Source organism: Anguilla rostrata, chromosome 17 (assembly GCF_018555375.3).
Source record: "Anguilla rostrata isolate EN2019 chromosome 17, ASM1855537v3, whole genome shotgun sequence".
Taxonomy (NCBI): domain Eukaryota; kingdom Metazoa; phylum Chordata; class Actinopteri; order Anguilliformes; family Anguillidae; genus Anguilla; species Anguilla rostrata.
Genome location: NC_057949.1, coordinates 23,123,836 through 23,261,470, shown reverse-complemented (window position 1 = coordinate 23,261,470; position 137,635 = coordinate 23,123,836). Strand labels below are relative to the sequence as shown.

Sequence of the window (137,635 nt, the reverse complement as noted above, 5' to 3'; positions counted from 1 at the left end):
CCGCCTCTCTGCCCGCGGGCCTACTCCCTCTGTCGCTCGCTCGCTCTCTCTCTCTTTCCCCTGTCCAGCTCTCGGTGTTATTCTCACTCTTACATTATCACATCCCTCTTTCACACACAGGCCTTTACCCCGTATTTCTTAGACAGAAGCCTGGATTCAATCGGCATTTGTCCTTTGGCTTGCATTGCAAACATAAGCTTTACAACGTTTTCTTCACAAACTCGGGTTGGCTTGTTTTAGTGATTGCTGAACTCCCCAAACTTTGTGAAATGGGGGAAAAAACAGTTGTGTTTCTTGTTAAATTTCAGGACAAATGTTGATTGAATCCCAGTCACACTTTGCCCAAATACCTTTGCCCCTATGTCTATGCTATTGCCTAATTCGCGTAATTCGTGTGCATAATACTGAAAAACAACAAGCAACAACTGATTGTGTAGCATTGGACAAAACGTGTTACACACTCTCGTCCTCTTTCTGTTTTCCCTCTCTCTCTCCCTGCCTCCCTCTCTCCCTCCATGAGGCCTGAGTGATAAATGACACTAATGAAGCTGATGCTGCTGTCCTTCCACTGGCCCATCTCGGCCCGTGTCACTTCCTGTGGGCATCAAAAAGGGGAGGGGCTAGTCTGATACTTATAGTACAGTGTTGCTGCAGGACGTGTATGTGTGTGTGTGTGTGTGCATGCCTGCAGATGTGTGTGTGTGTGTGTGTGTGTGTGTGTGTGTGTGTTGTCTGGATCTTACCTAGTTTCAACAGTCCATAGATTTGCTAACAGGGACAGAAGTAGTACTCGCAGTAATGCACTCTGGCAGTGGCAGGCAGCACCTCACTGCGCCCGTCAGACCGCGCAGTGTAACCGTTTCGGTGCAACACGTGGCCCGGTCTCGCCAGCGAGAAGAGCAGTCGGCACGCCACGCGGCGAAAGACCCGCTTGCCATCGCCCCGGCGACTCGGGCGGCTCGGTCCTTCTGAGGAACCGAACGCGGCGGCGGCTTAAAGGGACACGCTCACTACACGCTCCACAGAGGCGGGGCTTGTGCTCGTCGAAAGGGAAAAAAAAGGAACAACTATAAAATTCTTCATTTCCGACTTCTAATGTAATCATTAGCCTCTCAGCACGGGGCGTTTATATGGCTGGCTAAAATGCAAACATAAATGTAGGTTTGTTCTACAAATCTGCAGTGCTGAAATTAGGCTCAGAGGTGAACGTTTAGCATTCGAATGTTCCAGATGAACCCACTGTGCGGTGCAGAGGGCTGTACGTGACGTCTCTGTGATTTCAGCTCGTTAACCAAATGTATTTTTCACTTTGGAAAGGAAGCAAATTTGGTCATTAATTTGATGAACCCTTGGGGGTCCAGATGTTTTTTTTTTGTTTTTTTTTTCTTTTAGTACAAATAACAGCCCTGTGAAATCATTCAGTCAAGAACAAAATAAATCCTGGAATAAGTTTTCTCAAAAAAAATTAAAGCTTTTCTTTTTCCTAAATGGAAACTAATGTAAATTAGACGCCAGAAAACAACAAGCTTATTGCAAAGAAAGCAATGAAAATCTGACCCTTTCCTTATGCCCTTCTATTCTCTGTCTGATCACTAAATCATGATTGATTGATTTACGAAGGAAGGCTTCATATCATTTTTGTAACTATTAGCAACATGGTCACGTGTATAACTGTCTATATGGGTTTTTAAGGTAAACCTAGCTAGACAACACCAAATCCTTTCCTCCTCAAGTGGACCAAGTTTAAGATTTCACAGTGAAGTTGTGATCACACAGCGATATGCCTACATGTCTGCTGTTCTTCCTGCTAGCTGACTACAAAATGACATTATGCACTGTCCTTGTCCAGTGCTATTGGCTTACATTTCTGGTTAGCTTTTTTTTTTTTTTTTTTAAATCAGATTTTTTTCTGGCTTACATTTTTATCACCTGTGTATTCTGAAGCATTCCAGGTTAAGTTATTTGCTCAAGGGTACAACTGCAGTGCCCTGCTTGGGATTTGAGCTGGCAGCCTCAGAGTTATATGCCCAATCCCTTATCTGCTACAGCACACACTCACCCATGATGCTCGTACCACTACCTGGCTAAGAAAAACAGCTCTCAATGAATGATTCATTTAAAATGGTGTCAGAACCATCTCCTAATTATAATGTGTTAGCTATCCTACTGCTGATGTAGGCACATGATGCAAATGACGAGGATTACAGTATGATCAGATTAGTCCTTATCCAGCAGAGGACAGAGAGGAACGAGAAAGGATCTGTTTATTTGAACACCCAACGCTTGCTTCCGATTCGCATGTACCGCGATATTTAAAAACAATTTTGCTTTTTCCTCCAGACCCCCTGGAGCTACCTGTTAGTCATGACAGTGGTCTACAAACCCCCCCCCCCCCCACCCAAGGCTGAACTGGCTGCGTACCGCAAGAGAAAATGCGAATGTGCTGTTCTACCTCCATTTCCCTCTGCTGCCTTTAGCTACTGTGTGTCCTTTGATCATGGGATACATTACAGTGAATGCATGTACTCTTATGTTACACTTGGGGTGTCCTGTAAGACATCTCAAAGGAGTCCCGATATGACAGTACGCCACAGCTCCAGCTTCCTGGGTCAAAGGTCAAAGGTCGCCAAGGAGACTATGAATTTCCCAATTAATGAGTTTTCATTTTCCCTGGTGGGGGGCGGGGGGAAATGATAACCAAGTGAAATTGGAACCCATGGAAATTCTTTAGCTGGCCACCTGGAAAAAAATAAATAAAATCAATGGCCTGCACAAAAGCTTCTTTATGAACACAGAGTGCAGGTCAACTCTATTTCTTTCCCTCTGTTTCACAGTCTCCCAGGATGTCTCCTGGTGTCTTTGTGTTTGTCAAACTCCTCCTCGCGCTTCTCTCTGTTTTTACCGTCTCTCTTCTCCAATCACAGGAAGGAGAGTATAACAGTACCTACAACACACAAAAAATCTTTGTATGTGTGTAACCTGGACAACAGGACAGCTGGCTTTAAGGAGCACTTTTGAATCTGAAATAGTCTCATGTTGAGTTTCATCCTACTGTGATATAGCTCTCTGTCATATGCATAATTCAAGGAGAGGTGCCGTGTACAAGAATAGCCTGAAAGGGGGAAAAAAAGAACAAGCAGTAATAAATGAAAGTGTGTTAACTTTTCTGGCTGTCTGGAGCCTCATGCCATTGTTTAACATTTGCAGGGCCTCTTCAAAACCCCAGCCCTCCTAATTGCAGATTTGCAGGTTTTCTGATTTGGAATACCTTTTGTATCACTGAATTGCATTTGGTGGGGCCATGGCTAGTTTAAAGTAACAGACAGTTATGAGTGAGTGGAGTCCACAGCGTTGGCCTTGGTTCTGTAAGTAACATCTTGAAATCTGCTAGTTGAAAGTCTTGTTGTGTGTGTGTGTGTGTGTGTGTATAAGTGTGTGTGTGTGTGTGTGTGTGTGTGGGGGGGTGGGGTGGGGGGGGGGGGGGGGGGGGGGAATAAGCAAATGGCTTTGAGGTTAGATTGAATCCCTCAAAGCAAACCACTCTGTCTCATTGTGCTTGCTGTCAAGATCAACTTGGTTCAGCTAAGCTGGGTCTAAATAATGTTCACTCGGAAGGAACTTCAAAAATAACGATGCACACTGGCTACCTGAATACTTCAGAGACCACAGGCCCCTGGAATCCCCCTCTGGGAAAATAAACGCCACATTTCGGCATATTAGGAAGATAATGAGTACTTATTTTATACAACAAGAATTAATGTGCAGTGTTCCCCAGCAGGTACATTTTACTGGACTCAGTTGAGCCAATCAGTAAAAATCAACTCAACTTTCATGCATTAATCTGCATTAGGCCTTATGGCCTACTATCAGCGTACAGTTTTGTGCCATTTGCATGCCCTGTTTTTGCAAGACCCTGGGTGGATGCCAGGGATGCTAGGTGGGGATTCTATGTGCGCTGCTTATCAGCGTGAATCAAAGAGGAACTAGTGACATAACCAGCAAGCAGAAACACATAACTGTAGCTTGTGGAACTATGTGAAGTGGATCTAAACATACCTGATTTTCGACCGAAAGTCGTTAAACGATTCCACACGATCGGTTCTCTTGTGGGTTCTCCTGACAGGGCACTGAGTGAGTGCCGAATCCCGTAGTTACTGCTAAAATCACAGTCCAGAGTTAAATATAATCTAACCGTATTCCATTGTTTGATTGTCAATGTTAAATTATAAGTCTATATATTTCAAGCTTCCCTACCTCACAATTAAGATAATAATAATAATAATAATAATAATAATAATAATAATAATAATAATAATACTTACAGGACATCCTTATCCGACAGTGTTGAAAACTAGCAAAGGCACAGTCGGCCGCACGTCAGCCAAGTTATAAGCTAGTCAGGGAGATGAAGCTAAACAACTGGCCTGCCAGTTGAATCACTGTTATTAATAAAACCTCGCTTGACAGAATGGTATAAAAAAGGTGAAAACTGGCTAGCGATGACAGCCCACTTCTGAGTGCACATTTTCAGTCAGATTTTCACAAGAGGAAAATGGAGACACAATTGTGCAGAACACTACTGTTACGCAGAAACGACTCAAAACATGTAGTGGAAAGGTGTGAAATGAAAAGCAGCGGCACACTTAAGTGTAGACATTAAAGTTACTAAAGCGAATTGGTTGAGTTTTTACAATTGCAATACAAGTTATTTTTCGCTCACTGTTAAAACAAAACAAGGGAAGAAAGTAAGGCCGTTCTCCTGTCAAATTGTGATTGCAAACAGGTTGGTTGTAACCGAAGAAGTGAAATATTGAAGCTCTTCTGGTACGGAAACCGCAGCAAGAAATGAAGAGAACAAAACCCAGTAGCTACAGAACTGGTATTTACAAATGTTAATTTATTGCGTTTTACCCCCAGTTTCAACGACAGTCCCCAGTAAAAAATTAATTAATCAAAAACATTTAAAACGGTGGGGGCGTTTGACGTTTTAAGCCGTTTTATCCATTTCTTTCCATGTTTAGTACATTAAAATTTTTAATCATTATTTTTTTAAGTACACTGGATCCTGTTTTTTTCTCTGAATGACATCTTAGTTTACTATCTGAATAACAGGCTACTAATTTGATTGTTAAGGAACCTATAAATCAATTGTCATCTCGATTGGCCTAAATCAGGATTTAGCATGTGCGTGTAGATCAAGATAAAAGAGTAGATACATTTACCACGTTTGAAAATCGAGGCGTAGGCCTTGTATTAGTGGCAAAACTGAAGTGAAAACGCACTACAGTCACTACCTGGACTTCAAATTTCAAGCAACCCTTTGCCATAAAATCTGGCTGTATTACGGGTCCATTTGCATGCTGAAACTGCATAAATAAGGCAATTGCGGTGGGACAATGATGTCATTTGAACAGCGTAAAACATTAAACGACATTTTCTTGAAACATGGCGCTTCTGAGTGGTGCGATGGCGTGGACAGAGGTTAGACACACATACTTCTGCTGTTGTATCTAGATCACTCCCCGTGCGCTTTAAATCAGCGAGTTTGGCAAATGAAATCGAGAGCAGCGACATGCGATTCGTTCTGTGGGCAATCTAGGCTAGTTACCTATTCCGGGCGAAATTTCTACTGTTGGAATTGTACCAGTTGTTCCCTTCCCCCAAACAATGTCTGTTAACTTCGTGGGTATTTCTCCTAACTAGGCCCTATTAGTAGAAGCTTAATTCACATATATAATAGCATAATACTTTGGTAATAATATTGTTGTGGGCATGGGTGGTGGTATGGAAATTTACATAGTCTGTTCCAACATGTCGGACTTGAATGGTCGTCTGTATGCTGATCGAAAATGATTAAATATCGGACAAAATGGATATTACGATGCCATGTATCACCGGTCGGATATTGTAACATCCCAAATAAATAAGAAAATCTGTTTGCATTTAACGCGTGTTAGTGTGTTTACCATATTACAATTTTTATTTAGTAGTAATTGTTTAATCAGTATTGTCAAATAATCTAAAATATCTTAAATAGACTGGAGTGGTGTTCAGCGTATTAGCCTACTATTGTGCGTGTGAGCGTTGTTTTTTTTTTTTTTTTTTTGGGCTTGCCTGACCTATTTCCTTTAATTTGTACATACGGGAATACTCAACTCTTACTCTTAAACGTGGTATTTCAACGTCGGGTTGTGCATGTCACGTCGTGTGACAGTTCGCATTGACTACCCTAAAAGATCTTGGCCCATGACCTATTCAATTGCTTAAATTCCCGATCCGTTTTTTCTCTCAAAATTGACCACATCAGGAACGTTTTCGCTACAAACAAGTAGCTAAATCGTAAAATTATTTATTGGAAAATAGTTCGCGACAGTTATTTATTATGTATTATAAAGGAAACATATCCAGAATTAAATGACAATTCAAGAAATATAATGTGTGGTTTTGTTGTATGTAGACCTTACACATATGCAGGCGGCAGGCATATATATAGGCCTCTAATCGATTGGTAGGCCTACTTTGTTTGAAGTTAGGAGTGTAGCCTACTGTCGTTAACGCCAGGGAAACTAAATCGTCTAAAACCTTCACCTAGGCCTAGATATGAAAATGTTTTAGGTCGATGGAAATACAGCTTTTCTCCGTGAAGCTCATTACAGGTCTAGACCTCCAGCAGACCGTCTTTACGCCATGAGTGTTTGTACTTGCTTTTAATAACAAAAGGTCAAATAAATAGACTTAATATAAACGAAATTATCTACAAATTTCCAGAATGTTCCTTTTGGTTGTAGCAACAAATTTAGAAAAGTTTTCTTTTTTTTCATCATTTACATTTCAGACAAATGCATTTAATAGGATACGCCCAGAGCACATCGGCTGTACAAAAAAAATAAAATAAAAACCTACATTCATAAATTGAAGTCCACAGTGTTCGGGAAAAGGGGTAAACAGCATTTGTTCCTAACGTCAAAATGTACATACGCAGTGATTGTGATTGGCTGCTAGAGTTTTCAATGTAATAGGTAGGCCTAAATAAGAATATGTTGGTCTCTGTCTGTGCATTTGCCTCAGATAGCTACAACTTTTTTCTGACCACAAACCAAAGATCCAGGTTTTTTAAAACGAGGTAATAGTGTAAGAAATTATTGCAAGCAATATAGGAAAGAGAACAGTTTAAAACCAGGCAAACTCACTCCCCCCCCAATAAATAAATTAATTAATTAATTTTTAACTTAAAAGGCGGACTGAAGGACTGCACAGAAAACATTTGTATAGAGGAAAAAACTTTGCCGATATGCTGACTCCTGACCAGAAAAACAATGTCTATTGAAAATCGCGGATTTTAAAACGTTCACGTTACAAGTAAAAAGATAAAATGAACAGATCAATAAATAACTTCCAATAGCATGCAAAGTAAATGAACCCCTCTGAGACAGTGAACATGAAAAATAGAATAGAAATGTTTATTATTTATGCATTAATATTTCATCATTTCGGCAAAATACTTTTATTCACTTGGACAGAACTAGACCTAGCTGCAAAAAGCGAAATTCCTTTACCTTTCATGAAATACATTCTCACCTTTGACATAGGATAAGCAATGGTTTGTTGTCGTAAGCACAGAAGCTCTGCATGACACTGAGGTATAAAATTGATAATAAATATAACTATTTTATTTGGTAGATTTTACAGGTGACGTAGTCTAGGTTCTGTATTCAGTCAGTGTGTGTTTGTTTCAATTGGCTACAAGAAAATTATACAGGCGTTCCTGAAAAATCCGGTTAATTGCATGCAAGACAGGCACCGATTAAAATGATAGAAAATACCGTTTCTTTTGTGCCTGCCTTTTATCTTCTCTCTCTCTCTCTCTCTCTATATATATATATATATATATATATATATCTTTGTATATTGTTTTTGAGTAACGTCTAGTAAAAATACCTCTTTGTTTGGATTGTATAAGTCACATTAATAGTATGAAAGTGTTTCTTTTCTATTTAAAAACGAACAGTATCCTTTAAGAGAGAACACGCCCCTATTATTTTCGCTGAAACCTTTGTGTCTTAAATCCACGCTAACCTGTAAAAACAATGCACGGTAGCCTATAAATATTGGATTTATGCAAAAGATGGTTTGAAAATCGCGCCCCGCGCGATGAGGCATTGCCAGAAAAAAAGAAAGAAAAAAGACTGTGTCACGCGTTTTTTCGCCTCCAGCTGTTACATAGCCTCCCAGAGTGCTGCAGGATTTCTTACCTACTGTTTTCTCCACTTTCCTTGTGAAATTGTTGGAGGATCTTATTAAATAATCCCTATGTCCCAATTTACATTGATATGTCGAGTATCCGAGCTTTTTCCGGTGGAATTTAACACGGTGAAATTGCCTCCCTTCCCCCACTTCCAACCACCAAACCGCTCCCCTGTGAAACATTTTCCTTTTGCTCCCCCCTCACAGAGAACGTGCTGGGAAGGGAGCCACTGGATCGCCCAGTCACCGCGGTTCCTCCGACGCTGTACGATCTACGTGCACATCCCAGATCAGCATCGTTGCGTTGAAGATTTTTTTTAAAGTATCTACTGAAGCAGTCGACTAGCCGAGCTCTTCTATGCATGCGTTTACTGCTAGAGACAACTGGAGTGCTTGAGAACTATAGTAGGAGGGGGAGTAGAGCTGCGGTGTGTGTGTGTGTGTGTGTGTGTGTGTGTGTGTGCGTGCTTGTGTGTGTGGTGGGGGAGGCTGCTGAAAGAGTTTGAGGTATCCCCGGCTCTTAGAGGTGAGGTAGCCTAGTTACGAGGAAAGCCCGCACATTTTCCCACTCATATTTTAAGGAGGATCCTAAAACCGAGGAAGGCGCTCGCGTGGCCACAGCCAATTTGTTTATTTGCTTACCCGATTTTTATCATTTTAGTTTAATCCGTGGCATTGCACTAGAAAGTGTGTGTAAAGACAGCCCGGGTTTTGGCTGAGTTGCCGGTAAACTAATTAGTGGCTTTAGTGAGAGACAATCATGTGTTGTAGCCGAGCTACATTCGATATTGCAATCGATTTAACAAACAATCTATATTAAAGGTCAGTCGTGCACATTTATGTTCATTCCACATATTCGCCCTAAAATATCACGCGCCAATTTCCTTAAAGGTTTGATCCTGTGGGATTTGTCCACCTTAAAGGTATTGTTCTACTCCTCTCAGTGGCTTCAAGACAATCATTGTTTTTCAGACTGCCTGTCTTTTATTTATTATTTTAGTGGTTTTCAGTAACTGATATTCATTAATCCATGGCAGTATCTAGTTTCCCACAGCGGGTGAAATTATTATCATTATTATTTTTCAGGGATGATTTCAGTGTCTAATCGCGGGCGACATTTCGGACAGGTGCATGTAGACTGTTGTTGCACATGCAAAGCGATCTGCAGAAGGCGATTAGACCAGAGGCATTTCAGATGAATCACGCTCAGGTTACAGGCACTGGTTGCAACCAGCCGCGGATCGCGCTCTTTGCGCCACCGACTACAACAGATTTATTTGCAAGCGCCCACGCGCCCCCATCCCCCACCCTTCTCCACTTAGCTCTTTAGTGAATAGATTATTTGCCATTGTTCGAATGCAAATTGGTTTTAGACCTGGCACATCTGCAAGAGAAAGTGAAGACCCAGCGTTTGCGATGTATCCCTATTCTCGCGTTTTTTAAACTGCTTTGAAACTCTCCGCGCATAAGCAAGGCTAGCCTTCGTTACGTTGTCGCCTGTGGCGTAATACATTCCAGAGAAGCCATCTGCCCCAGGACTAAGTACGCTAAAGTTCAAAGTAGATAAATATTCTTTAGCTGCTGACTGCAGTTGATTGGGAAGAAAATACTTCGCAGATTATAGTGTCTGAGTGATGGTTCAGTTGCGATGGGTTAACTGTAGGTTCTTCATACATAATCTGCAGGGGTTTGCAAGGGTTCTCTTTAAAATTCTAGAAAATTTAGGTGCTCAGCAGGGCTGGTTGTTGGAATATTCGTCAAGGGTGGTTGCCTAGGGTGCCATCCAACTCGGGGGCGCCAAAACCAAGGAGGGAGAAAATCCATGATAGTTGGAAGCTAACACCCCCACCCCCAAGGTCCGCAAGCCCCCCCCCTCCTCCTCCTCCCACATCACCAGAATCGTGCCTAGGGCTATCTAAAAACGAGAGCTGTGCCTGGTACTCCGTATCTTTGTATCTTTTTTTTTTAATCCACACCTCTGCTACTCTTTAACACATGGAATTTCACCAAATGACATATATTTTTGTTCTGTAGAAACCCCTACCTGGGGTTGACTAACCAAACATACCACCTCACACCTTCTGTGGAACTTTCCAACATCTTATTGTTTTTATGAGAAAAGAAGGATTAGGCTTTGAACTGTAACAAGTGAATTTTTGATATTTTGGAGGCACAAAAGCTGGAGTGTCTATAAATCCCCTAAAATCAAAACAAACACAGAGCTCAGTGACTGGGCATAGAGTAGTGCTGTGTTTGCCTCATAAATATCAGTAAACATTCACTTTCAGCTGTAGTAAAGCTCCTTTAAAAAAGTAGTATTAGCCTTTTGCACACACATTTTACACTATCTGCTGTTTTCTGCCCTTTCTTTTAGACAAAAAGTTATTTTGCCTTGAGCAACAGGCAGTGTTCCAGTTGTTTTTTGACCCTTGACCTTTGAACTTTACAGAAGCTGCTCACTGCCATCCTAGGTAACATGCATGCGCATCTCCACCTGACCACACTGGTCCCGAGGATCCCTTCGACACTAGAGGGTGGTGTCTTTCAATTAAGATATTCTTCATTGTATCTGAAATGTCTTACCCAGTTACTTAGCTAATTAGTTGCTTGATGTGTAAATTAAAAGCCTGGGTTTTCCACAGATGAGAGCGAGGACAAGGCATGTCTTGTTTGAAAGCTTCCCTGTTACCCCACCGCACCCCAGCACACCATTTTGCAATAACGTCTTCAACTGTACCCTTGGCACTAGTTTGTGCGCTTCAATATGAGTGTTAGAAGTTATTGTTGGACTCTTTAGATATTGTGTGCTATTTTTGACCCCTGTGGAAATTATGTATTGGACAGTGGTTTTTAGATTGTCCAACACTGAATGGGAATAAGGCAAGGCACATTTTTGCTTTTAGAAGTTATTAGTCAATTGTATTATATTGGACAGCACTTCTATTTCACCCAACAGCGGATGGTGTCCATTTGCTTTGCAAACCATGCCTTTCCCATTACATCCATTGGCGTCTCCACAGTGGACTTATTAATCCTGAGTTTTTCTACGTAGCTAAAAGTCACAATCAGTCACGCAGGACAGTTTCTCTTTATTACCTCCTATCTTTTTTTTCTTGGGCAATTCTTGTGGTGTTTTCATCTCATGTAAGTCAAATGCAAGCCTGTAGGTCTCTGGAGTGTTTGGTTATCAGCGTGGAATGCTTAAATACCCATCCTTACCAAAGCCTATTCATGAGTGGAAATTTTACCCCTGTTGTTTGAGGTTAACCAGGTTAAGATGTCAGTCCCATGGCAGATCTTTAGGATCCCAGGTCACGGATTATCTGTTGTCTTCGCTTGTGGAAGCCCCTAGAAGGAGCTGTAGAGCCCATCGGTTCAGTGCTTGTCCACTGCAGGCTCTGTCCACTGTGTCCACATGCCAGAGCTGTAGTCTAGCAACTATAGATCACCATGCTGGTGCGGATTTAGCCTGAGGAACGTCTTTTATTGGGTTTTTTTGTATTGATGGACAGTTTACATGTTTCAGTAGGTGTGACAGTGTTCATTTGAAGAGCGTAAGGACGTGCAATGAGGATGAAGGGCAGTGTAGCACAGTGGGTAAGGAGCTGGGCTTGTAACCAAAAGGTCATAGGTTTGATTCCTGGGTAGGACACTGCCATTGTGCCCTTGAGCAAGGTACTTAACCTGCATTGCTTCAGTATATATCCAGCTGTATAAATGGATACAATGTAAAAAAGAAAATGCTATGTAAAAGTTGTGTAAGTAAGGATAAGAGCGTCTGCTAAATGCCTGCAATGTAATGTAATGAAGGGTGGGATTTAGAGTCAAGGTATTTAGGTTTTTTGTTGCGAAGGTTTCTGTGGCCGGTGTCAATAGCCTGTGGACAGCAGCATTCCAAAACCTTGGGTCCTAAAATTTTATTTGTGGCAGACATTGTCAAACTGTCTGCAAGGAGGATTTAACCATGCAGAAAAGGTGATAGGCTTGTTTTTTTTTTTTTTTTTTAACTGGCTGGGTAATATTAGCCCTGACTATGAAATATGGCTGATCAGTTTCATGTGCAGGGCACAATCAGCCATTAGGAAGTAAAATTAATCCGAGAGAGAGGCCAGCTGTCGCAGGGGAATAGCGCTCCTGTGGCAATGATTTCATTCCCACGAAGGAGATATTTAATAGGGCACTTCATGCAAAGTGCCCATACATGTCTTATAAACTGTCCTATATAAAAATGATACGTGCAGCTTGTGGGCAGCATAATGGGAGGCAAGCCTGAATATGGCAAGCATAAAAAATAGTGTTGTTATTATTATTATTATTATTATTATTATTATTATTATTATTATTATTATTGTTGTTAGCTTAGCATGTGCCCCTATTGAAAATGACTTCCATTTTCATATACCTGTAGCATGTTTGTTAGCAGGGGTGAATCATCTTGCTCACGGTCACACCAGCACTTTCTTTACCTAAATTCAAAACAGCCGGTGAAATGTAATATTTATTATGAAGAAGAAGCATAATTACCGCTGACCGGACCTCCAAGTCTAGCCAGTTGCAAATAGCAGTAATGTAGCCAGGTCTGGAGACTCCTCTTCACTGTAGCATTGGATCCCTCCGGTTGGGGCGTGGCCTGTTTTCGAAACCGCCCCCCCCAGGCCCCAGCTGGGATTTTTGGGCCTGTAATTGTACAAGAGAGGCCTCCATTCTGTTGTCTGCGAACTTTTCTTAACATCCTCTTACGCCCACAGCTGGCTGTAAATAACCCCTGCCTGTCTTTTGTTACAAACATCAGTTCTGTCTGCCCCTTAATCAATATGGAGATTGCATTACCCCGCTGATGTTTGGATTTCCTAACACTCCCAATGGCTGAGAGAGTTCAACACTTCAGGGACCACCTTACCGCACGCTAACCTTCCATAGGTTCCCGGAAGTGACACAGGGCGATACTGCAGTCAATTAGTTGCCACCCGAAAGAACAACCAGTGTATGGTCAGTCATGTAATGAAGCTTCCAGAATCAAATTGGCCCACCACACTTAAAAAAAATGATAATGACCCCCCCCCCCCCCACCACCCCCACCCCCCATGATTGGTTGTGAGATGGAACGTGGCAGCAGAAAGCTCCCTAGTCTGGGCCCTTCAGGAGCACAAGCTCGGCCATGTGGTGACAATGAGTGTGGTGAGGAATACACCAGTGAATATAACTGAATGTGACCACCATCATTGGGAACACAAACTGTGGATTATGAAGAGATTTTGAAGTTTGAATGGCTTTTGTCTTCCAGGCCTATAGATGATAATAAAATGGTTGTCATTTCTGACTGTGATAATAGTCGCTGTAGCCATAGTGGGAGTACTATCTGTGGAAACGGGAGCCGCAGGTTCTATAATACTGATTTTGAAAACATGCACTGCTCCGTTTTGTTCTTGTGCTCCTAAGACTGCTTTGACTTTGTTTCTTGTTTTTTAAAAACTGTTGCTGATTTGTTGAAACTTTGGATTTTCGGTAGCTAAAAAGGTTGTTTATTGGAGCTATTGCTTCAACAGCTTTGCCACCAGCAGCTGCGGTTGAATCAGTGTGACAGACATTGCTAGCTGACCATCAACCTTAGCCACCCTGTTATTATATACTGTTCTCTGAAGACTTGGCTCTGCCATCCACTTTTAAGTCTGAATCGAATTTAACCTCCGGGGTGAGTAATACCCAATTTACATTAGCAAATTGGCTCATGTGAGGTCAGCACTTTGAGAGAAGCCATTGCTAGGAGCAAAAGTAAGAAGTGAAAAGTTCCTCCTCATCTCTTGTTTCCCTTTCCGGGGCCAGTTGGAAACTATTGCCCCACGTGTTCTGCTGCGGACATCATCCAAAGGCTGAGCTTTCAACGCATTTCCTCTGTGGACAGGAAGTGCTTCCGATCGCTGGCTGCGTCAGCCTTTGTTTACTTCCTTGTTGCAGGGCAACTTATCAAACATCTTTGTTGCAAATGCGCTTGACCTCAGAGCATCGATTTGGAGCCGAGGCCCGATCGGTCGCTAACCGCGCCGACGTCTGAGCTGACTCGTCCGTTTCCTGCTTTATTTCGCCGGCGCTTTCCGAGTCGCTGACGTTCTCCGGTAACATTGTTCTCCAGCGCACTGTCCTGCGGTGGGACGAAAGAACCGCTCTTGCCCCCTGTGTTTCCGGTACAACGTGAAAGCGCTTCTGTTGCCTCTTCGCTGGGTTGTTTTTTGTGATCTGACGAGTCGTCTCAAGCCAGAGCTAAAATTATAAAATGGCTCCAGCGCTGCTCTCGAGCTTCGCAGCCACGGCCCAGGCGGTGATCTCAAGACCTCTTGCCATTGTCTGTCTCAGAAGAAATGGTGAAAACCCCCCGAGGTCTCCCCTCAGCTAAATAATGTGGGTGACTCATCTCCTTCATTTATACCACTCTGTCAATCAGTCCATGTACGGCACTGTAAGGGTTCAAGGGGACCTATGAGGCATTGATAAGCGGAAGACGCCACTGAAGCTGGGATGGAGGGAGAGCAGAGGATGCTGGGGTATTGCTGGCATTGCGTCTTCTTGTGGCCCTGTTCTGGTCCTATTTCTGTCGAGCACAAGCGAGGGGCCTGGTGTCAGTCGCGGCAGTCACATGACCACCCTGGGGCACCATGGAAAACCTGCGACATCCCCCGCCCTCAGGGCTGCAGATGTGGAAAACATCAGCGTGTGTCCGAGACAAGGCCACAATGCTCGCCTTGTTCCCCCCCCCCCCCTTCCCCAGCAGCTGTAGCAGTCAGCTGCATCAAAAGAGTTTTTTTTTTTGGGAAGGGAGCAAAGGCAGGAAGACTCCACTACTGTACGAGATGGAAATGGGCGTGGCAGTTCTGTCTGACGGGTTTTGTGCGGAACGCTTGCCAAATCCACTGACGCTTCCCAAAATTCACAGAGGAAAAGTCCGGACGAAGTTCAGATTAACCCTAATGAGGGCTGAATGGGCCAAGCTGTTTCTTTTTACTAACACTTTGAAGTTGGTGAAATTGGCAGGCAATCCAGTGTATGGTAGTTTTCCCCCCATTTACTTGTTGTTGTTTTCCAAACACCTGGATACAACAACACTCATACTTCAAACAGAGATAAGGCCGACCCTTATTTTATTGATCCCAGTTCATTTCCTGAGGCTGAACCTTGGTAGGTCGTCTGCCATTTCGGGTTTGATTGCTTTCAAGACAAGTTAGGAATTAATACCCACCAGACCAGCAATAACTGCAGATAACAGATAACAGTATGTTTGGCAGGGACTCCACAAACCTTACCAGAGGCTGTTATAATTGACAAAAAAAGTCATGCTTATTGCTCAGGTTTTTTTGTAAGGGAGAGTCGGTGTCACTTAGGATGGGTGCCCTCGAAGTAAGTTTCTTTTGAAGATTTTTAAGACGTTTTTATTTTCATGTCCATTTTCTGTCATTTCATCTGTGACTTCCTGCCATTTTGCTGTGGCCACAGAGCTGGACTGGCAGAAAGAACATGTGTGATTGTGTGTCATTATCTCTTCATGTTCTCCCCTGTCATCATTTCTGTGCGGTGAGACGCAAGTGCTGGTGTGCGTCTGTGATGTGACCTTGGCCATTGTGTGATACACAACCCTTCACACCTCCTACTTTATGGTCAGGCAGTATAAAACAGGTTTTAAAAATAACATTGCGTACGGAGCGTCTTGTCTTTAAACGTATAATTTCATACTGACACGTAAAGCTGCGTTCCAAAACTCTTTTAGATGTCATTTCAGAGGTTTTAAATAATATTGTGTGCCTTTAGTGCATGTTTAAGTTTAGAAAAAGTCAACAAGAAAATTTATGGTCCATAAATAAATGCCATGGTGTTCTGATCAAATGGTTACAGTATGTTTTGTGTGTGTGTGTGTGTGTGTGTGGGCGAGCTTGTGTGCAGTTATATGTGAATATCTAGGTGAAAGTCTGTGTTGAGGGAGTGTGCGGGTGGCTGTGTTTACGTGCACGTTTCTGAGGTCATGTCAGAGGTCTCCCAGGAGTCCGACTGCACACCAGAAGCTGATGACGATGACGACAATGATCTGTGACCTCTCACCGGTGCTGTCAGCTGTGCAGTGTTTTTATGTTGCTTTTGAAATGAAGTGTTCTCCCTGTATGCTTGCTGAGGGGGGTGTCTTACCTGGGGGCGTGGCACCTGGCTAACCCTCAGCGATCTCAGAGCAGTTATAATATCCGAGCAATGCGATGGCATTTGTGTAATATCTCCGTCCTTTAATAGATCTGTATGGCACGCGTGCACTCTTTCAGAGTGCGTGTGTTTGCCTTCAAATTCATGCTTTTTTTTTCATATTTCCATTGATGATAGCTGACAGGGCTGAACCAGCCAAACTCTTTAAGGAAATGTGAAGAGATTGAAAATGCCGGCCTGCTCACTCGCTGAGCCGAGCCGAGCCGAGCCGAGCTGAGCTGAGCCGAGCCAAGCTGTAGTAAAGCAGAGGGTGGAGGAGACATCTCTCCCGGGCCTCCAGTGAGGACTTCTTCACACACAGGTGTAGGTGTGGAACGAACAGGGCACCGGGTCAGGCCCTCGTATCTGGGAATCTGGTTCACAGCTCGGAGGGGTCTGAGCGAGCCCCCACCCCCCTGAATTATTATTATTATTATTATTATTGAAAGATGTCTAAATTCCTTGGTATATGTTGTTTTTTGTACTCAAGTGCAGGTCATCCCTTAAGAACATTCGTTGCATCAGTTTCTTGCTCCTAAAATGGGATCTTTGTGACACATTGGTGAAAAAAGTTATCGTGGTACCCCACCTTGTACACCCAGCGTTTCTTGCCCCTTAAATGTCTAGCAGTGGAAATGGGTTCATTTCCTGTGGAATGAGGAATTGGAATGCTTTTGTTTCCACATTGAATAAACAAAAACATCCTATTGAAGCATCTTTGGACTACAATTTGTTGCATTGTGGGAAAAAATGCTCTTGAATGCTCCTTGACATTTCAGAGTATCAGTCGAATGGACATCAGAAGCGATTTAATTGCCATTACAGTTATTTTGTGTCCAGCGGTGCAGAAGTAAACGGAGACGTAAATGCAAATAATGTAGCCATGGGGTGACCATTTCGCTGTTTCCATCTTTCAGGTTCAAGTGGTGAAAAAGCAAAACTCTGTTTACGTTGAGAGGTGTAAATGTGGATGGAGTGAGGGTGCTGCTGCAGAATGTGATCTGTAGTCAGGTACGTCTGTGGAAATTCAACTAAAGAAAACTGTAAATGCCCATTTTGAACGCCTCCAAGTTACTGTGATATGAGCCAAATTAACCTGAATTCTGAGACCACAGTATTAATGGGCACACGGCTTGCAAATCACACATTTACAGAGAGTCTTTGATGAATCATAGAAACGCTGAACTGAAACCCCATTCTAACCTGAATACCAGTGTCACTGTTGCAACCAGACTGACTCCAAAGCATTTCTGCAGTAAACAACATTTACTGTTCAGTCAACAATTCCCAGGGTTTAGAACCCTAACATATTCTTTTTCTGCTAATATAAAGTCCCTTGAATAAGGTGCAGTATCAATAATCGTATTACAGATCTGTTCATTTCCTAAGTGTATATGACAGGTTAAATGGACAAATTACCTACATGTTTTATTTTTTTTTTTGGGCTGCAACAACTTTTGTACGTGTGCATAAGGAGAACATCTATCTATCTATTTGTTTGTTTGTTTTACCCCGGGAACAAAATGGCGCCTCCTGGGTTGACTGTCTTTACAACAGAAGTCCTGAGAGCTGATGTGTACCTTTGTCATTAGTTTGTACTGTACAACACAACAGTCTGGGCCATTTTGAGGTAAATCTGCCTTTGTTGGTGTACCCCATTAGAGCAGCTGATCCCAAACATTTTTCTGTGCAAGCGTCCCCCAGATGACCCCCCCTGTAACAGAAGACCCCACTGCTTCTGTGTAATGGTTGATGTTTGACCGTTAAATCCAACACCTGCTTTAAACTGAAATGCAGTAGCATGAAACATGCACTAATTACATGGAAGCATGTCCGAATCGGGACACCGTTATATAAAGTATCTATATAAAATTTTGCCTATTTTGTGTAATATAATGTTTCAAAATTACATTGATAATTCTACTACCAAGGGTGCGTAAACCAGACTGCTTTACTTAATATTAAGTTTACTTAATTTCCTTTTCATTCTGTCCTCTTCCATTCTGTCGCTTCATCTACATTTTTCTTTCTGTCTTGCACATTTCTGTGTTTATCTCTCTCTCTCACACACACACACACGAACACTCACACATACACACAGAAACACACCCACACGTGCACACACACACACACACACACACACACAGACATATGCGAGCATGCACACACATGCATGCACACACACGCACACACATGCATGTGTATGCATGCAAGCATGTACACACACACCGTGTGTTTACCGTGTGAATATCTTATCCTTTTTACAATTTTTTTGAACCTCTGGCATGAAATTAAATGTATTGGATGCAAAGATTGCATCAATAATTTTGTATAGCCAGTGTGCAGTACTGAATATTTTATGGTGAAAATTTTTATACATACTTTTAAAATGTTACTTTGTCATTTATTCACAAAAAACTAACTGACTTACTATGCAAAAGGGACACATTTTTTATTTTTATTTTACCTTTATTTACCCAGGGTAGGTTCGCTGAGCACGGATGCTCTTTTTCAGCAACGCCCTGTTTCACACTAAATTAACAATTAAGTAAAATTTTAAAATTTGTTTAATCATTCTGCAAGACATGTATTGTTTTAAAATATTTATAATAGGGACAATAATAACAATTATGATAATATGGTTTATTATTATTATTATTATTATTATTATTGTTGTTATTGTTATTGTTGTTGTTGTTGTTGTTAAAGTACTTCACTTTGGGACTTCACAGAGCACGCTTTCCTTGACCAAAAAAAAAAACTTACTTTTTCTGCACGGTGGTGAAGCAGTTAACACTGTGACGTCAGCGTTCCTGGGGCGGTGACCTTAAAGGTAGGGGAGAGAAATTTGCTCCGGGGATCAGTGGGAACTAAGGCTTTGCCTTTAAGGCGAAAATTTCTCCATTTTAGGGGACAAAAAATTAGGGCCGATCACTTTTAGCAGTGTCTTTGTTTTAAAGAATAGTCTAGCTTTTAGAAAGAAATATCTTTTTTCTTCCATGGATATTTACACCAAGGTAATGCCGCAAGATTCTGGAAGTAAAATTGCGTAGAATCGCACCGTTGTTTGTGTATTTATTTTGATGTTACTTTAGTCTAGCCTTTGATGAGCAGACTTCACAATCTGTTTGAGCTTTTTCTGCTGCGTTAATGGCGACCGCAGCTTATATTTCAACTAGTTTCTTCTTTGCAGCGTTTTGTTTATACTCTCTTTTATAGTTTTTTTTCCCCCCAATAATTAAAACGAAGATAGTTGTGAACAGAGTGGGCCTTTCAAGTTTGGAAGTAACTAAATAAAAACGTTGGCTTTTGCACTGTTAATAGCCTGTTTTGCGAACGATAAACATTTTGAGGTTGGCAACCGTTTGCTTTGATTGTAGCTATGACCGAAACGGCGAATTTGCTTTCTATAAGTGTCACTGTTGTGAAAGGCTTTTCTCTTTTCTGAAATTCGCGCGCGCGTGTGTGTATGTGTGTGTTGGGGGGGGGGGGGGGAGTTCAAAAATGGAAGATCTTTGGCTGCGCGGTGTTAAATCGTTGAAGGGTGGAGAGGAGTATGTTTTTTTTCTTCATCAATCCAAGCAGAAGTCCAGTTCATGACAACAATCAAATACACAACCATAATAATAATGACAGGAGGAAGAAAGAGGAAGCGGGGCAGTGCGTTCACAATAGGTGTTCTCCCTCCCCTAATTAAAAAAAGCAAGGAGCAATGGCCTGAATGTGGAAAAGAGATTAGAATTCGTTCGTCTCTCCATCAATTCTCTGTTTAATGTCACTGAGCTCCATTGTGTGAGAAGAGGACGCGTCATCCAGCCGTAAATTCGTGATCATAGAGCCTTATTGAAGAGACTAGTGTGTGTTCGGATGAATTTTCTTCGCGCGCATAACTAGGGATCTGTTTTCGAATGGAAGAGACTTATCAGCAGGATAAAAAAAATACATTTGTACTTATGTCCTTCTTTGCGGGGAAAAAGGACCTGGTTTCCCACGATTAAAATAGTCAAAGCGTGTGTGATGTTCTGAACATCAACCTCTCTGCCGACTGGAAATGGATTGTAATTGAGCGTCGGGAAACTTGAGAAGCATTTCCACCGTTTCCGCATTTTAACATCAGCGTTTCCAGGATTTGTATTTTTGGTTCGTGTCTCGCGTAAAGCTAAATCGCGCTGTCCGTATATATTTTTGGTTTGCAACACGGACGGTCGTTTGTAATAGGTAGGTGCTCTTTGCTCTCCACATCAGAATCCACCTTTGTCAACAACAGAGTCATCATTGCCTAAAAAGCAGTGTTGTTCATTTGCACATTTTAGATATAGGATAATTAATGCATGCCTATATGTTATCAATACGCGCACCACTGAACGTTTAAAATTGCACACATCATTGTACAATTTCATATAATGTTTATTATTATTATTATTATGCGTGGATATTTTTTATTTATATACATATTTCGTATTCTTCATGCATTTCGATGCTCACATGAAAGTTAACTGTTGTCTGCTTAAACCGAACGTTCAATCGTTTATATGAATATCACGTTATGTGCAGAATTTACAACTATATTTTGTGAGCTTTTGATTTGATCTCCGTTCTGCAACGCTTATTAATTTCGAACAGTCATGAATCATTCATCGAGGCAGAAGGAACTCGCAATAATACGAACGACTTTGAATCCCTGTGTTTTACAAACCACATTCAATCAGCTGCCTCATTGGTTTGCAAGATTGAATGCAGCACATTTGGTGTCCACTCAGTAATGATATGTTAACTCGTTTTAAAATCAAAACACATGAATGTCATTTAAAAAAAACTCAAAAGGTGCAAATTGTTAATTGCTGTGGTCCCTATTGGTAGCCATTGTGTGGCTTTCTTTTTGCATTATGCGAACATTTTGACCAGGCGAATAATTCTGGAAACCGATATTCAACCACAAATAAGAGGAATCATTCAACCTTGGCGGAACGGCTTTTTTTGCGGTGTCCTGTTTAAGAAAGTCAGCTGTTGTACTGCCTTATCTCACTTAAGTAGACCAGTTTTTTCCAGATACATTTGAAATATATATATATATATATAAGATACAACTCGATGTTTATGTCGTTTCTTAGCTTCGCTGCGCGTTTCTATGTTTTAGTAATTTAAATTAGTCAAGCATCTTCACCCGGAGGGCTTTTCAACCAGAGAAACTAGCGTTAAATGGAACAATGGAAACCGCCGTGCTATCGGGAAGCTTAGATCTTTATGGAGTGCTTATATACTGTTTAGATTGGTTATTTTTTTATTTCTTGAATGTTGATTTACAAACACGTATATTTTATGTAATCTACACGGAAGGTTTGCACATGTTTTGCGCGCAGCAGCTCTAAATGTCTGTAGTTAAGAAAATATATTTATAAATATAACCATTATTAATGCAAGGCTGCATTTATTTATAAAGGCATTAGGTTGCGCATTTAGTTCATGTTCAGCCATGCATCAACTACATATTTAACGCAAAATGAGACACTATTTCGACACTTAAATCCAGATATCTATCTATTATTTTATTATTATATCTATCTTATTTTTATGATTCAAAATTTACTATTTTATTCTTAATTTAAAAATTATCAAATTACCCACTTTTATCTTTCAATCACACACCCACCAGTTATTCAAATGTGTGTGTGCGCGCGCACGCGTGTGTGTGTATATATATATATATATATATATATATATATATATATATATATATATATATATGGTTTGTTATTGCACAAACTAAGACCAAGAACAGTAAGTGAATAGAATTACACACACGACAAAAAAGAAAGACATTGACATTGATAGTGATTTTTCCAAATAGCCCTGTCAACGAACCCACAAATAATAATAATAATAATAATAGTAATAATAATGTTGTTGTAATAATATTATTGTAATTATTATTATTATTCCTATTATTACAGTCTTGATATCGAAAATGGTAAAAACAAGAAGAAAAAGAAGATGCTTGTTACTGGTGTTTTTACAGAACCACCAATACTATATTCTGTACGGTTATATGCAGTCATCCAGATGTATACGGGCAGAGACCATCTCGAGTAGGCTACTGTGAGTTTTTTTAAATAGCTGTCCTGTCGCTTTGTTGTGGCTGCCGTTGCAGAGACATTTTCTTGCGCTTTTGGTTGTGTTACGTATGATTTGATTAACGACCGGTCGAGACGACAGCGATGCATTGAATTTGCTCTGCCTGATATTTAATGCCACGACACAATATTAAATGCTACAGATTAGACATAAAAACATTTATTCAAGTCACGTGTGAATTTAATTTCCAGGACTAAAATTTTGATTAATTAAACTCCTAGCTTGTAAATATGTTACATGCACCACACGTTGTTAAATAAATTGCACAATGCGTAAACATTGAAGGCGAATTTTAGATATTGGACATGTTATTTACTTTGATAATTATTAGCGGCCACGTAACCAGTAAGTGGATATATCGCCCTAAACATAAACTAGACACGATTCTATTGATCGCACTTCAATACATTCAGACAAATCTCACTTTTTTGCTTGGGTGGGGGCGGGGCGAAGGCGAAGACATGTTTCAGTGGATGACAAACCTATGGATTTAATCTGTTTCAGGCACAGAGGCCTAATGCAATTATTTAATTTGCTTTCCAGAATTTTTATGTTGGGAAATTATTTTAAACATTGTAATTTTGACTACATTTTTGGTTGCAGTGCTCGAATGTATTTGGATGTTTAAATGAGAGTTTTAAGTGTTAAAATGAGCCCAGTCACTCAACTGCTCAGTAGGGTACAATTTTCTTGTTATTATATAATTATTAACAGTAATTAATAGCAAGATAGGTGTAAGTTACCAAGGGTGGATATGCTATTTTAACTCTTATACGGTTTATCATGTGATTTCAGATATGTTTTCTCAGTCACACAAGTCATAATATACGTTGGCAATGCTAAATCCTTAAAGCAACTACAAATAAAACACAACTCTGAGATTTTGCAGATTAATTTACTTTTAAAATATGTAAAGTTTCAAAGAAAAAGAGTATTTCGACTTCGGTAGTCTGTTATACAAAAGATGACGAAGGCAATAATTCTGTCGTTTTAAGGACTCTTGCAACATCCAGTTGAGCGCTTTTGAGCATTGCTGTCCATTGTGCTCTATGGTAATATTAATAGACGTGGCATATATCCTTATTTTACCTTGAACTCAATTTCCTGTATTTATGAGAATCATCTTTATATACGGCTTTAGTAAATTTAGAAATTGTTTGAATGCCCAATCACAAGGCCAGATAAACAGCATATAGCTTCCATTTAGCCCCCCTCCCCCACCATTTTGAACGTCCCTCAATTCGGTCTTTCTTGTCCTTCTTCAGTCTCGTTTATCTTACTATACACTTCTTCCCCTATTTAGTTTAATGTTAAGCTTTTTTCAATAAAACAGGTCGTAATGGAGGAGGCCCACCGATGGTTTCTGCCGTTTATGAGAGTTAAGCCCAAACTCGCCGTAATTGAAGCCAGATGAGCTTTCCAATTGACATCCCCAAACAATACCGACCTCTGGAATCAAACGGCCAAGCGTAAACACCTCCAATCGCCTTCAGCTACGTATAACAAATATGTAGGTCTACATATGCCTTGTTTTTATCCAAATACAATCTCTTACAGTATGTGCTTTATTTAGACGGCTAACGGCCTAACGTACAAGTAAAGAAGAATCACGAATAATGTAATACCTAAATGACGCGACCATTTTTTGAACCACGTCGGACTTTGGTGAACTGTGAAATCATTTGATTACAACGACTGATCTCACACTTTTTAAAATCACTCCTGCTGTAGCAGTTTAGACGCCCCCCTTCATTATTCAGTTTTTGTCTTAAGCGTCACTAAGTCATCCCTACCATATCCCCGTTAAACAGTCGACGTAAATATTTACATTTTAAGAAGAAACAGTATCCAGCTCTGCAATGTCTGACAAACGGAGAACATTTAAACATTAACCGCAGTTTGTTGAAAACATTGTTATGTTGATCATATTAATACACGAAGTGTGTAAAGCCCTGCCCACGGAGACTGGATTAACTCCACAAAACGATTGTTATAGTTATTATATACATTTCACAGCCATACATAATTTTGGAACAATTTATTTCCCCCTTTTCGCCCCGAACATGACCATTGTTTTATGAAAGATGACCCCACCCTTAGTCTACCCCTGACCAGGTTGGCGATACAGCCAATTTAACTTTAAAACAAGCTAAACGTTTAGTTTATGTGGGTTAGACATAGGATTTGTATAGACCGACAGACAGACGGGCGAACAGACATGTATGCCTAATTAGGCCTGTGTGGCCTTTGTATTGTAATTGTATGTTAAGAGGGGCAACACCTCTTTGTCCAGTTACATGAAGACGGCATAATGATTCACTTAAAACTTTTCCAATCCCCGTCGATACAAAATTCTAATCAAAATCAATGTCAGTTTGTACAAATGGTCGACCATTCATAAATAAATAAATAAAAATAAATAAATAAATAAATAAATATTGTGTCTTAAAGGGAGGTGGACACATTGTGACTCGTCTGGGCGTCCACCTCTCACGATACCTACCCAAGTGAGCACTAGAGACGGAAATGAGATGGTCACCAGAAGCCTCCTGAATTCCTCAGAGTGTTCATGCAGCACACAACATAGCGCTTGCATTTAACTTGAATTCATCTTATGCTTTCTCATTGAATGCGCATGCACCGTGAACTAATAGAAACTGTAGACGTGTAGGCGCTGAAACAATAATGACACCAAATAATAAGCAATAAACAAAATAATCACTTCTTCAACAGGGAGGCCCTTATTGGTTTTTCTTTTTATTCCAGTTTTGACATTTTGGTAATTAAAGTCATGAAAAGATGGAATTATTTAACGTAATGAAAACAAACATTTCTTTTAAAAAGCTTGGCATTAAACAGCTTAGAAAATTTGGATTGAACAACACTTCAAGTGGCCTATTTTCAGATACAAATAGGAAACGTTTCTCAACCTCTTTGGCTCAGTGGATTTACAACAAGAACGAATATTCTTCTTAGTTCAACTGAAGACCATTTAAAACGCCATTCATGTAATCAAAAATACCCAGAAAGATATGAATTAATTGCTTTATCGATGTTGTATCATAAGCCGAACATTACACCTATTTTGCGTATTCCTCTAGTTTTTTATATTGCCATCGAAATCTATCATTGATTAGGTATTGATTATGAGTGGAAACCCATAAGATATTTTTTCTCCAAAACTAACATTATATAAGAGGATGCATTTGATGGATTTAATGAATGTTTCTAATGTACAGTCGGACCCACAAATAATTGAAATATCTGGGCATTTGACGTGACCTATGTCTTGCATTTGGTTGGTGTTCTGGATTCATTGTTGAGTAACAATGGTTCACGACTGCCGTTGAATGCATAATTATGTGCTTTAATTATCATGCGAATTTTCCACACATTATATTGGGGAGGTTTTCGAGTAAACGTTTTTACTTGCAGTATTCTAGAGCAAGGAGTCTGGGCCTTCAGGTTAAGGTTTTGAAGGTACGCATGACATACAAAAGCATGAAGCAAAGCCACGGTAATAACTGGGTGTTGTAGCCCCCCATACGACGCCGGTGACAAATGCCCTCTTCCGGTTGCTGCATGTGGGTGGAATATGGTAGGAAAGTGTCAATCAGAAACGCTTCGTTGGTCAGGGACAATCCCTCTCGTAGGACTGGTCTCCTTCAAGAGCAATCAGTCACTCCGCATTAATTATCCCTCTGTTCCGCCATTGGGAAGCTCGCGCTGGCACACGGACTAGAAAAGAACGGAGAATACGGCATTGTCGTGTGTGTGTGTGTGCTTGCCTAAAATAAGGAACTGAGACTCAATAAGGCAAAAAATGTTTTCCTCAGAAGGCGTTAAATATCTATTTTGATATTGCCTATAAATAGTCATAGTTGTCATTCTGTTTGTTTCGAAATCCACGTTGTGATTGTCATTCGAGAAATGAAAATAACAAATACTGGACATATATCTCGACCCATACTGGAACACACCTGCATCGTATAGAACGATATTACAGACAGGATCGATATAGATGGGATCTATGGTTTTGACCACACACACAAAACATACACACGAATGGTCCTATGATATCCTTCTGTGTCCTTACATCCTTCTATACTTGTGAGATACAGGTACGTTTTAAATTCCAGTTGACATTCATCATTTACTAAATAAATGCTATTTATTTCTTCAATATACATGGATATACTCTGTTATTTTTAATAATGTGAGAAAAACATTTGGCCAGACTAAGTTGCAAGTGTATATGAAACGTCCATATTTCTCAAAAACTGCACAGTAAATTAACTAAATTAGACAAATAAATAAATAGGGTTTAAAAATCTCAGTTGAAGATTTGTTCAAAACTATTTTCTATACCCATGTGTGTCGCCATGAAATCTGGCACTGCAAAAAGAGGAGAAATGAATGCTTAGTAAAGATGAATGGATGAATTGGCTACATTGAGAATATGTGTGGGCTCCTGTTTCTCGCACTAAAGAAGCTAAGTTGGAGGTTCAAGATGTCACAACCCTGGCATTACTTATGTAGAACGTAATACCTCAGTACATTGGTCATTTGTGACTTTGAGTTTAATTTTCACCTAATTCTCTTTAGTCATTTTGCCATTATTGGGTCTGAATGGTTTGAGATGCGAGTTTTATCTGACCCAGATAAATTCCAAATTCCAGTTCCAGCCTTCTCTACTCACCAGTGGGACATGTGAGCAACTTTGGGCCTAAACCAAAATCCAAAATGGTTTAATACGGATTTAAATAGAATGGTACAACACACAATTAAAATCAGCAAGAGTTTTAAAAAAATGTCTTATGCAAAAAACAAAAACAAATACTCAGTAGAAAATATGACTGAGACCGAGGGGGGGGGGTGTTAATAGCACATTATTTATTAGCTTAGCAAACATTTCTTATCTAGAATGATTTACATAGCTTATGTTTACATATTATCTGTTTATACAGCTGGAAATTTAACTGAAGCAATTCCAGTTAAACACCGGGCCTGAAGGCACAGTACCAGTGCCCCTTCAGGGACTCAAACCTGCAACCAACCTTAACGCTGTGCCTTAATTTCCCTTTCCTAACCATTATGACTGACACTCCACTGTCAGGTCTATAAGAAATTCCATAGGAATGAGTATCTGAACATTTAAAAACACACTAGACAATCCTTAGAAATTATAATAATGTATTACAGATTATTGTTTGCATACTAAGTCTTTACAACAACAACAACAACAATAATAATAACAACAAAACAACAACAACAACAACAACAATAATAATAATAACGGAAAATGCACTTGAATAGGCTGTTTTAAGGTGTTGGCATAGGATACTGCTAAATAGTGTTGTCATTCATAAAGGTAATGCAATTTAAGATACCTATTATCTTAATGCCTACCATTTAACTTCTCTCTCTCGTGTGTAATTTCGTACATATGCTCCTAACGTAAAACAATGAAGAAAAATCTACAAAGCACATTCAAGCAACAACTACATTTAAATATAAAATACACAGGCATTTTCAAATTACTACCTATACTCTGAATAATAATGTTTATCATGCCGGCACCTTTGACATTTGGGCGACATTTAAACGTAACATATCAAAATGTGTTACACGCGTCCACTAACATGCTATTGTTTTCTTCATCCTTGTTATCCTATTATGCGTACATACTGTACCTCGCGTATATATATCTTGCTTATCGGCAAAGCACTGCCATCATCCTGAGGCTACACAACATTTGTAGCCTACAGCTTCAGCACTGGCTGAAATCCGGATTTGAAATCCAAGCAACGGCTCTCCTCTGGAAGACCTCCGTCTCCATTTGGCTGTAGATCCGTACTTACCGTTTCCTGTTATTTTTCCACCAACGCTAACTTCAGCGGTTCGTAGTTGCACTTCCATCTGGTTAATGCCGTTTATGCCATGCCCCTTCAGTAATGCTAACTGCTACATTGTTATTGCATCGCATTAATCCCCAAAAACTGGCCTCGATATGATGAGACAACGTGCACCCCCACCCCCTCCGAATTCCCCTCGATTCACTCCTGACTATCCCTGTGGTTCTTAGGCCAACGAGGTCCGCGAAGGGGAAACCTTGAAACAGTCCATCTATCTCTTTTCATCATTCAACCCCGGGCTGCCTTGAAACCACAGGGCCCAGTAATTGCGTTTTTCAGACAGCCCAGTGCGGACTGGCCAGCAGCCAATCAGAGCCTTGTTTACACTGCGAGATTGACAATGTTATGGCAGCGTGCCAGCCAATCAAAATCTTCTCACGTTAAATTCCTGTTTTACTCTTCGCCTCCTCCCATTCAAATTTAGAAATAAACAAATTAACCATATACATACACACGTATGTTTGTGTGTGTGTGTGTGTGAAATCAAATATGTTTAAAAGAGGTCTAACAAAGATGAAAATGCATTCCACAGTACAGGATCAAGGCATTTTTACATCTACAGAAAGAATAAAAAACATCCATCGTAAAATGAGTCTCACCTTTGCTTCTGATGTACTATTTCCCCTTGTGAACATAAAAGTGACACAGTACTAGCATTTACCTCGTCTTTATTTGGAAGCAGACCGAGGCAAGACTGAATGTACCTTTAAATAGTCCACTCTTGCAACTTGACTATTTTAATAAAGTTTATGCAAAACTTGCATTCTGCGAGAATCTCTGCAACCGCCTGTCATGTTATCAAATGTGAAGTTATATTGGTCGTTTGATAAATGTGAGCTGATGTGAATCAGCTCTCCACTATTTGCACGAACAACGTAAAAAAAATGCTCCACCTTAAGATGCATTATTTTGCAGGCTTTTATAAGTTGATAAATGCAGATGACATGGAAAGCGCTCCTTTATCGGTAGTGTACTTGAATCAGGCGCCTGCTTTTTGTTTAGTACTACTGTTACACGATTGGCTAGACATCTAGACCAATCGGAGTCTCTGTGTACCCTTGGACGAACCACACGAGCTTATTAACATGTAGATGTTCAGCCAATAGAGGCGCGTGTTTACCCTCCATGCGCTAAGAAGCGCGAGCTGGTCAGGGCGCATAGAAAGAGAAATGCTGTCTGAAGGGTACAGCTTCGAGTCATGAGAGTAGGAGGCCGAGCCCGCATCTATTTAGCAACTACAGCTGAAAACGGCACACTAGGATGTAACTGCTTCCACATTTTATTCAGGTTCATGCTTCCATTTTCTTGCTTTTTTTGGGTTACAATTTTAATTATTTATTGTTATGCAAGGAATAACTTACCAGTAAGTAATTATTTTATTGTATATCTTTTCCTGATACGTGACATAATAAAGCATTGTTTTCACAATATTAATTCTAGAATACCATATTCTAGAAATGGACTTGTAGCAAGAATGGAATAAAACTAATAATAAAAATCCTACTGATGTAAACTCAATAAATATCAGAAAACAGGTGACAGCATATCGTTTTATTTTTATACGAACATATCTACATGTGATAGTTTATCCATAGATTGATTGGCTGTCAATTTTCGTAAATGTAAATTATGTAAAGGGTGTTGTCATTGATATCCCCCTTACAAATATTATTATGTAGCATGCATCTATACAGAAGAATGGACAGCATTTGTAACCATTTATAATAATAATTATTATTATTATATTAATAATAATAATAATAATAATAGTAATGATAATAATAATACATTGTTATTTGTACTATTGCTTACTATTACAGTTACATCACAGATAAACGGAAATATTTATGCAGTATCTTCAACCTACTGTAAATGCATAATTTACTGACTTAAGTTATCAAATCAAGTTATGAAATCCATTTGTAGATAAGAGAAGGAGGCATGTCATAACCGATGTGTATTTTATATATATTATAGGCTATGTTGCATTGTATTGGTCATGACTTCAGCGGTCTTACAGCGACGAGGGGTACGTTTACGGTTGTAGGCCAGACAAAGTGCAGTACAACCCGGCCGCTGTAGCTATAATGAACGACTGTGTTCGCAGCCTGACCCGATCTCCGAAATAACCCCATTAATTATATTGTTTTTTGCGCCTGACCACACGTATAAACCAAATAAGCGTTTGCATTGTGCTTGTTGTGGTTATAACAGAAGAAACAAAGCATTTTATGAAAGTACTAATTTTAGCCATCGCTTTGTTTGGCCAGACAAGAACGCACGCGCTTGTTTTTCTTAAATACAAAATAGCCTATTTTGTATTCTGGATGCATCAAATTTACGTTTTTTCCCCCCCGAAAAACTTCATAGTGGCTATTGCTTCTATTCTCAAATGCGTTTGTTTAATCTGTTTAAGAGTGGTTTAAATGCAAGTTTTTTTGGGGGTTTTTAAAAATCGTGTCCTCGCCCCTCAGGACTGTAATGGCCGACAGGGAACAGTTGCATTGGGAAAACAATGGCACTCGTTCTCACCGCCACTATGTCCGGTCTGTCCGTTCCAAAATGGCTATTCGTCTTTAAAATAAAATAGAAATTAATGCTCCGATTGTATGGTATAATTCAACCAATATATGAGGCCAATGTGTGTCTCATGTCTAAACGCGTTAACATATACTGTAGTCTAATACCATTTATTCCTTGCTCTACAAAGCGATTGCTAATACAACATAATAATAATAATAATAATAATAATAATAATAATAATAATAGCAATTATTATTATTATTATTATTTCTTAACAGTTTAACAAATTACCAGCATAGACAAGCCTAGAACATGTATTTTCTTAGTATTTCAGCTTCTTTATACACGGACTCACACATTTACTGGTAGATTAATATGTCCTCGTATTTTCATGTTTAAAAAGATGCATATATCTACATAATGTTTAGTTCGACCTCTATCCACTTGAAGGATATGCATGTTTAGCCCATTCACAGTTCGCTAAGATTAAAAGGCCTGGCACATTACAAAGAAGAGTCTGACTTAAGCACGGACTCCCTCTCTCTCTCTCTCTCTCTCTCTCTCTCACACACACACACACACACACACACACACACAAACAAACAAACTTACTGCTTTTGTCCTGTAGCAACTAGCTTCAAGCTATAGACCTGCGTTCACACGTATGCTTAATTGCCAGATCTTACTCGAATCTGATTATTGTAAGCGTGACACGTGCGGTGTTTATCCTGTGTAAAACAAGTGACAACAAACATATATTAAAAAATATACCACAGACAACCGTTCATTTTTTTTTTAAATCCTTGTTTTAGTGTCACGTGTTAGGGTCATCGCTATCTTTATTTTAAATAGAACTTTGTGTACAAGCATTCACTTTTCGAATGAGCTTCTGTAGCTGACGCTACATACTTCCGGCCTGACAGGCCTATTGAGTCCATGCACGTTAAGCAAGCACGCCAGTGCTGAATGCGTTTCAACATTTTGTCTGCATCAACAGCATGGTGCTGGACTACAATTTATGAATGAATTATAAATAATAATTATTGTCTCATAAATAAACATAGACCAACCTTTACTTTATTTTAAAGTGAGCGATGGTCTCTTCAACGATGGGGGGTTTCGTCGTCCTAAAAATATACTGGCCTGGTGCTAATGGTTATGGAAGGAAAACTGCACTGTCAACAGAGAACCCTCCTGATGTGAGGTAAAACCATGTAAACCACTGTGCTTACTGAGACAGACTGAATACATTTTTAAGAAGTATGCCTACTCTTTTTAAAACTGTCTGAACCAATTGAAATGTGGCGCTTTAAATTTTGATCTCTCACAGCAATGGAGAGACCAATGAATATTGATAATGAACTGTGTGTAATCAGTTGTAATTATTTAATCTCTCTCTTCCTCTCTCTCTCTCTCACACACACACACACAATTAAATTAAATAAAAATACACACATACACACTTGTGTGTGTTTATTTAATTTAATTGTGTGTGTGTGTGTGCGTGCCTGCGTGAGAGAGAGCGAGAGTGAGTGCGCGCGGGCGCGTGTGTGTCTGTCTTTCTGACGAAAAAAGGACCCAAATCAGTTATTACGAGACAGCATTGGTTATTTCTGATCAACCGAGTTCTACCAGGAACGTTCCCACATTGGAAGTCCCGTGTTAATGCCAATTGAGGATGCAGAAAGATTTCAATGTGTTTTTTTCCAGTACAATCGTAAAGGATTCGGGGGGGTAGTTTTTTCTCTCTCACTCTCAGGAGATGCTGATGCCGTCTTGTTTTCTTGCTGCGTTAACACTCCCACCACCGTGCACACTCGAGTACGACTGAGGAAGAACGTTTTTGTCTTCGTACTCCAGGCTGCTGTACAATAGTTTACAGTAACATCCAATATTAAATTAACATTCAAACCTTAATTTCAAACGTAATCTTTGGCATTATTATTATTATTATTGTTGTTGTTGATGTTGTTGTTGTTGTTGAATTGTAGCAGACTGCTGGGCTATTGCAAGAATTTAACTGAAGTTTCTTCTGAGGTTTGCTTCATTGTCTTCTTTACCGAGACTTCATTATTATTTAAAAAAAAATTTTTTGTTTGTTTCTCTCGCAGAAAAGAATGATCGGAGGCCACTATTTAGTCTGGAAAAATCAACGATGTACTCTGAATGCAAGACCTAAACTCCAGAAGGGATTATAATATTTGGGTTGCGTTTGACGCACTCCGTCTACTCCCTGGATTTCGGAATTATCATTTTTCGACGCAATGGAAGGCCGGGATTTCGCTCCTCCACCGCACCTACTGTCTGAACGGGGCGCGTTGGTTCACCGCGCCGCCTCTCGGATTGCTTCTACCGGCCACAGTTCCGTACAACACCCCGGTCACTTCCAGCCTGGAAAATATTACCCATCGCACATCCCAATGGCTCCTCACTCAGGTTTGTTTAACTTAACCAGTGTACGTTTTTAAACAAATTAAACGTGCTAGTTTAATGTTAATACGTATTGTAGCTTGTAACTTGGTTTAAAATAGCTACATTTTGGTTTAAAGCGAGACCGTGTCCCGTGTTAATAGTTCACCCTCCATGTTATTCAAGCGTAATAACATGGCTTTAGAGCCAAACAGTAATTTATTGAAAACGGAAATTAGTTAGACAGTATGGCCGTTTTGGAAATTAGCTATTGCTAGCGACTCCTTACATTTTTATGTGCAAATTTTAATGAATATTATTAATGCTTATTGAGCCATTTACTACCCGCTTTCTCTTCGGTTTGTCAGTAATGCATCTATGGGTTTTAAACGACGAGTGTTTGTAACATGAGCGAGAAGGGAAAAAAATCAAACAATATTTACGCGTGGATAAGATCGCTAGGACCATAATTTACATATCTATAAGAACTGTGGAGGCAGACCGAGGCAGGCAATGTAATCGACTTTATGAAATGTTCTGTAGATGTGTTTGTTGGTGTATATTTATTTGAAATATCGAAATTCAGTGGTTATTATTATTATTATTATTATTATTAGCCTATTATATTTTTTATTATCAATAATAATAACTATAATAATGTTGTTTTTTTACCACGCTGGAATATTTACGTTTATCTAAAATATTTTTGACTTTTTGTATCTTTTTCGCTGTTTAGTTAAAAAGTACAGGCAGTCGCGCCGTCCAGGGTTAGGGGAGATTTGGCCTTGTAGTTGTAGTAGTAATAGTAGTAGTAGTTGTGTGTGTGTGTGTGTGTGTGTGTGTGTGTGTGTGTGTGCGTGCGTGCGTGCATGTGCGTGTGTGTGTTGAGACGGGTTTGTGCTAATGGAGGCTTCTGTAATTCTAGAAAATCCCGTTTCTATATCGAGTAGTGATGTGTCGGGGTGCGAATGGGTTGGCAGCGCGTGCATTAGGTTTAACAAGTGTCTGGTGTCCGGCTTAAGTACGCTGCAAGAATGAAGGGGACAAATGCTTGTGTTTATCTATGGTACTCCGATGTGACCCTGCATGTACAGACATAGCCACACACGAGTGTGTGTGTATGTGTGTGTGCGTGACAGACGTATGTGGAATATGACACAGCATGTAGGTTAAGTATTATTATTTGTGGTAGGCTATACGCTATATTGAAACCGTAAATATTCTGACGTGATTGATTTTGACAGCATGGTATTATTATTCGTATTATATTGTACATTAAGCTAAAATAACTTCTTGAAATATTGTTTTATTGCCCGCATATTTTATAATATCATACAACCGTCACGCATTGTAAGAAATAACAGAAATGAATATCTATGTCAATATTTTTTCAATGACCCATGCAATAGAAAACAGCTAGGCTATAATTTCATATCTTTCTTGCTGCAACCATGTACCGAATCAAGTAGCAAGCACGAGCACTGGAGACAATTCCAAGGAACGTTCACGACGCAGAGGTCATAATGCAATTATGCAGGTGCACAATTAATCATGTTGATTAACGTGGGTACGTTTTACACGCATTGGAAGTCACGTTGTGTAAGAATCGACGTTAAACATGATGCTTTGCAACTTCACCACTTGAGTTTTGAAGTGAATGAACAAAACTTAACAGTGAAATGACACAATGACGGAATGTCGTATCCGTCCAATTTTGGAGCACCGAATGTTTATCACTACGTCTTCTTTTACGTGCACGGTTAACAGAACAAAAACAATAATAAATCCAGACGTTTTATTACTTTTATTTCAATCTCCCGTGAAAGAACAAATTGGGTGCAACGACTAAATATTCACAGCACTACTTTATTAACTTACTGATTGTTCTCTTTACGTAGTAACGGTCAAAGCAGAATGTGCAGTGGCTAGTCTGCAGAAAATATGTTGCGGCTGATCGCTTTAGATAATTAAATGAATGCATTTTCATCTACGCAATAAACTTATTTTCCTGTCGCTCCTAACAATGTTTTAGAGGAGTCATTAGAAAAAAATATACACATGGGGGAAAAAGCTACTTTTATGTCATGGATTAGGCCTACTATACGTGAAATATGAGACCGGACCGGTGGGCAGTTTGCGACTTCCTGAGTCTGTTTGAAGTGCGGCAACCGGTTTCGTGTTAGTGATGCCCGATGCCACAAAACGACAAGGCTACACTGGTAGGTTCTCGTGCTGGCGTTGTGCTGAATCTGCGCTTTTGCTTGAGCCTCAAACTTCTTTACTTTCAGCAAAGAACAAATAATAAAATTTCACACATTCATGCATGCATTTTCCTTGCTTGAAGGCATTGCGTGCATGCAAATAAAACGTACGCTTAATTTGAATATGCAACTTTCTTTAAAAAAAATGTAACTGTGCTTCATTTTCAACCGATTGTGCAGCATCTCTCTCTCGCTCTCTCTCTCTCTCTCTCTCACCCACACACACACACACACACACGTGTTATTCACACGAGAGGTTAACCTGCCTTGGTCACCTCTCCGTTTTTCTTTTTTCTTTAAAAGAATTAAAACCAGCCGACGCACATGTCCAGTTTGATATGCAAAGTGGTGCAGCTGCTTCGAGGGGATCAGGCTAGGTTTAAAGTGACAGACCTGGATTCAGTCTGAACACCGTGAGTGTGCTTTTTTAACCTGGTGCAAAGGAAGCATTGAAGTGATTATGTTTTTGTTTCTGTTGTTTTCCTTTGCACAGGCTTCTTTTACTAATTTCAGCAATTACCTGAACCTGCAGTGTTGTCTGATAAATTTAGGAAAAAGTAATGCGTGTTTAAAACGGCGACTCCAGTGGCCTTTTCCCATTAGCCTTTGTGCCTGTTCTGCGTAGTGATGGGAGTTAGGTTTCATGAATCCCAAAATGGGTGATGCTACAGTGAGCTGTCAATCATTGACTTGTTTGAAGCGATAAAAAGATTTTACCCCCCGCCGCGGCCAAAGCACAACAGATTGGCTTAAATCAGCGAGTCGCTGATTGCATATGGTAGTTTTGCCCATTTTGGTTTTGTGAAGTCTCGCTCTGCCATCGCTGGTCTCAGCCAATTTCCAGATTCCTGTTCATTTTGCATCTGGAAAACAAGCTCTTAAATTATTCACTGGCCATATTCTGAGGATCGTGTGTCCCTGGGTGCACGCCCCACACAGAGAGGACACCAGATAGGAGAAACGCCCCTCATCCGTTCTTCGGCAAGAGGACAGCAGCGGCGCGTTTGGAGTCGTTTTCTCGAATCTCTCGGAAAACGGAAGCGTGAGACGGCCAGGGAATAACCCTCCTCCGATGCTTGTCCCGCCGGCTGCCCCTCTCCCCCCCCCCTCCCCCATCTGCGTTCCACCGGCCCTGCAGCACTGCCTTCGATCCAGAGGAGCAGCGCTTTACCCGCTGGACACGAGCAGGACGCAGGGCGTCCGGCGACAGAAGTTGCTCTTGCGCGATGAGACGGGGACAGCCCTGCCGATTCAGTCCCTCCTTCCCTGGCGGACGCTGTGGGCGTTCGTGTGGTGCGCCGTGGACCGAAGGTCACGTGACTGGTCACGTGATTGAACTGAAAACAAGGGCCTTTTAGCAGGATGTGCCGCTGCGCAACTCAATGATTATTCCCATTGCGTTCCTGTAGCGGAATCGCATGTCCTTTAGGGTGTCGACGCATATTGACCTCACATTGCTTTTGCCGAATCTGAGACTTTCACATTATTCGCAATGAACAATTTCATTGTGCTCCATGTGTGGCGAATGGGCAGCGTCAGCTTTTCATTCAAAACATGCAAGGTTTGGACCGATGCGATGTTTCGCTGTCTAACTCCTTTTATTTGTATCTGTGAATTAATCTGAATTTAATTGAATCTGAATTTGTGATTTCCTGCATAGATGGATTTTTTGCGCAGATTTGCTAGCATCTCATGCTTGGAGTAAAGCGAAAGTTTTTAAAATCTTCTTTATTTTTTAAAAACCTTTCTTTTTTTTTGTTCAGCCTCACTCCTGTTTACATTTTGTTGACATCAACTGTTTGCATGTTTTATTCGGCCAATAGCTTGCCGGGTTTTGCTGCTTTACATTTTCAGGTTAGGTAACATTTCCAATGTTTACCTCCGAGCCGCGTGTAATCACATAGCATTACAATGCCCAGTCAAGTGAGATAATGTTTTATTTTTCCTTAAGTCTTTAGAGTACACGTGCGCTCACCGGCGATGTGATATTTATCTACTTTTTGCTGACGAGGCGTTTGGTGAAAGGCTTCAGCTGAATGGACCCAGATAAGAACGCGTAGAGAACCGATTGTGCAGCAGCTCCCGTAAAGGGTGTCGGAGCTGTGATCGGACGCCCGTGAGGACGTAGCCCGACGTAAAAAACCCCAGACTAAATGGACTGTGACTTGACTGGAGGAGACGGCAGTGGCGGGCCAGCGCTCCGTTGGGCGCCTGCATTTCTGCGTCGGCAGACCCCCTCCCCCCATGTGTGATTTAATTTGGGAAGCTCGTGCGGGATTCGGGGTAGTTTCCTCTGAGGTAGAACTGTTGCTGTGAAGACTCAGCGGGACAGGGAGAGTGTTCTGGTCGGGACACATAGCGAGGAAGAACAGACCAGGCGGCGGTCGGATGATCTTTAGCCCCTCTGGGGTATTATGAGGGTCTGTTTCTCCACATGTTTTCTTAAGTGATGCCTCCACTCGACGTGTGTGGATTCTCTTGTTGTTGTCATTTCTCCATTCTGGTGTTCCCTCTCCTCTCAGGAGACGAGAAGCAGAGGGGCTTTATGGAAAGGGAGTGGTTCTTGGGGTTGGTTGGTCCATATCAGCCTGTGGGACCAGCGAAAGGCCTGTGGTGGGGAAACTTGAGGCTTCAGGACACCCAAAATAGGCAGAGCTATCAACACTCACCATTGTGAAGAAATAAATTAAGTTCTTTTGATTGGTTCAAACAAGTCAATGATTGACAGATCAACATAGCTGCACCCATTATGGAGATCTACCATTGCTACCCATGGCCAATCCATTGGGCTCTGTGGCCTGCCATTCATCCAGTGATCCCCCTGGACCTCTGCACTGTAGGGGCACAGGGAACCCAAAGACAATCTGTGCTCCATAGATTTGGCCTCTGTGTACAAAAAAAAAAAAAAAAAAAAACTGAAGGAATGAATGGAAGAAAAAGATAAAGAAAACACCAGGGAATCTTGTGTGGCTCTCTGATCTTACTGTTAAAGATCTATTTATGTGTTCTAAATGGTGTTTTCTCACCGAGCCTCTTTTTCTTCTTCTTCTTCTTTTTTTACTTTGAAGAGCGTTTAATTCAGGCGAGTTCAGCCCGTTTGCCTGCAATTTATTATGCGGTGATGGATTATTAGTGGCTGGAGGGTCAGAACCTCTCGCTGCGCCTCTGGCTAAATCCACATTCTAAGCATTCAGGGCCGTCCTCCCTGCCTTCTCCACCTAATCTCTTATTTGTTTGAGTCAAATAACTCAATTCAATTAACTTCAAGGGAGCTGTAAAAAAAAAAAAAAAAAAAAGGAGGGGGAGGGAGGGAATTCAGAACGTTCTGCTGACGAATAAATATGTGAGTGCAGAATAAATAGAATAAATGCAGATGCTTCCCATCAATTATATATATATGTATATATATATATATATAAACACACACAGCATATAAAAGCAGGGGAGGAAGTGGATTTGTTGGGTTCAGGTGTGACCTGGATGGAATCTTATGCAGTGCTTCCAAAACTATGAATCAGGACCAGTTGAGAGGTGTTGCGGTTGGTCGTAGGACGCACTGGAAAAAATAACAAACTAACATGTGCTTCCTGTGAAGTAGTCAGATTAAACTCTGCAGAGGTTACACGCACTGCGCATGCAGGTTTTCTGTCATGTTTTATAAACGTGAAGAAGTCCATATCTGAACATGTGTTAGTCTGTATTTTGAGCCGGTTTTGTTTTCCTGAGATTGTTTACACTTGTTAAGTGGTGCTGTGGGCTCTGAAAGTTGGAGAACTGCTGCCCTACAGCATGGGGAACTCGTGCGATGGACTGCCTGTGTTTCTGCGTCACGGGGGGAGTGGTTTGGGAGGGGGCCGTGTCGGGCAGTGGGAATCGGGAAAGCATAAATGGGTCGTGTGGTGGTCGACTTCCCTTCTACCACTGTGGCAGTGTGCTGTGCTGGTTAACGGACTGGACAGGAATGCCAGCAGTTCTGCTCCCGAGGTGGTGGTGGCGGGATTTTAAAAAACCCTAAATCATCATGGTCCTCCATTGTGATGACCAGGATGTGCTTACTCTAAATTGCATTATGGAAAGCATTTTAGAATGTTAAAGGTGTGGCAGGTTTTTGAATTTAAAATGTTTGCTTGTTCATGCAGGAGTTGACGTGGATTTGTGTTGCAATGGGGTGAAAGATGAGCTCGAGTTTTTGCGGTTTGTGTAACACACTTATGTGTCGTTCCCTTTCCTCCACGAGAGCAGGCGAATGGTCTGCTCCACTGAGGCTGATCCTGATTGGACAGAGCCATAGCTAAATTCTTCTGGATTCTCCCAGGTGTCATGAGAGGGGTGTAATTCTGTGCATGTGGAAGTAGACACTCCCCTCTCTGGGTCCAGCTTTGTCCTTCACCCCTTCTCTCCCCCCCCCCCCGGAATTTCCCCACCCCCCGCACCAACCCTGGCTCTCCTGCGACTTTCGTCTGCCCCTCGGCCCTCCTGCCCTCTCTCGCGCCGATCCTGTCACCCCTACACCCCACTGTCTCCCCCTCCGTCCCCCACACTGGACAACAGAGGAGGGTGGAGACTATCTGTATATCTATCTGCTTAACCAACAAAACTATCTGTGTTAGCAGAGGGGATGGGCGAGGGGGAGGGGGGGGGGGTTGAATCTCTTTGTCTCTTGTTGTTATTTAATACATGAATCTACAAAATGTGTCAAGAGATGCATTAAAGCACGCGCCGCGTCTCTCGCTACAATTGAGCGTGCTTTCATTTCCGTTCAGCGCTCACTTTTCCCGCTAATCTTATCTTCGCGTATCCTCCAAATATCATTGGTCGACGTCAGCAAGTCAAAAAAAATTTTAAAAATGTGTGCATACAAAGCGTTATCTGTGAATTTCTGAAGAGGGTATGCTGTTCAGATACACTCCTGCTGGATAGGGTTCTTTTCCTGCCCCCCCCCCCTCCCCCCCGCCCCCTTTAGCCCTTTGTTTGAGGAGCTCTTCTTTTTGTTTTGATATTCCTTGCACCTCTGTGTTAAAAAAGAACAAAAGCACCCTCCTGCACCCCTTTCATTGTGCCACGGGAGAACATCCCCACCTCTCCCTCCTGTTTCGACATCCTGTTTGAGGCTGGGCTCGCTCTTCTGTTACCTCCACTGGTCGGCTGTTATCTTCAGTGTTCTTCAAAGGAGAGAAGAAAAAAAACCACCAGCCTTTTCATTCAGCGACGGGCTCAAGGCTAGAGCAGCGGGGGTGTGTACGGGGTGTTGCTTTGTGTGTGTGTGTGTCTCTTTTTTTTCTCTTTGCGGCCATCAGAATGGACACAGTGATGTTTTATCGTTTTATTCAAATGGGAGGGATGTGTTGCGGCAGAGGACAGGAGAGAGAGAGACAGAGAGAGTGGGAGAGAGAGAGAGAGAGAGAGAGAGAGAGAGAGAGAGAGAGAGAGAGAGGGAGAGAGAGAGAGAGAGAGAGACAGGGGAGAGAGAGAGAGAGAGAGAGAGAGAGAGGTAAATGCGTCTTGCGGCTGGTGTGTCGCCACAAACGCCACAGCACTGACGACGGTTCTGAGGAGGCTCTTGGTGCTGTTCCGGCGGCCCCCGGCGCGCTCCCTGGGTCTTCCCTCCCGTCACGTGAGCGCTGGGCCGCCGCTGGCCCAGCAGTGGCCCGGCGCAGCCGTCGCTCCAGTCTGCCGCTCCGCTCGCCGGCGTTGCTGTTAAACGCTGCCTGCCGGCCCGGGCTCGGCCCGCCGCCAGCTCCCTAAATCAGAAACAATTTTAGGATTTGGCCGAGAAAATAGAAGCTCTGCGAAGCGGCTTTGAAGTCTGGAAAGGGGAGAAAAACGACATTTTAAACAGCCCACAAAACTAGACGTCCAAACGGCTTCTTCTCGTGGGGGGGGAGGGGGGTGAATTGGGGGTCGCAGGTTATGGTAGCTTGGGGCGGTGGAAGCAGGTGGTGGTGGGGTGGGGGGGGGCGGTTTATGTTGCAGGGGTTGTCTGTGCAGCTACATCTACATCTGGGTGCATATGTGTACGCATACCGCACGCTGGGTGCAGAGAGTGTGTGGGGTTGAACTTGCGGCACCGTGAACATGCTGGGTTTGGTAAAAGCCGCGCTGTGCGTTTTTTTCGGGACAGACAACGAGACACACTCGCGCACGCATACACGCACGCGCGCACACACACACACCCTTGTACTTGCTTTGTGCAAATCTTATTTCTGTGACCTGAAGCTGAATGTGTGGCTGTGTGTCTCGTACTCCGTTTCAGTGGCACGGCCTCATCTGCACCGAATTACAAGGGCATTCGGTTCTCTGAAGCGTTGTTACATCAACCCAATTTCGCTTAATTTTTCTAGCCAGAGTTTCAAGACGGTAGAGGGAGGATAGGAGCAGTCTCGACATTCCCTGAAATAATAAAACCCAGGTTTAAACCGCAGAAAATTTTCTTTACGTAACAGACGGCAATATAAGTTTCCTCAAAAGCGGTCCCCACCTCTGTCGTACTTCAAATTTACAAAATCATTATGGACTTAGTTACATGGTATTGTTTGGTGGCTTCAGCACAAATTGTCTCATTTTTGTTGTCAGTTACAAGCAAAAGCAGGCAAGGTGTCGTTTGACAGCTCCGTGTCTGCTACTGGCCAGTTTTCCCCCTAGTGGCAAAAAGTTGTTATTCCCACTTCCTGTCATGGGAGCCGCCCTCTGATATCCTCAAGCAGTCAGAAATCCCGATAAGGTTCTGTCCACAGTTGGCGGTGTGGCGATGCTTGCATCTTGCTCCTCTTGCCCCGCGCCCCATCACTGGGCCCTGTGTCGGCAGTTGTACAGGTGTCTCAGAGAGTTTGGGAATTGCGGTTTCGCGGTTTTACGGTATTATATATCCTTGCATTCGTATGTAGCACTTTTCCGAATGCTCGGAGTGCTTTATAGTGATGAAGGGGAACTCACCTCACCCACCACCAATGTGTAGCACCCACCTGGGTGATGCACGGCAGCCATTCTGTGCCAGAAAGCTCACCACACATTAGCGAAGGTGGAGAAGGAGAGAACTTTTTTTAACCAATTAAATCTGGGGATGATTTTTGGTGGCAAATTTGCGAGAGCCAGATCTGGGATTATCGTATGACGCTGGCACACTGTCAGTGCCATTCGAGACATAGGTCTGTCCAGCTTCTCTTTCCCTTCTCTCCTTACACTTTACGGCTTTCCTTGCTTCCTTCTCTTCTTCTCCTCTTTCCCCATCTCCAACTCTTTTCCTCTCTTATTCCTATCTTCCTCTTTCTTCCTACTATCTTCTCCTCTCCTCATACATATTCATGAGAGAGAGGAACAACACACGTTCACTCTGGAGGATGAAATAACCTTCCTTTACTAGGCACTGGAGACATACATGTTTTTTTTTTTTTTTAATTAGGGTGGTTGTTGTTTAAACGTTTTCTCCTTTAAATTGATATTTAGGTTTTCACCCCCTCACCCCCCCATTTTATATGTCTCAGAGTTGTGTTACAAATCCTGGGCTTGTGTTGCCCTTTTTTCGCAGAACGGGGGCTCGAACGCAGTGCGTAAACACGTATATTTCAGAGCAGCCTGCCGTTAACTAGCACAAACGTTGTAAAATGCAAATAATTGCCAGGATTCCGTGGCTGTCGGTTAAACCGGCACGCGACTTCCCCGGAAAGCGCACGCGGGGATGAATGGCGGTTAGATACGACGCGCATGCAGAGTGCGTCTTTAAGCGTGGCTCAGCCCTTTCAGGACCAAAAGAAGACTCGGCGTCAGGGATTTGGCGGTAATCAGTCCCCGGGGACCCTTGGAAACCGCCGCCTGGGTCTCCACTCCACAGGGACTTGTTGCTTCTCATGCGCCTGTCTGAATTTCACTCGTTTAAATTTGTTCTCTTTTTTTGTGTCTGTCGTTGATTAAAACAAATCTCCCCCCTCTCTCTCTCTCTCTCACACACACACACACACACACACACTCTCCCTCCCTCTCACATACTTTTCCCCCCTCTATTTTTCGCTCTCTCTCAAACACAGACACACACACACTCTTCTATTCTCTCAGATACGCTCTCCCACTCACTCTTTTTCTCTCTCTGTCTCTCTCTCTGCATCCCTCTTTCCCCCTTCTCCCATTCTTACTCACTGCCTCCCATCCATTTCTGTTCTCTCGGTCTCTCGGTCTCTCAGTCTTGGCCGGTTTCCCTTGTCTGGTTCCCCTCACCCGGTCTCCCTGTCTCCTTCCCTCGCGCGTACGTTGCGTGTACTTGCATGCATTTCACCCGCTCTCCAGCAGTTTCCTCACCCGTGCATCCTGAGGCTGTGCACACGCTCACACACACCCTGCCTGTCGAGGGCCTCGCTGCCTCGCTGCCTACACGCTTAGAAGTGAGCTCCCTCTGAAGGCAGTGTCCTAAAGGAAAAGGAACCTCAAAAGGCGACGAATTTGGGATGCACTTCGAAGGAAGGATGACTTCAGGATAACTGAAAAGTAACGCAGCCACCTACTACCAAGTTAGTTGGCTAGTTTATGGAAAGCTCACATACGCTTAAAAAATATTACATACATTATTCCAGTGAATTCACTTATTTAAATGTACATTTTAAATGCAACCACAACATATAATCGAGTTCACTGTATGTTCACACTTGTACCTGCGGCTTTGCTGTTTTCGGCTGACGTTATTTTAATGGAAGTAGAAGAAAAAAGTAACGGATATGAAATTCTGCGAAAGGAAATCACCTTAACCGTTTGGTGCCGGCCTCTCGAGTTGACCTACCGGAGTGTGAAATTTCACGAGCTTATGTCGTTATGCGGAGACGGCGATCGATGGGCGTGCTGCGGCTCGACTGTTTCGACTGTGCTCTGGGCACTGGAGGGTGAGATCGCAGCGCTGAAGTTTATGCTCATTAGTGGCTCTCACAGCCTGTGTCATGAAGCCGGAGAACTATCGCCCTCCGCAAGCCACTGACGTGGTCTGCTGTGCTAAGGATTCTACTTAGCGCTTTAAAAAACAAAAAAAAAACAAAAAGGAATTATAATCTGGAAAGGAATCTTTAAAGAGGGCAATCTCATGTCTGAAAGTGTGCCGTTTACACAATGGCAATTCTCAGGTCTTTTACGACTCTTGAACGGGAAGTAGAATTCTGTGGCTGCTCTCCAAATCGAGTTAGCTTTAGGGTTAGCGTTGTGGTTTTGGGGTGACATTTATTTGCAGACAGAATTGCTCTGGATGAGACTGCGATTTTCTCTAATGGGTCTGCCTGTCTTCACCAGACCCTTCTGGAATGAACAGTGGGGGTTTTACCAGACCTTGGAGATGTCGTTATTGCTGATGATGTCATAATACACTTGGGCAGATTAAGGTGTTCTCCCTGGTGCAGTTCTAGCACTGCCAGTGATGTGATGACTTCATTGTGCTGAAAGAGAGTCTAGTCTGGGTGGTTATGTGGAAGGGGGTAGTGGGGGTGGGGGAGGGGGGGCAGTACTTCCTGATTAATGAGGAGGAATGCTGCGTACTGACATCCCTGTGTACAGGCCTTAATGGGGGACTAATGTCAACACCATCACCATGGGGAAAGATTTCACTTCCTCTCTCTCTCTCTCTCTCTCTTCTTTCTCTGTCTCAGTCTCTCATTCCCCTCCTCCCCTTAACGCTCTCTATCTCTCTCTCATGCACACACACACATGCAGGCTGATGCAACCTGTCTATTCCCTTCCTTCTGTATAATCCAATTGCATTTATGTTTGTCCAGTTTTTCTTTGACAAAAAAAGTATTTTATAACTGCCTTTTATAACTATATATATTTTTTTATGACTAGTCTTACTGATGAAAGTATTGACACTCTGTCTGAGCTGTTTCATGGTTTTGACCATTCTATGAAGATATCTGGACACCTCTTGGTCTGGGGCTGTGTTGTCATGGTTTTGGCTCAGCCCTTCAGTTCTAATGTGAAGACAATCAGCAGTCATCGCCAATCAGGCAACTAAATCCTGACGAGACCGGCAATGCTACAACATCTAATATAAAGCCTTCCCAGAAGAATGGAGGTTGTTACAGCAGCAAAGGGTGGACCGACTCCATATTAATGCCCATCATTTTGGATGAGATGTTGGGTGTCAGGTGTCCACATACTTTTGGCCATGTAGTGTACATAGAAGTTCATTGTATTTTTTAATATGTCATTTGGTTTGATCATGCCACTGCTCCACACCACTGCTTATTGACAACTGCTCACTGATCATTTCTCCATACCACTGATCACTGCTCCATGCCACTGCTCGGTGATCACTGCTCCATGCCACTGCTCAGTGATCACTACTCCATGCCACTGCTCCACACCACTGCTCAGTGATCACTGCTCCATGCCACTGCTCGGTGATCACTACTCCATGCCACTGCACCACCCCACTGCTCACTGACCACTGCTTCTCACCACTGTTCCCCTGTGCCTTCTCAAAGTTAGAACGCTGTTCTCTACCCCTAAAAAGGTATGGGGCTGAAATGCTGTGAACCTCATCTCTTCCTGTCTTTGAATGGCCCCACAGTGACCTCTTGCCACAGGGGGCCACAGTCGGGTCACGCACAGTTCACCTGTGGCCCACCCTGTCACCTTCTGGCTGTGGGAGCGAAGGGGGCGGTGAAAGGCTGCTGTCGCCCTTTTCTCTATCCCTCCGTGGTGTGCCCTGAAAGAGCTTCTCTTTTCTCGGAAATGGCTTTCTGAATAGCTTCATTTTTTCCCCCCCCTCTTTCTCCAAGTCTTTTATGAGACTCGCACAACTGTCACTCTCTTCAGGGAGTTGTGTTCATGCATATGCCCGCTAAGGAAAACGCTCCTGGGGCATTGTGGGATGTCTGCCCGTAAAAAGGCAGAAACGCTGCAGTTTTTTTGGAAGATGAGAGTTTCGTCGGGGTGGTGTTGGCTAATGTGAATGTGACTAATTCAGCGCAGTCCTGTTCCTTTCATCGTCCGACCTCTGTCTGGGGTCAGGCGCAGCGCATGTGTGCTGTTTAATCAGTCTCAGTACAGTGTGGCGAGGGCGGAGCACAGTCTGTGTCGAAACGGCCCCCAATCCCTGCTCAGCTGCTCCGCCCACAGCCCAGCCCCGCCCCTCCCCTCCCTGCCGCTGTGTTGTGGCTCTTTGCTCTGGGTGGGGCAGGGTGGGGCTCAAGGGGGCTCCCTTTGGGATGTGGAAGCGTGGGAGAGACTGGCCCGGCCCCCATAGTGCTCTCTCTCTCTCTCTCTCTCTCTCTCTCTCTCTCTCTCTCTCTCTCTCTCTCTCTCTCTCTCTCTCTCTCTCTCTCTCTCTCTCTCTCTCTCTCTCTCTCTCTCTCTCTCCCTCCCTCTCTCTCTCTCTCTCTCTGCCTCTCTGTCTCAGTGCCAGGCCAGATGACGGCGGATCCTGTGAAGCATCTGCCTCTGCTTTTATTAGCCATATTTGGGCACTTTCAGTAAATACTTTTATTTAATGAGGAAGATTTCTGAGCTGCAGAAAGAAATTGAGTGGAAACAGCTTTTTGAGTGGGTGTGGGGTGATGTAGACACTCATAGCCGTGCTGATGAGAGTGACCTCGTGCCTGCCCCTTCCACACAACATAAACATAGCCCACACGCACTCGCACACACACATGCATACACACACATATGCACACATATGCACACACGCACACGCACACACACACATACGCACACACACTCTCTCTCTCACCAAGCCCTAAACACCACTGACTCCCCCAGCAGTCTCTCGGAGCGCGGCGTTCCTGAAATAGCCTGCTTTCCTGACCCCCCGCTGTCGCGTGTCGGAGCCTCCTCCCGAGCGTCGCCGTGGAGACGCGTCTCTGCTTTACCGCCCCGAGTCCTCCCCGTCAGCGTGCGGCGAGAGGCCGTTACGACACGACGGGGCCTTTGCCTTCCGGTCTGTGAGGAAGTCACGGCGTTTGGCGTTACGTCCAGCGAGCGGCGTCGCGCCCTGTATTCTTGGCACAAGGACGGTTCTGACCTTTGCATTAACCTCATTGTCCTTCTGTGCTTGTGAGTCAATCTTACAGCCCTTGAACCTGGACTGTGAACTTCTCACCCTTTCTGACTCCTCACAGCTGTTCTGAAGTTCTCTTCTGCACATGCTTATGTTTGAAAGGCTGGGATTGGCTGGGATTCAGTCAACATTTGTCCTTAATTTTCATGAACAAATAAAATAAATAATGATTTTTTTCTCTGCAAAGACAGAGTTTGGCAAGTTGAGCATTTACTAACACTAACTCGCGAATGCTAGTTTGTGAAGAGAAAGTGCAATGCTTGCGTTTGCGCGTCAGTTAAGGTTTAGGGCAGATGTTGATTGAATGCAGGCCTGAACACGGTGTGCAGCTAAACGTCTCTAAATACATAGTTCTCATATCCCCCTCCACCCCTGGCTATGTTGCGGTTCTTAACAGAACTGAAGTGCCCTTCTCATGCCGCAGACGAGGCGGAGATCTCCGATCAGTGAAACTTTTTTCCGTGCCGGTAAGGTTAGTGAGGTCGAGGTCTTGGCTGAGCATGATGTGGACCAATGTGATTCCAGGAATCAAGTGGAGTCATACAGGTGTGTCAGCGGAGATTTCCCAGGAATTGGCTGTGAGCCTGGGTTGTAAAATCGCCGCCTCTTGATTGGATCGTCTACCGAATTTTTACGGCCCAGATTCCCGTGAAAGTGACTTGTCCGTCTAGCTATTCAGAGAGGAGTGGTTCTCGTGCTTATGCCACAAGCTTGTGTTTTCCCCCATGTGTAGCCTAAATGGTTTGCCCCGGCTGAAGGAAATCCAGAGATGGAATGTACCATTGTTGCGGTTTAGGTGAGCTTGCCTTGTGAGAAATTGCACGGCAGCATGTGTTTGGTGGTCAGAGTGAACAGGAGTGCCGCGTTGACGGGATATGTGTCAATCCGGCAGTGCAAGGAGCAACGTCAGCTGACTGCTGTCTCCGTTTGGTTGTGCATGTCTGGAGACCACTCCCACTGATGGTAAATGGTTCCTGTGGTGACCCCTGGGCAGGTCACATGGTTCAGCCTTCACAGATTTCCCGTAATGACAGGAAGAAACAGATGTGCCGCAACTCAGCAGTGTTCCATTACAGAGGACGGTGGGTGAGTGAGTTTCGGGAATATGCATAGAGGTACAAGGCTAGCTGGGTTTGTGTGAGTGAGTGAGTGTGAGAGTGCGTGTGTGAACATGTGTATGTGTGTGTGAGTGCAAGTGGGTGTGGGTATGTAGGGTGAGTGCCCGTTGAGAATCAGGGCAGAGAGTGGGGAATGGATCAAATTGTCTGGGTGGGCAGACAGTGGTCACAGGTGATTAGATGAACCAGTCTAAGTTATACAGGGATCAGCGGGACTGCAGAGCAGTGCTCTGAGCAGGTTTCCTGGAGGGAGGGTGGGAGGAGGGGGGGGGGGTGTTTTACCGGCTCTGAGCAGGTTTTCTGGAGTGGGCGTTTTTTATATGAGCTTGGCTCCTGTGTGGGGGTGTTTAATAGGTCTAGGTTTTGAAGGCTGTTGGCTTTGAAGACTGTGCCCCCACCCTCGTCTGTGATTGATTTTATGGCTTAGGCCCCCCCAATGTTGGATTGGTCTGGTCTGGGGGGGAAGGGGTGGGGGGTGAGGAGAATGCTGTTCTGGCACAGACCCTCTTGGGGTGGGGGGGGGGGGGGGGGGGCGGGATGTCGCCAAGGAGAACAAGCTACACGTTCCGCTTTATAAAAAAAAAAAGACGAGGAGCCTTCCCACTGCAGATTGCTCCCGTACGCCTCTCTCCATTCCTGCGCTTGTGGAGGAAATCTCTAATTTGTGGCTTTTCATCTTTTTTTTTTTCTTCTTCTTCTTCTTCTTCTTTTCACTTTAATGTTATTCAGCTCCGCTGGGCTCCCCCAGATTCTTAGACAGAGCCAGCAACTGGAAAGACAGAAAGAAAAACAAGGAAAAGGGAGAGGGGGGGGGGAAGCCTGTCTGCCTGCCTGCCTGTCTTGTTAAACAAAACCGTTGTCTTGGTGGATGTGTTTTTGTAAATATTCATACTCTCGGACGCGTGGCTGGAGCCACACGGGGCGCACGTTGCGTTGGTGGTGGAATGTCATTAGTCGACTGTGTCTCCTGGAGACTTTAAATAATTCACAGGGGTGTCGGCACGCCTCTGCTGGTCTGTCGCTAGGGTCTGAGGCTTATTGTTTTCGAGTGTATGCTATGCCATTCCGGGAAGAACAGCAGTTTTATTTACACAAGCACGCACACACACACAAGCACACACACACAGGCATCGTATATGCATATACACACACAAACACACACACACACAAGCATCGTATATGCATATACACATACACACACACACAAGCATCATATATGCATATACACACACAAACACACACACACACACAAGCATCGTATATGCATATACACATACACACACACACAAGCATCGTATATGCATATACACACACACACACACACACACACAAGCATCATATATGCATATACACACACACACAAGCATCATAGATGCATTTACACACACACACACACACACACACGCTCGCACACACACACGCACATGCACACACGCACACACACATGCCCGCACACACACTCGCACACACACACGCACGCATGCACACACACTCGCACACACACACACGCTCGCACACGCGCACACACACACACACTCGCACACACACATGCTCGCACACGCACACGCACATACACACACACACTCGCACACACACACGCATGCACACACACACACACACGCGCACGCGCCTGCAGACAATTGCTGCCCTCCGTTAATTACACATGACCGCTTATCCAAACTTCCTGTGTCCCCGGAGCAGTGCGGCTGGCGGGGCCGGCGGCCAGCCGCACGCCGCGATACTGCGCTCGGACAGGAGATGGCGCCACCACTGCGGATGCCGGCCGAACTGGGAACCTTTCGGTCAGAGGCCGTTGGCGGATGGCCGTTGTGGGCGGGGCTGTGATGTCACTTGCGTAAGGCACGGCTGAAAGGCAGCAGTCGGATGCCGGCTGTTGCGGTTCCTTCTCCAAAGCCACGTGCAGGCGAGGGCGGGAGACCCATGTGACAGTGTGAGCGGAGGATTCCGACCATCCTGTCTTTTTACAGAGTTTGTTCACCCCCCCGTTCACCCCCAGCCTACAGCCCCTATCAGAGTCCTGTCCCTCTGGCAGGGCGGACCTTAAAGAGAACACTCAGACTTAAGCACGCTTGCTTCACAGAGCCAGTCCTGCCCGCTCCCCTAGCCCTGGCTAACTCACACCCCTTTATGCGCTCTCTCTGCCGCCTCCCACGTCCCAGGCCCACATTTCGGCATATCAGCAGGCGGTGCTTATTTACCCAGAGTGACTTGCACGGCGTACATTTTGGCACGCGGTCCATTTTCGTCGCCGATCGTTTTACCGAAGCTGTTCCGGTAAAGCACCCCGCTCAAGTGCCCCCCCCCCCCCCAACCGGGAATCGATCCCGCAGCCTTTAGAGTTACACGCCCTGTCTGCTAACCGCTGTACTGTTCACCCCCCCCTTGCCAAACTGGCGTGTGACACTCGTGGTGGCGACTCCTGGCATGCGTCTGACATTGCTACAATGGCACTGCTGCTGAGCCCTTGGCAGTGCTGTGCGTGAGCTGGGCTCGGTTACAGGGATTGCTGTGGGGTCCTGACAGGGGAGCCAGGGTAGCGAAGACTGCAAAGGGGAAAGTGGGGCGGGGGCGGATTCTGACTCGTGAAATATTTAATTGCATAATTTTCTCATTGCAAAATGTCGTATCGGTTTCGAGGTTGCCCCATACAGCTCTTACAATGCAGCCAATCCGCAGAGGAAGTAAGTGATGGGGAAACAAAGAAAACTCAGCCGTCGCAGGTTACCTAGCAACCTTATTTCTGTGAGGATGGCAGGTCTTTTCTGTTCTGGCGCCTGAGTGGTGGACGGACCTTCCTGCCACCAGCAGAGCAGCGCGGTCACTTACCGGCTTTCACTGCTGACCGAAGACCCGCCTCTTCAGAGAACACCTGACCTGAGCACGGTCCCTGCCCTGCCCTTACCCTCCAAACGAAAACTTCCACAACTTCTCCCTTACCCTCAGAAAACTTTCTGTGGACAGCAGTTGAGTTTTTACATCCTGAGCAAACATGGATGCGAAGCTGTCCTGTTCTCTAATTCAAAGCAGTTTGTTTCTCTGGATAAGTGTCTTATCCAGTGCCAGGGGATGAAAATGTCAATGGAACAATTGTCATCAAAGCAGCCTTCCTCTGGGAAGAGGAAGAGGAGGAGAAAATGGGTTTGGAAAGCAAGATCAGTGGGGTGGGGGGTGTGCTGTGCGATCAGAAGGGCATTGGTTCACTTCTGAACTCAGGATGTCATGTTGAAGTAAATGTAATGTGCACGGTCTGGTCCTGGTGCTCTGTGGGCCAGCCCTTTTGGTGTGGAAGCATATTTGTTTACATTTTTTCCCTCACACTGCCAGTTCCTCTTTTGAGCAGGGGGAACAGGATTCTGAGCATCTTACTAACAGTACTGGTGCTGGGGTGGGGGGGGGGGTGGAGTGACAGCAAGCTTTCTCGCCAGACACACTAAATCCCACCCTTGTTTAAGTGCTCCTGTCAGTTTTGCTATTTCTTCGTGTCAAAACACATCACAAAGCCAGCTCCCAGACTCCCCCCCCCACCACCTCCCTTTACCTCTCCTCCTCCCTCTTCTCCCTTCTTCCTCCTCATTTTGCTGGCTCACTTCATCCCTCATAACTCCATTTATTCCTCTCCTCCAATCCCTCCCCCCTCTTTCTGGCGGTTCGGTGGTGAAACCCGGGCTGTTTTTTCCAGTTGAGTGTGAGAGGCTGTTGAAAGCTGGGCCGCTGCCCAGGCCACGGGGACGATCTGCGGGCCCGTCCGCGGGGGAGCCCGGACACACCCCCTCCGCTCGCCCGTCGGCCAATCGGCTCCGCGCTCTCGCCCCTCCCTGGGTTACCTCACAGGAAACGGCTCTGAGGTGCGGACGTGATTTATGGCTGTGAGAATGAAACTTATTAAAGAAAAGAAGGAAAAAATCTCCCTATTCATACTTAACTGTGCCGTTACTACCGTACGTAGAACTTGTAAAAGAGCTGGAAGTTTATATTTTACAAAAATCCAGAGTCAAATTTTTTTGTCCATGAACGGTTAGAAAGGCAAGTGACGGAACCCGCGGAAGAGTTTAACGGAACGCTCCCTCCGTGGCCGTCGCACTTCTGCCGGCTGGGTATTGGCGCGGGCGCTCGATGGCGAGGCCGTATCCGCGGCGACACCGTGTTCATTGGCAGGAGTGCCGATAGAATCGGCCCGCGGATCGATGCCTGAGCGCGCTCGAGCGACGGGCTCCTCCACAGCCCCTCCTGCTCCCGCCCCCTCCTGCTCCTGCTCCTGCTCCTGCTCCTGCCCCCTCCTGCTCCTGCTCCTGCCCCCGTCCCCTCCTGCTCCTGCTTCCACCCCCTCCTTGTCGCCGGTAGGGCGTCGCCTCCGGTGAGCTGGGCCGCGTGACCTCACAAACGCGCGTCGGCTACTCGGTCGCCCCCGGCTACGCGCCAGCGGCCCTGCGGCGCTCCAGGTTCCTGCTGTCCCGGTCGAACGGTTCGCTGAGCAGCGGTGGCGAGAGACGGGGGTGGGGGGCAGCGGCAGACGCGAGGCGGGGGGGGGCCCGCGAGTCTCGCAGACGCGCCCTTCTCTTTCGGGGGGACGGCTGAGCGGGGGCGGCCCGTTCCCTCGGCCCGTTGAAACACGCCCGCTGACCGGAATGAGCCCGCAAAACCGTTTATTACCGTCCTGCGCTGTCTCACACGCCGCCCCGCGCTCCTCCGCCAAGAAACGTCCTCCTCTCCCCGTCCGGAGACGGCGCAGGAAATGCTCCTGATTTTACTCATCGGCGCTGAAGCGAGGTTTTTTTTTTCCCTCCCCCCGCAGATGTTGAGCAGACGCGGCGAACGCATTCCGCGGATGACCGCCGTCAGCAAACGGGGAGAATAATTCCATTTTCAGGCCCAGTTTTCGTCCAGACGCGCCTCGTGTAACTCTGCTCGGCGATTCGGCTGACCTGGCATGCACCGCGGGGGGCTGATGTGGTGTGAGGAAGAAGCCCCACCTTACGGGGCACTTTCTAAGGGAGAGCATCCCGGAATATTACTCCTGGAATAATGATGACAGAGGGCAGGCTTGGCTACACCCTGCTCCTGTCATGCCTTTGAGAAACGGAGATTTAATTACCCTCCTATTTGGTATATTTCCTTATAGGATTACAGTCCCCATAGGATTTCAGGCACATCGGAGCGTAGACCCCGGTTAGACCCTTCATTTAATCACGGGTGCTGAGGAATGGTTTCTGCAGAACGTGCGCATACGCAGACGCAATCTCACACACCTGGTCATGCAGACACGCAAGTACAAGCATGCAGTCATATAATCTCCCACACACCTGTACCCACACAAATGCAGAAGGCTCTGTCTTTCTCTCTGTTTCACACACACACACACACACACACACACAAGCGCATATGTCTACAGACACGTACATACTCAAATACACCGTAGCACAGACACACACACATACACGGAATAAATAGCTCTTTTTCTGTTTCTCTCCCATACAGTTACACATTCTCACATACAAATGTTCACGCACAAAAACTCACACACAGGCACATAGCACCTCTCCCCCCCCTCTCTTTCTCACACACACACACACACACACACACACGCACACACGACGCAGTCCGAGTGCAATTTGTCACAGCGTAACACATGCGCACGCACACAATCCCTATTGATTTATGATACACACCCCCCCACCCCACCCCCCTCCACCCCCGCCTCCTTGGCACCTTCTCTCCGGGTTATCTTCTGAACACTGGCTCACATAAGCAGGAGCACCCCCCCCCTCCATGTCCATACATTTCCCTTCTGCTTTCCCCTTTTTTTCCCACCAGCCCTTATCTCTCCTTCCTGTAAAATAAATGGATGGCGTGGTTGGATTCGCAGAAGGTCCTGAGTAACTGGGCCTCTGTTTCGCCTCAGCCTTCTTCCAGATTCCAGAGCTACAGCTGAGAGGAAACAGGCCTGGGATCTGTGTTATATTACACAGAGAGATCCTGCTGCATTTATTACCATGTACTGAGAGATCTAGCCGGATTAATTTTATTACGCCCAGCGATCTTGTTAGATTTATTATACATGCAGGCTTGGAGAGTTTCAGCGGAGAGTTCCTCCAGCATCGCTTGCTTTTATTCCAACACGGGTAACCTTTCTTTGATTAGATAACGATTAGGGTTAGATTAATTGGACTGATTGAGGACTGTGCTGTGGTTTCTTGTAAGGACACAGGAATTGTGTATGTGTTGCCTGGGAAGGCTTTGCTTTGCAGACGGCAAACTGGCCTTTCATGAGTTACTGGGTGACTCAGCCATTAAGTGTGTGTTAAACAGTTAGTTAAACAGACATGTGCATCAATGAAAAATAAAGGCTAACGTGACTTGCTTTTGCCGCTGGCAAAATGATTTGGGTGATTAGCAGGAATATCGGTGGGTGCTACTCTGTAAACCGTTAGGGAGAAAGCGTATAAGAAACGTATGATAATTTAGAAGCCAGTAGGCCCAGAGAGAGCAAGTCTTTTTTCCCCACCAACAACAGCAGGAGCAAGGAGTTTTCAGAAAGCTACGCACACAGAAGTCAGATGGAGAAATATGAAGAAAGGAGAGACTGAAAGAGCAACAGCAGGATGGAGGGAAGGGTGTGAGGAAAAAGTGAGACAACAAGTGATTCAGACAGAGAAAGTAGAGAAGAGCGAAATGCAGATGGGGGGAAGAAAGAGGAGAGAATGACTATGGTGTAACCAGGCAACATAATCTCTGAACAATTCAGATTAGTTGCAGGCATTTTATAGTTATGGACACGCAGTGTATGGTGGAGAAAAGGATAGGGGCAATAGTCTTGAAAAGATGGGGATGTGTGTGTTTGTGCTTGTGTGTGTGTGTCTCTGTGAGTCTGTATGTGTGTGTGTGTGTGTGTGCGCGCGCCTCTGTGTGTTTGTCTCTGTGTGTGTTTGTATGTGTATGCGGGTGTGTAGTTTCTCTGTGTAGTTGAGCTGTGGGTGTGCAGCATGTGGCTCAGCTGGTAGATGGCAGAATGGTAGGCGCTGGGGCTGGCGGAGCAGTCTTTAGAGGAGAGTTAGCTGGACCTGCGCGTGACTGGCACCAACAAACTAGGGAACAAAAAAACTGAATGAAAACCGAGACTGGTTCTAAAAAAGGAAAACGTTTGACCACGCGATGACAGTCCCTGAGTGACAGTGCGTGGCTCGTTGTCATGGTTACTCGCAGGGTACCCTCCCCCCGACGGTGCGGGTTCAAGAGCAGACCACCCGGCTGCGTGCTCGGGCCTTGCCTTTGATGTGGGGTTGACGTGCGTCGACCACGAGCCCTGCCTGCCGTCGCCGCCCCCCGCTCCCCCCCCGCTCCGCGCGCCTGTGTGGCGTCTCTCCGCGCCGAGCGAACGCCCTCGGCCCGTGCCAGCCTGCCTCGCGCCGGCTCTTGCGGTCGCCCTTCTGACCGCGACCGTCTCCGGCTTCCCCTCTGGACGGAAAGCAAAAGGGGAGGCCGTCCTTTTTCGGAAAACACGCTCGTAAATAACAGAGCCCGGTGCCCTCTTAACCCTCCCCGAGCCGGACAGAGTTAATATATACCGCACGTATAAATAGATAAAAAAACAAGGACAATGATAGATTCGAGCAGACTCTCCCCCGCTCCCTCCTTGGGCTTGCTTTGTGCTCGGCTCTCTCTGCTGACTCCGCACGGTGCGGCGCTGAGGGAACAGGGCCCGGAAACCAGAGGGTCGTGGGTTCGAACGGCGCGGGTGGGACTGTGCGCTGCTGCTCTGCCGTTGCGCCAGGTGCATAGCCTGAATGGCCTGGCCAGCTCTGTGGACAGGCCGCAGGGCGCAGAGTAGCCCAGTGCACGGGGCCACAGTTAGGGTGGCGTAGGCTGTGGCAGCGTAACATCCTCCCAGCTGGGAAGGAAGGCTGCAGGTCTGTGAGCTGGTCTGTCCCAGCCCAGCCTGGAAATGTGGAGACTGTCCGGAGCCCAGAAACCCACAGCCGGCCAGGCAGAAATGGGTGGCAGCAGTTAAAAATGTAAAAACGCCTGCGTCTTTGGAAGTGATTTGGGGGAGATCCTCTGTCTTTTCTCCCCTTTTTGAGTATCTGTATGTGCGCGCGTGTGTGGGTATGTGTGTATGTGTATGTGTGTGCCTGTGCGTCTGTGTGTGCCTGCGTGCGTGCGTGTGTGTGTGTGTGTGTGCATGCGTGCGTGCGTGTGTGTGTGTATTTACTGAGTGTGTGCTGGTATTTGGTACAGGGCTCAGCTTGAGTTCCTGCCAGTTCCTCTCTGGCTGGCGCAGAAGTTCTCCAGAATTGGTCGTTGTTAATAAAGGGAGAAGGCCAGAACAGAAATAGCATTTTTACTGGTTGACCAGCCCATGAAATCATTTTCTGTATCAGCTCGACTCCCAGAGCCCGGTGCGGGGGCGCGGCGTTCAGAAAAGGGGGAGGGGGGGAGGTAAATATGATTCGTTTGTTTCCATCCTGTGTCAGTGGAAAAATATAATTTGGGGAATCAAAACAAGGCGGTTGGGAAAGAAAGAGCAGAGCAGGCCGGCGTCACCGAGTGGAGCTGTTCTGTGTGTGGGAGACGCTCGCGCTGGTCCCAGCATCCGTGAGAAGAGTCATACGGAGGGAGGGGGCGCTGATGTGTCTCCGGGGGCGGGGGTGGGGTTGGCGTGGCGTCCACTTGGCTCTTATGCCTGACCTGATCAGGGGCGGAGGGCTCGGGGACTGGTGGGGGGGGGGCTGTCGTTAAGGGTGACGGGAGGCAGCGGAAGGGCCGTCCCTACAATCCCCCCCCCCCACCCCCCACCCCCCACCCCAGGTTCACACTGCGTGTGTTTCTCATGTACATCTTCTCATGCAGTACTCAGGGTCTGCGTTCATGGGAAACAGACTCAGGGAAACCCCTAAAGACAGCGTTCGCTGTACGTTTGAAAAAATGTGTATTTATATCCCTCGCATGTCCAAAAAAAGAAAAAAAAAGCAGCGCTTTCTGGATGGGAGGACGGGCCACGGCGAGCGGACGGAAGTCACAGGCCCTGTGACAGCTCTGCTCCCCGAGATGATCGCCATCGCGGCTTGCCGTTCGTTCCTGAACTGACGGGTCATCGTGAGCTGCTGAACTGAGAGGTGGAAAGTGCGTTCAGTTGGGAGAGGCTGGGCAGAATGTAATTTAAATTGAAAGTTTAAACCCAGTAGTGAGAAGGAAGCACTCTGTTTTAAAAGACGGAAAAAAACTAGCAGCAGCACAATCCAAGGAAAGCTTATTTCTTTTTTTTTTTAGTGATGTCTGACCATAATGCGAAAATTTTTGAAAAACTGTTACAAGAGTGGAGGCATTAGGAAGGACAGGAAAGAGAGAGGGAAGGGAGCGAAAGAGAAAAGAAAAAGAAGCCAAGCGAATGTTGGGTCTGGCTTGCCTTGGCTCGAGTGAGCCTGGGTGTGAATGGCGGATGTCAGGGGTGGATTTGTGAGTCCACACTGCGCAGGGTTATGCTCTTTTCTCCACCTGGGGTCCAGAGGAGGGCAGATGGGGTGCCTTAAAGGGGAGAGCGTGGGTGGATGGAAACCATTAGATTCTCTCTTCATTGTCATGACAAAGAAACATCTGTGTTTCCAAAGCATGATGAAATAAATACTTTAAAAAATATATTATTATTATTATTATAATTATTATTAGTATTATTATAGTTAACCACAAGGTGCAATTATAAATCTACCCTCTAAAACGAGTAAGACTTTGATGTCTTTTGAAGGCTGTGATGATCACATTTCTGCTCTCCCTGGGTGTGTTGCTGATTACTCCCCGTTCTCTCGAGTTTTCTGCGGCTTGTGTGAACCGCGCCGACGCGGGACGCGGGACGTGGGACGCCGCTCGCGTTGGGACGGTTTCCTGCGCCCCCCGGGCAGGAAGTGTCCCTTCGAGTGAGAGAGAGGCCTGAGAGAGAGGCCTGTGGGAGAGGCCTGAGAGAGAGGCCTGTGGGAGAGGCCTGAGAGAGAGGCCTGTGGGAGAGGCCTGAGAGAGAGGCCTGAGAGAGAGGCCTGTGGGAGAGGCCTGTGGGAGAGGCCTGTGGGAGGGGCCTGTGGGAGAGGCCTGTGGGAGAGGCCTGTGGGAGAGGCCTGAGAGAGAGGCCTGAGAGAGAGGCCTGAGAGAGAGGCCTGTGGGAGAGGCCTGTGGGAGGGGCCTGTGGGAGAGGCCTGAGAGAGAGGCCTGAGAGAGAGGCCTGAGAGAGAGGCCTGTGGGAGAGGCCTGAGAGAGAGGCCTGAGAGAGAGGCCTGTGAGAGAGGCCTGTGGGAGAGGCCTGAGAGAGAGGCCTGTGGAGAGGCCTGAGAGAGAGCCTGTGGGAGAGGCCTGAGAGAGAGGCCTGTGAGGGCAGGGCCTGTGGGAGGGCCTGTGGAGAGGCCTGTGGAGAGGCCTGTGGGAGAGGCCTGTGGGAGAGGCCTGAGAGAGAGGCCTGTGGGAGAGGCCTGAGAGAGAGGCCTGTGGGAGAGGCCTGAGGGAGAGGCCTGTGGGAGAGGCCTGAGGGAGAGGCCTGTGGGAGAGGCCTGTGGGAGAGGCCTGTGGGAGAGGCCTGTGGGAGAGGCCTGAGAGAGAGGCCTGAGAGAGAGGCCTGTGGGAGGGGCCTGTGGGAGAGGCCTGTCCAGGCTCCGCACGCCCTTTCTGAGGTATGAGCTCCTCAGCGGCCGTTCAGAAGCGCAAGTTGGTGCCGTGACACAAAAAAAACGGTTTTGGCTGGGTCCCCGAGCTGCTGCTGGAGTGGATCTTTGCATTCGCGGTCGCGCGGTGGTCATGGAGAATCCCGCGCCCCGCATCACACCGACCGCACCCGGACCATCCTTGTTTCCACAAACTGAGAATTCATACCTTGCAGTTGGACTTGAGAAGCCAGAGACCGTGCTGTGTTCCAGCGATGTTCTCTCTCTTTCACATGTTTCTCTCACTCTCTCTCTCTCCCCTGTTTCGCTCTCTTTCTCTACCCTGTTTCTCTCCCCCCCCCTCTCTCTCTCCTGTTCTTCTCTCTCACACCCCTGTTGTAAGTGGCTGTGGTGACTCAGTCCTCCACGTGTGGAGCAGGCTTCCAGCATGACGACAGGAGTTTCACAGCATCTGAACCCCCCCCCCCCCCCCCCCCGTTTCCTGGATCTCTCCCTCAGCGAACGCGTATTCTCGGATTTTGGTGTCCAAACTTTTTTTTGCGCCCCCCGACTCGTAAAAAAAACTTGCCTTCGAACGGATCCCGTCCAGACGCCGACGCGTTCTTGGCGTTCTTGGCGTTCTTCTGTTCATGACGGTTGGGGCGATGGCTGCGGCCGCGCCCAAAAGCCCAGGTCGGGAAGCGCTTTATAAACCGAAGACGGTTTCGGTTTCTGTGAAGCCCCCGACCGCGCCGGGGAGACGGCTGCTGTGCGCCCAGCCGCGGGAGCGAGCCGCGGAGAGCCGCGTGAGAAAACCTCCTGAGGCAGAAGGTCATTGGCCAGAACACGGTCGGCGACGATTGGTCCCTCTGACCTCTACCCCAAGCGGAACGGTGTCATCGGTGGCTTGGCGACCATCTGTGTAAAGTCTGTCGATTGGCAGGAGGTATTCCTTTGAATGCAGCGAGGGTTTTATGGAGATGGGCGCGGCGTGCTGATTGGACGGATCCCTGTCCCGGTTGATGACACGCCCCTGCTGGGAAGGCAGGCGCCGTTATTCTTGTTTAAGGCTCTTCTTGCCGAGGCAGCTTTCTTTCATGCTTCACTCATTTTTATTGCTGTTCAACAGATGAAGCAGTGTCCTTATAAGCAGTGCTGCTGTCTGTTTGGTGCTTGCGCTGTCTCAGCCACACACACACACACGCGCACACACACACGCGCACACACACACACGCACGCACGCACACACACACACACGCACACACATGTACACTCAAACACACACACACTCAAGACACACACTTGAGTATTGCCTGAAAGTGTTTGAGTATTGTGTGTGTGTGGAGGGGGGGGGGGTAACCCTCTGTGCCTTTTAGCAACAGATCTGTGGATGGAGAAGCCGTGGGAAAACCACAGTTCACTGTCACTGCAGCGACATCTGATTTTTACCCACAATCCTCCTCAACCGCATTCACGCCACACACACACATGCACCACAAACACACTCACTCTCTCACACAGACACACACACACACACGAACACATTCTCTCTCTCTCTCTCTCTCTCTCATACACACACTCGCACACACACTCTCTCTCTCTCTCACACACACACACGTACACACACAAACTCTCACTTTCACACACAGATACACTCTCTCACACACTCTCTTTCTCTTTCTCACACGCACACACACACACACACACACCCTGCATGCGGACATTGGCCCATTTCCCACATCCATCTGGTGAGTCAGAGCACCCTCCCGCGCTCTTCTCCTCTTTCCCCCTCTCATTCCTTCCCCCCTCACTCACCCCGAGGTCGAGGATCACACTCTCTCTCTCTCTATTTAAAATTTACCAGTGAAATTCTGCTTTGTTGGCACTCCCAGAACATACTCATGGCAGGGACGTGGAATACAGCATCACACAATGGGCAGAATAAATCACGCAGCAGAAAAATATGAGGAAAATAGTGAGCATGACTAATAATTTACAGTGCTAAGCAATAATGTTCTTTAAAAAAACCTCTCCCCAATCCTTCTCTCTCTCTCTCTGTCTTGTGCTCTCTCACTCTCTCTCTCTTTCTTTCTCTCTCAATTCAGTTCAATTCAATTCACATAAGCTTTATTATATATACACATTGCCAAAGCGTAGGTACAACAAACATTAAACAAATGAACACAACTTTGTGTGTGTGTGGTATTTGTGTATGTTAGCTGGTGTAATATCAAGTGTAAATTAGGTGAAACAGTGAATATATAATTGAACAAAAATTTATTTTAAAAAGGTGATTGTGTCATTGCTTATGTGTTATAATGACTTCTCTCTCTCTCTTGCTCTCTCGCTCCCTCTCTTTCTGTCTCTCTCTCTCTCTCTCTCTCTCTCCTTCATTACTTTTCATTCTTTGACCACATCCACCCAGCTCACTGTGTAGGCATGCAGTAGGATGAGGGTTTCCGGGGTGTGGCCCTATTGGCAGTTTGCCCCCCCTCCGCCCCCACGCCATGCTGGTTCTGATCAGGCAGCGGGGGCAGAAGCTGCTGGCAACCTTTGGTGATTTAGCCCCCTCACCAGTCCCCTGGAGGGGGGGGGGGGTGATGGGGGGGTGAAGGGGGGTGGGAGTAGTTCACATCACTACGTGAAACAACATGCATGAAAAAAAAATGTTAGGATCAATCCTTCTGTCGCAGTTGCTTCCAAACCAGGAGGAATTTGGCCACTGGTTCCTGTAATGTTTTCAAGATGACTTACACATTAAGGAAATCCCCCTCTTTAGATATTTTGTTGTTAGGAACTGGGCGATGGGTTATTCAGCTTAAAGGTATCCTGAGAGCGCACAGAGAGAGAGAGAGAGAGAGAGAGAGAGAGGGACAGAGGAAGCGAGAGCGCGAGATTGAGAGAATACTGCGGACTGTGGGCTGAGTTCTTTTCCGTAGAGAGGACTGTCAGTTAAAGAGCGACGGCATGTTTCTCTGGGGTAAGTGCCGGAGCCGCTTTCCCGCCGCACGCTTGCCTGTTGTGTCGCCGCTCTGGTAGAGACGCTCTCGCCGCTCGCGCCGCTCGCTCGCTCGCTGGCGGGCAGCGGCCGCCCTCGCGCTGCGGCGGTGTCGGACGCCGGCTGGCGAGCTGCAGCGGAGCCTGTCCCGCTCTGCCCAGACGTCTTACTCCGTCAGCGGCGGAGGGAAGGCAGGTGACTTACAGTAACCAGGGAAACCAGCCTGAGAACTGTGCTCCTGCGGGTGTGTGTGTGTGTGTACAGCTGACTGTAGTTAAGCACTGTCAGTGTGTTCACGCACTGCCTGTATTTACACGCCGAGTGTGTACAAACAGATTGTTTTAAAGCACTGACTGTATTTGCTCACCCCTTGACTGTATCGTACTTACTGGCTATTTATTCATACTGAATTGTTGTATTTACACAATGACTTTATATACACACTAACTGTATGTTCAGACTGACTCGAAGAGCCTACATTGACTCATTGATTGTATGTTTGTGAGTGTGTGTCCATGTGCGTGGGTGTGTGAGTGTGTGTGTGTGTGTGTGTGTGTTGGTGCTCTCCCCTCTCTCTGATGGGGGTGTCCTGCTGGTCAGTGAAGCGGTGAGGACAGGGTGTCCTGGCCCGTGGCTGGAGTGCTCTCCCCCTGCTGTGGGTCATCCCGGCCCTACGGCCCAGCCCAGCGCCTCTCCTATCCCCGCCCTGGAGTCCGTCACAGGGGGCGTTCGTTCATCACACGCGTGTTCGTTCATCACATGCGTGTTCGTTGATCAGGGGCGTGTTCGTTCATCACGGGCGTGCTTCACCGCACTGCCTTTATCGTTGCTGAACTGTCTCATCAGCGTGTTCGTATGGGCGTGCTGGGATCAGGGGGTGTTGTCTGCGAGTCGTTCCAGGTGGGATCGGGCGTGGTCGGTCCCACGCGTGCAGTTTCATCACATGCGTGTTCGCTGATCAGCCTGTCGCTTCACCTCACACGCGTGGTTCGTTCATCACTGCGGTTCATTTGATCGACGGCGTGATTGTACACGCATGTTCGTTCATCAGAGGCGTGTTCGTTCATCACGGGCGTGCTTCACCGCACTGCCTTTATCGTTGCTGAACTGTCTCTGCGCGTGTTCGGAGGGGGCGGTGCTGGGGGAGTAGGGGGGGTTGGGTTGTGCGAGTTCCAGGTGGGAGGGTGGGCGGGGTCGGCCCCCACGCAGGCAGTTTGGAAGCGGGACCTCTGTGCGGGAGGCAGTGATTCTGCTGTTAGTCCTCCGCCTCGGACCTTCATCACCGCCCTCCACGGACGCGCTTCTGGGTGTGTTTGGCATCACGGAGGATTAGTAATCTGGACCGGCGGAAATAAACATCCTTCATCCTCAAACTGGAAACAGACCTTGACTCAACCACGTCTAATATCCGTGCACATGGTGGGGGGAGAGAGAGTGGCCATATTAATAATCTGCCCCCCCTCCCCCTCCCCCGCATTCCCCATGAGTTCCCGTAACAGCAGTGTTCTTGGACATGGTGGCTGAACTGCCGCAGTTTAGCTTGGCTGGGAGCAGGGTGGGGGCGCACACTGGCAGTGGTGCCAGGTCTTTGGCGGGGAGGGGGGAGGGCGGCAGGGGTGGGGGGACGCAGTAGGTGGGCCTGGGCATCGAAGGTGGTGTGTGGGTGCACAGACCAAAAGCACTGAGGTGGGGGGCTGGGGGTGGGCTGAGGTGGAGCGCTGAGGTGGGGGCTGGGGTGAGGACTGGTGGCGCTGAGGTGGGGGGCTGGGGGGGGTGAGGGACTGAGGTGGAGCGCTGAGTTGGGGGGTTGGGGGGGTGAGGGGCCTGAGGTGGAGCTCTGTGTTGGGGGGCTGGGGGGGGGGTGAGGGGGCTTCTCCTGCTCCTGTGCTGTAATTGGATTAGCCCTCATCGCTGTCCGGGAAGCGCCCAGATTAGGATGCACATGACCCGATTTCTATAAGCGCCTGCGTGCTCGCCACGCCCCCCAAACTCCGGAGGGGGTGCGCACATGCGTCCCTGTGAAGAGAGGACGGACGCACGGGGGGAGGGAGGAGCAGGGATGGCGGGGTTTGGGCTGCGCGTTCGCGGTGACCCGAACCTGGAGCTGCGTCGCATCTGTTTCTGTTCAGCGCTCACCCAGAGCGCTCCGGACCGCACAGCGCTGCCACGGCGTCAGCCAACACCTCCCCCGTCCCTCTCCCCCGGGCGCTCTGCTCCGCCCCAACCCCCCCACCCCCACCCCCCCGCTCCCCATTCCTGAGCCCCCCCCCCCTTGTTTCACAATTGTTCACCGTTGTTTCCAATTTACGGTTCCAGCCGCCCTCCTCCTCCAGTCTTGCGTTAGCATCCTTTAGCTCTCGTAGTCTTTGCTCCAGAGGAACTGAGGGAGGGGCGGGGCGGGGGCTCACGCCCACAGAGCGGTGAGACTGGTTTCGGCGCAGAAACGGGCCCTTTGCAGCCGGACACGTGCATGCGCAGTCAGAGGACCGGCTGCCGTCAGGCGGGACAGGTGGCGGTGCGCTGCGTGAGGGGGTACGAGGGGGGGGGGGCTTGGAACGGCTCACGCATGAGGAACAGTAGACCCTGGGCCATCCCTGACCGGGTCTCAGGGTGACCGGCCCTCCTGGCCGCCGTCCAGGTGCCGACCGCTGGCCGACGCTGGGCCGATGGTGACTCGCACGGGCCTGGGAATGAGGTCTGCCTCTTAGCCGCCCGTGCCTGTCTCCCATTTCAGCTCTGCCCCCTTCTGACGGGATTACAGAACTGCAGCGATTACTGCTCTCTCTCTCTGGCTCTTTTTCCCCACCACCTGCCCTCAAACCCCCCTCTTCCCCACGAGTACTTTTGCTGAAGGTGATTTTTTTCTCAGGCGTGCTGTTGGGGCACTGGGATGGGTTGGGGATGGGGATGGTGGGAGGCAGTCAGGGTCTGTTGGGGCACTGGGGATGGGGGTAGGAGGCCGTCAGGGTCTTTTGGGGCACTGGGGATGGGGGTAGGAGGCAGTCAGGGTCTGTTGGGGCACTGGGGATGGGGGTGGGAGGCAGTCAGGGTCTGTTGGGGCACTGGGGATGGGGGTAGCAGGCAGTCAGGGTCTGTTGGGGCACTGGGGATGTAGGGTGGGAGGCAGGGTTGTTTTTGGGGGTGGAGGGCGCGGTCTCTGGGGCAGGCCTGTTAATAATAAATGAGGATTAGCTTCTTTAAGTGGGCGTGCAGCGGGCAGAACTGACGGGGACATGGAGCGTCTCCGCCCAGCCATCCATAATCTGCCCCACTTCAAGGGACTGCTGGGGGCCATCTGGGGCGTGTGTGTGTGTGTGTGTACGTGGTCCCTGCGGATTTGTGCCCTTCATGAATCAGTCGGTGCACTTTCATTATGCTTCTACACTCCATAGGGGGGCATTAGGTGTGTGTGTGTGTGTGTGTGTGTGTGGATTGGTTTTCCTGTGCTGTTGAGTGGTAACTGTGGGAAAAACGACAGCACCACGCATCCTGCCGGAGAGGCAGGTGCAGGTGAGGGCATTGTCCTGGTGCCCTTGTGAGCGTTAGCTCACGCGCTTTCGCTTCTCTGACGCGTCGCGGAGCCGCGTTGCGCAAGGGCTGCGGCCAGGTGGTGGCGTGTGGCGGGGCTTTCCTGTGCTTTCCATGTGCTTCCTGCGGACCGGAGGGGTGAACCGAGGGATTCTGGGGGATTTCCTTTCTGCTGAGAGCAGTGGCTGATGGGAGGCAAGGTGGGGGGGGGGGGGGGGTTCATTTGGTCGGCGCGGCTGCGGTTACCCGCGGTTACCCGCGGCCCTCTACGGCACCTTGGCGACGGCATTTCCCCACTTCCTGTTGGTCTGACACGGGCTTTTGTTCTGGGCTGGCTCTGCGGGGATCGCCCGGCTCGCTCTGCCAGCGATCCGGCGGCTGATTAACGAGCGACCGGACCGCCGAGCCGCACCAGGAAAGCCGCAGCCCGCTTCCTCCCCTGCGGTTCGCAGACCGAAGCGCGACGAGATCAGCTGGGGTTCGGCACGGGAGCAGCGCTCGAGCGGCCGCTTCGCGAAGAGAATGACGGCGAGGTTTCTGCCGTCCGGCGGCGATCTGGGTCTGCGGTCCCCCGCTTGCGTGGGCCAGCGTGAGCTGCTGGAGCAGTGCTGTCAGAAACGGGCCCTGACCAGCAGCCAGGATGAGACCAGAACACTTGGCATGGAGGCCGTGTACGAAACTGTGCAGTGTAGTGCAGCGTATGCTGTGGGCAGGACGCGTTGCTGCAGAATTTTAGAAGTGTTTAGGCTGGCAGTGTTGCAGAATGGTCACGGAATTTGGTTTGGAACTCCAAGGTTATAGCTTCACAAGTCCCAGGTGGGGCACTGCTGCTGTACCCTTGAACGAGGTACTTGACCTGAATTGCTTCATTGTACTTTATATCCAGCAGTTTAAATGAATTACATTTGAAAAGTTGTGTGAGTCACTCTGAATAAGATGCCTGCTAAATGTCAGTGATGTAATGTGGTGTGTGATTTGGTGACGCGTGCTATCGTAGCTTTTCGCATGTCAAGGGCATTGTGGGAAGAATGCTCTGCAGAGAGGTCCTCCATAGGGTGTGTTAATGCTGATGTAGCACTCAGGGGGGTGCAAATGAGGAGAAGGGGAGGGGACTCTGCAGGGCCTCCAGCAGGAGGTCTGCCACTGTTACATGTGAGGGCCGCCAATGGGTGAGCCACCAGTATATATACCTGTAGCTCTGGTCACCACGGAAATTGTCTGGTGATGTTAACCCTTTGTGTGCTGGAGCTCTGAACAGCAATGCCACAGGGGTGTACTTCACTCATGCGCGCGCACACACACACACACTCACACACACACACCACACACACACACACACACACACACTCACACACACCACACACCACACACACTCACACACACACACACACACCACCATCACACACACACACACACACACACTCACACACTCACACACACACACACACTCACACATACACATATACACAAAAACACGTATGTAATGCGATGTGACGCGATGAGCTGTGTCGCATTGTTCTGCCGGGCGCTGGCTTTGTCAAATCAACGCGCTCGAACCAGAACTGTTCAGTGACCCGATGCGTTCAGTTCGAACAGTCTGAACAGTTCGAACTGAGCACGTCGGTTAATTAGCCTGTTTGTATTGTGCAGTAAGCAGGCAGTTCAGATACTGGGGCATTATTCCCAACTGTTGATCGCTCCTCTTACCCTCTGGATGGGCACTCCCGCCCTGCTCTGGCGGAGGAGGAGAGAAGCTGTGGTTTCGATGGAAGAGTGGAGCAGAACAAAGGGGCGGCAGATGGAGAGTGTGTTTGACACGGCGCGCTACCCCGGGGGGGCGCCGTCTGCGCCTCGGCCCCTACGGTGCAGCTGGGGACCCCACCCCACCCCACACCAGGGGAGCCCAGCCCTCTGGGTGTGCTGTGTGTGTGTGTGTGTGTGTGCGCATCTGTGTGTAAGTGTGTCTGCGCTCACGTGTGTGTGTGTGTGTGTGTGTGTGTGCAGCTTTGTGAGTGTGTATTTGTGTGTCTGTGTGTGTGCATGTGTGTGTGTGTGTGTGTGCATTGTGTGGTGTGTGTGGTACGCGCATCTGTGTGTGTGTGTGTGTGTGTACACGCATCTGTGTGTGCCTATGTGTGTGTGTGTGTCTGCATCTTTGTGAGTGTGTGTTTGTGTGTGTGTGTGCGCGTCTGTGTGTGTGTGTGTGTGTGTTTGTCTGTGTGTGTGCGTGCATGGGTGTGTGTGTGTATGTCTACATCTTTTGTGTGTGTGTGTGTGTGTTTGTCTGTATGCATGCATGTGTGTGTGTGAGTGTGAGACTGTATGCGGGCATGCTCATGCGTGTTTATGTGTGATGTATGTGTATACAGAATGTGGAATGTGACGAAGGGATATGGAGCGGAGAGATAGAACGAGATGGATAGATGAAGAGGGCAGAAGAAGGGGGGAGGCAGAAATGCTGAGAAAAAGAAAATGGGGCAAGAGAAATACAGAAACGAAGGAATGAGCTGCAGAGAGACATGGGGAGTTTGTGGAGGGGGGGGCGGGTGGTGTTTGCTCAGCTGTGTAATAAAGCTCGGCCCCCCTCCCCCCCACTCCCCAGGCAGGGCTGTGTGTCTGAGGGGAGGGGGGCACGGCTCCAGACTGGCCCGGGGGCGGGTACAGTCTGTGCACTGCTCTGCAGCAGGACGGGAAACCCGTTGGGGCAGATTGCGTGGAGCAGTCAGACATAATCAGTCCATGCCAGAGCTGCTCTGACCCACACTGCCATTCGAGCGTATTCAGGCCCGGCTGTCACTCACAGAGCAGGTGACACCCTTCCGGGGTGCGGCGTGTTTCTGGTGAAGCGCGTAACCACTTGGTCAACTGTGGTTGTGGGTTTGGGGCGGGTTCCCAATGGGGGATTCCCATCGCCTCCTGCACCTTTTCCTGAGAACCGTTGATTGTGGGGACGCTCATCCACGGTTCAGTTACGTTCGGTTCCGTTCCGGTCGATGGCAGGGAAATCATCGGCAGGATGGACCGAAGCTGAATGTTGTCGAAACGGGCGCGTGCAAAATGAAATATAAAATATGTAACTGCTCATTTATGCCATGTTATGTAAAGTGTGGCCATGTAGACGCAATGTTAATAAGTCTCTCCCTCTCTCTCTGTCTCTCTCTATCAGGCAGTGGACTGATGGGGAACTCGTCTCCCTCCTTCACCTTCCTGGCCAGCAGTTTGGGGTCGCCCCCCTCACACCCAGCTCACCCCTCCAGACCCCCCTCCTCGCCCTCCTCGCCCTCGTTTCACAGCAGACCGCACTCCAGCGCCTCTCAGATCTGGTTCCCACACTCACACGAAGGTGAACCTCAGCGTGTGTGTGTGTGTGTGTGTGTGTGTGTGTGTGTGTGTGCGTGCTTGTGTGTGTGTGTGTATGTGTGCGTGCTTGTGTGTGTGTGTGTGTGTGTGTAAGTGTGTGTATATGTGTGCGTGCTTTTGTGTGTGTGTGTGTGTGTGTGAGTGTGCGAGTGTGTGTGCGTGTATGTGCGTGTGTGTGAGTGTGTGTGCGTGTGTGTGTGCGTGTATGTGCGTGTGTGTGTGCGTGCGTGTGTATGTGCATGTGTGTGCTTGTGAGTGTGTGTGCATGCATGTGTGTGTGTGTGCGTGTATGTGCGTGTGTGTGCTTGTGTTTGTATGTCCTGGCTTGTTTGTACTGGTTTATTAGACAGGTGTCTGTGCTGTGCCATGGCCCTGTGGCAGACTGTGGGTTAAGCTGCCTGTGCGGTGCTCAGTGTAACAGTGCTGTGCCATGGCCCTGTGGCAGACTGTGGGTTAAGCTGCCTGTGCCTGTCAGCCTGTGCGGTGCTCAGTGTAACAGTGCTGTGTCACAGCCCTGTGGCAGACTGTGGGTTAAGCTGCCTGTGTCTGTAAGCCTGTGCGGTGCTCAGTGTAACAGTGCTGTGCCATGGCCCTGTGGCAGACTGTGGGTTAAGCTGCCTGTGTCTGTAAGCTTGGCAGCTGCATGGAGGACAGGGAACAGCGGACTGTAACTGATGTTGGCAGGATGCACAGCGAGACCTTACTGCTGGCACCCAGGTCTACTGTAACTCAACTACTGAACCTATCTAGAGAGAGAGAGAGAGAGGGGGAGGGAGAGGGGGGAGGGAGAGAGTGGAGGGGGAGAGAGAGAGGGAGAAAGAGAGGGAGAAGTGGCAGTCCCTTCTATAATCATCCTGGCTTCATGATACATTCATGCAAACTTAGCTTTTCTGTTCAACGTGCTGTTGGCATCACCTTATTGTCTACATACAAATGTAATAATATTAATAACAATAATGATGATAATAGCAATTCCAATAAAAGTAATGCTGGTGATAATGGGCAAGATTATTACACAGCTGGTGATGGAAGTCATTATCTCTATTGCAGTTTAATTGCTTATAGCCTGCTAAGAGCATGATTGAATTCGGCCTGTTCGTCAGCATCATTCCGCACTTCCCTCTTGAAGATAATTGCATATTGTTTGTTATTTTCTGTTTTGCATAAAAAGCAAGTCATCAAAATCAACATCAGCCATGCAATTACGCCGATTCCGCTCTCACTGTGTGTGTGTGTGTGCGTGTGTGTGTATGTGTGTGTGTGTGTGTGTGTGTGTGTGTAATTGTGTGCTTTTCTGAGAGTGTTTGCATTAGTGTGCACATGGTCCACGCGCATGTATAAACGCACTCACGCACTCGCGCATGCACACACGCTCACACAGCAGTTACAGCCACTGAGAGATGTGACAGCATCTGAAAACAGCATTTTAGTCCCCATTTTAGTTTGAACAACAAAACAACAGAATCAAAAAAGAAGCTTTTTTTTTTTTTGAAGATAATGGAAGCAGAAAACAACCCAGTCTGGCCTGTTGCCAGCTGGAGCCCAGCCAGAGTCATCACAGGAGTGATGTCAGCCAGCAGGGACGGCAATAACCCTCCTCCTTCTTCACCTCTTCCCCTCCCCTCCCCTCTCCTCTCTCTATCCCCCTCTCTCACTCGCTCTCTTTCCTCTCTGTAGTGCTGCATTCCTCCTCCTCTGCCTGCCTTCTACACAGCTTCTCCCTCCTTTCTGTCTCCTTTCTTTCTCTTCTGCACCTGTCTCTGTTCTACTGGTCCTCCCATCTAGCCTGATACGTCCTCTCTTTTTTCCTGCCTGTCTTCTTTCTCCATTCCTCCCTCTGTCCCTTCCTCCATCTCTCACTCTGTCCCTCTTTTTCCATCTCTCACTCTGTCCCTCTTTCTCCATCTCTCACTCTGTCCCTCTTCATTCCTCTCTGTCCCTTCTTCCATCTCTCACTGTATTTTTTCCATCTCTCTCTCTGTCCCTTTCTCTCCATTCATCTCTCTGTTCCTCTTTCTTCATCTCTCACTCTGTCCCTCTTTCTTCATTCCTCTCTCTGTTCCTTTTTCTTCATCTCTCACTCCATCCCTCTTTCTCCATCTCTCACTCTGTCCCTTTTTCTTCATCTCTCACTCTGTCCCTCTTTCTCCATCTCTCACTCTGTATCTCCTTTTCCATCTCCCTGTCCCATGCTCCATCGCTCTCCCCGCTCATTAACATTTCTTACCAATTAGCAAAGCTGGCTAGATACCATACCCCCCCCTTCACCCCCCCTCCCGCTCTCTCTCCCTTGCACATGAATATGCTCTCTCTTCATCGGTCTTCCCCTCCCTTTCTGTGTCTGAATCGTTATGTTGCTTTTTCTCAATTAGTGGTTCTGACAGGCAGGTTTGTCTCCGTTTTTTTCTGCTCCCCCATCCCTCCCACCTTTTCCTCTCTCTCTCTCTCTCTCCTTCTCCCTCTGTCCCCCTCCCTCCTTCCCTTTCAGTGTCTCGCTCTTTCTCTCTCTCTCTCCCCACTGTTTCTGTGACATCTCTGATGGTTTTCCTAGAGAGCATGTACTAGATTCTTGAACTAGATCTTTCTGAAAGCAGTAGGGATTTTCACACTCTTTCAGGCCTGAACTTCAACCATCCTCTGTCCTCCACCCCCACCCACCCCCCACCCCCCCAACCCTGTTGCCTCAGGAAAAAAGTACAGATTTGACTGACCCCCCCCTCCCCCCCCCCGCCTACCCATAAGTGTGCATTGTGTGAGGTCCTCAGTCCGTGTGGGTCTGTGAGTAGGAAAATGCTGTGCAGTCTGCCCTCAAACACTCATCAGACCGCGCTCGCTGCCGAGGTGGTTTGCCTGTGCTTTCAGCTTTGGGGGGGGGTAAACTATTTTCCCCCCATTTAAAAATAAGGCCCTGAACGAGCGCCCTGCCGGAGCCCTGTTCTCGCTGTTCCCAGGGGACAGGAAAGTCTTTCCTGTTTATTTTTTCCCCCCCCTCACGTGTCTGCCGGTGGCATTTTTCCAGCGCTCGGCACGTGCCGCCAGCTCCGTCTTCGTCCTGGCGGGAACATCAGAACGCGCTCCGAGGGAAAGCTGATCTCCTGCTTTATCTACTTTTTCTTCCGTTTTTATTTATTTTTTATTTCATTTATTTTTTTTTTTTGTCCAAACTTCCTGCCACTTTCTATAATCTCATTCTGCCGGTGCTTCTGCGGTCTCCTATCGCAGCGGGCTGTTTTTGTCGCGACTGTTTTTACTGCCCAGCGTCCAGACTTCGTTAGACCCTTTCACGATTGGCCCGTTATCTTTGCGACGTTTCCGCTTTCCGTTTGTAATTCGCCGTTCTTCCTTCTGAATGGGACCACTGTTTGAGGCGGGACGGCAGGCCGCTTTGATTAATACAATCAGACCGGTTGATTTGCTGAACCCTGGCGTACTGTGAAGGCCAGAACGATATTTTGAAGGATCGCCGCGTTCTGAAACTTTGCGATTGGACCTTTTTGAAGTCGAGTGGCCGTAGCGAGGAGAGGACGCGTGGAATGGGTCTGTGCGTGATCGAGTGTGAGATCTCAGGTGCTGGGTGTGATCTCCGCTTCGGTGACTGTGTGATCAGGTGACTGAATGAATCGGGGGTTTTACTGAAGAAGCGTGGGACTGATTGAGAGCCCAGGTGGAGGTGCGGTCGAGATTAACGAGTGACCGAGCGATCGAACCTCCGACTGAACGAGAGGCGGTCGACATGAGCGGTCGAGTCGACTTGCGGGGAAGGACTTTTTTTTTACGAGGAAAGGAAAGAAAATTGTTGGGGGAGAGAGGGAAGAGAAGTGTGGTGGTCAAGTGGCCCAAGATCGGCTTTACCTGACCCTTGACCATAAAACCTAAATCCCCACAATGTGACTGAAGCCTGACTGATCCACTGTCAGGCCGTGGGAACTATCTGTGCCGACAAGCCCTTTGAATGGTTGTTGTTATTGCTGTGGCTCTTATTGTAGCACTTTAGCTTTTCCAGCCGTCCCTGGCTTTGTTCGCCGTTGGTGCAGTGGTCCCAGTTAATTACTGCTGGTCCTCCGGGGGGGTTACGCTGGCAGCCGCGAGCGAATGGGCGACGATGCCCGGCGATGGCCGCTCTCTGCCCCCGCCGAGTTTTGGTAAACGGCGAAAGGAAGCGGAGTTACCGGGAACAAGGAGCCCGTTGTGTGAAAGAGGATTACGCGGCCAACGGCTGCCGTCATCGGAAATGAGTCCACGGTGCCGAAATCCCCCCCCCCCCCAGTGCCACGAAAACAAAAACTAAACAGAAAAAAAACAGCCTTTTAGAAAACAACAGGCTTTCCGAGACTTCTGCTGGCGGAAAAAGAGGTGCGCTGTGCAATTGTGATGTGTTAAGACTTTTAAACAGAGTCAGAAGAGTTACTGACCCCCACCGCTTTGCCAACCCACCCGCCCCCTACCCCCCCCATTTTTATCACTGAGGAAGCTTAAACTCTGCATTTCCCTTTTTTTTTGGGGGGGGGGGGGGTTGTTTATGCGTGCTCCGTGTGCCATTAATTCAAATCAGACAGGGCCTGAAGCCCGACCCGGGGTTTGGAGCTCTCCTGCTCCCAGGTCACCACGCGCACCACATCCATTGTGTTCTTTACAAGGTGAAACATTTGACACTTCTGTTAAACTGCCTCTCCCCCCCCCTCCCCACCCCTTACCAAAGTAAACTGCGTTTGCACTTTTTTTTGTGGCCACAGAGTGTTCCCCGAGCCAACACAAACAATTCTGGCTTTCATTTCCCAGTGTGCTGCCATTTTTTCCCCCCTACTTTCGGTTCTGCTTAAAATTGAGAGCCTGGCAGCAGAATGAAACCAATGGGTGTTTAAAGGAAGCTGTATGAACCTACTCGGTGGTGATGTCATGGCTGTGACCTCATACCTCATATCTAGCTCAGTCACCTGCAGGCTAACTCACTTTCTCACTTCAGCTTCCTTCTCCCTTCTCAGTTCTATTTCTTTTTCTTTCTCTCTCTCTCACACACACACATTATTTTTTGCTCTGTCTCTCACTTCTTGAAGCCCCCAAAAATAGCTCCGAGCCCTATCATGAGGTTGATGATGATGATGATCATAGTTCCGTGTCCAAGTAAGAGCTCTAATGATGGATGTATCAGAGCAATTAATCAACAGGTGTATTAGCAAAACAAAAAAATAACCTGGTTTGTTTTTTTTACGCAAATTACATGCAAAATCCATTCACTACAGAGAAATGTAAGCAACAAAGAATCTTTCAATGGAGACTGTTTGAAATAATCACCCAGTGTCACGATACAGCTGTCAGCAGCCTGTTGGAGAAGCAGCCCAGTGAAACGCAGTGCAGTTCAGGGGAATTTACAAGATGACTCGCGCGTTGACTGGTTTAAAGGTGGATGCAAAAGGCACCGTGCCAGAAGAAAACAGTCGAATGTTTGCATTGTAAACAGAGTTTAAGTTCTTATAACAGTTGTGACAAGCTCGAGCTGACATCTACAAGCTAAGAATTTGCTTGCCTAAGGTCGTTCCGGGCAACTAAATCTGTGTAATTTCATATTGAATACCGTTGTTTTGGAATTCAAGCATTTAATGAGAACAAACATCACATTAAGCAACATTGTAAAAACAGTAACAACAACATCCGATTAACATACCAGTTCAACAAATTGGAAAAAACGGTCAAGAAATCTTCTGGATCAACTGACAGTCCTTACGAAAAACATGTACAATAGGCCTATCTTTCTGCTTCCTGTCTCTGCTCTCAGCCCCGTTTCCTGCTGAGCTGTGCTTAATGGTGGTGATAATGGTACAGGGCCACCCTGCTTGGGGTATTTATGGAATCTGGGAAGTGGAGGACGGGGTTTGGGGGGGGGGGGGGGTTGACTTGATGGATTCCGGCCTGTCTCGTACGACAACGTTCCCGGTTCTCAGATGGGTGAGGGTTCTCGGACGCACGTGTGATCTCTCTCTCTCTCCTTCGACCACGTCGCCATCGGCGCGCCGTCCACCGTCACACGCATGAACGGGACGGGTTTTCCGGCAAGTGTGCGGACAGGCGGACTGAAGCTCCGGCCTGCACAAAGAGATCGCTGTTCGAGTGACCTGAAGCATTATGGGGGATGGGGGAGGGGGGAGGGACAGATGTGAACTTTGTTTGCCTTTCTGAGAGGTGCTGGTGACTAGTGGCGGGTGGGGGGGGGGGAGGTTCTGCAGGTTGGTAGTTGTGTATTTTAGATGGCTATAGGGACTGAGAATCAAAGTCCTTTCACTCAAACACATACACTCATCTCCCACCCTCTCTCTCTCTCTCTCACTGCAAAACACACACATTTCACACACACCAGCGATGCACACACACACGCACACACACACACACACACACACAGGCGATAAAGGCTTGTTTAGTCTCGGGATCATTGTCCGTATGGAGCACTGCCGCATTCCCAGTGCGGGAGTTCAATGCTCCTGGAAGCTGATTGGATGCTGTTTACCTCCCTCTGACCTCTGGCCCGTTGGGGAGTGCAGGCTGCCCTCTGAAAGACTGCAGCTGTAGGAACAGAAGGGCCATTCTGCTCTTCACTGGAGGCCGTGGGCATTTGGGAAGCGAAACTTCATTCACTCTCCTCCCTGCCTAAGACATTTGATAGCCACCAGTTGGTTGGGTTCAATATCTTCAGCTCCCCCCTAAAATCTGGCTCTGCTTGGTCTCGATTGCCACCCGTGTATAATGCGCTGTCGTTATGGTACTGGAAGAGACTGTGAAGTGGCCAGGGACATTTTGGGTGTCTTGTTTAGCTTTTCCCTCATCAGACCCCTCCCTTTTTCTCTCTCTCTCTGTCTCAGCAGCCCCCGGGTATCCCCGCTTCTCAGGAAGCCTGGCCCCTACCTTCCTTCCCATGAGCCACCTGGATCACCATGGCAACAGTAGTGTCCTCTACGGGCAGCACCGTTTCTATGACACCCAAAAAGGTGAGTTAGGTTCAGTCAGCATCAACGCCATGGGAAGATGATGAAAAAACATCAGTTAAAATGGGAATGATCAAATTCAGCACATAAAAGATAGGACAGTGGAACGGTTGACATGCTGATTATAAATTGGATTGACGCTGATCTTGCTGGCAGTTTAAATCATATGATTGTCATTGATTGCTGTTTTTCATAGCATGAACCGTTGGTCCAAGGCCAAGAAGATTGAAAACATTTGATTTATTTTTTGTTTTCTTAAATGTTTTTTTCAGAGAATTTCTATCTCCGAAGCCTCCCTTCCCAGCCCCCCCTCCTCTCATCCAATCACAGCCTCCCTCCCCTCCCTCGAACGGGGACGGGGCACCCCCTGGGGTCCTGCAGCCGAGAGCGGGACTCGGGGGGAGGGTTGCTGAATAAGGGCCCAAAGGAGGGGGAGGTCGAGCGGGGGCCGGTCCAGGGCCACAAGGAGAAGGAGAGAGCCGGTGGCAAACAGGACGCCAAGGAGAGGCAGCACCACGGGCTGCACCCACCTCCCCACGCCCAGCACCACCACCCCCACTACCCTCAGCACGCTGCCCCGCTGGAGGAGGACGGCAGCCGGGGGATGGGGTACAAGGAGCACCCCCTGGCCCGCGCCAAGCCCCTGAGCGCCTGCCTGCTGAACGGCAAAGTGGCGGGCGGGGAGTCGGGGGCCGGCGCCAAAGGCTCCCTGTCCAGCTGCGGGGGGGCAGGGGGCGGGGCCGGGAGCAGCGCCGCCGCCAGGCACATGGGGGCGGGGGCAAACGGGCGCTGCGGCAAAGAGGGCGTGAGCGGGGAGATGCGGATCAGCGAGCACCCGTCGGACTGTCTGGAGAGGGGGCAGGTCCTCCACCACTCCGTGCCCTATTCCGTGCCCCCGCCTCTGCCCGTGGGCCCCGCGTCGGGAGGGGGCAACCCCGGGGGCTTCCACTGCCTGCAGCTGCACCCCGGCCACGCCCACCACGCCCCCCAACCTCACCCCCACCACCCGCACCACCCCCACCACCCGCATCACCACCACCACCACCACCACCACCCGCCCGACTTCTACTGCCCGCCCCCGCACCCGCACCCGCCCGCCCCGCTCGCCAACCCCTCCCCGCACGAGAAGGGCCTGCCCGCGGGGGGGCGCGACCCCAAGGTGACGGGGCCCACCTTCGTGCCGTCCGTGGGGCACCTGGGGGAGAAGGGCGGAGGGCCCTTCCAGCTGGGACACCCGGACTGTCGCGGGGCGGGAGGGGGCGGAGCCGCCAAGGACAGGGGGATGGAGAAGAGCGGCAGCGGAGGCGGGGTCCCGCTGCCCCACCCCTCGGGCAGCTGGCAGAGGAAACAGCAGCAGCAGCAGCAGCAGCAGCAGCAGCACGCGTACGGGAAAGCGGACAAGGCCCCTGATTGGCTGCAGCCGCACCACCAGCACCTGCAGCAGCAGCAGCCGCAGCACCATCAGCACCCGGGCCCCCGGTCCCGCAGCGCCGACTGCATCAGCAACGCCGCCGACGTGGACGTGTACCGGCCCTCGCTGCCGCAGGGCGCCAAGGGCGGGCACTCGGGGGGCGCGGTCGGCGCCCTGGCCTACCAGGACTGCTCGCTGTCGGGACCGCCCCCCGGCACGCCGCCCCGCGACGCCAAGGCCGCGCCCCAGCAGGGCGGGGGGGGCGTGTGCGCCATGCAGCGCGACGGCGGGCAGAAGGTCGCCCGCATCCGCCACCAGCAGCACAACAGGGCGGGGCCCGACGGGGCGGAGCTGGCGCAGGCCGGGGGCGGGCAGGACCACGCCAAGCGGAAGATGGACGCGCCCTCCCTCGGCTACGGCGGCCGCGGGCACCAGCAGCCGCACGGGCAGCAGCAGCAGCAGCAGCAGCAGCTGGCGTCTCTGCCCCCCTGGGCGGTCAGGGCCCACCACATCCACCCGGAGGAGGAGCAGCGCAAGGCCTGCCTGGAGTCGTTTGGAGGGGGCGTGGCCGGGGGCGGGGTCAGACCTCAGGGCCAGCAGCAGCAGCAGCAGCAGCAGCAGCAGCCAGGGATGGGCCTGTCCCCCGGCCCCCAGGACCTGCACGGGCCCCAGGGCGAGGGGAACGCCATGAAGAGTCTGCTGAAGTACAGCAGCCAGCAGCAGCCGCTCCTGCTCTCCCAGAAGAGCCCCTTCGGCGGCCTCGGCACGCTGAGGAACGGGGGCGCGAGCGCGAACGGGAGCGGGAGCGGGAGCAGCTGCGTCCTGCAGGGCAGCAAGCAGGCCCTGCCCCCGCGGAAGGGCCCGCCCAACGAGGGCGACCGGCCGGACTGCGGAGGGAGAGCCCGGGAGGTGGCGGAGGTGCACCCGGGGGAGGGGGAGGTGCGCCAGCCCCCCGTCGGCATCGCCGTAGCCGTCGCCAGGCAGAGGGAGCCGCCCTGCCGTCCCCTGGACGGTCACGCCGGCCAAAGCCGCCAGGGCAGGGTGCTACCCGGCATGAAAGGTGAGAGAGAGAGAGAGAGAGAGAGAGAGATGGAGAGAGAGAGCCATACAGAGAGAGAGAGCTGTTTCATTTTCATGCTTTGTCAGTACGAGTGTATGCATGCCATTCCTATAAAGCTAAATGAAACTGAGAGAGTGAGAGAGAAAGGGAGAGAGCTTTTCTGTTTTACGTGCATGTTTTGCCAGTACGTGTGTATGTTCATTATGCCAATGAAGCTGGATAAAATCGAGGGAGTTAGAGAGAGAGGGAGGGAGAGAGAGAGAGAGAGAGAGGAGAGAGAGGGAGAGAGAGAGAAAGATGGAGAGAGAGGGGGAGTTGTAGAGGGATGGAGGGAGAGAGGGAGTTGTAGAGGGATGGAGAGAGAGAGGGAGTTGTAGAGGGATGGAGAGAGAGAGGGAGTTGTAGAGCGATGGAGAGAGAGAGGGAGTTGTAGAGGGATGGAGGGAGAGAGGGAGTTGTAGAGGGATGGAGAGAGAGAGGGAGTTGTAGAGGGAGGGAGAGAGAGAGAGAGAGAGAGAGATGGAGAGAGAGAGGGAGTTGTAGAGGGATGGAGAGAGAGAGAGAGGGAGTTGTAGAGGGATGGAGAGAGAGAGGGAGTTGTAGAGAGATGGAGAGAGAGAGGGATAGTAGAGGGATGGGGCGCCGTGCTTTCCTGCACAGCTGTGGTTTCGTATGGAGCCTGGTGTTTGTTTGTTCGACCTGTCAGATCTTTCGGCCTTTGGAAGACCCCAGCTGATGGAAAATAAACAGCCGCCTCGCTGCTGTGGCCCAAAGTACAAACCGCTTTATTTATACAAACAGCCAGATGCCGGTGCCCCCAAACAGAATGACATGAGGTTCAGCGCTTCGGAGAGCCAAAATGGCCGACGGGGTTAAAGAGGGTGGAAAGGGTTGCTCGATTGAAGAGGAGGAGGAGGAGGAGGAGGGGATGGGCCTTTGGGTCGGGGAGCGGTAGCCGCACTTACCGCTCGTGTGCCGGGCTTCCTCTCTCGGCATTGTGGGAAACGTGCGTGCGTTTAACTGAGATAAGTGTGCGCGCGCACAGCTCTCAGCTGCAGAGAGGAGAGTGGCATGCCGCCCGTTTGATCTCATCAAATGAGAGAATGCGTACTGCTCCGCCACTGAGCCTGTGAGTCATCCGCTGTTTTTGATGTGGGCACATTGTCTCAGTGTGCATCTTCCGAAATCTGCTGAATGGGGAATTAGGAGCGAAGCAAACGTTGTCAGAGGGCTGCATGTTAAAGGGGGGGGGGGGGGGGCGTCACTAGGAAGAAGGTGGAGAGGACTGAGTTTTCACTGCTAGCTGAGTCTGTGTTTCATCTGCGCTGTGCTTGTGACTAGTCATGATTGGTCTGGGATGAGTCTGTTTGATCCGTTCTGGACTGTGATTGGTCATGATTGCTCTCTGCCGAGTCTGTGTTTGATCTATTCTGAGTTTGTGGTTGGTATTCACTGAGTCTGTGAATAGTCTCTGCCAAGATTACTATTGGTCTTTTATCAGTCACTGCTGAGTCTGTGATTGGTCACTGCTGAGTTTGTAGTTGGTCTGTGCTGAGTCTGTGATTGGTCACTGCCGAGTTTGTAGTTGGTCTGTGCTGAGTCTGTGATTGGTCACTCAGGCGTGTCGCGTTCCGTGTTTCCGTTGGACCCGGATGGAGACGAGGAGAGGAAGAGGCTGTGTGGAGAGCAGCTTGGCCTGTCCTGCCTGGACCGAGAACGAGAGCTGCTTATCAGGTGAGGAGTGTGCCTTACCCCTCACCTGTTCTGTAGTCTTTAACTCTCACCTGTCCTGTAGTCTTTAATTCTCACCTGTCCTGTAGTCTTTAACTTTCATCTGTCTTACTTTACCTTTAACTCTCATCTGTCCTGCAGCTTTAACTCTTACCTGTTGTGCTTTATTGTTTACGTGCTACACTCTTCACTCTCACCTGTCCTTCTACTTTTTAACTTAACTTCCCCTAACCATCTTATTCCCCCCTGTCCTGCTATGCTTAGTCTCATCTATCTTCCTTTTTTTAAAATCAATTTTAGGGACAACAAGGAGAGGGTTGAATTCGCCAGGATCCATCCCTCTAGCAGTTGCCACGGTGATCTCACCTCTCACCTCATGGTTCCCAGCGGGGCTTCCTTACAGTCCAGCCAATTAGGTGCAGATCCTGCTGCCCACGCCCATCCTGCCCATCACCATTGGATGCCACGGACAGGAAGTCCTTCCTTGTGGATGACAGGCCACTCCTACGGTGAGTGAGGTCATGAGGTCATAACGAGACATGAGGGGGAAATTCAGTTTATTGCTTCTTTTATATATGTAATTATCGATGTGGCCGAATCAGCAGGATCAGCCAAAAGCAGGATTAATAGGATTGAGATATGATGGGCTGAGATATGATTTTTTTATATGAGCACAATTTATATCATTATGGTGCCCAAATAATAAGACAAAACTTTATTGAGTGACTCCAATTGGCTCATCAGTCACAGGAAAAAAGCTGGCATATATTTACATGTGCGCATAAAAACATACATACATTTGGTTATCTGCTGTCCCAGAATAAAATGAATTTCAAAGCGGTATTGCCTGTGCTTGAGCAAAGTCCACCATGTGGTAAATACCTATCACAAGAAAAGAACCTGATATAATGATGGAATGGGTGCAGAACAGCTAGAAGCACAGTGTGCGTGTGTGTGTGTGTCTGTATATATATATATATATATATATATATATATGCTGTATATGTATATATATGTGTGTGCTGAAAATATTCAGTGTACATTGTGTACTGCAATGTGTAGGAACATATGTACTTGCTCAAGTTGATGCTTAATTAACATAAATTAATATGAAATGTAAGATGATTTTAACTTAAGTGTCTTTCATTTAGATTTAGAATTTTATACAGAGAGCTGTGGCATCAGCTTTTGGGTTTCAGCCCCCCAACCAAAAAAAAAAATGATGAAAATTGGACAATATGTCATCAGATTTGATATTCTTCTATTCAAATAAAACCACAGCAAGGCATTTGTTGTTAATATTGAGTAAAGTGCGTGGAGGTTAAGTGATATTGTATTTGAGTGTAGGGCTCGTGATTGAGGAGAGCCCTGGGAGGCATCAGTTCTGTGCTGAAATGCATAACAGTTACATAACTTAGCCTTTTAGCGATCATACGCTTTGTTCGTGATTAACTGCAATCTTTGTAATCTCTTAACATTCCCATCCTGTTATGTTAAGGGGGATTTATTTATTATTGTATTTATTTATGAATATCTGCAGATTTACCTCTCAGATTTAGGAGCTGCGGTGTAAATATGGCCTGCCACGGAAAGAATGTTTCACGTCTGCTTTCCGTGTCTTCCTGGCGTCTCCAGGGATCGGCCACACAGCGCTGCACCAGAACCTTCCGCCGGGCTTCTCCACGGCCATGGCCAGCCCCCTGCAGCCGGTGCTGCCGCTGCCCCAGGACCCATCCGCGCAGCTGGTGGTGCTGCCCGCCGAGCCCCCCGCCCACCTCGGTACTGCCCACGACCCCTGACCCCTGACCCCTAACCCCTCTGCCGCTCTGCCACTCTGCCCCACCCCATTGCCATGTTCGCTCGACAACTAGCGAGGTCCTCCGCATCTCGCGCGTGTGATCCTGCTGCTTTAACCTCCTTTACCCTCCGCCCTGCTTTCACCTCCACCCTGTTCATTCTCCCGTTCCTCCACCCTTAGCCATTCTGTGCGATTTGCCCTTCTGGTAGATCTGATGCCCTCCACCCTCCTCCTCCTCCTGCTCCTCCTCCTCCATCCCTGTCCCGTTTCCTGCCCTGCTGTAGGCTGTGGATCTGGTGCCCTCCACCCTCCTCCTCCTCCCCCTCCATCCCTGTCCTGCTTCCTGCCTCCTGCTGTTGTAGCCCTTGCGCTCGGCCTCTTGTCATTTCCGCAGATTTATCGTTCTCAGATCTCCCCCAGCACTATTTCTGTGGCCTGTTTTGTTTTTCTTCTGTCCCATTTCTCTTCTCTAATTTTAGCCGCGTAATGCCGCGCTGGTAGTCACTCTTTGTCTTATCTCGGCGCAGAGCGGGCTTGGCTCAGCAGCTGTTCTAATCACTTCTCCGGGAGCCTAAAGCAGAATTAAACCGACCTATTAGAATGATACTCTGGCAATTTTGTGCAGTTATGAACAGACGTGCAGCTGGTGTGTGTGTGCATGTGTGTGCGTCAGTGTGTGTGCGTGCATGTGTGCGTGCATGTGTGTGTGCATGTGTGTGTTTGTGTGTGTGTGTGTGTTTGTGCATGTGTTTGTGCATGTGTGTGTGCAGGTGTGTGTGTGCGTGTGCGTGTGCGTGTGCGTGTGCGTGTGTGTGTGCGTGTGTGCGTGTGCGTGTGTGTGTGTTTGTGTGTGTGTGTGTGTGCGCGTGTGTGTGTTTGTGCATGTGTGTGTGCAGGTGTGTGTGTGCTGTGTGCATGCTGTGTGTGTGTGTGTGTGTGTGTGTGTTTGTGCATGTGTGTGTGCAGGTGTGTGTGTGCATGTGTGCATGTGCGTGTGTGTGTGTGTGTGTGTGAATTATCTGTGCAAAGCATCTTCTCTGTCCAAAGACCTTTCCCTGAGGGGCAGAGCAGGAAGTTAACAGGGAAGGAACAGAAAAGGACTCAAAATGTCCCAGATCAGAGTTCATCAGCTGTGACTATTCTACTTGTGCTACACATACACACACATACACACACATTCAAACACATACACACACACACACACACACTCTTACACACATGCACACATACATACATACATACATACAAACCACAGACACACATACGCACAGATAAACACTACATACACGCAAACCACAGACACACATATACATACACACAGATACACACTACATACACGCAAACCACAGACACACATATACATACACACAGATACACAGTACATGCACGCAAACGGCAGACACACTACGCCCGTACGCACACAGACATGCTCAGGTGCGCGCACACACATTCAGGGACGAAGAGAAAGAGTAGAAAGCACATCGCTGTGCAGCCTACAGAGGCCAACTCTCAGTGGCCCAACAGTGAGGCTGAAATAGGCCTCGCCCTGCAGTAACACACTTCCTTCCTCACTCCACAGGAGCTCAAGCACAAAGGGGAAGCGCAACCACAAAACCCTTCCCCAGGGAAACATTATCCAAGTCGGGGTGATGCTTTTCAACAAGAGCTCCTAATGTGTTATGGAGAGGGGCTGTGTGGGGGTTTGGGAGGGGAGGGCAGGCTAAGGATGTCAGAATGGAGGAGGGACTGGAGGAGCTGAAGACAGTCATGTTATACTGGAGTGCTGTGGGCCCAATGTTTTAGCCAGGCAGAGGGAACGGTCGTAAATGTGTTCAGCTGCCGACGTCACAAAGGGGGCCTGGGAGCTCTGGAAAACGTGGGAAACGGCCCCTCAGCTGGTCTCCGTATCACAGCCGTGCCCCTGCTGGGACGGGGCCACACACGGGGGGGGGAGAATGAGCTCCCTGACCGAAGGGACAGTCCGTTATCATCATCATCATCATAATTATCATCATCATCATCAACATTGTCATCATCATTATTGTTAATCATTGTCGCTAATCTTTCTAGCATCAGAGCGAAGAGTTCATTCGTAGCAGACACAGAGTGTGCGTGTGTGCGAGCGAGCGTGTGTGCGTGCGTGTGTGTGCGTGCGTGCGTGTGTATATGTGTGTTAAGATTTTGGCTCAAACTCTGATGTTATCCTGAGTGACTTAAAAATAAGTGCATTTAACAAGGCTTGAACAGGACACAGTAGGTGAGTGTATGTGAGCAGGGTGTGCTGATGGACCCTCTCTCTCTCCTCTCTCTCTCTCTCTCTCCCTCTCTCTCCCTCCCTCCCTCCCTGCAGATGTGATGGAGCAGCCTGGTCTGTGGCCCCCTGTGTACGGAGCCAGGGGCCCCCCCTCTCACATGCAGCACCCCGCTGTGTACTCTCGCTCCCCGTTTCTACGGCAACAGGAGCTCTACGCCCTGCAGCAGCATCAGCACCAGCAACAGCAGCATCACCATCAGCATCATCATCATCATCATCACCATCAGCAGCAACCGCAACAGCAGCACAGAGAGACACAGGCCATAGAGCTACAGCACAGACACAGCCACTCACAGGTAAGACACATAATCACTGACACAGCCACTCACAGCAAAGACACAGTTACTGACGTGGCAACTCACAGCTAAGACACAGTCACTGACGCTGACACTCACGGGTAAGACAGTCACACAAGCACACCCGCACATCGAGACATGCAGCAAAACAAATGACAAATATGCCTTCTCCACCACATTGCTCTCTTTCTTCCTCTCCCTCTCTATCCATCTCTTGCGCGCAGACACTCGCACTCACACACACACATGCACAAACACTCTTCCCTCCATCCTGCTCTCTTTCTTCCCCCCTCTATGTCTCTCTCCCCAACTCAATATATGTTAGTGAGCAGTGTGTTGCTCTTTTGTAAAATATACTCATTTAAAATCATTATGAAAACATCATCTTGACCCCACCCCCCTTGACACCCCCTAGGTGCAGAAGAAACCGGAGGAGCCCCCGATGGAGCTGGAAGACCTGCTGCAGGAGCCCAGAACCCCAAAACCCGCAAAGCCCTTCTCCTTCACCCCGTCCAATAAGAACACCCCGTCCCCCGGGGCCTGCTCTGCCCACCTGTCCCCCTGCTGTCGCTCTCCTTCCCTGCGCCCCCACCCCAAAAGTACGCCCTGCACGCCCTGCCCCGCCCCCAGCCCGGCCGCCGCTGCCCCGCACTCTCCCGCCCTCAGCCCCGCCCCCCCACACGCCTCCAAAGGGGTCGAGTCGCAAGACAAACGAGGGGAGGGACAGCCACTGCAGGATTACCCACAATCCCTGGAGCCTGGTGAGAAATGTATTTGTTTGTTTATTTATTTGAAAGGGGGCAGCCACTTTACTGTCCCAGAATTAGCTATCAAGCTCAATTTCATCTGTTGTCCCTGTGCAGATTACACTAAAAGACAGTGCATGTAGAATGTCAATGTTAAAAGACAGAACAACATACAAACATGTCACCATTAGTAGTAAAACAAATAATAATACAGAAGGAAAAGGAAGAAACGCAGTACTTACTTCAGTACAGTTCCATAGTTGATTAATGTTCACGTGGTTGATTTGATTTCAGCCAAATATTGCTGTCTTCTTGGCACATTGTGTTATTCTCTCTAATAGTGGAGCCCTGAAAATGGTTTTGTTCACACTACACACGTTGTTTTGAGTCTAATGCAGGCATTCCAATTTTAATATCCTGGGGTTTCTTATCTGAGGTTTGTGAAAGGCATAATGTGTGTTTCCATGTGCCCAGTTGTTTTAGGTGTTCATTTATGTTACAAATGTAATGATCTCAGGAATATTCTATTGTAATCAGAATGACATGTAGATCATAAAAATATAGATGCAGTATATATTTAGAGTGGGCCCATTGCATCACTGTAATGTCAGACGCATTCTGTGACTTTGAGCTGTGGTTAGAGGATCTGAGGATCAAAATCTCAGTGAAACTGTGACGCTTTTTAACAGATGAAGCACCGCTTCTGTCCACTGTCACACTGTTAGTCTCGCGCCTCTCACTGCTAACTACAGAAGCCTCATTTATACTTTCCACAAATGTCCTGGTAGCAAACCCAAAATATATAAAATAATGTATGTAACTTTTACAAAAATTTGAAAATATCTACAATACTTTGTGTACCCAATTGAGTACCAAGTCTTTTTTGCTGGGGGGTCTGCAGAGAGTACTAGAACTGTTCTCAGAAGCAATTCACTTGTAGAAATACACTCCACCTAGACTGTGCTCTTAGTATTTCAGAAAACCAACAGCGCTGTGATATGGTGAACAGAGAACGAGTGAGAAAGAGAAAAGAGAGGTGCAGGGAGGGGCTGAAAAATCACAGGGAGAGAAACTTGCTGGCCAGAACCACTAATTGAGAAAAAGCAACAGAACAAGGAGAGAGAGAGAGAGAGAGATGGAAGGAGGCAGAGATTTGCTAATTGATAACAAGAGAGGGAGACTTGCAGAAGCAGAAGAAGAAGAGGGCTGAGAGAAAAGAGAACGAGAGAGCAGAGAGAAAACAGGAACAGAGGGATTAACGCAGGGAGGTCAGTCGGAGAGATTGCAGACAGAGGCTTCTTATCCTTCAGGGGTCCTTGAACGGCCGGTAGCGGAAGGACACACATTTATCTGGCGGCGTTGTCAGGAGGGCGGATGGATACCATCAATAACACAGAGCAGGGGGTGACAGGGCTGGCTCTGCAATCACACCCAGACACCAGGGTCATCAATACACAGCACACACATAGACCGCGGGCCTACACACACACACACAAACCCTCTCTCTCTCCCTCTCTCTGTATCACAGACACACATACATACATTCATACATACGCACAGAAACCATATTCATGTACATACACACACACGCAAGTTCGCACACACTCTGTCTCTTTCTCTCTCTCTCTCTCTCTCGCTCTCTCTCTCTCTCTCTCTCGCTATCCTTCCCCATGCCTCTGAAAGCACTAACCCCCTCTGAGCAGTACACAGAGCAGGCAGGAAACGCCGTTATTTATGACCATCCTCAGTCTGTTTTCACTGCTCTACTGGATTAACAAGAATGCCAGTAAAACTGTGCAATTGACATATTCATAAATTTTAGCTGTAATGGGAAACAGATTTGGTTTTAACTGTAAAAAATCCGGTTTGATGTGTGCCATTGAAATGTGTGAACATGAGGTGCAGAAAAGTTATGCTGTCATATTCGAGGAATCGCCAACTGGTAAACGATGTCTACTGAAAATGGCAAGCTTGCTAATCACATGAAGCAGGGTCTTGTGAATTTAAAGCCAGATGCCCATCCTGTCTGCCTCTAACTGCTTTGGGGTACACAGTGTTAAACAGGAAGCAGACCTTCTTCTGAAACAGTGCAGTGTTATGGTCATTCCTGCGTGAGTGTTCCTGGCAGAATATTCTTCAGCAGAACATTAAAGCTTTGTCCTGATTAGCATTCTTAATGTGCTGGACTGCGTGCCTTTGAAAATGCTGATGTACCTCATCCTCTCCTCGTCTCCCTAGATTTACCACCTGGCTACACCTATCCAGCCATCGCCATGGGTTACAGAAGTGGCCCGTCCCCCCAGGACGTCCGATTGGCCGAGCCTGCGGATCTTGAGGCAGTGCAGGTGGAGCCAGCAGAGCCGGCCCCTCGGCCAATCCCTGACCTCACGGATGACTGCGAGCAGGAGGTGGGGCTGAGGGCACTCCCAGAACAGCAGGATGAAGAAGAGGAAGAGGCGGCCCGGGGGGTGGAGTCAGGTGGGGGTGGAGTTGTGGAAGTAGGAGGGCTCACCGGCTATTGTGCCCAATCAGAACTGGAGCAAGAACAGGAGGAGCTGTTTGCCTGCCCTGCCACAGAGGGCGGGGTTCTGCAAGACACGCCCTGTCCCACCCCTCCATCTGTGGTGGTAACCCAGGGAGATGACCTATCTGTGACCCACGGGAACGGGGTGGAGGAAGAGGCGGTGGATCAGGTGGAGGCCGCCATTGAGAAGCCAGAGGATGGAGGGGTCCTAGAGCCAGATGCCCCTGTGGACGACGCCCACTCCCCTGGAGCGGCCACGGACGAGGAACAGGGGAGGGGCCTCCCCCCGCGCGAGGGCCAAACCCCGCCCGCTCCTTCCCCTTGCCCCGCCCTCCCCCCGCCCTTCAGCTGCTGGAGCCTGGAGCTCCTGATCGCCGCCACTCTCTGTGCGGACAGAGACACGCCCCCACCCGCGCCCGCGGCCTCGTCGCTGCCCTGCGGCGCCCCCTTCTGGCCCAGCCATCACGGCATGGAGCTCCTGAGCGAGCTGGCCGAGCTGGAGAGGCAACAGCACTGCAGCGGCGCCAGCCAGGGTGAGCTTCGCGTCGCGTCGCGTCTCTGCGCCAGCGCGTTCCTCCGCCCACTTTCATTACGCCTCGCCTGACTAACACTGTAGCAGTCATGTGGCTGTGTCGTACAGACCAGGCCAAAGTTGTTTTACTGCATCCTGGCGTTCTTCACACGTAATGTCTCCGCAGTATATCACTGATCACCTGACCGTGTGGATAAGTGCTCCTTGCGTTCTCTGGCCATTACAAGGTTACCCCGGTGACGGAAGGATCGCTTAATCTGCGCAGACCGCTGTGTAAATCCTAATGAAAATGCGAGTTTGCTTGTTAGCCTTTGTTGAGCTTAAATCATGCGGGCTGCTGCAGTATGTGATTACAGGGTAATTTCCCTCTCTGGGGTTAAAAGTGTTGTCTTTCCCGTGATTAAGTTGGTTTTGATAAATTGAATTTCTACTAAATTCTCTTAATGTGATTTGAAGAGAAATAATGACCACAAGAGATGTAATTAAGAGGAATGGGGTCACCTGCCACTGACTACAGATTTTTATGCTAATTGACACACTTGTTAATCAAGCAAAACAAATGAAAAACTGCGAGCAACAATCAGTTTAACGGTGCTGCAGGATAAACCGATCCAGCTTTGCTCCTCTTCACTCCCTGCTGTAAAAAGACCCTTTATCACAAACAGCCATTAATACGCAAATTAATAAATACATTTCTCTTTTTTGATTGGTGATTTTTTCGTGAACAATGCCAGAGTGCTTTCTAGGCACTTATACAGTAAAAAGACAAGGCCTTTGACCTGTTAAGTCTGTTAAAATAATTGTCCAAGAAGACATCCAACAATCTCAAGAGTGCCCTCAAAGTGTGATGCATTCCCACAATCACCACAGATGGACTCACTCAGCTTGTCTTTATACGATTGGTTTAGCACTCAGCGCAGTTTCATTCTATTGGCTCAGAGGAGACAACATCCTCTGGGCCCCAGCTCACCCTTGAGAATCTTTGTAGCTTAGAAATTAAATGCCTCTGGGACCACAAAACATCCTGAAAAGACCCCCCCCCCAACATTATCAGCTCCTGGTGGGGGGGGGGGGGGGTAATCTACCGGGTCATGTTCTTGTCTGCTCAGAACCCAAGGGGGCTTTTTAACTCTGTTTTTAGGGTACAGTGCTTGATCCATTTACTGTAGATATAAACAACAACCGCAACAGCAGCGGTAACAACAACAACAGCAGCAGCAGCAGCAGTCTGATATATTGCCTACCTCAGAAGTAATGTAAGTGAAAAGTTGGCATAATGCTGAAAGCTGGTGCTATCATCAGGACCCAGGGGCACTGCCTGGCTAATTGCACCCTGTTGTTTTACATGCCTTTTTAAAAGCTTCCTTTTTGGTTTCCTTTTGTTTCTGTTTTTTTTTCTTTCTTACAAAAAGCAATGTTTTTATTTACCCTAAGTGAACATCCTTAAGTATTTAAGTAATCCCTAAAGATGTTCCTGCGAGAACCACACTCCAGCTCTGGCCTTTTTTTTCTCACAGGGAAATGACATCATCAGGGCCTTGCACATGCAGTTGTCTAGGTTACATGTAGTGGGGCGAATATCCCAGTAGAACATAGCTGCGTCTGGCCCTGCTTTAATCTAAACAGGGCTGCCTCCTGCCCTTAGCTGCCCCAGGGTAGTCTCTCTCTCTCTCTCTCTCTCTCTCTCTCTCTCTCTCTCCCTCCCTCCCTCCCTCCCTCCCTCTCCTTTTCCCTCCCCCCTCCTCCAGCTTAGCCGAACACACAGATATCTCTCCATTAATTTTCAGATGCAGAATCAGATGATTCTTTACTAGCATGACAAGGTGCAAAGCAGACGATGTGTTAAACTGACGAGCTGCTAAATCACCCAGTAATATCAATCGCTGCGCTGACTCTTCGCGATTAGTGGATCGGGCGAGCAACCTCACCGCTCTCCTTTGCGCTGCTGTCTTCCCTGCAGGAGAGGAGGAGTTGACCTTTGACCTCCAGAGCCTGGCCACCCTGGCAGCCGCCCGGGCGCTGGAGATGGAGCCCCAGGAGGGCGTGGCAGAGGGCGCGGGGCGACACTGCCCGGTCCGCAGGACCCTCAACCTGCGCAGGAAGTGCACCTGGACGCCACGTCACGAACCGGTAAGAGCTGGAGCTCCATGTGCCCCCTTAGTACTTATCCTCACCCCAATACACCCTAATTACCCTGATTACCCATATACTAATTACTCATTATTTATCTACACCCTGTATACACCCTGGTTCTCATAGCAACACACCATACATGCACACCTCCCGTAATAATATCTCATAAACGGTCTGAAACACACAGAGTAATACTCCAGTGTACACAGTCTGAAACACACAGAGTAATACTCCAGTGTACACAGTCTGAAACACACAGAGTAATACTCCAATGTACACAGTCTGAAACACACAGAGTAATACTCCAGTGTACACAGTCTGAAACACACAGAGTAATACTCCAGTGTACACAGTCTGAAACACACAGAGTAATACTCCAGTGTACACAGTCTGAAACACACAGAGTAATACTCCAGTGTACACAGTCTGAAACACACAGAGTAATACTCCAATGTACACAGTCTAAAACACACACAGAGTAATACTCCAATGTACACAGTCTGAAACACACAGAGTAATACTCCAATGTACACAGTCTGAAACACACAGAGTAATACTCCAATGTACACAGTCTGAAACACACAGAGTAATACTCCATTATACACAGTCTAAAACACACACAGTAAAACACGCCACAGTCAGCCTAACACTCAGTTGGTTTCTCCAGGTCTTTCCAGTGAAGGGTGCCATGGAGACGATGGACGGGCCGGAGCTGGCCATGCGGGTGCGTCTGGCGGAGCTGCAGAGGCGCTATAAGGAGAAGCAGAGGGAGCTGGCCAAGCTGCAGAGGAAGCACGAGCACCAGTGAGTCAATTACACTGACCCCCTCTAACACCATTACACAGACCCCCTCCAACCCCTTTACAAAGCCCTTCTCCAGCACCATTACCCTGCCCCCCTCAGAAAACCATTACACAGACCCCCTCAGACACCATTACACAGACCCCCTCCGACACCATTAAACAGACTCCTGTCCGACCCATTTCACAGACCCCCCCTCCAACACCATTTCACAGACCCCCACTGACACCCTTACTATATATTGATCCCCTCTGACATCGTTACACAGACCTCTGCCAACATGTTTGCACAGGCCCCCTCCAACACCACTGCACAAACCCCCCCCCACCTGCACGGTTACACAGATGGCCCTCCAGTTTCACCCCCAAGGCCCCTGCTGGGGCCATTACACAGACAGTCCCACAGTCCCATCTGCAGCATCACAGAGAGCCCTTCTCCTGCCTCCACAGGAAGGAGGAGACCCCGCGCAGCCCTGCTCGGCGAGGACCCGGCCGCCCCCGCAAGCGGAAGTCCACCCCCGGGCCTCTTCCCGGCGCTGTGCCCCCGGCCGATTCGCCGAGGAGAGTCAAGTGCGTGACGGGGTGACCTTGCCCCCCCCCCCCCCCCACAACCCAAACACCATTCCTCACTAGCGTAAGCTGAAATCCACAGGAAAGCTCAGAGAGGTCAGACTGGTCACGACGGGAGTGAGGTTCTGCAGGCGTCGCCGCGGAGACGCAACGGCGCGGTCTGGTGGGCAGCAGATTCAAAAATGAAGCGACGGAGTTCTGTCAGGCAGCGCGTGATTTCTGTCTTCAAATGAAGCTGACGCTGTCTCAGCGCAGCCCCGCTTTGCTTCCTTGTCCTGAACCGTTTCTGTGTGTAGCGTCATCGGAGCGCGGCAGGGTTTGTGCTGAAGGGGCGTCGCACCAGCGTGCGGGCGCGTACGCGCGCGCGCGTTTCCCACGGATGCGCGGTCTCTCAACTTCCGGGCCGCCCGGCGAGTAGTTTAAGCGGGAGGAAGCGCGCGTCGGCGACGCTCATTGACTTTGTGTAAACCCCGCAGGAAGCGCCGTATCACTTTAAATTAAAGGCTTAATCACGGCCGGGCCCGGGGCCATTAATCACGCGCAGGTTCCATTGATTGTGTGGAGGCCGCCGCGACTCGTCCAGACGCGGGGCTGCTCTGAGATATTATGATAAAACGCGGCTCTCGAAACGTCTGAACAAACTCGTCGTTGCCGGGCCATCATTGTGATGGATGTCGCGAGTCTGAAAAGACACACTTTTTTTTTTTTTCTTTTTTTTTTTTTGTTTACAACGCGGCCCTCGCTCGGGCCCGGAGTACGCAGTTAAGTCGGGCCGCCGCCGCCGCCGCCGCCGCCGCCGCCTGATCAGCTGAGGCCCGGCCGCCCGGAGATAAATTATTCTCCAGTAAACGTAACTCAGGTGTGAGCGTAATTACAGCCGAGATTACCGATCCCGCGCTTATTCCTGCGGTTAATAAACCCAAACGGCCAATAAAAAAAAGGCCCTTCCTGCGACGGCTGTGTGCAGCGGCGGCGGCGGCGGCGATGTTGGGCTCTCACTGAGGTCATTTTTCACAGTTAAATGCTTCGAGGACAGCGGAGCAACTGGTCCCCGAGACCGCTACATCATTTCATTCAGCGCCTGCGTTCGCTCGCGGGAAGATAACCGGGTGCCGCGAAGAAGAAGAAGAAGGAAAATTTTTTTTGTAAAAATCAGCGGGTGACAAATTTACGGCGTCCGCGTTCACCTGACGGGAGCGAGGGCTCCTCGCCACGGCGATGATGGCGGTAACGAACGCGGTAACAAGAACGACCTTGCGTCTGAGTTTCAGTCACCACCGCGCCGGCCGTTGCCTGGGGAACGACGTGGGGTAGGGGTAGGGGGGGGCTGTTAAACAAATGTTAAGGAATGGGTCGGAAAGCACCACTGAAGTGCAGTTGCTGGGACACCCTGCCCCCCCCCCACCCCCCACCACCCAAAACCGTCATGCTACACCCTAAACTTTGAGTGTGAAATGGGATGGGTGTCAAGGGCAACTGGGAGAGGGGGGCCAAATTGAGCGGGGTGATGTGCGTGGATACACTGACTCGGTCAGTGTATACCATCAGACAGGACTGGTGTTTGTGTGCAGGGGAGGGGACGGGGGACGGAGGCAGAGACAGCCTCGATCCCCCCCCCCCCCCCCTCGGCCCCCCCTCAGTCACAAGCCCCAGGAATGTGACAGGGGGCTGAGGCTGAGCGGAGGGGGTCGCCGCGGGTCGGTGGGGGTGGGAGGTCAGCGACGGCAGAGACAGGAGGGCGCGGCGGGGGCGGCGGGGGGGTTGGGGGTGAGAGAGGTGGAGTCCTGCGCGCACCGCGGCCCTGTGAGCGCGCGGCGGGACAGCGCTGTGTTCCGTAGCAGACGGGCCGCGGCTGAGGCGAGAGGAGGGCTGTGCTTTCGGCCGGGCTGCGGTGCTCTGAGCTGTTCTGCACGCTCAGGGGCCCCCGGGGCCAGGCAGCCAGGGGCCCACGGCAGAGGGGCTCTGCAGTAACGGGGTACTTCTCAGGCTGTTGGGTCAGGTCTAAAGTAGCGGGGCAGTTTTGGGGCCGGTTGCCCTGCAGGGGTGATTGTGAAAGGATTGGAGCATCGTCAGCTAAAAATGGAGGAATCGGAGAGTAATGTGTTTTTTTTTTTTCCCAACAAATTTTTACTTAATACACTCTCCAGCTTTAGGAAGACTCCCCTGCCAGCAACAGACTTCTTATTTTACTTAATTGCGTTTAATATGGGGCCACTATCTTTGTGCTCTTCACGTACGTTATTATAATTATAACGGGGAGATTTTAACGAATAACCAATTGTGTAACCAATTGTGTTTTCCCTTTTGTGAAGTAAAAAAAAATGATTTAACTGGAGGTGCACAGAATTAGAGCTCAAATGAGAACGGAATGAGAACACTTTTGGGACGATCTTCATTTAAAGTGCCCTGTTGCACAATCAGATAGAGCTTCAGAACTGTTATCAGGCGAAGTAAGGCTATTACTCGTTCTGAATGTAGCTCAGCAGCCATTTGTAGCTTCCAGTGTCTGAAGAAAGAGCAGATACCATACCCCAGTGCCCCGCTCCCCAACCGCAGTGCCCTCCTCCCCAACCCCAGTGCCCCGCTGCCCAACCCCAGTGCCCCGCTCCCCAACCGCAGTGCCCTCCTCCCCAACCCCAGTGCCCTCCACTCCAACCCCAGTGCCCCGCTGCCCAACCCCAGTGCCCAGCTCCCCAACCCCAGTGCCAAGCTCCCCAACCCCAGTGCCCCGCTCCCCAACCCCAGTGCCCAGCTCCCCAACCGCAGTGCCCAGCTGCCCAACCCCAGTGCCCGCTCCCAACCCCAGTGCCCGCTCCCCAACCCCAGTGCCCCCCTCCCAACCCCAGTGCCCGCTGCCCAACCCAGTGCCCCTCCCAACCCAGTGCCCCTCCCAACCCAGTGCCCCCTCCCCAACCCCAGTGCCCAGCTCCCCAACCCCAGTGCCCCGCTCCCCAACCCCAGTGCCCAGCTGCCCAACCCCAGTGCCCCGCTGCCCAACCCCAGTGCCCTCCACCCCAGCTCCCCAACCCAGTGCCCCTCCCCAACCCCAGTGCCCAGCTCCCAACCCCAGTGCCCCGCTCCCCAACCCCAGTGCCCAGCTCCCAACCCCAGTGCCCCGCTCCCCAACCCAGTGCCCCCTCCCCAACCCCAGTGCCCAGCTCCCCAACCCCAGTGCCCCAGCTCCCCAACCGCAGTGCCCAGCTCCCAACCGCAGTGCCTCCTCCCCAACCCCAGTGCCCGCTCCCAACCCAGTGCCCCCTCCCAACCCCAGTGCCCAGCTCCCCAACCCCAGTGCCCAGCTCCCAACTGCAGTGCCCTCCTCCCAACCCCAGTGCCCTCCTCCCCAACCCCAGTGCCCTCCTCCCCAACCCAGTGCCCCCTCCCCAACCCCAGTGCCCCGCTGCCCAACCCCAGTGCCCTCCTCCCAACCGCAGTGCCCTCCTCCCCAACCCCAGTGCCCCTGCCCACCCAGTGCCGCTCCAACCCCAGTGCCCCCTCCCCAACCCCAGTGCCCAGCTGCCCCAACCCCAGCGCCCAGCTGCCCAACCCCTGTCCTGGAGCAGCACGTGGTCTGCTGGATTACATGTACACAGTGACTTGGTTTCTCGGGGCGTATTAGCTGATGATTTTAAGGTGGAAGCAAAAGTCAGCAATGGGCGTGGCCCCCTGCTTCCAGAGATGGGGGCACCTGCTCTAGAGCGCAGTGGCAGCGAATCTGCCTTCAGCGGTCATATCTGCATGCAGCAAAGCACCCTGGGTAAGCCCGGGGTGGGGGGGGGTGGGGGGTGTTTAGACTGTTGCTGAAGGAACACAGTGGGTCAGCGAAGTTAATGAACAAACAGCTTCTCGCCATTCAGCCTCCGCCCCTGACACCCCCCCCCCATCCCCCAAATCTCCCGTCCCCCTATTTAGACAAGTGCGGGCCTAAGGTCCTGATGGCAACAAGAGTGCAGCTGTCTGGAGAGCGCGCGGGGTGGGGAGACAGCAGAGGACACAAAAGAAGCCCTGGTAATCAGTGTCCTGTTTAATTAGTCACCGTGAGACTGCCCCCTCCCCCCACCTCCCCCACCCCCCCAACCACACGGGCTGGAACCGCGCGCGTTTCATTAGGAGGAGCGGCCGCTGACATCACGCCACGGTCGTCGCCGCCCAGGCCTGCCGGACCTGGCTGTGCATGGCCTCTCACCTGCAGTCTTCTCTGGGACCGTGCGGCACGGGGACACCCGGTCTTATCCCCGAAAGGGCCGGCGTGGGTGCAGGCTTTCGTTTTAGCCCACCAGTAAGACGCCCGATTCTACTTATCCAGGTCCGCAAAGATTTAAGACCATGGTTAGCTGGTTGAATGAGGTGTCATGGTGCTGGGTGATAATATAAACATGCACCCGGCCGCACCTCTGGTGTAGCACATCAGAACGCCCCCCCCCACCCCCCACCTGCCACGCCCTGCCTTGCCCTGCCCAACTCGCCTTGGTCCCAGAGCAGAAAGCAGCAGCGCAGACAGAGTGGTATCAGGGTTAGCATGACCGAGGCTTCAGTTCAGAGCTGTCCGGGCTTTGCAGAGAGATCAAAGAAATTCAGGGTGCAGATTGCTCTATGTCTTTTACTGTAAGTGTGATTGAAGTCATATTGTGTCTGTGGGGATACAGGGGGTTCGGGTGAGGGGGAAGGAGGGGGGAAGGACGGGGGCTCTTTTGTTTGGGTACAGCATGGCTCTTTTTTGCGCGCGTGTGGTCCCTGGCGTTCCAGCGCGTTTCAAGGGCATTCCTCGCGGGTCGTAACGCTGTTGCTTGCAGCGGGGCGGGGTGGGGGGGGGCGGAGGGGGAAGTCGCATTGTTATGGAAATGCGACCAGAAAGCTTTGACATTTGAGTAGGGCTGCGCCGCTGAGCGCTAGTATCTGCTGCTTCGTGTACCCGCCCTCAGTCTCGATTCGGTGGGGGGGGGGGATACAACCCTTAATGCGCCGGGGAGCTGTGATGGAGCAGCGGGGAGCCTTAACCCCGGCTCGGCCCCCCCGAACGCGGCGGGCTGTGGTGTTAGATCCCGCTTTCTCGAGCGTGCCCACTTCCCTTCGTCGCAGGAAGGAACGCCGGCTCTTACCGCTCGGGGAGAGCGCGGCTCAGCTCCGATCCCCCTCTCGCCGGCTCCCTTTCTTCCTTTTGATACCGCCTCCATTCTTTTCTAAGAATACCCGCTTCCTCTGTGATTGGCAGGTCTCTGGGGGGGCTCGGCCTGTTGCCTGACGACCTGAGAGGGGGCGGAGAGACTCCGAGGAAGAAGAGGAGGCTGTCCAATGGGAGCTTTGACCAGCTGAGCGCGGCGCAGGTCTGTGGCCCCCGAGCCCTTTCCAATCGCTGCTCGTGACAATGGGGCCGTTGGAACATTTACAGTGTGTTTAAAATGTTTTATTCGCCTCGCTGCAGTCCTGCCAAGAAGGAAAAAATGCTACCAGGGCTCTACCAGGCCCATTTTAAAACCCGGAAAAGAACAGCGCTTGTAACAGCGCTTAACAGTTTGTAATAGGAATTCCTTTTTTGACACAGTGTAATAAAAATGTATTAAATGGTATTATAGTTGACCGACCTGTTGTAGCCTATGTGAATCACATTTACACTTCAAACATAAATGTTTTTTCGGGGTTAAATTCTGTTTTCGGTTATGAAATGCGTGTTTTATGCATGTGTCGAAACTAAAATGGCAAGTAATTTAAAACGCCCTTTCTTTTCCTCTCTCTCTGTCCGACTCCGTCTTTCTCTGAGTCTAACTCCACCTTTCTGTAAGACTAACTCCACCTCTCCCTGAGGCTAACCCCGCCTCTGTCTGAGACTGACCCCGCCTCTATCTGAGACTAACCCCACCTCTCTATGTGACTGACCCCTCCTCTCCCTGAGACTGACCCCGCCTCTATCTGAGTCTAACCCCGCCTCTCTGTGTGACTGACCCCTCCTCTCCCTGAGACTGACCCCGCCTCTATATGAGTCTAACCGCGCCTCTATCTGAGACTGACCCCGCCTCTATCGGAGTCTAACCGCGCCTCTATCGGAGTCTAACCGCGCCTCTATCTGAGTCTAACCGCGCCTCTATCTGAGACTGACCCCGCCTCTGTCTGAGTCTAACCGCGCCTCTATCTGAGTCTAACCGCGCCTCTCCCTGAGACTGACCCCGCCTCTATCTGAGTCTAACCGCGCCTCTCCCTGAGACTGACCCCGCCTCTATCTGAGTCTAACCGCGCCTCTCTCCGCCCTGATTTCCCCCAGATGAAGGGGCGATGCTGTAAGCAGAACGGGCGTCAGGGCGTACTCGGGTCCAAGCTGGCCCAGTTCAAACAGAGGCCCAAAACGGCCGTGGGGCCGGGGTTCCGCCGACGGGGCACCCCTGGGTCCAGCGTGGGACCCGCGCGACTGTGCCAGAGGGGCCCCAAGTCTGAGCACAGACTCAGCGTGGAGTCTGGGGGCCAAAGTGACACAGGTAAAAGAACCGCGGTCACAGATTCAGAATAATGCATTCACACACACACACACACACACACACCCACTCGTTCTGTCTTTCTCTCCCTCAGTTTCTCTCTCTCTCTCATATGCGCACACACACACACACATTCTCACTTTTTCTTGCTGAGACCGGGAGGCTGAGGGCTGCTCTCTACACCCAGGGCAGCGTGCTGCTCTCTACACCCAGAGCAGAGCGCCGCTCTCTTCACCCAGAGCAGCCTGCCACTCTCTACACCCAGAGCAGAGCGCCGCTCTCTTCACCCAGAGCAGCGTGCCGCTCTCTCTACACCCAGAGCAGCGTGCCGCTCTCTCTACACCCAGGGCAGCGTGCCGCCCTCTCTACACCCAGAGCAGCGTGCCGCTCTCTCTTCACCCAGAGCAGCGTGCCGCTCTCTACACCCAGAGCAGCCTGCCGCTCTCTTCACCCAGAGCAGAGCGCCGCTCTCTACACCCAGAGCAGCGTGCCGCTCTCTCTACACCCAGAGCAGCGTGCCGCTCTCTCTACACCCAGAGCAGCGTGCCGCTCTCTCTACACCCAGGGCAGCCTGCCGCTCTCTCTACACCCAGGGCAGCCTGCCGCTCTCTCTTCACCCAGAGCAGCGTGCCGCTGAAGGCTTGGCAGGGCCGCTCCGTCACCTTGGTGGGGCGGGGTGAGCGCCGCGCGGGGAGGCCGGGGGGGTAAACACGCGAGGGGCGTCCCCCGGCTGTCCCCGGGTCCCGGCGGAGAATTAGTTAATTGCCCCGAAAGGCATGCCTGCCTCCGTGCCGGGGCGTGAGGGGGAGTGTTGACACGGGCACTTGTAAATGACACGTGTGTCAGCGGTGCCCCGACACCCGACACCCCCGCCGTGCCATCGCAGCGATGTGAGACTCGCCGCCGCAGCTTCCGACAGCTGCCGGCAAAAATGCTCCTCCTATTGGTGGAGTGCTGGAGCTGCGGTGTGATTGGCTGCATCGTTCTGGTCCCTGCTGATTGACTGGGACACAGCGCTATGTAACTGTGTGGACTCTCAGTGTATGATAATGCGATGCGGTAGACATCGGTCCAGGCTTACTGGCATCTTGGGTTCTCATAGGACCGAGCAGAGCTAGTGTTTATTCCTGAATAAAATCAAGCCCTAGGGAATCAGTATAATATGTGTTTTTTTGCATCTAGGAAATATATCAGGAATGTTTATCTATTTATACATAATATTAGATCAGTCCTTGTTACTGCCATTGTTATTTTGTTCGAGCTAAAAAGCTCAATGAAATTTAATGTGCATGTAATCATATTTGACCTATATGACATAATATGATGTACTGTATATATACATATTAGCATTATGCAGGGAACTGAAACAGGATTGGGGTCTGGAATGATGCTGATCTGTGTCTTCATCCCACCCTACAGAGGAAGATGAGGATGAATGCAGCTATGACAGTGAGGACGGGCCGGGTGACATTAAAGCGATGCCTTCAAAGGACACTTCCGCAAGTTTGGCCATGACTGGCCCCTCCCCGTCCTCCATTGTGAAGCTGGAAGCCAATCAGAAAGCTCGGAACAAGAAAGAGAGACAGGGACTTCATGGTAAGGCTTGGCTCTTCACAGAATTAATTAACAATGTACATTAAAGTTCAACAAATGTAACTAATGCCAGCTGGAAAACCATTCGATGACTGTGCGTTGTGCAGTGCATTCACACCAACATTTCTGTTTAAAAGTAACCTGTGACATCGGTTCCCTGTGTTTACTTTTTTAAAAATCTTGTCACGTAATGGTAGGTTTTTCACAGGATTGCAGTTGTCCGGGTTGTTTGGTGCTCTCTTTTGAAGTCGTCACGGCGAAGCTCCTCAGGTGCTCGTACTGCGCGCACACTGCCGTCAATCACCTGGGAACTGCCCCCCGGGCAGCCGAGTGTGGGAAAAGGCGTGTGTGGCGCTAGCTCGTTAAGTAATTTGTCAGGCGATACGCGGGGCTTACCCGCTCAACGAAAAACCGTCCGGTCTCCTCCGAGGGCTGGGAAGGGCGCGATGAGCGGGGGGGGGGCGGGGGCGGGGTGCTGGGGGTGGCGTTTGACGAGGCTGACGGCCCACAGCGAGGGGGGTGCAGGAATCAGAGGCACCCCGCTGAGAGACGGTCCTCCTGGCCACCCCGCTTCTCCTGATGGGCGCGATTGCTGGGCGCAGCGGGACTCCTCAAATTGGTGTTTGGGGCGTGGAGAAGCGCTCTCCCTTCCCCCTTGTGCGGTTGCTCAGACTGTTAGCAAGAGGCTAACCCAAATCCCCTCGTCCCCGGCTCTCTCTCTCTCTCTCTCTCTCTCTCTCTCTGTCTCTCTCTCTCTCTCTCTCTCTCTCTCTCTCTCTCTCTCTCTCTCCCCCCCTCTTCAGGGTCGCACGGCGTGGCCGGCGCGGAAGGCGAGGTGAAGGTGAGGGCGAAGAAGAGCGCCCTCCGCAGGCCGGCGCCCCTGGCCGCGGCCAGGAGGGAGCCGCCGGGGGCGAGGAGGAAGCGCGGGCCCAAGCCCAAGGCGCTGCAGCCGCTGTGGGGGAGGCCGGGGCCCGGGGGCGGGCCCTACCGGCGCGCGGCGGCGCTCGGGAGCCTGCCCACGGCGAGCGAGCGGCTGAAGAGGGCCACGCGCAAGAGCACGGCGCTGCGGGGGCTGCCCGGGGCGGTGAGCGCGGTGAGCACCGCCGCCGCCCACAGAGCGCGCCCCGTACGCGTGCGATTCACCCAGCGGCTCCGCTAGCCCGGGCCACTTACACAACAGCGCAGTTAGCACAGTTAGCACAGTGAGCCAGCGCCGGTACAGCTGGAGACAGGCCATCTTACCTTTAAGTGCCTCTCGAGGTACGAGCCTCAAGAGCGCACGCACACATAAACACGCACACACTCACACACACACACACACACACACACACGCGCACGCACACACTCACACACATGCTCACACACACACACTCACACTCACACACAAACACACACATGCGCACACACACACACACACACACTCACACACGCGCGCACACACACACACACACACTCACACACATGCGCGCACACACACACACTCACACACACGCGCACGCACACACACTCACACACACGCGCACGTGTATGTATATACAGAGAGTCAGACGAATGATGTTTATTGTACTTAATGTCTCTCCGTAAATATGTTGACTGTCAGCTGTGAAGAATATGTTTGCAGTAAGTGTCCTTGATTTTGAGATTTCATGTGATCACATGCCCTGGACTGGACACCAGTCTGTCACAGGACCCTTACCCAAAATCCATCTCTTAAAGCTTGGTGCGAACTAGAAAGGGAAACCTTTTCGAAAACGTTTGGAATTTAAACCTCCGCTAGGTCTGTGAAGCTCAGTGCGCGGGCGTGCTTGTGCATGAGGCATCGCCGCTTATTTACCAGATGATCGCGCACGCTCAGACACTCAGATCGCGGAGTGTACGCACGCTCATTTCCTCGCGGTATGCCAGATTTATTGAAGGTTGATGTACACGGGATCAAATATTTACGATTGCTTCTGACCTGACCTTTGCATATTTCCTATTGGTCGATTTTTGACAGTCTGGACAGGGCAATTAAGGTCTTTTTTTTATTGATCTTTCTGCTTAGGAAATACGAAGAACTTGTAAATGTCACGGAACGTGTTTAACTTAACATCATTATAGGTTATATAATGACTGTATTGCTGATCAAAAGTGGCACAGATAGCTGTTAGATCAACAAACCATTTGTAACACTGTCAAGTGTCTAAACACATGCATTGAGTAAATATCTCACAATGTGAAACAGGCTACTGTCTGCTAAGGAAGAATCAGTTGACTTAAACCAAGTCTGTAATTTGCGTTATGCAATGAAATCCTTCCTATCTGAGCAGCTAGACCAACAAAACATTGTCGTCCCCCCACAGCCACAGTTGGTAGCAGTGTAATTTAAAAACATTACATTTGGCAGTGAGCTTATTCATTAATAGGTTGGCCTTGTGGATCAGTTCTACATTTCGTTTGTTGTTTATGCGTTGAGGTTTCTGTCGTAATAAATACAGCTGTGCGTCCATGAGCATTTGATAAATAAGGCCTGTCGTTGCTGAAGAGCCAGAGCCAAAGCCAGATTTATTCAGCTTCCAACCAAAAGGATATGTGTTCAAAATTAGCCCCATTATTTTAAAGATCCTGTACGTTTTTTATTTGTTATATATGAAGAACCAAGAAAAACAAACAGATCCACTCTGTGTCTGATTCATCCTGTTTAAACTCCTCCTTTTTTCTTGATGTCACAGAGGAGAAGCTGTTGGATTGGCCGGGCACAGTCTCCCTCCAGTGAGGAGAACAGCAGGGACAGGAGAGGCAGGAGCAAGCAGGTGAGAGGGTCCCACATTCAACCCAAAAAACTCCACAGCACTCCAACCTCACCTCAAAATGTCTACCTCCACCTCACATCCATGCATGCACATACACACTCACACACTCACACACTCACACACTCACACACCCACACACCCACACACACACACACACACACGCAATCACACACCCACACACACACACACACACACGCACTCACGCACGTTACACACACACATACACACATACACACACCTGAATAAACACCACTGGTTGTACACCTTTGTGGTACAGCTGAAGCCACAGGGCATTGTACTCTTAAGACTACCCAAAGCTATCAGACAAAAGGCAGTCATTCATGAGTGATCAACCGTAGTTTGAGAGCTTACATGCTTGGTGGTGGCACTCCTAAAGAACCCGTTGCCCTCCTCTGCAAAAATACCTGGTGGACTACAGTGAAGACCCCCGTATGCATAAGACACTGTAATGCCTGTAAACACGAGAGCTGCTAAATCGCTCAGACTCACAACATGGGCGTGTGCTGAGCGGATAGGGAGTTAACTGGAAGAGCGCAGCAGAGCCCTGGCGAGCAAACGTCAGGCTCATCAATCAAAGCCGGTGCCTCACCGGAGAGGCATTCGGGCCCGCAGACAGAGCACCTTGGCGTCTCTGTTTTTTGAGGGTGGATTTGGGGTGGGGGAACCAGATTCCGCTCACTGTTGCGGTGAGCGGAGTGATATTTCACCCCGAGGGCGATGAGCTCAGCACTCTCGGAGACTCAGTGGAAGATTACTGTTAGTGGCGATACTCTCTGAAGCCATGAGAAAAGAAAATATGAGCATGTTCACCTGAGAGAGTTAGTTTAGTGAGCGTGAGAGCCCAGTTATCTCCTTCTCCATCTCTATCTCTGTCATCTGCTGTCTCTGTCTTTCTCTTTTTTCTCACTGCCTCCCTTCCTCTCAATTTTTCACTGTTACCCTCTTCTCTGTATCTCTTTATCTCTCTATATTTCTTCTCTCTATATCCATTCATACACTCTCTTTTTTCTCTCTCTCCCTCTGTCTTAAATTAAAATTGAAGTGTCTTTATTATCGGTAGAAAATAGCTTTCTACGAATTGCACAACGCCTACAGAAATCAGTGAAAACAACAACATAGAGGGATATGTAAAATGAATGAAGACACGTCAGATATGTGTTCCTTGACTCAAAACGTATGCCCGGGTCACATGACGAACCTCACTTCCTGTTTCCCCAGCCTAAGGGCCGTGCGGTGAGTCGGCTGCTGGAGAGCTTTGCGGCGGACGAGGGCTTCCGGATGGACGAGGACGGCAGCTTCTCTGAGGGAGAAGGGGACAGCAGCCACTCAAAGCGGCCCTCCAATCCGCAGAGGAGCCCCCCAGGTGAGGCTCCGCCCAGTAGCGCAGCCCCGCCCCCAAAACTCTGCTCTAATGGAAAATCACACCTTTGATTGGTTTATCGGGGCAAGTTTATATTAAGCAGAACTGGGAAGGCTGTAAATAATCTGTTGTTGTGTTTCTAAGCTTGTTCTTCTGCCACAGTATTATTTTTAAAAAAATCTGTATTATATAATTTTTTAGCTCTGCAAATTTTAGTCTTGATTGGGCGTACGACTCCCACACTTGCTGGTGAGTCTTGCAGCTGGTGGCTGAGACCACAGTTAAGCTGTATGTACTAACTACAGAATCTGACCACCGGAACTAAACAAGATGGAACATCTCTTAGCTGCAAACACACAGGTGTGATGAAGTAGCGTGAGAGTCTGTGAGGCATTACGGGTGGTGATGATGATGATGATCACGTGTGTTTTTGTGTGTTTGTGTGTGTGTGTGTGTGTTTGTGTGTTTGTGTGTGTGTGTGTGTGTGTGCGTGCTTGTGTGCTCCATACACAGCTGCCCCTGACTGTGTTCTGACCAAAGAGCGGCTGGCGGACGGACTGAAGGTGTTGATCTCCAAGGAGGACGAGCTGCTGTATGCTGCCACCGTCCGAACACTGGAACTGCCTGACATGTAAGCACGCACACACACACTCACACTCACACACACACACACACACACACACACACACACACACACACACACACACACACACACACACTTCCATACACGCATGTATGCACACGCACACACACACTCAGACCTGTGTCACAGCCCAGGTTCTGCATTGCTGGATCCCTGTGGATCTCCTGGTAACTTTGTTGTTGTTAAGATTATGCGTCACGGAGGCGTCTCAGCTGGAGACAATAAAAAATGTTTGGTTAAGCGCTTCAGACAGAAGGAAAACATCCCGGGCAGGTTTAGGCACCGGGATTGGCCGCCCCAGTCTAAACATGTAAAAAAGAGAGAGAGAGAAAAGGACCTTTAGAATGAGTTGGGTTTAAGTGCACTGCTCTATGCTCTGTTTGTCTGCAGCTGTTCCAGCTCATTCCATTAGTGACAGTCAGTGTCTGTTTTACTGCTGATCTGTTAGGACTGAGCACACACACGCTGCACACACACACACACACACACACACACACACACTAACACACACACACACACACACACACACACACACACACACACACACACACTACACACACACACACCACACACACACACATACACACACAACACACACACTACACACACACACACACACACACACACACACACAACTCACAAACTACACACACCCACACACACACACACACACACACACACACACTCACAAACTACACACACACACACACACACACACACACACACACACACACACACTCACAAACTACACACACACACACACACACACAAACTACACACACACACACACACACACACACACACACACACACACACACACTCACAAACTACACACACACACACACACACAACACACACTACACACACACACACACACACGCACAAACTACACACACTACACACACACGCGCACACACAGCTTAAAGAAATCTGCTCTCTCACAGCTACAGTGTTGTGATTGATGGGGAGAGAGGAAACCGCCCCAGAATCTACTCCCTGGAACAACTCCTTCAAGAAGCGGTGAGTTCCCGCTCTATAAAGACGAAAAAAGCCTTCTCTCCCCCCTCATCCTCCTCTTCTGCTCTCCTCCTTTACCATTTCCCTCCTCTCCTCCTCCACTCTCATTTCCCTCCTCTCCTCTCCACTGCACTGTCATTGCATATTCAGCAGTTCAACCCACCCCCCCGTCCTACCCCCCCACCCCACCATCCCACCCCACCATATGAGCAGGGAACACCAGCATGCAGAGGACTGGGTGAACATCTGTGTTAAATGTGTGTGTGGGTGTGTATGTATGCGTGTGTTTGCGCGTGTGTGTATGTGCGTGTATGCGTGTGTGTCTGTGACTCTTCAGTATAAATAAATTACAGATTTAATCTGCGTAAATCTGTTTTATGAAGCACTTCCAGGTCAGGCCAGGTCAGGTGTCAGTGCGAGGAGGGCTCTGGTGTGGTTTGGTGTATTGTGGTGTGGTTTCCTGATCCAGGGTCTCAGTTCTTTCGTTTCCTTTGTGTGTGTGTGTGTGTGTGTGTGTTTCCTACTGGACTCATTATAACGAATCTTATCAAAGTCAACAGGGGTGTGTGCCTAATCAGACTCGCGCTCTCTGAGCCACGCCCACACACACACACACACACACACACACATGGACCTGGGCAACAGATTCCATAGGCTATAACAAAAAACAGTAAACACACTGATTTTAAGGGTGGTTTGGGGGCAGGGGGTGGAGTAAACAACTGAGAAGAATGAAAAACAAGTTCATTACTGAAGAAGGGTTGATTGGCTGATAAGCTGGATGTGGTCTACCAGTGTTTGGAGTGCCAATGAGCTGATTCCAGGTCAGGTGATCTAGTACTCCCTGAGCTTGTTCGTTGAACAGGGCTCTTTCTCTTTGTCACACACACAGACGCACGCACGCACACACACACAAACGCAGCTCATAAACACAGCTACTGATGGAGATGTTTTCTCTCAAACGCACACAAACTCAGTATCCTGACTTCCAAAGACAATCCTCTTTCACAAAGCATAAACATCTCACCAGCGCTGTCAAATAATCTTTTTTTTTTTCATTTTTGAAGTCTCCCTCCCCGTTGCCGGTCTTGCTTTCCGCTGCTGTGCCCGATAGCATCTGTTTCCCATTTACGCTCCCCGTCTGCTTCTCATCTGTCAGTTCCCTCATCAGCTGTTTAACTTTGATGACATTGCCTTCGGATCCCAGCCAGGTATTCAGATTCCCCTTAACCCCTCCCCCCCCCCTTCCCTGTCAGTCAAAGGGTCCCCTCCATGGAAACCGTAAATCACTCCCCCAACAGAGCTCAGAGAGCGGCGCCGGGCCCATAAATATTTTTGCCTGTTCCTGCGGACAGGCATGCGCCGGTGTGTGTGTGCTTGTGTGCATGTGCACACGTGTGTATGAGTGTGCGTGTGCTTGTGTGTGTGTACCCACGTGCATGTGCGTTTGTGTGTGCGTGCACGTGTGCGTGTGTGTGTGTGTGTGTGTGTATGTGTAGGTGTGTGTGCGTGTGTGTTGTGAGGTGTGTGTGCGTGTGTAGTGTGTTGTGGTGTGTGTGCGTGTGTATGTGTAGGTGTGTGTGCGTGTGTGTGTGTGTGTGTGTGTGTGTGTGTGTGTGTATGTGTAGGTGTGTGTGCATGTGCGTGCGTGTGCCTGTGTGTGTGTGTATGTGTAGGTGTGTGTGTGTGTGTGTAGGTGTGTGTGTAGGTGTGTGTGTGTGTTCCTCAGTGCACGCTGAAGAAGCAGAGACCTCTTTCTGCAGCTCTAACCCTTATGTGGGTAGATGTGGGCTCCCAAGCAAGAGGTCTATGACTCACTCCCCATCTGCAGGCCTTCTGCCCAAACCGCTTCCTGCGTTTGCATGGCGGCCCCCTAGGGTGACTGGAAGCGTGTCCCTGTGTCTGTCAGGTCCTGGACGTGCGTCCGGAGACGGAGCTGATGGTGCCGGCGGGGACGCGGGTGTGCGCGTACTGGAGCGAGCGCTCGCGGTGCCTGTATCCCGGATACGTGCGCAGAGGTCAGACTAAGGCTCCACTACAGCCATACAGCGCTCTACACTTGGGTCTGTGTGCATGGAGTTTGCACAGGCCATTATCATTGATATAATATTATTAATAATAATAATAATAATAATAATAATAGTATTGCAGTGTTCTCATGTTCTTTTGGTTTAGTGTTTGCGTTCATGTGTCTGAGTTTGAGTCCTGATGCTTGAGCATTGGCTGTGTACGGGTCTGCAGCGTTTCTGAAGCTTGCCTTTTCTCATGTGTCTGTAGGGGGCGCCGGTGAGGAGGGCAAGGAGGGAAGCGTTATGGTGGAGTTTGACGATGGAGACAGAGGTCGGATCTCTCTGCCCAACATCCGCCTCCTCCCGCCAGACTACCAGATTCACTGTGAGTTCTTCCCCTTAGCTCTGTGACCACAGGAACACGCACACACGCCCTCTGTCACACACACACACACACACACACGCGCGGCTCATTAGCACAGCTGCTAATGGACGTATTTCTTCTCATTCTGAACAAACTGCACAAACTGAACGTCACTCACTCACTCACTCACTCACTCACTCACTCCCTTTACTATGACACCTGAAGTCAGCTTTAGGTCCCTAACCCTCCTTGACACTTTCTTTTGGTCCGAAGATAAAAAAAGGCCTGGACTTAGTCCGTGTGGGTCTTGAGTGGACTCCAGAATGTTTTAAGATGTTCCCAGAGGGTGGCGTCTGTAGGGGTACTGAGTGCTGCGGCAGCAAGGCCCCGATCGATCAAAACTCCCGTTCCGTTGGCACAGGTGCGGAACCGTCCCCTGCCCTGCTGGTCTCCGGACGCCGCGGCCGCAGAAGCTCCGCCCAGGAGAAGTCGACGCCCAGCGACGCATCGTCCGAGAAGCCGGACGCGGAGACGATCCAGACTGTGGAGAAGACGGCCATCCACAAGGCCAGGAGAGGTACGGCGTCCCCCTGCTGCTCTGTGCTCTGTGTCTGACAGGACAAATATTAATGCGGAATCTGCTGGATTCTATACAGAGAATGAAAGAGCGTGGATAAATAAGGATGTCCCAGCATGCATGTGTGTGTGAGTGCGTGTGTACGTGCGTGAATAATATCTGCATTTCTCAGAAGTCAAAGGGCAATTACATAAATACGTATCAGATATACATTCATCTGTGTGTGTGTTTGTGTGTGTGTGTGTGTGTGTTTGTGTGTGCGTGTGTGCGTGTGTTTGATTGACAGGCCGACCGAAAGGCTCAGGGAAGAAGAACCCCATGTCAGACATGGTGAAAAAGTGCAGCGCCCCACTCTTCAGCTGGCCCGCCATGGCCGCCCCCCGAAAGAGGACCCCGCACGACCTCTTCCAGCTGAACGGGGGCCCCAGGAGGCCCCTGAAGGGCCGCGATCTGGAGGCCTTCCCGCTGGCGCCGGCCCCCATCGCCGCCCCGGCCAAGGCCATCTTCAGCAGCTCCTTCGAGGTGGACTCCTTCAGCAGCATCGCCAACGGCTACTCCTCCTTCGGCCGCCAGCCTGCCGCGCTGCCCCCCCTCACCAGCAACAGCGCCCCCTGCAGCCGGGGCAGGAGGCCCGGCGAGGGGGACGCCCCGCGGTGCAGGAAGACCGGGGGCGCCGAGTTCCTGGTCAAACTGGACCACGAGGGCGTGACGGCCCCCAAGACCAAGAACAGCAAGGCCTTGCTGTTGCTGGGGGCGACGGGGCCGGGGGGCAGAGTGGAGAAGGGTTTCGGGGGCAGGGGCGTGTCTCGCCCCGTGGGTTACTCCCACCCGGTCCTGCTGGTGAAGGACAGCAAGACCGGCGACGGCACCCGCGTGGAGCTCCTCCTGAAGGGGTCGTCCCCGCTGCAAAAGCCCGCCCCCGGCCCCGCCCCCGGCCCCGCCCTCTCCCTGGGCGAGTACGCCGACTTCGGCATCAGCTGCCACAGCGACTGCCACAGCTCTTACTCGGACATGGACGAGGACGAAGAGGAGGAGGAGGAAGAGGAGAGGAGGGCTCTGGCCGCCGCCGCCGCCTCGGGAGGGCTTAGGACGGCCGGCCGCTTCCTCTCCCGCCTCTCCGTCTCCTCCTCTTCCTCCGCCTCCTCCAGCACGTCTTCCTCCGGCTCCCTGTCCAGCTCCTCGCTCTGCTCCTCGGAGAACGACTCCTCCTACAGCTCGGAGGACGAGGAGGGCTCCACGCTGCTCCTGCAGGGCTGCCTCTCCTCCCACCACGCGCTGCTGCAGCCGCCCGAGCCGCCCCCGCCGCAGCGGGCCTTCGTCGCCAAGGCCGTGGCGGTCACCAGGGGCGGGGCCGTCGGGCACGGCGTCGGCGGCGGCAAGCCGCTGAAGAGGAAGCCGTGCCCCGCGGCCCCCGTCAAGAGCGCCGGCGAGGCCGACGAGTCCGGCGACGGGCCCAAGCGGCACCGGCTGCCGCCGCCGGTCGGACACCCCATCCCCAAAATCTCCTCCTTCCTGCCCCCCCACCAGCTCTGGAGGTGGTCTGGGAACCCCACACAGGTGAGTCACCAGGTCCTGTTTGCTCGATCACTGCATGTCACCTGCTAACGCCACCATACCTCTCATGACAGCAGCGCCTCCTACTGGAGTAAACATGCAGGAAGAACGGGATGTTTTTATGATGTTTTTTGAGTGTTTGCACCCATTAGCAGATTTATAAGTAGCTGCTGTAGTCATGACAGATCTGACATTAGCCCTGTAGGCACACCCACACTCACACACTCACCCTCACACACACACACACTCAACATGGCCCCTGACCCCTGACCCCAGCCCCTAGGGTCAGTACGCCCTGATGGAATCTGTGCGGCGCGTGCTTTTGCAGAGACGGGGGATGAAGGGGAAAGCGCGCAAGCTCTTCTACAAAGCCATCGTGCGCGGGCGGGACACGGTGCGCGTGGGCGACTGCGCCATCTTCCTCTCCTCCGGCCGCCCCCACCTGCCCTACGTCGGCCGCATCGAGAGCTTCTGGGAGTCCTGGGCCAACATGGTGGTGAAGGTCAAGTGGTTTTACCATCCGGAGGAGACCAAGATGGGCAAGAGGCACCGCGATGGCAAGGTAGGTTGGCGCCTCTTGCGACCGTTGGCAAACGGGTTGCCAGGACTGCTGGCAAATGGGTTGCCAGGAGTTCACACACTTGGGTCCATGAAATTGTAGGCCCATTTGGTGGATCCTTAGAAAAACTGATAAAAATTTGCTTTAAGAATATCTTGTTTATTTATTTTTTGCTCCTGTACTTTTTGTTGGTTATACTATATATATTACTCCTTAACTTCATAAGTGATATGAATAGACTTCCGGATAAATTATCTTAGTTTTCCAAAAATCCCAAAAATATAAACGTGAGCTCTGCAAGAGTTGGGACGTGACTGATCTGTTAAAGGGGGAGGGGGTTCTTGTGATGCTGGCAAAAATCCCTGGATGGCTTCACTATAGATTGACACTGTAAACCACGAGCCGTGGTTAATGTAGCGTGTCTGGGGACGGTCTTTACGGTCAGTAAACGTGGAAGAGTGAAAGCGCTGGGGCACGTTCATTAGCTCCGAAAAATGTGCTTCTTTGACTCGCATACCCTTTAATCGCCGTGTATGCGCTCTGTGAATGTGAGTGTTCAGACATGCCCCGTTCTTTGTAGAAACTGTTCAAAACTGTCCTTGTGGGGTTAGGAGGGAAGGGAGATGTGGGGTGTGTAGTATGTAATGCAGTGTAGTACAGTGGTTAGTGAACTGGGCTTATAATCCCAGAATTCCAGGTGCATTTCTCAGTTGGGGCTGTTGAGTAAGGAACTTAACCTGAATTACCTCAGTAAAAAAAAAACAGTCCAGCGGCATGTGAAAAGAATGTCAGCTGTGTAGGTCACTCTGGATCAGAGCATCTGCTTAAGGGTGTAAACGTGAATGTAAATGCGGCCACCTCTCATTTCCCAGCATGCCCTGTACCAGTCGTCTCACGAGGATGAGAACGACGTGCAGACCATCTCGCACCGGTGCCAGGTGGTGAGCCGGGAGGAGTACGAGCGTCTGAGCCGAGACAGGAAGCTGTCCGGCGCCGGGCCGGGCCAGGACCTCTACTACCTGGCCGGCACCTACGACCCCGGCAGCGGCCAGCTGGTCAGCGCGGACGGCGTGTCCATCCTGTGCTAGCAAGAGGCCACCCCCTCGGGCAGTACTACTGACAGGCCTCTCCCCATTGGCTCAGGCTGGCCGGGACGGGGCGGAGCGTTCGCGGTTTTCATCGACAGGTGGCGGTGTGACTGTGAGGCGCCAAACGGCCCGCCCACGGGGAAGTCGCCGTGATTGGCGGCGGGAGCGCCCAATCGGAGGGCTCCGGCTCAGCCGTATCTCAGGCCCCGCCCCCGAAGCCCTCTGCGTCACGGCGCGCGAGCGCCGGAGGAGGAGCGGGCGACGCCACCGCGAGACGATCCCCGAAAACGCCAGGCCAATCCGAGGCCCCGGAGATCCTCAGAGTTCCCCAGAGGGAGGGAAGAAGAACGAACCCTCGAAGCGCGGGGAACGTGACCGCCCGATCCCAACCGCGCTCCTCCGGCAGGACCGCGCTCGCCGAACTGACACCGCCCCGGGGGGGGGGGGGGTCCGGGCGTGACCAGGGGCGTTGGGACGGGTCACCCTCACCACACCAGTGAGGATGTGCACCCCAGGAGCCCCAAACCTCACTGATAATTCCAGGGATGTTTTTAATGTGTAGTTATGTAAATATATACATAAATATACATATATATATATATATATATAAATATATATATAAATATAAATAAATAATTTCTTGAGAGTAAGAATGATTTTCCAATCAAGCCATACACTTCAGTACCTCTTGCCTGTCTTCTGAATCAGGTGAATATTGTACAGGATATTTATCTGTTCTCTTTGTCCATATGTATATAAAAAGGTATTGTATAAATATGACTATATGTATGCTGTACATAGAGAATTGAATTCCTCTCGCAATGTTTTTTGATGGTGTTATTTTTTTATGATTGGTGAATATTGATTCGGATTTTTTTTGGAAAGAGAAATCCTGCACTGGACCCCCCTCCTGCGGAGGTGGGGGGAGAGGGAGAACGCTGTAGTGAAAGAAGACTTCTCTCAGGGCCTTTCTTTAAATCCAGAAAAGAGAAACTGCCCGCAAGGAGGAGAGGGCTCCTGTTAACAAAAACAAAAACAAAAAAAAAAAGTCATGGGTCATAGGTCATAGGTCATTTGTCAAGTGGCTTTCTGTAACCGCCTCATAGTGCGCGCGTGTGTGTGTGCGCGTGCGTGTGTGCTTGAGTGCTTGAGTGCTTGAGTGCGTGAGTGTGTGAGCATGTATGTGTGCGTTTGTAGTTCTCTTTTCTTTTTTTTCTTTTTTTTTTTCTTTTTTATTTATGCTTTATGCTGTTTCACATTGGCAGTGCTGCTTTGAGGAGCAGAATGGCTGTAGCCCTGAAAGTTGAGACCAGGGAGAGACACTAAGCGCCCGCGTCCCCCGTCCCCACACTGAGGCTGCACGCTCTCGCTCGGCGGGCAGTGTGGTCGCGGTAAAGAGAAAGCTAAAATGTCGCCTACTTTCTTGAAACACTTGTACGACTTTCCTACCTTGCTGTTACTTAAGGATCTCTTTTTTAAAAAAAGAAAAAGAAAAATCCAAATCCCCCTCTCGATTGTAATTTCTCTATAATTTGGAAAAGAGACTTGAGAATTAACACAGGGTTAACAAGATCTGGTTTAAAAAAATAATAATTTAAAAAAACCAAAGCGCCTGTAGGACTTTGTTATAATGGATATGCTTGGAAGTACAATCTGGGATCTTAAGAGATCCAGGGCCCCCAGCAATCGGATTGGCTCACGTATTGTAATTATTCCGGAACCCTGCGCCTTGTTTTGGAGCCGTTTAGCACGTAGCTTCCAGGCTTTCTGCCCGATGAGCAAGGCTCTGCGAACGCGGAACTGTGCACCGACATGCTTCCCCAGCGCCGCGGGAGCGTCGGTCGTCGGTAGGCCGTGCGATGCAGGGGCATCTGATGGTCCCGTGCGCGGGCTCCCACTTCCCCAGCCGTGAAGGACAATCAGGTTAAAGGTCCCGTACGCTCTGTCAATCAAAAAGTTGCTTGTTGCTTCTTCTGTTCTTTTTTTTTTTCTTTCTTTATTTTTGCTCTTGCCAAATGCATATTTTGTTTCTTGCCTTTGTTATTGTTGTTGTTGTTGTTGTTGTTCAGTATGCAATCCTGACTGTTTTCAAAGTCTGCTTAATGTTTTTTTTTATTTTTTTTTTTTAGATTTTTACCATGAACTCTTATTTATTGCTTAATGTTGCTGTTACATTGCGAAACCGATAGCTTTAAAAGAGAGAGAGAGAAAAACTGCTGTTATACTTACAGTGTTTGTGATGTCACTTTGTGTTCCGCCTTTACAAAGAAAGGTTGTTTGATGGAGTCCTTAATTGATGGAGTAAAAAAAAAAAAGAAGGAAATATGTTCTGAAATAAAAGCGCATTCAGCACTTCAAAATTCTTCTTGGCCTCAGGAGTGTGCCTTGATGTATCTCTTGTGTTGTCTGTTGTTAAATAGCACACTGTAGCAAGTGCATACTTATTGGTGCTAACCTACGGTAAATGCAGATATGTGCACACGGGCACTGTCTTAAACTTTATCTGTGATGTAACTGCATGGCATTATGCTAGACTGGGCTCGACGTCTGTAAGTAGACACATCACAGTATGGCTAGACCGCAGATTCAGTAGACTACCCAGATAGTCAGCTCCTGTTCTGTCCTCTTGATTTGCCAAATGCAGGACATTCCATTTGGTAATGAGCTTCCGGTTACAGTTTATGAACTTTCACACACCTAATGAATATTCACAGCACTTTGTGAATATTCATTAGGTGCAGAAAATTGTAATGTTTCAATAGCAATAACGTGGAGCACTGACCATCTTGCTGGTCTATAGAATCTGTGGCTTAACCTTATTCTTTATATATTTTAATAATCCTATTCTTTAGCCTCTATGAAGAGAAACTCCGAGTGTGAGGTCTAAACAAGAGCCAGAAGCATTCCCGTGAACGTAGGTGTCTTTCTTCCTCTTTGGTAGTGGCGATGATGCAAAGTTACAGCTCCGCACAGGAAGCAGCATTGCCTTGAAGATTGCTGGAGCTGTCAGACCAGCATCATAAGGTATGGTCTGCTATTCAGAGGGGTTTCCAGGGCAACCTCCAAGCACACCGGATGCCAGATGTCATTCAGTGCACTTAAAATCGCGAGTGCCCCTGAATTTTAGGGAAATGGCCTAAACTTGGGCGCCCGTCGTGGCACTGGATTTTTACATCATTATATTATCACGTTGTGTGACAGGTTTTTTTGTGTCTCTGCTGAGGGGAATGGCTACAGCCAAGCAACCGGCCAGAGGCATGTCATTTAGAAGTCCCACTATGATTGTCTGAATAACCCTGCTTGATGTGTGTGTGTGTGTGTGTGTGTGTGTGTGTGTGTGTGTGTGTGTGTGCTCTCTCAGGTGCAACGGCACTGGATCATAGGACATTAACGTATTGTGAATAGACTATATGAACTCAGATCCACATACAAGTTTTTTTGGAGCCCAGTCTGACTTCTTAAAGCCACATGTTTGTCTTTAATTCCATTTGACCAACCTAATGATTTGTAACATACGAATCAGGCAACATATGGAATTCAGCTCCATACTATAAGTCCATAAATTTCTCGCTTGTTAATGTCTAATATGAAGGCCAAGTTTTTTTCTGTTTCATCAAAGAGAATAATTTTATAAAAATGTAAAAAATCCCCCCAGAGGTCAGCAAACTTGTGTGGAAATATGTGGCTGTATGCCCACCTGTGATGTCATCATTAAAGGTACAGGTACAATGCGGTAGTGTCTCCTCGCCTTGGTCCAGAGGGAATATGGTGTGTGCTGGTTTTCGTTCAAAATGTTTTTAAATCATTTGGAGTGGTGGAGCTCTTTATACGATACAGATCTAGGTTTGGCATTACCTTGAACTTTACTAATTTGATTCTATGTAGAGAAAACTGTGTTTTACATGGGGTGTTTGTGCAAAGAGAAGGATATAATTGTATTCAACATTAATAATATTTAAACTATTAATTTAATATCCAACCCTTAAATAAAGGTCTGCCCCTGTCTCAGTTCAGTTGAATAACTGTTAACTTGTTCTTGGCCATAAAATGCCAAGCAAACTCTCACTCAATCATATTTGCATTCTTAATTAATGAAGTCTACTCTCTGATAACCCCCTCATACACTCTAATACCCATCTCATACACTCTGATACCCATCTCATACACTCTAATACCCATCTCATACACTCTAATACCCATCTCATACACTCTAATACCCATCTCACACACTCTGATACCCATCTCATACACTCTAATACCCATCTCATACACTCTAATACCCATCTCATACACTCTAATACCCATCTCATACACTCTGATACCCATCTCATACACTCTAATACCCATCTCATACACTCTAATACCCATCTCATACACTCTAATACCCATCTCACACACTCTGATACCCATCTCATACACTCTGATACCCATCTCATACACTCTAATACCCATCTCATACACTCTAATACCCATCTCACACACTCTGATACCCATCTCATACACTCTGATACCCATCTCATACACTCTGATGGCCTTCACACACCATCACACATCCTTTCATACTCACTCATGGAGTCTGATACCCATCACACACCCTCTCACACGCTCATGCCCCTCTAATACCCTCACTCACCCTCTCATGCCCTCTCCTACCCCTTTCATACCCTCACTCACCCTCTCATGCCCTCTCCTACCCCTTTCATACCCTCACTCACCCTCTCATACCCCTCTCATGCCCTCACTCACCCTCTCATACCCCTCTTATGCCCTCACTCACCCTGTCATACCCCTCACTCACCCTCGCATGCCCTCTTCTGTGCTCTCATACTCATAATCTTTGTGCTTTACGGTGAGAGGCCCTTCAGATAAAATACTAATCGTGTTAAGTCAGATGTGCTCAGCGAGCTGAGGGCGAGCGATCCTACCTTAGACTGTTTCCTCTTTGTGTGGCTTTGCGCCTCGGCCAGGAGCTGTGGGGCTGGAGAGAGGATTAACTCGGCATCGCTGCTTTTAAAGCCGTGCCAGGCTCCCCTGCAGGCAGCGTGCCTTCCACCTCTCCCCAAATCTCAATTAAGCACTGCATGGACCCAAATCTCTCTCTCTCTCTCACTCTCTCTCTCACTCCCTCCCTCCCTTCCTTTCCCCTTTTCTCCTTTATCTCCCTTCCTTTCTCTCTCACTCTCTCTCCCTTTCTCTCCTTTCTCTCTCTCCGTTTCCCGCTCTTACTCTTGCTCTCGCTCTCTTTCTCTCCCTTTTTCTTTCTCTCCCTTTCCCCCTTTCCCTTTCTCTCTCTTTCCCTCTCCCTCCCAGTGTTCCCCCCTCTCTCTCCCCACCCCTCCCAACGCACACAAATACCTGCACCCCCGTGCCCTGACAGACTAGCTCTCACGTGTTCACTGCCATGTCCTAAAGCCAATCGCTGCTAATCCGCCTTTCTGCTGCTTATTATATTTCTGATTTATAAAGAGCCAGCATCGTCCCGAATGCAGAGGAGAGAGATTTCCTCAGAATCATATCAGATTACGGACGTTCCTGGGAGCACATGCTGAACATCAGTGGCCCTGAATAATGTTGTCGGCGATGATGCAGGGTGATATGATCCTGTGTTACTTGTCTGTGTGTGCTTGCCGGCCTCTGATGTTTAATCACTCTGAGAAAAGGCTTTTTATTGTTTTGTTTTTTTTTATGCTGGCTCATCCTTCCCAGAGTCCACCTGCTCAGAGTCAGATAGAGGAGGTGGTGTTGGACAGGGAGCAGGGCCGGGGCAGTCCCAGACGGGGAGGAACCCCTCTATCTCCCTTCCGCAACGACAGATTGAGGCCAGAGCAGAAAGCTGGAAGGGCGCGGAGGCTTGTGAGATGTTCTCTGTGGCGCTTGCGTGGGCCACGGCTCCCCCGTCCAGGAGCTGGAACGCATTTTCGCTCCCTCCTAATCCCTAAACCGCGAAACCGGATTAATCGCCAGGTCTCAGGAGCACAGGTGGCCGTGTGCTGGAGGTCCTCGGCGCCTCACCGTTTAGAGCCGAAATTACTCAGGCTCAGGCTCGTCAAGCTGTGGCATCGAGCAAAAGCGAAAACCAGGAGCGTCTTTGCTCGCTGTGGGACCGGGTTTGCCCACCCCTGGCATTGATGACTCTCTCGCTCACTTGACCTCATCACGGTCCCGTGCTTTTCTCCCTGGTACTCACACCCGGGCGTGTGTGGGGTTCGCGAGCGGGAGGCGCAGGTCCAGTGAAAGAAGACGCACCCTGTGGCCTCCGTTTGGGCTCTTCCTGTGACCCAGTCATCCCTAGTTAATCCCCGAGTGGGTGGGGAGCGGCCGGTGGCACGTCAGAGGGTGGGGAAACGGTGCCCTGCGGGTGGGGCTTGTCCAAATACAGGCTCGACGTTGATTAAGACTCGCCTGGCAGCCATTCCCCAGTGTTATTGCTGATCTGTTAAAAGTTTTTTTCTCTCTTCCCCCCCCCCCCCCCACTCAATTCATTGTGCGCCCAGCGTGATCCGCTGAGACGTATCAGGTGTTCACAGGGCATTCTGCCTGTTTTCGCTGTGTTTTTCCGGCATGCTCTTCGGGAAAAAAAAAAAAAACCCCAAAACAAAACAAAAACAGCTGTCTCGCCGAACGCGGCGATGTTTGCGAATCGCAGCGGGGTGCAGCGTGGTCGCCTGGCACCCCCCTACGACTGTTGGCACGTGCCGACGCAGCAGCTTGGCGCGGTGTTGCGTGCCTGTGCGCGGCTGCCTCCCTGAACCCTGCCCCCCCCGCCCCCCCCACACCCCCACACCCCACCCTCAGCCCTCTCTGCTTGTCTTTCAGCCGCAGACGAGTTGGCCGAGCCTGACGCCCCTGTCATCGCCTCCGCATAACGGCTCCGCCCCCGCAGGTCTTACCCCTTTCAGGTCGGCGCGGTAACGGCGAAACCGCCAAGGCTGAAGAAACAATAAAAAGCCCTGTCGGTTTGAACCCGCGTACGCGCTCAGCGCAGAGCCCGCCTTCCACGGGCTGCGCAGACATATCCTGGGTGTAAGAGCCCAGCCCGCCTTATTACTCCTCACTGCGTTTTTTCCCCTTTCACTTGCTGAATGGCGCTTACTGGGAGCCTCCTGTCCAGCGTGTTAATGTGACATTCCATTCCATTCATTATTCCAGCTTTAAGAACCGCTCCCAAGGGTGTAATGGGTAACGCTCGGAGTAAAAGGCTGAAAGCCAGTGTACACCGGCAGACGCCATTGACACAACATGAGAAAAGGGGGTTGGGGGTTGGGGGGGGTGGGGGTGGGTTCATGACCTTTCCTCCACTGTTCCGCTGCAGCTGCTGAGTCAGGAGAGAGAACCCCCCCCCCACCCCCCCAGTCCCCAGTGAAAACCTTAGGGAGACATGGCATCCATCACTGCACAATGGCCTCTGCACATTGTGTGTGTGTGTGGGTGTGTGTGTGTGAGAGAGAGAGAGAGCATGAGAGAGAGAGAGTGAGAGAGATGAGGGAGGGAGGGAGGGAGGGAGGGAGGGAGGGGGTCTGTGTGTGTGTGTATGTGTGTGTGTGAGAGAGAGAGAGGGAGGGAGGGAGGGGGGCGTGAGGGTGGGAGGGGGTCTGTGTGTGAATGTGTGTGTGTGGGAGAAAGAGGGTGGAATCTGTGTGTGTGTGTGTGTGTGTGAGAGAGAGAGAGAGAGAGAGAGTGAGCGAGAGTGTATCTTTCTCTATAATCCTTGACTCCTGCTTTTCTTATCCAATATGAAAGCTTTGATCATACCAGACTCATTTACTGCACCCCCCCCCATTTCCTTGCAGGCCCTTGGTGAAGGGGGCAGCTCTGGTCACATCTGTGTGTCGGTCTTAGCTGTGAGGACAGAGGGATCGCACCTGCTGCTCCACGGTCACAGGCCTTTCACCCAAAGAGACCGCCCGCTCACGCAGGCGCTGTTATCTTCTGTGAGGATTGGGCGGCACACCGTTCAACAGCCGCCTGCAGGCACCGATGAGAAGCACCCCTGTGCTTGTCTCAGAGAGTTTAACTTTTTCAACTTTCCAGGCACCCTTTACTTGCTGGTTTGTCATCCGGACGTACAGTAGTGGCACACGCTTTGCCTCGCGAGCTAGCTTGCTATGTGAGGAATCTCATTTGTTCCTGAGCTAACGCGGTTCTGCCCACCGTTCTGGCCGTCTGCTTCCTTTGAGCGCCTTACAGCTCCGAGTGTACGGCCCGGAGCCGACACGCCGCCGCCGCTCTGACACTTCTGTAAGCCAGGGAACGAAGACCCCGCGTAAGGAAGGGCTGCGATAATGAAGCTCGCGCGAACCTGCAGCAAATCCCCTGTCCTGCTCTGCCCCGGGCCCGGCGGACCTGTCTGATCCCCTCCTGTACCCCTACCCCCCCCCCCGCCCCCCCGCCCCGCCGGAATCGCTTTTCACCCAAAGCCCGGCTGCTTGGCTCTCGGGTTCCGCGCCCCGGAGCGAGCCAAGAACGATCTGGGCCGTCAGTCCGGGGCGAGCGTAAGAGAGAGCTCTCAGCTGCTGACTCGCTGCTGCCCGCTGCCAGACCTTCAAACGGGACCAGGAGACACTTCCTCTGCACCTACACGCCGCTTTGCTTCTGCAGGTTATTCTGCGTGCATCCTTTTCCGATTAGCTTCTCTCGCATGCAGCATGCAAACGATTTGCACGCAGCAAACGATTTGTTTAGCTAAAAAAAAAAATTGGCTTTCGTGCTACTTTATACAACCTGCTGCTTTGCTTTTAGCTTCTCTTGTATGCAGGGTTTTTTTTTGGTTTATCTTCCTTTATGTGCAACCTTTTCTGTTTGGCTTCTCTTACGTGCGACATTTTCGTTGTTGGTTCAGCTGAGCATCTTTAAGATGTCTGAGTGTGAGCGTCAGCTGGATGAGTGGATAGAGGCAGATGCAAGCTGATAGGTCAGGGAGCTGCAGACGCATGGCGATAGGTCAGAGAGCGGAGGTGAGGCGCCCCTGGGGTGGGGTGGGGTGGGGGGGGCAGGGCGGCGGGGAACACGATCTCAGCCCTCGACGGGAATTCGGGTAAGAGGGGCGACGACAGCCGAGAGGAGCCGGGGAGACGGGGTGATAGGAGCACACCCCTCGCCTCCCCTTGTTCCCGTGGCGGCCATTTTGTGCCCGCGCAGGTGTGTGCGGCGCGGGCCTCTCCGCCGACCCCGCTGACAGATCCGCTGATCCTGCTCGCGGGTCACAGACTGACGGGTGACACCTGCTCCTGCGCGTCACTCTGCCCGGCCAAACCTGAGGGGGAGGGGGCGGTGGGGGGCAGCGCGTGCCTGTCACAGCTAACTGGTCCCCTCCACATATTGGTCGAGAAGGATTTTAGGATGATAGATAGTGGTCAGCACCATTGGGACACATTTATGAGATGATATTATTCAGGAACAACTATGGCTTTCTGGCTTTTGTTCACTTTCAGATCCAGAGGAGAAGAGAGAACGACAGGAGTGTGTTTGGACTGGGGGAAGAAAAGTCTGTCACACAGTGCTACGAAACAGACCAAGATGTAAGTGGGCACATAACTTACATAAATAACGTTATGACTGCAGTTAAAGTCTAAGCGCTGGAAAACTATCTCAGGCAGAGAGACGTGCTGTGCTTTTGTATGGGGTGCCAAATGGGAATGACCCAAATACACAAGGATGTTTCTTATGTTTCTATTTTATTACTGTGAAGAGAAACTTCATATCGATTAGGCTAAAATCATGGAGTTGAGAAGATGGCGGGTGGAAGTGGACAGGCTGTGTATTTGGCCCGGGAGTCTTCGATTGATGCTCTGCTGCATCAATGGCACCTACACATGAAGAAAAGGGGCGGAGTGAGTGATTTGGGAATCACGACGCGAGGGAGAGGTGTTAGCGATTCCATTGCGCGCGTTGCGTTGCGTGGGTAACAGGGTGGAGCACAGGCATGGCGCTTCCTCTCAAACTTAAAGTATTAAATTGCATTCATTCCAAACAGCAACCCGCAAAATACCAGTAAACCCGGAAGGGCATTATCAGAGATTCAGACGAGCGGTTAAGACCCCGTCAAGGTGCGGTTCAACGTGGCACACGCCCTCACGAAAGCTCATCCACACCCGCTCCGCCAGCAGATTTTAAATTTCATTAATCCGTTTTTTTAGAACGTTGGCCGCCGCTACAAAAACTGCCGGCTATGGGCCCAAGCCTGCCTCACGGACGCCAATGTGAACCCCGTCTCTAACCTAGTAATCTTCACATCAGCGTTTTCAGCGGGGCGACCCGCATTAGAGCCTTAGCACCGCCCGACAGTCGGTTTGGCTGCAGCGTGCGCCCTCCTTCACTGTTCACCCAAACGCCGTTTGCAAAGACGCGCACCTCCAGAACCTCGGATCGCAGACGCGGCCTGGAGTAGGCGCGCGGACCGGCGGCCGTAATGGCGGTTTAAGTGCGCGGTGAGGGCAGGCCTCGTAGGCCTCGCTGTGATTTATGGCGGTTTTAAGAGGCCTTAATGGCCGCAGCGCCGCGTGGCTCTTAACCCTTTGAAGTTCAGAGGATGACGCAATGCGACTGAGTGCTGATGACCACCCACCCTTACCCCCCCCCACCCCCACACACACACACACACACACATGCACACACACACGCGCACACACACACACACACACACACGCGCAGGGACACCATACACACGCACACACACACGCAAAGAGACATGCACATCCACACACACATACACACACGCAAAGAGACATGCACATCCACACACACACACACATGCAAAGAGACATGCACATCCACACACACATACACAAACAAACCTGCTCTTACACACACACACACATACACACACACACACACACAGGGACACCATACACAAACAAACCTGCACATACACACACACACACACACACACACACACGCGCAAAGAGACATGCACATCCACACACACATACACAAACAAACCTGCTGTTACACACGCACACATACAAATAGACATGCGCATAAACACACACACATACACATGCACTCATACACAAACAAACTGGCTCGTACACACATACCAATAGACATGCACACACAAATGCACACATACACAAACATACATGCACATACTCACATATACATGCACACAAATAGACATGCACGCACACACACACACATGCACACATACACAAACAAACCTGCACATACACACACACACACCAATAGACAAGCACATGCATACATACACAAAAAAAACCTGCACATACACACACACAAATAGACTTGTGCATGCTCTCCTACATACACACATATATCCATACACACATACCCAGACATATGCATGCACACACACGTGTATACACACACACAAACAGACATATGCATGCACGCACACACGTATATACACATACACACACACACACACACACATACACACACGCATAAACAGACACACACACACACACATGCATATATTAGAGAAAGTGATTGACAGAACCAATAAAAACCATAGTAGGTCTGTTGTTTGGAAGCAGCTAGCTCTTTGGAGAAACATTCTCTCATCCCAGCTGTTGGGGGGATAAATTCTATGTTCCGGGGCCTTGCCACCATGTAATCAATACCAGGCCGTGCATTACCAGTTAAACGGGGTGTGTTGAGAAACAAATTGATCCCAAATGCAAACAAAATTTTGCATTAAGATATTAGACCACTTCAACTGAACTTTTTTTTATTGTAGAAATTTGGTCAAAGCCATCAGTATGGAATGCTGACAGAGACTGTGATAAAGAGAGTGAGACAGACGGAGAGGAAAAAAAACAAAGGATTAAAGAAAGACAAGAGAGGGTGACAGAGGGGAAGGAAACCCTGTATGATCTGCAGGTGGCTGAGCAAGATTGGTGTGATGTCACAGCTATGACATCACCACCAGCAGGTCCAGATGGCCCCTCCCACACTCCTGCATCTGTTCTGTTTTATGGCATGAAAAACAGATAATGAGAGATGAAGAGAAAGAGCGCAAGGCAGAAAGACAAAGAAGGTGTGAGAGATTTAAGATGTAATTTTGTTCTCTTGCTAGTTTAATGTATTTAGATTTACATTTAGTCTTGGTTTATTTAAGTGTTATTTCTGATAATACTTCGGAAACATAAGTGTGTACTTCTCATGCCAAGAAAGTGGATTCATACTTGAGAGAAAGAGCGAGAGATAGGGGTGTGGGAGGCTGACAAAAACCGAAAGAGAGAGTGAGAGCAAGAGAGAGAAAAAGAGAGAAGACTTGATTCAGGCTGTGGCTCTTTTGGGAACTGGAGAAGATAACTTTCTACAGACTACAGTATCACAGTGGCTGATCACAGCTGGAAAACAGGACTTCTTCACACCTCGTGCAAGAACAGTTTCAGTTCTTTTTTAGAAAGTTCTAAATGCATGCTTGCATAAAACAGCTGCAGCGAGTGGTAAGGTAATTATTTATCCGTATTCTAGGAACGGGGGACTTCTGCACCCCCATTGCTGCGAATATAACCATTGGAATGGATTCAAGGGCATTCATCACAGAAGCCGATCTTCCAAAAGCACCAACAATGTTCCCCGAGCTCCGAGATATACTTCACAGTAAAACGAGTTTATTGAGACGTGGAACGTGCTTCGGCTCTCCCTCTCGCCCGCACCCAGTCGTGATCTAAGCCGTGCCGTGCTGATTTATCACGGGCTTGCGCTCAGGTGCCTGGTTTAGGATCACAGCGATGGGGCACATAACTGCGCATCACCGCGGCACTTAAAGCCCACGAGTTAATCACTCCGTCTCGTTGAGCACTTGCTAGCCTTGCTGAAAGGAGGAAGCATGGTAAACAGCATCTATTTAAGTGCCAGGACGGGCCACGGAAGTGAAACGGCAGCCCGGTGCGAACGTACACAGGAGAGAGAGACGCCCTCGTCTCCCTCACACTGTCCCGTTGCATCGACTGGTTCATACTCCATTCATGAAGACCGTGGAGCTCATGGTGCAGACAAAGATGTGACTTAGTATGTCCAGTTCCAGTATGCGCATGCGCACACACACTCAAACACAAACTCTCTCACACACACACACACACACACACACACACAGAAACCGATGCGCACAAGCACGTGCACACCTGCCGTTCAGTAATTTATGTGGCCACTCTCCCTCTTGGCGAGAGAGATAGAGAGAGCCAATCTTCCATTAGCAAACGAGTCTCTCTGTCCATATATTTCCTGTCCTGTCAGAGCCCTGGAGAGGGGAGCCACGATAACAACATGTACATTATTAAACACAGCTCCGGCCTCAGAACAACATGCTGGGGCATTGTGCCGCCATCAACAGTGGGCAACTGGCCAGAGTCCACCCAGCTCCTAAATCAGAACATTGTATAGCATCACCTTGACAACCAGTGTCCACCCAGCTAATTATGCAGAACCTTTCACCACATCACCATGACAACCAGTGTTTGATCAGCTACTAAATCAGAACCTTGTACCACATCACCACGACAACCAATGTTCAATCAACTACTAAATCAGGGCCTTGTACCACATTGCCATGACAACTGGTGTCAACCCAAGAACTTTGCACCGCATCACCACAGCAACCAGGGTCAATCAACCACTAAATCAGAGCTTTGTACCACATTACCATGGCAATGATTGTAAATCCTGCTTCCAAATTTGAATCATGTACCACATCACCACAACAGTCATGTAATCACAACTAGCGAATCAGATCCATGGGACTACACCAGCATGACAACCAGTGTGCACTATGCAGAACCTTCATTTTTTTACCACCAAAAATATTTCACAGGAACTGCTGTTACATCACCGTTACTACAGAAATTCAGCATTAACACAGGCAAAATTAAAGTTCTAGAAAAAAATAAATACCACCACCATATATATATATATATATATATATATATATATATATATATATATATAATAACTTTTCCACCTTCCCCCTATTAACAAAACCTCCATGACTGACTTGCTTGCTTCTGTCTGTCTGTCTCTCTCTCTGTCAGTCCCCATTTATATCTCCCTCTATTTCTCTTGCTCTCTCACAGTTAAACAGCTCCAAAACACATATAAAGAAACTGAGGTTTTAACGAGCGAACTTACGGTAAAATATTAACAGAGCCTGCCATTAAAGTCCGTGACATTTACAGGACAGTATTTAGACACTGTTTGCCAGGACCAACGTTACAACAGGTAGTAAAAGTTTTATGGTGTGCAGTGGCGGCGGGGTTCATATTTCAATTAATGAACACATGGTTTAATAGAGTAAATAAATATATAAATTCAGCGGGGGTTGATGGCGCTGTGGTGGTCAGATTCTGCCACTTTTCAGACTGGCCCTGCTGTGACTCATCGCTCCATCTGTCTCTCTCTACCTGCTGCCTTTCTTCCGCAGCACATACAGACTTATTTGTCGATCTGAGAAAAGCAGAAGAGTAGCTTTAGATCATCGGCTGGAATGTGCCTTCACCTTCCGTGAGTAGCGTGTCGGCAGATGTGTGGATTTTATTTATTTATTTTTGCAAATTTATTTTATTTTTTTTGCCGAGAGCTCCGCTCCGGTTGTCCGCGCACTGTAGCAGTCTGCTGCAGCCGCGAGGTCGCGGGGCTTTTTCTTCCAATATTGTGAGTCTAAATCCTTTGTGAGGGACTGCGCTGGTATGTTTGAGTGAGGTATTTAACCTGAATCACTCACGTGTGCGTGGAGCTATGCACATAAAAGCTGTACAAACTGCCTTCTATTAGTGACCCTTCAAAGCAAATAAACAACGATAGTATCAAACAGGCTTCACACGATGTTGCATTGTGGGATATCATTCTCTATATTGTAAATTTGTGTCACGTGTTCTCATCTTTGCACAATGATTTGAGACAATAAACATTGTTTAGTTTATTTTATTTCGGTCTAATTGCTTTCATGTGCTATTTTGCATCCGAGCACAGCTGTGGGATATTATGGTGCTTTTGACTGTTGATATTTTACGCATGTTCATTTGGAATTCATTTATTCGGGCCCCATTCATCCATTCAATGTTAGCTTTGGCAACTGGAAAGGCAAATTGAATATTCATTTAGAATTCGTGGTGACAGATGTATTGATTTGATATATTTAATAACATTATTCCCCGTTGATTTTATCTAATGAATGTTCTTTAGACTAATAGATTGATTGAAGTAGTAATTACTCTGTGCAATGAAACACTGTGTGGATCTACAAAGCAAATCAAGTGCACAAGGACCCGCTCTCCTTCTAAAAGGTGATATCTTCCACCATGTCTTCCACCATGTCTTACATTAGACATACGTGTCCTTAGCACAATATGAAAGAATGATATGCTAGCCAAAGACATATGAAATATTATTAATATATCACAAAATGCATTATCCATATATTGTCCATTATTCAGGAAATACAGTTATTATTATTATTATTATTATTATCATAATTATTAGAATTTTTCCTTTTGTTGATTGTAATTTATGATAAGCCAGACATGACTCACCCTATTGGTGTGACGAGATTGGCCCTGTGGACAGTGAAAATGTCATTGGTCAGCCTGTCAGAAGCTGCTGCCATGGCAACACATTGATGTGACAAAGGGTGCAGACAGCAGTCCTCTGGGCCAGTAAACTCAGCGAGACAAACGCAGTGCCTAGACCTGCCATTGTGACATCATTGCTATCCCAGAGTTCCCCTCAGAAAGCTGCTCTGATCCGGTCACCGATGGCAATGTGTGGCCATGTTAATGATGGGGGAGGGGTGGGCTGAGAGCCTTTTAACCCGCACAGGCTTGCGGCCAGACTTTGATCTGGTTACAGGGCTCCTGAAAATAGCTATAGTAATAGGCCACAGGGTAGTGAGACAGACATGGGGGATGGTCCTTCCTTTTTCAAAGCATGACTTGTGAAATGATTAATTTATTATGTATGAAATAACCTATTCATCTGCGCCGGGCACCTAGCATCCGAACTGTCTGATAATTGCGAGCCGGCTATCGATTCCCATCACGTAAGAGCAAGTAAAAGGCTTCGTTTCACCCCCGGTGCAAATGGGCTAGTGACCCACTTTGGAACCCGACCCAAATTGGAGGAACCGAGGGACCGAGCAACGCGAACAAAGGAGTGTCCCACCACTGCCTGTGCGATGGGGAGCTCTTCCTGGGCTTGGCAGCGGTGCAGGCAGGCATTAATGGTGAGCAGCCTGAGAAATGGTCCTGTCTGGAAGTGGTCCGGGGCAGTTATAAATGAGCTAATGGTGGCGAGCGCATTCATCCCTGTCCAGAACAGAGGGGGCGGTCGGGGTGAGCGGGACAGAGGCAGTGGGTGTCACTAAACCGGTAACAAAAAAAGACTCTCTCTCTCTCTCTCTCGCTTTTCCTCCATCTCCCCCTTTGACAACTGCATTTACGTGTTTCCTTTTCACAAGTTAAAACACTTATTAATCTTCTTTTCTTCCTTTGCTGAAAGAATCACATTAGGACAGCCTGAGTGTGTGTGTGTGTGTGTGCGTGCGCGTGTGCGCGTGTGCAACTGTGTGTGTTTATCCATGAGCAATGTTGAGGTGCACGTGTATACGTGTGCGTGTACATACATTTGTGAGGTGAGTGTGTGTGTGTGTGTGTGTGTGCATGCACGTGCGCAACTGTGCGTGTTTATCCATGAGCAAGGTGAGTGCGTATGTGTGTGTGTAAATACGTTTGTGAGGTGAGTGTGTGTGCGTGCACGTGTGTGTTCATGTATGTGTGAGGTTTGTGTCTGTGTGTGCGCGCCTGCGTGTGTCCATATGTCTGTGAGATGAGTGTGTGTGTGTGTGTGTGTGTGTGTGCACGTGTGTGTGGGTGCATGCATGGGAGGTGGGACTGAGAGAGCAACTGTTCTCACAGGACACTCTAGAACACTGCATGTGGGTGTTCAGTGCTCAGCTTTATCCAAAGAGAACACCCCAAAAATGCCTGCAGCGATTCTTCTATATATATTTACATTCTGACATAATACTGCATGGTTTTTACATCAACTTTTTTTCACAGTATCTACATTTTCATGCTTCCTTTTTGAAACTCCCATCCATTGCAATATGGAACAAGCATTAATGAGATGCAGAGTGCTGTCAATTTCCTTCATTGAAAAGCCAAATATTTGCTAAAGCAATTCAGCGTTAGCACCTCACTCAAGGTTATGGTGACCAAGGTCAACGACCTTTCAGGCAGTTCATCCTCTGAGCTCATGTTAAATAAAATCGGCTATTCTTGGCATTATTTGTGCCGTACTGCCACCGCCTTCGGATTCAGAACCCCTGTGCGCAGACCACAGAGCACACAAATGTCCTCACACACCTGATACAAGCATTTAGTCTGGTCAAACATAGGCGAAAGGAACAATTTAACTTATTCATTTATTTACTTATTTTTTTTGCCAGAGCCCCACACCCCAAACTCACAGCATGAAAAAAAAATCAGTTGGTAAACGTTATTACAACATTAATGTCTTGCTGTATTTATAGCAGTGGGCCTACACTGTGTTAGGTTTACACTCTGTTTGGCGTTTTTGTTTGTCACCCACTTAAGCATCCACTTAAGAAAAAAAGGTGAAAGCACAGTACCTACTTAGAACTCTGCCTGTTAAAACGGATCAACGCAGAAGCGTGGTCTATTTTTGTGGGTAATTTATGAGTTCTAGAACGGTGACGTCACCTCATGGAATCTGCCTCGATATTTCATTTTATGTCGGATTTCATCACGACGCGAAGCCTAATGTATTTTGGCATTTTTTTAATTCCAGTGTAAGACTTCTTTTTATTATTATTATTATTATTATTATTATTATTATTATTATGTATTTCTCCTTCAAGTGACAATAAGTAATACCACACGTTCAAACTGACGAAAATGTATTGCATGTTCTAAATAAATAAATAAATAAATAAATAAATAAATAAATAAATAATAAATGTCCGATTTGATGGGCTGTAACGAGCAGCCTTGTTTATTTATTGGGATTTCCACAAAATTGGACGGGCCAGCATTCAGCATTGTTGCGGCCAGAAACGAGACAGGATCAACACATCTGTTCATGAAGTTGTTGAGAAAGCGCTAAGATTGCAGTAAAGGTACGTATCTATAAAATAAACATAGGAAAGAAAAACTAATCTTCTTTCCATTTGTTGGTCACGGTGATGGCATAGTGGACAACCTCGAATATCCAATTAAGTGCCATTAAACATTTGAGTTGTACGTTGAATATTACGATTCATTATTGACTGGAAGGTTTTCTTAAGTCAGTTATACAACACACGCATTGTCACCAGAATCATATTCCACGTCAGTAAAAACACACTGGTTCATTCGTATGCATATCTCCCGCAGATCTACTAAAAAGACCACCCATAAGAAATCACCTATAAAGAACGCACAATATACAGGTCTTTCTGACGCGTGCCAAATATGAACATTATATGAAATAATTGTTTTCTACTAAAAAACTATACCTTTTTCACTACCGGTGCAGTAATTAGGCCTATGACGTAGATGTAGCTAATCTGAAGTACTATAATAATATAATGCTATAATAACAGCTAATTTCCGCGATTGTGTTCATTAACCCTAGGCAGGTGCAAAGCACAATGCGTTTCGTCCTCGGTTGTATAGGCTCTAATAGGGCCACTTCACGGATTGAATATAAGCCCGCGGGCAGCTAAAGTCTCTGTGAATATTTTTTGGATGACTATAGATGCTTATGCAAGACTTCTTTGGGAAAAATCTGGGCATTAACGGGTTAAGTATATAAACATTTATCACAAGAATTAAAAGTTTAAAAAATGATTATATATATATATATATATATATATATATATATATATATATATATATATATATATATACACAAGCTTAATACAAAGAAGTATGGGGGGGGGGGGGGGGGGGTAGGAGGGGGGAGTAATCCCCCTAGAGAAGTAGAAAATCATAACAGCTGGGGACTGTTAACCCTGAAAATATTCATTTAGTACAAATTTACGAGTGCTGTATTTCCTCCAACAATTGCTTTCCCTCAGAATGGGGGCCGAATGATATTTGGTAGGCCGATCTGAATGCCATCTGAGCCGGTAACCGCGGCAATAGGCTTCCCAAACCCCGGGTGCCTGGCAGATCCGCCCTCCCAAGCCATTAGGTTCAGCAGCAAGAATCGAGTTCGCGCCAGGATCGCCACACAACCATCAAGCAGTTGCACCCCCGTCAGTAGCGGGCGCTCCGCTGGAGACGCGCTCAGAGCTAAGGTAGAACACAATAACAATAACGATAATGATAATAATAACAGACGCACAGCACATGCGATAATGGAGGTTAAATGGCGGTGAACGCTATAGTACATGTTTTTTCCCCTTTTTTTTTTTGCTAAAGTGCACAGCTTTTCCGGCCTTTCATACACGTTCAATTTAGTCTCTGCGGCAGTGAATATGCGCAAGTGCTTTTAAGCATGGGGATGGGTGCTTTTAACCTGTCTGCGTTCATTTGTTTTCCTTTCTGATGCTGTTATCGAGGTCAGCATGCGGTTCTTTCGCGTTCGTTAACCCATTTATCCAGCACAATTCCTCGTTGGAGGCTGCAGCACATTTGCGCTACATGGGTTTAAATCCCACAACCCCTTAGTGGGGAGTGGAACGCACAATCCACTGCAACAGAGCACAGCGGTAGTGGTAACGTTGCTGGCGAATTCAGGTCTGCTGCTGCTTTGGTTTGGGAATGGTTATAAACTCCAGGGTCTCCATGACAATGAGGAAATATGAAAATTTTTAAAACAAAAACGTAATGTCACTGCAAGGCCACTGGAGAAAACCAACCTCCCCCAAACCTTTTAAATACAGCGGTCCTCATTCTCTTGCTCCAAGTAAGCACCCACTGACCTCTAGTGGTATTGCCATGTATTGCAGTTAACAGAAGTACTCCATTCAGATTCCTGCTTGAATTTTCTCCCACAATGAATGAACTATCCATGACCTTTAACCTCCATCCGTCAAGAGTGTTTCCCTCCTTTCCTTCACCTTTAATGGAACCTATTTCTTTGCAAGCATGACACTACAGTGATGTGTATATTTCACAGATCAAACTCAGCCGATAATGAAAAAGTTGGATAAATCGTTGCCCAATATAATAAGCTTTAGTGCCCCCTTGTGGTTGACGCTGTACGGAGCAGTTATGAACAAAATCACAAACAATAACTTTTGAGACAACTTTTGAGGCTTTTTCCTGTGCATTGCTTTGTCAGAACCCCAGGTGGGTTTTGTCATACTGTACTATGATACTATTGCCACAGAGGATATTTTTAGATCTAATATTTAATCAGAACAATAAACACTGGTTTGTAATTGACACATTACTCAGGTTTTCACTCATGCTCGCACTGTCACTTTGCTCTGTGTGATGGGACTAGGAACAGCTTTCAGCTAGTACGATAAGGAAGTGTATATACACCCTGCCTGCAGTTCAGTTTACGTAAGTCCATATTCAAAACTGTCAGAGTAAACAAATGTAAAAAAAAAAAAAAAAAAAAGAAATACAAATGAGCAAGCTTTTGACCTGAGAAGAGGGGATTGGGTTCATCTCTTCTCATTGGCTAAGGCATGTAGATGTAGCTAAAGTAGAGGGGATGTGGGTGGAGTTAACGTGAGCTGATGGGGTGGAGTGTGGATTAGAAGGCATGTGGATGGGGGTACAGTGGGCCATGGGTGAGCCTTGAGCAAGGCAGAAAATGTTGGTGGGGTAGAAATCAAACTCATTTCAACAGTACTGGGGCAGCACGGTGGTGCACTGGCTAGAGCTGTGGATGGTGCACTGTTGCCACAGCAGGAAGGTCTTTGGTTTGAATCTCAAAGCCTTACTGTGGTGATTTTGCATGTTCTCCCCATGTGGGATTCCTTTTGGGTACTCCGGTTTCCTCCTCCAGTCCAAAGACACACCGGTTAGGTCAATTGCAGAGTCTAAATTGCCCCTAGGTATGAGTGTGTGAGTGCCCTCAAGGGTGTATTCCTGCCTCTCACCCAGTGCATCCTGGGATAGGTTATAGCACCTCCTACGACTCTGACCAGGCTGCTGACTAGTCAGTTCCCCTGTTTTTACCCCAGTAGTGTAAGAAAAGTGTGTAAAGGAGGAGAAAACGGAGGTGTGTTCTGTGGTGAAGCAGCCCGTTTACAAGAATTTTGTTTTGACAAAATCCGTTTTAAAACATTTTGCTTAAATCATTTCATTTTGTGGTGGACACCAGGGGGTGCCATGCACACTGTGTTTTTATTGTTGACCCACATCTTCTGAAAAAGAGACCAGGATGGATGCTCTGGAGGGCAAATGATCAGAGGATAGAGAGAGTGAGGGGCAGGGAGAGAAAGAGAATGTTGTACTATGTCCATGTCCATCTGCGTGTGTGAACACTGACATTTAAAGTTTCAAGGAAGCAGTTTCAGTTAAAGGTGCAAAAGTGGTGCAGCTGGAGGACCCGTTCTGTGAGTCAAACCTGCAACCTCCTGCTTATGAGTGCAGACTAACCCATAGCACTGCTGCCTTCAGTAGGCTGTGGTACAGGACCTAAATGCTTAACTTGATGAAGAGGGGCAACTAAGCCTTGTGTGGAACCTAAATAGTGAATCATATAGGCAACATTACAGAATATACAGTATGTCCCGATTTTCAAATTGTGATTGTCTAAATTGTGCTTTTCTATTAAATTGTGCCGCACACTCACCAGGACCCCTGCAGCTGAAGTGTGTTGTGTGCATTCCTCTGATGCACTCACCTGCAAGCCAGTGACTATTTTACACCCTACAGTCCTATGAGTGGAGCATGAGTGCGCAACACCCAGATGTCGCTATTAAACACTTGACATCCCCTCTAGAATTGCTTCCTGGAATGCCAAAGTATCTGACAATTGATATGCGTATAGTAAAAAAAATAGAACATGAATATTTAATAAAGTTATTCCCCGTTGATTTTATCTAATGAATGTTCTCTATACTAATAGATTGTTTGAAGTAGTAATTACTGTCCATTGATTGCACTGGAGTAATTACTGCGTGGTGAAACATTGGATCTGCAGAGCTTGGCAAACGTGAAAGAACCTTCTGCAATGTGATAAGTTTCGATGCATCTTGTAAGACAAAATTAAATTATTAAATGTCCCTAATTACATTTTCTGTGGGCATTTGAACATCCCACATATAGATATGATTGCCCCCTGCTTCCTTAAAAAAGATTAAATGACAATGTAAATTTAAGCCAAGTGGAATGTGGAAGAACAGCGAGCAGTGGCGGTGCATTAGCTACCTCTGGAAGATAAATAGCGCTGTTTAAAGGAGTAAGGACTGTGGTCCCTCCTTGTTATTTGCAAGGGTGTACCTGAGCCGATTCCAGCTGGACCGGTTTCCGAAAAATGCCCTGACCCGTGGAGTACCTGGGGGCAGCAAACAGTACCCACCAAGCACTCTTACACGGCTCACCTTATCCATTTTTGGAGGGTTTTAAAAGCTTGACGGTCTTACGAATTGGTCAGAATTCCAGGGAGGCGTTACTAATTGTAACCCGCAGCCAGCTCTGCCCTAAAAGGACAGGGCCTGGGGAGAAATGCCACGGATGTCACCGGGACAGTGCGAGGTGAAATATGACGGATGTCGCCGGGTGCTTTGTGAGCAGGTGCATCGGGTGAAGGTTAAGACCATATTTTTCACTTTTCATACCTTTCCTCGGGCAATCGTGGACAGTAAGTGGCGCTGCTCTCTCTGCGCCTGGTGAATATTGCAGGTCCGCCCCGTGCATTTGGTTGCAATGTGAATAAACTGCATTTCTGTTGTCAGCCTGGGCTCCTTTCTCACTCTGGAATGGTGCACCGATTAGCCATTTTTCAGAGAGGTTCTTTTCACAGGTCATTTGTGCTCAGCAGGAATACTGCTTACATCTTGAAATGTATCACATTTTGCATACAGACACAAATATCCTATTTATATACACACATTCTCTCTCCTTCTCCCCACCCCTCTCTCCCTCTCGCTCTCGTTTAAATTCAAATTTTATTGGTATGCCTTTATTAGCATGACAAGAAATCTTGAATTGCCAAAGCGCAGGTCAATTTACAGATAGTAACAATAAAAACAATACCTAATACCATTACATAACATATTCAGTAATTATGCCTTGAGCTAATTATTAAATAAAACATGGTTTAAAAAGTCAGCTCTCTCTCTCTGCATTTTTTTTTTTTTTTTTGCATTTATACAATTCACCACAGGGAGGCAATATTGTACAAAAGGTCTAACAAAATCTCAATATGGCAATTGATGTCAACATCATTGATATGTGAAAAAGAATTTACTGCGGTGTGACAACTTGGTGGTGGTGTCTTATTTGTCTCATCTGTATGGACTTAGGGAACCCTGGCAAAACTGTAAATTTGTGGCTGCTCACAACAGATCTATTAAAAAAGGATGGTTTTTCTAATTAGTTGCTCACTCAGACCCATTCAGTTCCACACATTTGCTTATGGTCAGATTTAGGCTTTTGAAGTGCTGTATTTTGGTTATGTTTTCTTGTGCATAAGTTCCGCTTGGTGATGTTTGTCCTCTCCTGGGAGACCAATTTATTCCCACATTTTTCTTTTCTTTTCACTCCTAATTTGGAATTGCTAGTCATAATTCTGTGCCCCTCTAATTGCTGCAGCTTTTTCTGTTAAATTTTGCGGGGCCAGAACAAGCACAAATGTTAACCAAAACGTATCTTTCATTGTACGCAAAGACTGTCTGGGCTAATCGAAAAAAGAAACACAAACCTGAAATGATATCAAAAATCCAAAAATTTGAACTGTTCCTTTTCAAAGACGTGAAGCCGAGCATCTGGTTTGTCCAGATGAGATTTAATTTACTTTAAATTAAATAAAATCTTCCCATACTTTGAATAGTTTTAAGAAACAGTTGAAAAACTGACTCTGAGTAATACGTCTGGGAATGTACTATTTTAGGACAGATTTTAATGTTGTATATGTGTTGAATGTGTTGGTTTTATAATGTGTAATGAGTAGCTTACATGCCACACCTTTTTCCTGCCTGCCTCCTAGCCAAGTCTCAATGGAAATGAGTCATGTGACGTTATTGCGGCCCAATAGATTAAGTAGCATATGCATCTTTCTGTATTGAATTTATCAAATAAATCAATCAAATATTGGATCTGTGCAGTTGCTCTTTAGAGCCCCCTGGTGGCAGTGGCACTCTGCAGCTCCTGCAACCAAGGTGTCTCCGTGGCCGCACGTTCAAGTAAATCCCCTTATTCAGAGTTGCTTCCATGTTTGGGTAAAACGCTGAGCACCAGTCATCTCACGGTAGATGTAATCAGCCGTGAAATGGAACCAGGAGTTGCTTTGCATGAAGGGATAGTGGCGGCGTTTCATGACTGCGAATGAGGCACGAACTGTACCTTCATTTCTGAGAAGTGGCCCCGTATGCTTCCAAGGGTGAAAAGACACCGCGTGTTTTTTAAACGGGTAGGATATCCTAATTAAAAGCAATGTGTCAATATGCCGAGAACTGGGAATCCAAAACATAAATAAATTAGTACAAAGAGTAAATGAAGAGCTTTTGCATAGACAAGTGTGATCACGTGATCTGGACCTAAGCAAAAAGGACTGTTCAGAAACTTCCTGTATCACGCAGGGTGTCTATGGAAAGTGGCCTCCAGCTACTCATACTTTAAGCTTAAGAGCTGAAGGAAAATTTCCATTTAATGTTTAAGGGCTGACAAAGATTTCTTTTCAATTCAAATATTTTGACAGTTCCATGTATGGCTACTTCAAAATATGCGGTATACCTTTTTTTTTCTTTTTTTTTTCAATATACATTGAAGTTATATATATATATTCAATTCTTTATATTTGTCAACTATATATATATATATATATATGTTTGTGTCATTTTACACTGTTACTGCAATTGGTACTGTATACATTACAAGAGAGCATACATGTTTATCCCCATTAAACAGAATATAAAATATAAAAACAGTCATAGAAAGATCAACAAACAAGACATTACATGTCCATTAATTGTTGAAATGTATATCGAAAGTGTTTTTTTACATTTAGAAATTTTATGTTTTATTTTACATAATGTTTTCAGAATTATGAATCCTGTCTTGGATTCCTGCTAGTCTCAGAAAATATACTGAAGTCAAGGACCGCTGTGGAAATGATGGAAGACTGGGTTGGGTTAAAATCCATCCACTGGATCTTTGCCGATTTTTCTCATGAAATATAAATTCTAGAATGTGGACACTGCTCTTATAAGAATTACTTGTAGCTCATAAAGTTAGATTCATCTGAGCAGGTAAT

The 137,635-nt window shown here is 48.4% G+C and overlaps 1 protein-coding gene and 2 long non-coding RNA genes across 11 annotated transcripts; 1 reads left to right on the top strand and 2 right to left on the bottom strand.

Moving 5' to 3' along the window:
• Positions 1 to 698: 698 nt before the first annotated feature.
• Positions 699 to 8,712, bottom strand: LOC135243840 (uncharacterized). The gene is made up of 3 exons (XR_010326808.1): positions 4,323 to 8,712; positions 4,057 to 4,157; positions 699 to 2,944 (listed from the first exon to the last, which is right to left on the bottom strand). It is a non-coding gene; the product is annotated as an uncharacterized LOC135243840 (long non-coding RNA).
• Positions 8,713 to 19,315: 10,603 nt separating this feature from the next.
• LOC135243054 (BAH and coiled-coil domain-containing protein 1) lies at positions 19,316 to 114,656 on the top strand. 9 transcript variants are annotated; one of them, XM_064314542.1, is made up of 28 exons: positions 19,316 to 20,679; positions 33,143 to 33,467; positions 69,171 to 69,347; positions 76,219 to 76,341; positions 76,611 to 78,809; positions 80,429 to 80,543; positions 80,841 to 81,049; positions 82,176 to 82,319; positions 84,689 to 84,948; positions 85,364 to 85,709; positions 87,933 to 88,751; positions 90,714 to 90,880; positions 91,551 to 91,687; positions 92,134 to 92,253; positions 97,466 to 97,577; positions 98,510 to 98,720; positions 100,137 to 100,313; positions 101,114 to 101,403; positions 103,022 to 103,102; positions 104,342 to 104,486; positions 104,997 to 105,114; positions 106,071 to 106,146; positions 108,053 to 108,161; positions 108,421 to 108,537; positions 108,938 to 109,093; positions 109,380 to 110,650; positions 110,976 to 111,209; positions 112,079 to 114,656. In XM_064314542.1, the coding sequence occupies exons 2-28, from the start codon at positions 33,296 to 33,298 to the stop codon at positions 112,292 to 112,294; spliced, it is 8,301 nt and encodes a 2,766-aa protein (XP_064170612.1). In that variant the 5' UTR covers positions 19,316 to 20,679; positions 33,143 to 33,295; the 3' UTR covers positions 112,295 to 114,656. The 9 variants fall into 9 exon arrangements, with proteins under 9 accessions (XP_064170612.1, XP_064170604.1, XP_064170610.1 ...); XM_064314534.1 differs by having other exon boundaries at positions 76,216 to 76,341; positions 90,711 to 90,880; XM_064314540.1 differs by lacking the exon at positions 19,316 to 20,679 and adding an exon at positions 29,349 to 29,871 and having other exon boundaries at positions 76,216 to 76,341.
• On the bottom strand, positions 25,312 to 29,037 carry LOC135243055 (uncharacterized). Its single transcript, XR_010326550.1, has 2 exons — positions 28,455 to 29,037; positions 25,312 to 26,331 (listed from the first exon to the last, which is right to left on the bottom strand). It is a non-coding gene; the product is annotated as an uncharacterized LOC135243055 (long non-coding RNA).
• Positions 114,657 to 137,635: the final 22,979 nt, after the last annotated feature.

What these genes read in the sequence shown, in the direction of transcription:
- LOC135243054 (XM_064314534.1), top strand. Translation starts at nt 33,296, where the DNA reads ATGGAAGGCCGGGATTTCGCTCCTCCACCGCACCTACTGTCTGAACGG. An exon ending in GAACGAGAGCTGCTTATCAG is followed by an intron (nt 80,544 to 80,840) that starts GTGAGGAGTGTG and finishes AATCAATTTTAG; the next exon opens with GGACAACAAGGAGAGGGTTG. An exon ending in CTGCAGCGGCGCCAGCCAGG is followed by an intron (nt 88,752 to 90,710) that starts GTGAGCTTCGCG and finishes TCTTCCCTGCAG; the next exon opens with GAGAGGAGGAGTTGACCTTT.